Source organism: Platalea leucorodia (genome assembly GCF_965183815.1).
Source record: "Platalea leucorodia genome assembly, chromosome: 3".
NCBI classification, from domain to species: Eukaryota; Metazoa; Chordata; class Aves; order Pelecaniformes; family Threskiornithidae; genus Platalea; species Platalea leucorodia.
In genome coordinates, this window is record NC_138825.1 from 9,322,650 (window position 1) to 9,445,147 (window position 122,498).

A 122,498-nucleotide genomic window follows, 5' to 3' on the forward strand; every position below is an offset into this window, starting at 1 on the left:
CTCTGGCGCGGCGACAGGCTCCTCCAGACCGGCGTGGCGAGGGGCTCCTCCAGTGTGACACGGTGACAGGCTCCAACGGGTGGGCCAGACGATGGGCTCCTCTGCGGCGGGGCGACGATCTCCTCCTCCAGCGCAACGTGGTGACAGGAGCCTAGAAGAGCTGAGCATCATGCGGAAGGGCTCCTCCAAGAAGATGACCTGCTCAGCACCATCAACAGCTCCTGGGGGGGGGCACTACACCTACACGCAACAGATACCAAACCATACAATACGTATCAAGGTATACAATGCAAACAGCACAATACAAAACAATATAATACATACAAGAAAGAGCACACCATACAATAAATACTATAACATACAATACATAGCATACAATTCGAACTCTAAAATACCTACTCTACCATATACTATATACGACACACACAATACATAAAATACAGTACAACATAAAATACAACACTATACGCACAATGCAATACATAGAGCACAAATACAATACAACACAAATACAACACATTCAAAATAATTCATACTTTACAATAAATACCATACCAGACACTATACACATTACACACAACACAATACCTACAATACAATAAAATACATACAACAGAATGCAATACATAAAATACAAAATGCAACACAAGATACAATAAATACAACACACACAACACAATACACACCACAACACACAACACAAACCATACCATATCATACAATACTGAAAGTACACAATGCAATACACAATACAATGCAAAACACAAGACACAAGACACTACAACATACCATACAATACATAAAATACACGCAAGACATACCATACAAAACACACAACGGCATACCACACAACGTACACAGTACCATACCGCACAATACACACTCTACAATACAGTACAATACAGTACATATGCAAAATACAAGACAACAAAATAAATAGCATACCATACCACACAGTACATACAAAACACAACACAATATAAAAGTCAATAGAATACATACACAACAATACATACAAATAATGGAATACAATAAACACCACACATGACATAGAATTCAATACTACAATAAAATAAATACCATACCATACAATAAAATATATACAACACAAAAAATACAACACATAAAATACAATACGTTAAGAAAAAAATACGTGCACTATAAAATACAGCACAATATAAATACAACAGAAAATAAAATACAGACAATACAATACATGAGATACCATACAATACATACAATACCACACAAAATACAATGCCCACAATAAAATACAATTCATACTATACCGTACAATGCATACCATACCATACAAGCAATACCAAACAACAGAATGGGTACAACTCACAACACATACCACACAATGCATACATACAATACAATAAACACCATAAACTACATACAATACAGTACCTAGAATTACTACAATATGTAAAATACATGCAATACAACACCAGAACCTACCATGCAATACATACAATATGATAAATACCATACAATACTTACCATACATGCAATGTAAAAAATACCATATCATACAATAAATACTATCGTACCATACAAGACATACAATACAATAAATACCACACCATGCCAACCATCCAAGTCACAATGCAATACAAAAGAAAAGACAAAAGAAAAGACAAGAGAAGATACAGTACAATACTTGCAATACCCTACATACCACACCATAAAATACAACACAACACAGACAATACAACGCATACCATACAATGCAGCAAATACCATGCAATGCAATGAAAGATACAAAAGATAATACAATTCATACAACACACACCAGACGATACAAAATGCAATAGAAGAAAGAAGACAAAAAAGAAAACAAGTCACGCAATACCATACAACACACACCATACAACACAACACAAATTGCAACAGAAAAAAAGATACAAAAGAGGATATAACTCATACACTACAATGCCAAATACAATCCAATATATACAATACAACACAAAGAATGCATACGATATACTACAATACCAAACACAAAACAAACAATTCATACAATACATTCAACACTAGATACGATACCAAATACGATACCGTACATTCAATACCAAATGCAATACGATACATTCAATACCAACTACAATACCAAATACATTCAATACCAACTACAATACAAATAAATACCAAATGAAATACGGTACATTCAAGAACAAATACAAAATCAAAGGCAATATGATACATTCAGTACCAAAACCAATACCATACACGTTCAATACCAAATACAATACCAAAGATGATACGACACATTCAATACCTAACGCATTCAATACCAAATACGATACAATACATTCAGTGCCAGATACAACACGAAATATGTTCAACACCAAATACAAGACGATACATTCCATATCAAATATAATACATTTGATACCAAACATGACACCAAATACAATACCATCCATTCAATATCAAATACGATAGCAATTCCTATAGAAATACATTCAACACCAAATACAATGCCAGAGACATACAATACCAAATACAAAACCACATGCCTTCAATACCAAATAAAAACCAATACATTCAATACCAAAAAACAATACCAAATTCATTCAGTGCCAAATACAATGCCAAATACCTGCAAGAACAAATACAATGCCAAACACAGTACCGGACACATCCCATACGACAGACATCCCATACCAAATCCAATACCAACTACATTCTATCCTCAATACAAAACAACACGTACAATGCCAAATATAATACCAAATACAATACCACATACATTCAATACCAAATACAATACCAGATACAAAATACGATACATACAATGCCAAACACAATACCCAATACATTCAACGCCAAACACATCCAACACCAAATACAATATGATACATAGAATGGCAAATTCGTTCCAGACCAGCTACAACACCAGATGCATTTGACACAGAGGCATTCAATACCAAATACGACACCAGATGCATTCAAGACCAAATACGATACACAGAATGCCAAATACGCCTCTACAGTATCATACCAAATACAACGCCCAATACAACACAATACCATAGGTGCTAGATACCAGATACGATGCCAGATACCAAACACATTCAATACCAAACACAAAACAAAACACAATACGATACATACAATAACAAAACCAGTACCAAATGCAATACCCGATACGCTCGATATCAAGTACAACACCAAGTACAATATGATACATTCAATACCAGATACATTCAGTACCAAATACATTCAAGGCCAAATACGACACCAAATTAAACACCAGATACATTCAAGGCCAAATACAACACCAGATACATACAGTACCAAATACACGCAATCCCAAATACAATACGATAAATTCAAGACCAAACACACTACCAAACAGAATTACGATACATTCAATCCCAAACACAATACCATATATTCATTCCCAAACACAATCCAAAACACAACACCAATCACAATGCCATATACACTCAATGCCAAATACAACACCGTACACAATATCAGACACATGCAACGCCCAACACGTTCAATGCCAAACACAATGCCAAATACATTCAATACCAAATGCAATACCAGGTGCATTCAACACCAGAAGCATTCAATACCAAATACAATACGATGCATTCAACACCAAATGCGTTACAACAAAAACAGTACGATATACATATACCAAATACATTCAATACCTGATACATCCACTACGTAACACACCATACAATAAAATACATACAATCAATGCTTTTCCATAACATAAACCACAACGCATACCATACATGCTATACATATAATACAACTCAATACAAAAGAGAATTAAAACATACCGCACATGCAATACCATACATAGAATACCATTCAATACCAACCATACAATACAGTATGCCAAATACGGTACGCAAAATACGATGCTCAAGGGCAGCATAATGATGGGCTCCTCCGGTGTGGCACAACAACGGGCCCCTGAAAGGCAGCGTGACCAACGACTCCTCCAGGGCGGAGTGATGAACGGCTCCTCCAGCGCAGCGCGATGATGGGGTCCTCCTGCACAGCGTGACAAAGAGCTCCTCTGGAGAGATGTGATGGAGGGCTCCTCCAGAGCGGTGTGGTGACGGGCTCCTCTGCGGCGGCGCACCTAGGGGCTCCTCTGGGGCGTTGCGGTGAGAGGCTGCTCCAGGGTGATGGGCTCCTCTGGGGAAGTGCGACGAGAGGCTCCTCGCTTGGCAGGACAACAAGCTCCTCCGGGGCGCTGCAGCGATGGCCTTGACTGGAGCGGTCCGGCATGGCGATGGGCTCTCCTGGCGCGGCGTGGTGACAGGCTCCTCTGCGCTGGCATGGTGAGGTGCTGCTCCAAGGCAGCACAGCAAGGGGAACATCTGGGCAGACGTGGCGATGGGCTCCTGCGGCATAGCATGGGGCAGCACGCGGCTCCTTGGTGGTGCAGTGTGGAGAGAGGCTGCATGGGGCAGCGCAGCGATGGGATCCTCAGGAATGACGCAGCAAGGGGCTCCTGTGGGGCGGTGCAGTGAAGGGCTCCTCTGGATCGGCATGGTGAAGGGCTGCTCGAGGGCAGCACGGCAAGGCGCTTCTCCAGGGTCTTATGACGACGGGCTCCTGGGGGCAGCTTGGCGCAGCGAGAGGTTCCTGCTAGGCAGAGTGGGGCGGCAAGGGGCAGCTCCATGGTGGCACAGCCACCTCACCTGGTGGTGAGGGGCTGCTAGAGGGCGGCCCAGTGAAGAGTTAACCCAGGGTAGCGCAGTGATGGGCTCCTCGGGGGCAACACGTCAAGACGCTCCTCTGGGGTGGCGCAATGATGTGCTCCTCTGAGGTGGCACGACGATGTGCTCCTCTGGGGAACTGCAGCGACAGGCTCCTCCAGGGAGGCAGAGTGATGGCATCCTCGGGGACATCGTGGTGAGAGGCTCCTGAGAGATGGCACAACAAAGGGCTCCTCCGGGGTGGCACCCAGAGGGGCAAAGAGAATGGCAAGAAACTCCTCAGGTGCGGCGCGGCAACAGGCTTCTCAGGGATGGCGCGGTGAGGGGCTCCTCCAGGCCGGTGCGACGACTGGCTGCTCCGCGGTGGCACAGGGAGGGGCTCATCCAGGGCAGCATGACAAAGGACTGCTCTGGGGTGGCGTGGCGAGGGGCTCCTCCGGGGCAGCACAGCGAGGGGATCCTCTGGGGCGTCACGGCAAGAGGCTCCCACGAGACAGCACGACAAAGGGCTCCTCTAGGGCAACAGGCAGAGGGGCTCCTGCAGGACGGCGCGGCACGGCAAGGAGCTCCTCAGGCGCGGCGCGGTAACGGGCTCTGCGGGCGCAGCACACTGTGGCAAGGGGCTACTCCAAGGTGGCGCAGCACGGCAAGGGGCTGCTCGGGGGCCATGCGGCGAGGGCTTGCTATGGGGCGTCGCCTTGAATGGATCTTCCAGAACGGCGCGGTGAGACACTCCTCCAGGGCGTCGAAGCAAGGAGCTCCTCCAGGGCAGTGTGGCAAGGGGCTCCTCCAGGCCAGCGTAGCGAGGGGCTCCTCCAGGGCGGTGTGCCAACAGGTTCCTCCAGTGCAGCATGGCAAGGGGCTTCTCGGGGGCGGCGTGGCAAAGGGCTACTCAGTGGCAGTGCGGCGAAGGCTTGCTAAGGGGCGATCCCTTGACGGGATCCTCCGGGATGGTGTGGTGAGGGGCTCCTCCAGGTCGGTACGATGAGTGGCTGCTCCGGGATGGCGTGCTGAGGCACTCCTCTGGGGTGGTGCGATGATGGGCTCCTCTGGGGAGGTGCAGCTCGATCGCAGGTTCCTCCGGGGCAGTGCAGCGACGGGCTCTTGGGGGGCACGTTGACATGACGAGGGGCTCCTCCGGGCTATCGCAGCAAGGGGATCCTCCAGGGCAGCGGCGGGAGGATCCTCTGAGGCAGCGCAGCGAGGGGCTCCTCCCGGGTGGAGTGGTGAGGGGCTCCTCCAGCGTGCCATGGATTACAGGCCGCTCTGGGCTGGTGAGGCAAGGGGCTCCTGGGGGGCAGCATGGCAACAGGATGCTCTGGCATGGCGTGGGACGGTGAGGGGCTCCTCCAGAGCAGCACGACAAAGGGATCATCTGGCGTGGGGTGGCAACTGGCTCCGGCCAGGCTGCACAGCGAGGGGTTCCTCTGGTGAAACACAGCAACAGATTCCTCCAGAGCAGCACAGCAAGGAGGTCCTCTGGCGCGGCGCAGCAAGAAGCTGGTCCAGAATGGCGTGGCAAGGGGCTCCTCTGGGACACCACGGCGAGGGGATGCTCCACAGCGGCACGGCGAGGGGCTCCTGCGCGATGGCACGACAAAGGGCTCCTTCAGGATGGTGCGGTCATGTGCTCCTCCAGCTCGACGCGACGTGACGAAAGCTCCTCTGGCTTGACATGGAGACTGGCTTCCGCGGTGCGGTGACGGGCTCCTAGAAGAGCCAAGCATCGTGCTGAAAGGCTCGTCCAAGAAGACCTGTTCAGCACGATGAAGAGCTCCTCCAGGGGCGGCACAATGATGAGCTCCTCTAGACCAGCGTGATTAAGTGCTCCTTTGGCGGGACGCGATGAAGGGTTCCTCCGGTGCAGTGTCGTAACGGGCTCCTCTCAGGACGCGCAAGGAAGGGCTCAATACCAAATACAATACAATACATTCAATACCAAATACAATTCTAAACACAATATGATACGTAGAACACCAAAAACAATACAATACATTTAATACCAAATACAATACGATGCACACTACACTATACACCACCATATGATACATACAATATGTACCACACCGTACAATAAAGTACATACCATCTATACTTTACCATTAAATAAAATACAACACATACTACACATATAATACAATGCAATACAAAATAGAATTAAAAAATAGAATTAAAAAATACTATACGTACAATACCAGACCTACAATACCACAGAATACAAACCATACGATACCGTACGGAAAATACTATGCACAAGGGTGGCGCAGTGAAGGGCTCCTCCAGCACAGCACGACGGGCTCCTCTGCGGCGGCTCGACAACGGGCTACTCCAGGGCGGTGCGATGACGGCCTCCTGCAGGACGACACCGTGGTGGCCTTCTCCTTGGCGGCGTGATGAAGGTCTCCTCCAGGGCGACGCGATGAAGGGCTCCAAGACATGGCTGACGCGGCGACACGCTCCTCCGGGGCGGCACAACAATAGGCTCTCTGGGAGGATGCAGTGATGGGCTCCTCCAGCGCAGCACGATAGCGGGCTCTCTGGGGAAGTGCCTCTCTGGGGCGGCGCAATGACGGGTTCCTCCGGGGCAACGTGATGACGGGCTCCTCCAGCGGGGCAAGTTGACGGGCTGCTCAGGCGCAGCATGCTGACGGGCTCCACTGGCACGGTGTGGTGACGGGCTCTTCAGGGGCGGCGCGATGACAGGCTCCTCCGGGGCGATGTGGTGATGGCAGACTCCTCACGGGTGGTGTGGTGGCAGGCCCCTCTGGGGCGGTGCAGTGAAGGGCTCCTCAGGGGCAGTGCCACAAAGGGCTCCACTGGCACGGCGCAACGATGGGGCTCCTCCGGGCCGACGTGGCAAGGGGGTCATTCGCGGTGGCACGATGATGGGCTCCTCTGGGGAAGCGTGGTGATGGGCTCCCCTGGCACAGGGCAGAGACAGGCTCCTAGAATACGCAGAATACGTAGAATACAATACAATACATATGGTACCATACAATATCTACAATAAAATACCATACAAATACAGGACACGCAATAAAACACAATTCATACCATCCCATACAAAGCATCCCATGGCATACAAACTATACCAAACAATACAATTGGTACAATACAACACACACACTACCTATACAATGCATACATACAATACAATAAATGCCATACCATGAAATACATACAATACATACAATACAGTACCTGCAATTACTACAATATATCAAACACATACAATACAGTAAATACAAAACCATAACTTATACCATGCAATACATACCAGGCAATACAATATAGACCACTCCCTACAGTACATACAATTAAAAAATATCGTATCATACAATATTATAACATACCATACCATACCATATATACAAGAAATACCATACCAAACATACCAGTTGCAATGCAATACAAAAGAATAACAAAAGAAAAGACAACAGACTATAAAGTACACTGGAACACTTACAATACCATACGTACCGTACCATAAAACATAATGCAACACGTACAATACAAAACATACCATACACACAATACAAAGCACACCATACATACAATATAACACATACCATACAACACATACCATGCAATGCAAAATGCAACGCAATAAAAGACACAACACAAAAGAGAAGGCAACCCATACGCTACAACACCACAGCATACAACACAACATACAACAGCACACCATAAAAAACAAAATGCAAAACAATAAAGGATATAAAATAGAATAAAATGAAGACACTACAATAAACAAATACAACACAAACAAGGCACATGATACATTCAATACCAAATAAAATACAAAACAAAATAAATACCAAACACAAGACTAAATACAATACGATAAATTGAACACCAAATACAGTACGGTAAATTCAATACAAAACGATAGAAACAATATGGAAACAATATCAAATACATTCAGTACCCAACACAACACCAAACACATTCAATGCCAAGTACATGCAAGTACAATACGAAATTCATTCAATACCAAATACAATACCAAATGCAATACAAGACCTTCCAGTCAAACACAATACCAACCCCAAACACAATACCAACCCCAAACACAATACCAACCCCAAACACATTATTATGCCTTCCATACCAAATCCAATACTATACCTTCCATACCAAACCCAATACCAGATACATTTGATACCATATACAATACCAAATACAATAGAAAGCATTCGATATCAAATACATTCAATACCATATACAATACAATACATTCAATACCAAATACAAAACTAGATATTCAATACCAAATAGACTGCCAAATACGATACCAGGTACAATATCAAATACATGCCTTACCAAATACAGCATCAAACACAACAGAATGCCAAATGCATGCAATACGAAATACAATTTGATATATATAGAATACCAAATGGAATACCAAATACATTCAAGGCCAATCAAGTACCATACGATACATACTAGACCAAATACAATACCAGATACATTCCATACCAAATACAAACCCAAATACATTCCATACCTGATACAGTACCCAATACGATACAATACAGACAGTACCGAATACAGTACCAAATACAAAACGATACATGCAAGGCCAAACACAATGCCAAATACATTCAATATCAAATAACCAATACAATACATACAATACGATACATACAATACCAGATACATACAATACCAAATACAATATGATACATCCAATACCAAATCTGATACATCCAATACCAAATACAACACCAAATAAAACACCCAATACGTTCGATACCAAGTACAACACCAAGTTCGAGACCAGATACATTCAATACCAAATACAATACGTTACATTTGACACCAAATACAATCCCAAATACGTTCAATACGAAATACAATACCAAAAACCACGCGAGAGACATTCAATACCAACTACCATACCAGATACACACCATCGGAAATACATTCAATCCCAAACACAATCTCATACGCACATTCCCAAACACATTCAATCCCAAACACATTCAATCCCAAACACATTCAATCCCAAACACATTCAATCCCAAACACAGTCTGATACACAATACAATACACATTCCCAAACACATTCTATCCCAAACACATTCAATCCCAAACACAATAGGATACATATAACAACAAAAAATACCAAATACAATATGATACATCCAATACCAAATCTGATACATTCAATACCAAGTACAACACCAAATACAACACCCGATACGTTCGATAGTAAGTACAACACCAAGTTCAAGACCAGATACATTCAATACCAAATACAATACCAAAACCCATACCAGATACATTCCATGCCAAACACAATCCCAAACACAATCCCATACGCACAATCCCAAACACATTCCATCAAAAACACATTCAATCTCAACCACACTAGGAAATACATTCAATAGCAAATCCAATACGATACACATAATAACAAAAAAATACCAAATAAAATACCAGATACGTGCGATACCAAATACAAGACAGTACATTCAATACCAGACCCATTCCATACCAAACACAATACCCGACCCATCTGATACCAAACATGATACCAGACGCATTCAATACCGAACACGACACCAAACACAATACATACCATACTAAATGCAATGCGATACATTCAACACCAGACACATTCAACGCCACATATAATACCAATTACAATTACGATACAGGCAAAACCAAACTCAATACGAGATACATTCAGTACCAAATACAATCCCAAATACAATCAGTACCAAATACAGTGCGATACATTCCACACCAAATACACTTCAATACATTTAATAACAAATACGAGTACGATACATTCAATACTAGATACAGTACGATACAGAATGCAAAATACAATACATAAAAACCCAAATACAGTCCCAGATACAGCACGATACATACAATCCCAAATACACTCAATGCCAATCACCATGCCAAATACACTCAATGCCAAATACAATACCTGATACAGTCAGTACCCCATACAATACCAGCTACAGCAACACTGGACAGATTCAAGACCAAATGCAATACCAGACACATTCCATGCCAAATACATTCCATGCCAAATACAAGACCAGAGAGATTCAAGACCAGATACATTATCAGATATATAGAATAAATAGAATACCAAATACAATACCAGATACATTCAAGACCAGGTACATTCGATGCCAAATACAATACCCAATACATTCAATACCCAATACATTCAATACTTACCACACCATACCATAAAATACATACAATCAATCCTTTTCCATAAAATAAAACACAACACATAATACACATAATACACATAGGGCTCCTCCGAGGGGCTCCTGCAGGGCGGGGCGGTGCAGTGATGGATTCCTCCGGGGTGACGCAGCAAGGGGCTCTGCCGGGGCAGTGCGACGATGGAATGCTCCAAAGCAGCGCGGAGAAGGACACCTGTGGAGAGGCACAAAGAAGGGCACTTCTGGGCCATCCGGTTACGGATGCCAGCAGGGTGCCGTGGCAAGGCGCTGCTCCAAGGTGTCGTGGCAAGGGGCTCCTTCGGGGCAGCACGATGAGGGGCTCCTCCAGAGCAGAGAGGCGTGACAGAGCACTCCTCCAGGGCGGTACGGCGAGGGGCGACTCTGCAGCAGAGAAGAAAGGGGATCCTCTGGGGCAGCGTGAAGAGGAGCTGCTCCACATTGGCACGATGACGGGCTCCTCCAGGGTAGCACAGCAGCGGGCTCCTTTGGGACATCGCGGTGAGGGCATCCTCCAGGGCATTGCGGCGAGGGGCTCCACGGAGGCGGCATGGAAAAGGCCTCCTCCGGGACAGCGCAGTGAGGGGCTCTGGCGGGGCGGCGCGGTGCAGTGAGGGGCTCCTCCGGGGCAGCACGGCACTAGGCTCCTCCGAGGCGGTGGAACGATGGGCTCCTCCGGGGTGGCGCTGTGAGGGGCTCCTCCGGGGTGGCGCTGTGAGGGGCTCCGCGGGGAGGGGTGGCGAGGGGGTGCTCTGGGGCATCGCAGCGAGGAGCTCCTACGGGGCATCGCGGCGAGGCACTACTCATGGGCGGCACAACAAAGGGCTCCTCCAGTGCGGCCAGTGACGGGCTCCCACGGGGCGGAACGGCGAGAGGCTGCTTCGGGGTGTGCAGTGCAGCAAGGCTATCTTACAGCACAGAACGACGACGGGCTCCTCCAGGGCAGCACGGTGCAGTGAGGGGCTCCTCTGAGGGGCAGCGGACAATGGGCTTCTCTGGCACAGCACGGCAACGAGCTGCTCCGCTGCAGCGCAGTGACGGGCTCCTCTGGGGAGGCGCGGTGCAGCAACGGGCTCCTCCGGGGCCGAGAGGCGCAGCGATGGGCTATTCTGGGGCAATGTGGCGAAGGCTCCCCCACGGTGGCACGGCAACGGCCTCCTGCGGGGCAACTCGATGAGGGGCTCCTCGGGCGCAGCGTGGTGATGGGCTCCTCCAGCACGGTGCAGCGATGGACTTTGCCAGGAAGAAGAGATGAAGGGCTCCTCTGGGATCACGCGGTGCGGGGCTCCTCTGGCGCGGCGACAGGCTCCTCCAGACCGGCGTGGCGAGGGGCTCCTCCAGCGTGACACGGTGACAGGCTCCAACGGGTGGGCCAGACGATGGGCTCCTCTGCGGCGGGGCGACGATCTCCTCCTCCAGCGCAACGTGGTGACAGGAGCCTAGAAGAGCTGAGCATCATGCGGAAGGGCTCCTCCAAGAAGATGACCTGCTCAGCACCATCAACAGCTCCTGGGGGGGGGCACTACACCTACACGCAACAGATACCAAACCATACAATACGTATCAAGGTATACAATGCAAACAGCACAATACAAAACAATATAATACATACAAGAAAGAGCACACCATACAATAAATACTATAACATACAATACATAGCATACAATTCGAACTCTAAAATACCTACTCTACCATATACTATATACGACACACACAATACATAAAATACAGTACAACATAAAATACAACACTATACGCACAATGCAATACATAGAGCACAAATACAATACAACACAAATACAACACATTCAAAATAATTCATACTTTACAATAAATACCATACCAGACACTATACACATTACACACAACACAATACCTACAATACAATAAAATACATACAACAGAATGCAATACATAAAATACAAAATGCAACACAAGATACAATAAATACAACACACACAACACAATACACACCACAACACACAACACAAACCATACCATATCATACAATACTGAAAGTACACAATGCAATACACAATACAATGCAAAACACAAGACACAAGACACTACAACATACCATACAATACATAAAATACACGCAAGACATACCATACAAAACACACAACGGCATACCACACAACGTACACAGTACCATACCGCACAATACACACTCTACAATACAGTACAATACAGTACATATGCAAAATACAAGACAACAAAATAAATAGCATACCATACCACACAGTACATACAAAACACAACACAATATAAAAGTCAATAGAATACATACACAACAATACATACAAATAATGGAATACAATAAACACCACACATGACATAGAATTCAATACTACAATAAAATAAATACCATACCATACAATAAAATATATACAACACAAAAAATACAACACATAAAATACAATACGTTAAGAAAAAAATACGTGCACTATAAAATACAGCACAATATAAATACAACAGAAAATAAAATACAGACAATACAATACATGAGATACCATACAATACATACAATACCACACAAAATACAATGCACACAATAAAATACAATTCATACTATACCGTACAATGCATACCATACCATACAAGCAATACCAAACAACAGAATGGGTACAACACACAACACATACCACACAATGCATACATACAATACAATAAACACCATAAACTACATACAATACAGTACCTAGAATTACTACAATATGTAAAATACATGCAATACAACACCAGAACCTACCATGCAATACATACAATATGATAAATACCATACAATACTTACCATACATGCAATGTAAAAAATACCATATCATACAATAAATACTATCGTACCATACAAGACATACAATACAATAAATACCACACCATGCCAACCATCCAAGTCACAATGCAATACAAAAGAAAAGACAAAAGAAAAGACAAGAGAAGATACAGTACAATACTTGCAATACCCTACATACCACACCATAAAATACAACACAACACAGACAATACAACGCATACCATACAATGCAGCAAATACCATGCAATGCAATGAAAGATACAAAAGATAATACAATTCATACAACACACACCAGACGATACAAAATGCAATAGAAGAAAGAAGACAAAAAAGAAAACAAGTCACGCAATACCATACAACACACACCATACAACACAACACAAATTGCAACAGAAAAAAAGATACAAAAGAGGATATAACTCATACACTACAATGCCAAATACAATCCAATATATACAATACAACACAAAGAATGCATACGATATACTACAATACCAAACACAAAACAAACAATTCATACAATACATTCAACACTAGATACGATACCAAATACGATACCGTACATTCAATACCAAATGCAATACGATACATTCAATACCAACTACAATACCAAATACATTCAATACCAACTACAATACAAATAAATACCAAATGAAATACGGTACATTCAAGAACAAATACAAAATCAAAGGCAATATGATACATTCAGTACCAAAACCAATACCATACACGTTCAATACCAAATACAATACCAAAGATGATACGACACATTCAATACCTAACGCATTCAATACCAAATACGATACAATACATTCAGTGCCAGATACAACACGAAATATGTTCAACACCAAATACAAGACGATACATTCCATATCAAATATAATACATTTGATACCAAACATGACACCAAATACAATACCATCCATTCAATATCAAATACGATAGCAATTCCTATAGAAATACATTCAACACCAAATACAATGCCAGAGACATACAATACCAAATACAAAACCACATGCCTTCAATACCAAATAAAAACCAATACATTCAATACCAAAAAACAATACCAAATTCATTCAGTGCCAAATACAATGCCAAATACCTGCAAGAACAAATACAATGCCAAACACAGTACCGGACACATCCCATACGACAGACATCCCATACCAAATCCAATACCAACTACATTCTATCCTCAATACAAAACAACACGTACAATGCCAAATATAATACCAAATACAATACCACATACATTCAATACCAAATACAATACCAGATACAAAATACGATACATACAATGCCAAACACAATACCCAATACATTCAACGCCAAACACATCCAACACCAAATACAATATGATACATAGAATGGCAAATTCGTTCCAGACCAGCTACAACACCAGATGCATTTGACACAGAGGCATTCAATACCAAATACGACACCAGATGCATTCAAGACCAAATACGATACACAGAATGCCAAATACGCCTCTACAGTATCATACCAAATACAACGCCCAATACAACACAATACCATAGGTGCTAGATACCAGATACGATGCCAGATACCAAACACATTCAATACCAAACACAAAACAAAACACAATACGATACATACAATAACAAAACCAGTACCAAATGCAATACCCGATACGCTCGATATCAAGTACAACACCAAGTACAATATGATACATTCAATACCAGATACATTCAGTACCAAATACATTCAAGGCCAAATACGACACCAAATTAAACACCAGATACATTCAAGGCCAAATACAACACCAGATACATACAGTACCAAATACACGCAATCCCAAATACAATACGATAAATTCAAGACCAAACACACTACCAAACAGAATTACGATACATTCAATCCCAAACACAATACCATATATTCATTCCCAAACACAATCCAAAACACAACACCAATCACAATGCCATATACACTCAATGCCAAATACAACACCGTACACAATATCAGACACATGCAACGCCCAACACGTTCAATGCCAAACACAATGCCAAATACATTCAATACCAAATGCAATACCAGGTGCATTCAACACCAGAAGCATTCAATACCAAATACAATACGATGCATTCAACACCAAATGCGTTACAACAAAAACAGTACGATATACATATACCAAATACATTCAATACCTGATACATCCACTACGTAACACACCATACAATAAAATACATACAATCAATGCTTTTCCATAACATAAACCACAACGCATACCATACATGCTATACATATAATACAACTCAATACAAAAGAGAATTAAAACATACCGCACATGCAATACCATACATAGAATACCGTTCAATACCAACCATACAATACAGTATGCCAAATACGGTACGCAAAATACGATGCTCAAGGGCAGCATAATGATGGGCTCCTCCGGTGTGGCACAACAACGGGCCCCTGAAAGGCAGCGTGACCAACGGCTCCTCCAGGGCGGAGTGATGAACGGCTCCTCCAGCGCAGCGCGATAATGGGGTCCTCCTGCACAGCGTGACAAAGAGCTCCTCTGGAGAGATGTGATGGAGGGCTCCTCCAGAGCGGTGTGGTGACGGGCTCCTCTGCGGCGGCGCACCTAGGGGCTCCTCTGGGGCGTTGCGGTGAGAGGCTGCTCCAGGGTGATGGGCTCCTCTGGGGAAGTGCGACGAGAGGCTCCTCGCTTGGCAGGACAACAAGCTCCTCCGGGGCGCTGCAGCGATGGCCTTGACTGGAGCGGTCCGGCATGGCGATGGGCTCTCCTGGCGCGGCATGGTGACAGGCTCCTCTGCGCTGGCATGGTGAGGTGCTGCTCCAAGGCAGCACAGCAAGGGGAACATCTGGGCAGACGTGGCGATGGGCTCCTGCGGCATAGCATGGGGCAGCACGCGGCTCCTTGGTGGTGCAGTGTGGAGAGAGGCTGCATGGGGCAGCGCAGCGATGGGATCCTCAGGAATGACGCAGCAAGGGGCTCCTGTGGGGCGGTGCAGTGAAGGGCTCCTCTGGATCGGCATGGTGAAGGGCTGCTCGAGGGCAGCACGGCAAGGCGCTTCTCCAGGGTCTTATGACGACGGGCTCCTGGGGGCAGCTTGGCGCAGCGAGAGGTTCCTGCTAGGCAGAGTGGGGCGGCAAGGGGCAGCTCCATGGTGGCACAGCCACCTCACCTGGTGGTGAGGGGCTGCTAGAGGGCGGCCCAGTGAAGAGTTAACCCAGGGTAGCGCAGTGATGGGCTCCTCGGGGGCAACACGTCAAGACGCTCCTCTGGGGTGGCGCAATGATGTGCTCCTCTGAGGTGGCACGACGATGTGCTCCTCTGGGGAACTGCAGCGACAGGCTCCTCCAGGGAGGCAGAGTGATGGCATCCTCGGGGACATCGTGGTGAGAGGCTCCTGAGAGATGGCACAACAAAGGGCTCCTCCGGGGTGGCACCCAGAGGGGCAAAGAGAATGGCAAGAAACTCCTCAGGTGCGGCGCGGCAACAGGCTTCTCAGGGATGGCGCGGTGAGGGGCTCCTCCAGGCCGGTGCGACGACTGGCTGCTCCGCGGTGGCACAGGGAGGGGCTCATCCAGGGCAGCATGACAAAGGACTGCTCTGGGGTGGCGTGGCGAGGGGCTCCTCCGGGGCAGCACAGCGAGGGGATCCTCTGGGGCGTCACGGCAAGAGGCTCCCACGAGACAGCACGACAAAGGGCTCCTCTAGGGCAACAGGCAGAGGGGCTCCTGCAGGACGGCGCGGCACGGCAAGGAGCTCCTCAGGCGCGGCGCGGTAACGGGCTCTGCGGGCGCAGCACACTGTGGCAAGGGGCTACTCCAAGGTGGCGCAGCACGGCAAGGGGCTGCTCGGGGGCCATGCGGCGAGGGCTTGCTATGGGGCGTCGCCTTGAATGGATCTTCCAGGACGGCGCGGTGAGACACTCCTCCAGGGCGTCGAAGCAAGGAGCTCCTCCAGGGCAGTGTGGCAAGGGGCTCCTCCAGGCCAGCGTAGCGAGGGGCTCCTCCAGGGCGGTGTGCCAACAGGTTCCTCCAGTGCAGCATGGCAAGGGGCTTCTCGGGGGCGGCGTGGCAAAGGGCTACTCAGTGGCAGTGCGGCGAAGGCTTGCTAAGGGGCGATCCCTTGACGGGATCCTCCGGGATGGTGTGGTGAGGGGCTCCTCCAGGTCGGTACGATGAGTGGCTGCTCCGGGATGGCGTGCTGAGGCACTCCTCTGGGGTGGTGCGATGATGGGCTCCTCTGGGGAGGTGCAGCTCGATCGCAGGTTCCTCCAGGGCAGTGCAGCGACGGGCTCTTGGGGGGCACGTTGACATGACGAGGGGCTCCTCCGGGCTATCGCAGCAAGGGGATCCTCCAGGGCAGCGGCGGGAGGATCCTCTGAGGCAGCGCAGCGAGGGGCTCCTCCCGGGTGGAGTGGTGAGGGGCTCCTCCAGCGTGCCATGGATTACAGGCCGCTCTGGGCTGGTGAGGCAAGGGGCTCCTGGGGGGCAGCATGGCAACAGGATGCTCTGGCATGGCGTGGGACGGTGAGGGGCTCCTCCAGAGCAGCACGACAAAGGGATCATCTGGCGTGGGGTGGCAACTGGCTCCGGCCAGGCTGCACAGCGAGGGGTTCCTCTGGTGAAACACAGCAACAGATTCCTCCAGAGCAGCACAGCAAGGAGGTCCTCTGGCGCGGCGCAGCAAGAAGCTGGTCCAGAATGGCGTGGCAAGGGGCTCCTCTGGGACACCACGGCGAGGGGATGCTCCACAGCGGCACGGCGAGGGGCTCCTGCGCGATGGCACGACAAAGGGCTCCTTCAGGATGGTGCGGTCATGTGCTCCTCCAGCTCGACGCGACGTGACGAAAGCTCCTCTGGCTTGACATGGAGACTGGCTTCCGCGGTGCGGTGACGGGCTCCTAGAAGAGCCAAGCATCGTGCTGAAAGGCTCGTCCAAGAAGACCTGTTCAGCACGATGAAGAGCTCCTCCAGGGGCGGCACAATGATGAGCTCCTCTAGACCAGCGTGATTAAGTGCTCCTTTGGCGGGACGCGATGAAGGGTTCCTCCGGTGCAGTGTCGTAACGGGCTCCTCTCAGGACGCGCAAGGAAGGGCTCAATACCAAATACAATACAATACATTCAATACCAAATACAATTCTAAACACAATATGATACGTAGAACACCAAAAACAATACAATACATTTAATACCAAATACAATACGATGCACACTACACTATACACCACCATATGATACATACAATATGTACCACACCGTACAATAAAGTACATACCATCTATACTTTACCATTAAATAAAATACAACACATACTACACATATAATACAATGCAATACAAAATAGAATTAAAAAATAGAATTAAAAAATACTATACGTACAATACCAGACCTACAATACCACAGAATACAAACCATACGATACCGTACGGAAAATACTATGCACAAGGGTGGCGCAGTGAAGGGCTCCTCCAGCACAGCACGACGGGCTCCTCTGCGGCGGCTCGACAACGGGCTACTCCAGGGCGGTGCGATGACGGCCTCCTGCAGGACGACACCGTGGTGGCCTTCTCCTTGGCGGCGTGATGAAGGTCTCCTCCAGGGCGACGCGATGAAGGGCTCCAAGACATGGCTGACGCGGCGACATGCTCCTCCGGGGCGGCACAACAATAGGCTCTCTGGGAGGATGCAGTGATGGGCTCCTCCAGCGCAGCACGATAGCGGGCTCTCTGGGGAAGTGCCTCTCTGGGGCGGCGCAATGACGGGTTCCTCCGGGGCAACGTGATGACGGGCTCCTCCAGCGGGGCAAGTTGACGGGCTGCTCAGGCGCAGCATGCTGACGGGCTCCACTGGCACGGTGTGGTGACGGGCTCTTCAGGGGCGGCGCGATGACAGGCTCCTCCGGGGCGATGTGGTGATGGCAGACTCCTCACGGGTGGTGTGGTGGCAGGCCCCTCTGGGGCGGTGCAGTGAAGGGCTCCTCAGGGGCAGTGCCACAAAGGGCTCCACTGGCACGGCGCAACGATGGGGCTCCTCCGGGCCGACGTGGCGAGGGGGTCATTCGCGGTGGCACGATGATGGGCTCCTCTGGGGAAGCGTGGTGATGGGCTCCCCTGGCACAGGGCAGAGACAGGCTCCTAGAATACGCAGAATACGTAGAATACAATACAATACATATGGTACCATACAATATCTACAATAAAATACCATACAAATACAGGACACGCAATAAAACACAATTCATACCATCCCATACAAAGCATCCCATGGCATACAAACTATACCAAACAATACAATTGGTACAATACAACACACACACTACCTATACAATGCATACATACAATACAATAAATGCCATACCATGAAATACATACAATACATACAATACAGTACCTGCAATTACTACAACATATCAAACACATACAATACAGTAAATACAAAACCATAACTTATACCATGCAATACATACCAGGCAATACAATATAGACCACTCCCTACAGTACATACAATTAAAAAATATCGTATCATACAATATTATAACATACCATACCATACCATATATACAAGAAATACCATACCAAACATACCAGTTGCAATGCAATACAAAAGAATAACAAAAGAAAAGACAACAGACTATAAAGTACACTGGAACACTTACAATACCATACGTACCGTACCATAAAACATAATGCAACACGTACAATACAAAACATACCATACACACAATACAAAGCACACCATACATACAATATAACACATACCATACAACACATACCATGCAATGCAAAATGCAACGCAATAAAAGACACAACACAAAAGAGAAGGCAACCCATACGCTACAACACCACAGCATACAACACAACATACAACAGCACACCATAAAAAACAAAATGCAAAACAATAAAGGATATAAAATAGAATAAAATGAAGACACTACAATAAACAAATACAACACAAACAAGGCACATGATACATTCAATACCAAATAAAATACAAAACAAAATAAATACCAAACACAAGACTAAATACAATACGATAAATTGAACACCAAATACAGTACGGTAAATTCAATACAAAACGATAGAAACAATATGGAAACAATATCAAATACATTCAGTACCCAACACAACACCAAACACATTCAATGCCAAGTACATGCAAGTACAATACGAAATTCATTCAATACCAAATACAATACCAAATGCAATACAAGACCTTCCAGTCAAACACAATACCAACCCCAAACACAATACCAACCCCAAACACAATACCAACCCCAAACACATTATTATGCCTTCCATACCAAATCCAATACTATACCTTCCATACCAAACCCAATACCAGATACATTTGATACCATATACAATACCAAATACAATAGAAAGCATTCGATATCAAATACATTCAATACCATATACAATACAATACATTCAATACCAAATACAAAACTAGATATTCAATACCAAATAGACTGCCAAATACGATACCAGGTACAATATCAAATACATGCCTTACCAAATACAGCATCAAACACAACAGAATGCCAAATGCATGCAATACGAAATACAATTTGATATATATAGAATACCAAATGGAATACCAAATACATTCAAGGCCAATCAAGTACCATACGATACATACTAGACCAAATACAATACCAGATACATTCCATACCAAATACAAACCCAAATACATTCCATACCTGATACAGTACCCAATACGATACAATACAGACAGTACCGAATACAGTACCAAATACAAAACGATACATGCAAGGCCAAACACAATGCCAAATACATTCAATATCAAATAACCAATACAATACATACAATACGATACATACAATACCAGATACATACAATACCAAATACAATATGATACATCCAATACCAAATCTGATACATCCAATACCAAATACAACACCAAATAAAACACCCAATACGTTCGATACCAAGTACAACACCAAGTTCGAGACCAGATACATTCAATACCAAATACAATACGTTACATTTGACACCAAATACAATCCCAAATACGTTCAATACGAAATACAATACCAAAAACCACGCGAGAGACATTCAATACCAACTACCATACCAGATACACACCATCGGAAATACATTCAATCCCAAACACAATCTCATACGCACATTCCCAAACACATTCAGTCCCAAACACATTCAATCCCAAACACATTCAATCCCAAACACATTCAATCCCAAACACAGTCTGATACACAATACAATACACATTCCCAAACACATTCTATCCCAAACACATTCAATCCCAAACACAATAGGATACATATAACAACAAAAAATACCAAATACAATATGATACATCCAATACCAAATCTGATACATTCAATACCAAGTACAACACCAAATACAACACCCGATACGTTCGATAGTAAGTACAACACCAAGTTCAAGACCAGATACATTCAATACCAAATACAATACCAAAACCCATACCAGATACATTCCATGCCAAACACAATCCCAAACACAATCCCATACGCACAATCCCAAACACATTCCATCAAAAACACATTCAATCTCAACCACACTAGGAAATACATTCAATAGCAAATCCAATACGATACACATAATAACAAAAAAATACCAAATAAAATACCAGATACGTGCGATACCAAATACAAGACAGTACATTCAATACCAGACCCATTCCATACCAAACACAATACCCGACCCATCTGATACCAAACATGATACCAGACGCATTCAATACCGAACACGACACCAAACACAATACATACCATACTAAATGCAATGCGATACATTCAACACCAGACACATTCAACGCCACATATAATACCAATTACAATTACGATACAGGCAAAACCAAACTCAATACGAGATACATTCAGTACCAAATACAATCCCAAATACAATCAGTACCAAATACAGTGCGATACATTCCACACCAAATACACTTCAATACATTTAATAACAAATACGAGTACGATACATTCAATACTAGATACAGTACGATACAGAATGCAAAATACAATACATAAAAACCCAAATACAGTCCCAGATACAGCACGATACATACAATCCCAAATACACTCAATGCCAATCACCATGCCAAATACACTCAATGCCAAATACAATACCTGATACAGTCAGTACCCCATACAATACCAGCTACAGCAACACTGGACAGATTCAAGACCAAATGCAATACCAGACACATTCCATGCCAAATACATTCCATGCCAAATACAAGACCAGAGAGATTCAAGACCAGATACATTATCAGATATATAGAATAAATAGAATACCAAATACAATACCAGATACATTCAAGACCAGGTACATTCGATGCCAAATACAATACCCAATACATTCAATACCCAATACATTCAATACTTACCACACCATACCATAAAATACATACAATCAATCCTTTTCCATAAAATAAAACACAACACATAATACACATAATACACATAGGGCTCCTCCGAGGGGCTCCTGCAGGGCGGGGCGGTGCAGTGATGGATTCCTCCGGGGTGACGCAGCAAGGGGCTCTGCCGGGGCAGTGCGACGATGGAATGCTCCAAAGCAGCGCGGAGAAGGACACCTGTGGAGAGGCACAAAGAAGGGCACTTCTGGGCCATCCGGTTACGGATGCCAGCAGGGTGCCGTGGCAAGGGGCTGCTCCAAGGTGTCGTGGCAAGGGGCTCCTTCGGGGCAGCACGATGAGGGGCTCCTCCAGAGCAGAGAGGCGTGACAGAGCACTCCTCCAGGGCGGTACGGCGAGGGGCGACTCTGCAGCAGAGAAGAAAGGGGATCCTCTGGGGCAGCGTGAAGAGGAGCTGCTCCACATTGGCACGATGACGGGCTCCTCCAGGGTAGCACAGCAGCGGGCTCCTTTGGGACATCGCGGTGAGGGCATCCTCCAGGGCATTGCGGCGAGGGGCTCCACGGAGGCGGCATGGAAAAGGCCTCCTCCGGGACAGCGCAGTGAGGGGCTCTGGCGGGGCGGCGCGGTGCAGTGAGGGGCTCCTCCGGGGCAGCACGGCACTAGGCTCCTCCGAGGCGGTGGAACGATGGGCTCCTCCGGGGTGGCGCTGTGAGGGGCTCCTCCGGGGTGGCGCTGTGAGGGGCTCCGCGGGGAGGGGTGGCGAGGGGGTGCTCTGGGGCATCGCAGCGAGGAGCTCCTACGGGGCATCGCGGCGAGGCACTACTCATGGGCGGCACAACAAAGGGCTCCTCCAGTGCGGCCAGTGACGGGCTCCCACGGGGCGGAACGGCGAGAGGCTGCTTCGGGGTGTGCAGTGCAGCAAGGCTATCTTACAGCACAGAACGACGACGGGCTCCTCCAGGGCAGCACGGTGCAGTGAGGGGCTCCTCTGAGGGGCAGCGGACAATGGGCTTCTCTGGCACAGCACGGCAACGAGCTGCTCCGCTGCAGCGCAGTGACGGGCTCCTCTGGGGAGGCGCGGTGCAGCAACGGGCTCCTCCGGGGCCGAGAGGCGCAGCGATGGGCTATTCTGGGGCAATGTGGCGAAGGCTCCCCCACGGTGGCACGGCAACGGCCTCCTGCGGGGCAACTCGATGAGGGGCTCCTCGGGCGCAGCGTGGTGATGGGCTCCTCCAGCACGGTGCAGCGATGGACTTTGCCAGGAAGAAGAGATGAAGGGCTCCTCTGGGATCACGCGGTGCGGGGCTCCTCTGGCGCGGCGACAGGCTCCTCCAGACCGGCGTGGCGAGGGGCTCCTCCAGTGTGACACGGTGACAGGCTCCAACGGGTGGGCCAGACGATGGGCTCCTCTGCGGCGGGGCGACGATCTCCTCCTCCAGCGCAACGTGGTGACAGGAGCCTAGAAGAGCTGAGCATCATGCGGAAGGGCTCCTCCAAGAAGATGACCTGCTCAGCACCATCAACAGCTCCTGGGGGGGGGCACTACACCTACACGCAACAGATACCAAACCATACAATACGTATCAAGGTATACAATGCAAACAGCACAATACAAAACAATATAATACATACAAGAAAGAGCACACCATACAATAAATACTATAACATACAATACATAGCATACAATTCGAACTCTAAAATACCTACTCTACCATATACTATATACGACACACACAATACATAAAATACAGTACAACATAAAATACAACACTATACGCACAATGCAATACATAGAGCACAAATACAATACAACACAAATACAACACATTCAAAATAATTCATACTTTACAATAAATACCATACCAGACACTATACACATTACACACAACACAATACCTACAATACAATAAAATACATACAACAGAATGCAATACATAAAATACAAAATGCAACACAAGATACAATAAATACAACACACACAACACAATACACACCACAACACACAACACAAACCATACCATATCATACAATACTGAAAGTACACAATGCAATACACAATACAATGCAAAACACAAGACACAAGACACTACAACATACCATACAATACATAAAATACACGCAAGACATACCATACAAAACACACAACGGCATACCACACAACGTACACAGTACCATACCGCACAATACACACTCTACAATACAGTACAATACAGTACATATGCAAAATACAAGACAACAAAATAAATAGCATACCATACCACACAGTACATACAAAACACAACACAATATAAAAGTCAATAGAATACATACACAACAATACATACAAATAATGGAATACAATAAACACCACACATGACATAGAATTCAATACTACAATAAAATAAATACCATACCATACAATAAAATATATACAACACAAAAAATACAACACATAAAATACAATACGTTAAGAAAAAAATACGTGCACTATAAAATACAGCACAATATAAATACAACAGAAAATAAAATACAGACAATACAATACATGAGATACCATACAATACATACAATACCACACAAAATACAATGCACACAATAAAATACAATTCATACTATACCGTACAATGCATACCATACCATACAAGCAATACCAAACAACAGAATGGGTACAACACACAACACATACCACACAATGCATACATACAATACAATAAACACCATAAACTACATACAATACAGTACCTAGAATTACTACAATATGTAAAATACATGCAATACAACACCAGAACCTACCATGCAATACATACAATATGATAAATACCATACAATACTTACCATACATGCAATGTAAAAAATACCATATCATACAATAAATACTATCGTACCATACAAGACATACAATACAATAAATACCACACCATGCCAACCATCCAAGTCACAATGCAATACAAAAGAAAAGACAAAAGAAAAGACAAGAGAAGATACAGTACAATACTTGCAATACCCTACATACCACACCATAAAATACAACACAACACAGACAATACAACGCATACCATACAATGCAGCAAATACCATGCAATGCAATGAAAGATACAAAAGATAATACAATTCATACAACACACACCAGACGATACAAAATGCAATAGAAGAAAGAAGACAAAAAAGAAAACAAGTCACGCAATACCATACAACACACACCATACAACACAACACAAATTGCAACAGAAAAAAAGATACAAAAGAGGATATAACTCATACACTACAATGCCAAATACAATCCAATATATACAATACAACACAAAGAATGCATACGATATACTACAATACCAAACACAAAACAAACAATTCATACAATACATTCAACACTAGATACGATACCAAATACGATACCGTACATTCAATACCAAATGCAATACGATACATTCAATACCAACTACAATACCAAATACATTCAATACCAACTACAATACAAATAAATACCAAATGAAATACGGTACATTCAAGAACAAATACAAAATCAAAGGCAATATGATACATTCAGTACCAAAACCAATACCATACACGTTCAATACCAAATACAATACCAAAGATGATACGACACATTCAATACCTAACGCATTCAATACCAAATACGATACAATACATTCAGTGCCAGATACAACACGAAATATGTTCAACACCAAATACAAGACGATACATTCCATATCAAATATAATACATTTGATACCAAACATGACACCAAATACAATACCATCCATTCAATATCAAATACGATAGCAATTCCTATAGAAATACATTCAACACCAAATACAATGCCAGAGACATACAATACCAAATACAAAACCACATGCCTTCAATACCAAATAAAAACCAATACATTCAATACCAAAAAACAATACCAAATTCATTCAGTGCCAAATACAATGCCAAATACCTGCAAGAACAAATACAATGCCAAACACAGTACCGGACACATCCCATACGACAGACATCCCATACCAAATCCAATACCAACTACATTCTATCCTCAATACAAAACAACACGTACAATGCCAAATATAATACCAAATACAATACCACATACATTCAATACCAAATACAATATCAGATACAAAATACGATACATACAATGCCAAACACAATACCCAATACATTCAACGCCAAACACATCCAACACCAAATACAATATGATACATAGAATGGCAAATTCGTTCCAGACCAGCTACAACACCAGATGCATTTGACACAGAGGCATTCAATACCAAATACGACACCAGATGCATTCAAGACCAAATACGATACACAGAATGCCAAATACGCCTCTACAGTATCATACCAAATACAACGCCCAATACAACACAATACCATAGGTGCTAGATACCAGATACGATGCCAGATACCAAACACATTCAATACCAAACACAAAACAAAACACAATACGATACATACAATAACAAAACCAGTACCAAATGCAATACCCGATACGCTCGATATCAAGTACAACACCAAGTACAATATGATACATTCAATACCAGATACATTCAGTACCAAATACATTCAAGGCCAAATACGACACCAAATTAAACACCAGATACATTCAAGGCCAAATACAACACCAGATACATACAGTACCAAATACACGCAATCCCAAATACAATACGATAAATTCAAGACCAAACACACTACCAAACAGAATTACGATACATTCAATCCCAAACACAATACCATATATTCATTCCCAAACACAATCCAAAACACAACACCAATCACAATGCCATATACACTCAATGCCAAATACAACACCGTACACAATATCAGACACATGCAACGCCCAACACGTTCAATGCCAAACACAATGCCAAATACATTCAATACCAAATGCAATACCAGGTGCATTCAACACCAGAAGCATTCAATACCAAATACAATACGATGCATTCAACACCAAATGCGTTACAACAAAAACAGTACGATATACATATACCAAATACATTCAATACCTGATACATCCACTACGTAACACACCATACAATAAAATACATACAATCAATGCTTTTCCATAACATAAACCACAACGCATACCATACATGCTATACATATAATACAACTCAATACAAAAGAGAATTAAAACATACCGCACATGCAATACCATACATAGAATACCGTTCAATACCAACCATACAATACAGTATGCCAAATACGGTACGCAAAATACGATGCTCAAGGGCAGCATAATGATGGGCTCCTCCGGTGTGGCACAACAACGGGCCCCTGAAAGGCAGCGTGACCAACGGCTCCTCCAGGGCGGAGTGATGAACGGCTCCTCCAGCGCAGCGCGATAATGGGGTCCTCCTGCACAGCGTGACAAAGAGCTCCTCTGGAGAGATGTGATGGAGGGCTCCTCCAGAGCGGTGTGGTGACGGGCTCCTCTGCGGCGGCGCACCTAGGGGCTCCTCTGGGGCGTTGCGGTGAGAGGCTGCTCCAGGGTGATGGGCTCCTCTGGGGAAGTGCGACGAGAGGCTCCTCGCTTGGCAGGACAACAAGCTCCTCCGGGGCGCTGCAGCGATGGCCTTGACTGGAGCGGTCCGGCATGGCGATGGGCTCTCCTGGCGCGGCGTGGTGACAGGCTCCTCTGCGCTGGCATGGTGAGGTGCTGCTCCAAGGCAGCACAGCAAGGGGAACATCTGGGCAGACGTGGCGATGGGCTCCTGCGGCATAGCATGGGGCAGCACGCGGCTCCTTGGTGGTGCAGTGTGGAGAGAGGCTGCATGGGGCAGCGCAGCGATGGGATCCTCAGGAATGACGCAGCAAGGGGCTCCTGTGGGGCGGTGCAGTGAAGGGCTCCTCTGGATCGGCATGGTGAAGGGCTGCTCGAGGGCAGCACGGCAAGGCGCTTCTCCAGGGTCTTATGACGACGGGCTCCTGGGGGCAGCTTGGCGCAGCGAGAGGTTCCTGCTAGGCAGAGTGGGGCGGCAAGGGGCAGCTCCATGGTGGCACAGCCACCTCACCTGGTGGTGAGGGGCTGCTAGAGGGCGGCCCAGTGAAGAGTTAACCCAGGGTAGCGCAGTGATGGGCTCCTCGGGGGCAACACGTCAAGACGCTCCTCTGGGGTGGCGCAATGATGTGCTCCTCTGAGGTGGCACGACGATGTGCTCCTCTGGGGAACTGCAGCGACAGGCTCCTCCAGGGAGGCAGAGTGATGGCATCCTCGGGGACATCGTGGTGAGAGGCTCCTGAGAGATGGCACAACAAAGGGCTCCTCCGGGGTGGCACCCAGAGGGGCAAAGAGAATGGCAAGAAACTCCTCAGGTGCGGCGCGGCAACAGGCTTCTCAGGGATGGCGCGGTGAGGGGCTCCTCCAGGCCGGTGCGACGACTGGCTGCTCCGCGGTGGCACAGGGAGGGGCTCATCCAGGGCAGCATGACAAAGGACTGCTCTGGGGTGGCGTGGCGAGGGGCTCCTCCGGGGCAGCACAGCGAGGGGATCCTCTGGGGCGTCACGGCAAGAGGCTCCCACGAGACAGCACGACAAAGGGCTCCTCTAGGGCAACAGGCAGAGGGGCTCCTGCAGGACGGCGCGGCACGGCAAGGAGCTCCTCAGGCGCGGCGCGGTAACGGGCTCTGCGGGCGCAGCACACTGTGGCAAGGGGCTACTCCAAGGTGGCGCAGCACGGCAAGGGGCTGCTCGGGGGCCATGCGGCGAGGGCTTGCTATGGGGCGTCGCCTTGAATGGATCTTCCAGGACGGCGCGGTGAGACACTCCTCCAGGGCGTCGAAGCAAGGAGCTCCTCCAGGGCAGTGTGGCAAGGGGCTCCTCCAGGCCAGCGTAGCGAGGGGCTCCTCCAGGGCGGTGTGCCAACAGGTTCCTCCAGTGCAGCATGGCAAGGGGCTTCTCGGGGGCGGCGTGGCAAAGGGCTACTCAGTGGCAGTGCGGCGAAGGCTTGCTAAGGGGCGATCCCTTGACGGGATCCTCCGGGATGGTGTGGTGAGGGGCTCCTCCAGGTCGGTACGATGAGTGGCTGCTCCGGGATGGCGTGCTGAGGCACTCCTCTGGGGTGGTGCGATGATGGGCTCCTCTGGGGAGGTGCAGCTCGATCGCAGGTTCCTCCAGGGCAGTGCAGCGACGGGCTCTTGGGGGGCACGTTGACATGACGAGGGGCTCCTCCGGGCTATCGCAGCAAGGGGATCCTCCAGGGCAGCGGCGGGAGGATCCTCTGAGGCAGCGCAGCGAGGGGCTCCTCCCGGGTGGAGTGGTGAGGGGCTCCTCCAGCGTGCCATGGATTACAGGCCGCTCTGGGCTGGTGAGGCAAGGGGCTCCTGGGGGGCAGCATGGCAACAGGATGCTCTGGCATGGCGTGGGACGGTGAGGGGCTCCTCCAGAGCAGCACGACAAAGGGATCATCTGGCGTGGGGTGGCAACTGGCTCCGGCCAGGCTGCACAGCGAGGGGTTCCTCTGGTGAAACACAGCAACAGATTCCTCCAGAGCAGCACAGCAAGGAGGTCCTCTGGCGCGGCGCAGCAAGAAGCTGGTCCAGAATGGCGTGGCAAGGGGCTCCTCTGGGACACCACGGCGAGGGGATGCTCCACAGCGGCACGGCGAGGGGCTCCTGCGCGATGGCACGACAAAGGGCTCCTTCAGGATGGTGCGGTCATGTGCTCCTCCAGCTCGACGCGACGTGACGAAAGCTCCTCTGGCTTGACATGGAGACTGGCTTCCGCGGTGCGGTGACGGGCTCCTAGAAGAGCCAAGCATCGTGCTGAAAGGCTCGTCCAAGAAGACCTGTTCAGCACGATGAAGAGCTCCTCCAGGGGCGGCACAATGATGAGCTCCTCTAGACCAGCGTGATTAAGTGCTCCTTTGGCGGGACGCGATGAAGGGTTCCTCCGGTGCAGTGTCGTAACGGGCTCCTCTCAGGACGCGCAAGGAAGGGCTCAATACCAAATACAATACAATACATTCAATACCAAATACAATTCTAAACACAATATGATACGTAGAACACCAAAAACAATACAATACATTTAATACCAAATACAATACGATGCACACTACACTATACACCACCATATGATACATACAATATGTACCACACCGTACAATAAAGTACATACCATCTATACTTTACCATTAAATAAAATACAACACATACTACACATATAATACAATGCAATACAAAATAGAATTAAAAAATAGAATTAAAAAATACTATACGTACAATACCAGACCTACAATACCACAGAATACAAACCATACGATACCGTACGGAAAATACTATGCACAAGGGTGGCGCAGTGAAGGGCTCCTCCAGCACAGCACGACGGGCTCCTCTGCGGCGGCTCGACAACGGGCTACTCCAGGGCGGTGCGATGACGGCCTCCTGCAGGACGACACCGTGGTGGCCTTCTCCTTGGCGGCGTGATGAAGGTCTCCTCCAGGGCGACGCGATGAAGGGCTCCAAGACATGGCTGACGCGGCGACATGCTCCTCCGGGGCGGCACAACAATAGGCTCTCTGGGAGGATGCAGTGATGGGCTCCTCCAGCGCAGCACGATAGCGGGCTCTCTGGGGAAGTGCCTCTCTGGGGCGGCGCAATGACGGGTTCCTCCGGGGCAACGTGATGACGGGCTCCTCCAGCGGGGCAAGTTGACGGGCTGCTCAGGCGCAGCATGCTGACGGGCTCCACTGGCACGGTGTGGTGACGGGCTCTTCAGGGGCGGCGCGATGACAGGCTCCTCCGGGGCGATGTGGTGATGGCAGACTCCTCACGGGTGGTGTGGTGGCAGGCCCCTCTGGGGCGGTGCAGTGAAGGGCTCCTCAGGGGCAGTGCCACAAAGGGCTCCACTGGCACGGCGCAACGATGGGGCTCCTCCGGGCCGACGTGGCGAGGGGGTCATTCGCGGTGGCACGATGATGGGCTCCTCTGGGGAAGCGTGGTGATGGGCTCCCCTGGCACAGGGCAGAGACAGGCTCCTAGAATACGCAGAATACGTAGAATACAATACAATACATATGGTACCATACAATATCTACAATAAAATACCATACAAATACAGGACACGCAATAAAACACAATTCATACCATCCCATACAAAGCATCCCATGGCATACAAACTATACCAAACAATACAATTGGTACAATACAACACACACACTACCTATACAATGCATACATACAATACAATAAATGCCATACCATGAAATACATACAATACATACAATACAGTACCTGCAATTACTACAACATATCAAACACATACAATACAGTAAATACAAAACCATAACTTATACCATGCAATACATACCAGGCAATACAATATAGACCACTCCCTACAGTACATACAATTAAAAAATATCGTATCATACAATATTATAACATACCATACCATACCATATATACAAGAAATACCATACCAAACATACCAGTTGCAATGCAATACAAAAGAATAACAAAAGAAAAGACAACAGACTATAAAGTACACTAGAACACTTACAATACCATACGTACCGTACCATAAAACATAATGCAACACGTACAATACAAAACATACCATACACACAATACAAAGCACACCATACATACAATATAACACATACCATACAACACATACCATGCAATGCAAAATGCAACGCAATAAAAGACACAACACAAAAGAGAAGGCAACCCATACGCTACAACACCACAGCATACAACACAACATACAACAGCACACCATAAAAAACAAAATGCAAAACAATAAAGGATATAAAATAGAATAAAATGAAGACACTACAATAAACAAATACAACACAAACAAGGCACATGATACATTCAATACCAAATAAAATACAAAACAAAATAAATACCAAACACAAGACTAAATACAATACGATAAATTGAACACCAAATACAGTACGGTAAATTCAATACAAAACGATAGAAACAATATGGAAACAATATCAAATACATTCAGTACCCAACACAACACCAAACACATTCAATGCCAAGTACATGCAAGTACAATACGAAATTCATTCAATACCAAATACAATACCAAATGCAATACAAGACCTTCCAGTCAAACACAATACCAACCCCAAACACAATACCAACCCCAAACACAATACCAACCCCAAACACAATACCAACCCCAAACACATTATTATGCCTTCCATACCAAATCCAATACTATACCTTCCATACCAAACCCAATACCAGATACATTTGATACCATATACAATACCAAATACAATAGAAAGCATTCGATACCAAATACATTCAATACCATATACAATACAATACATTCAATACCAAATACAAAACTAGATATTCAATACCAAATAGACTGCCAAATACGATACCAGGTACAATATCAAATACATGCCTTACCAAATACAGCATCAAACACAACAGAATGCCAAATGCATGCAATACGAAATACAATTTGATATATATAGAATACCAAATGGAATACCAAATACATTCAAGGCCAATCAAGTACCATACGATACATACTAGACCAAATACAATACCAGATACATTCCATACCAAATACAAACCCAAATACATTCCATACCTGATACAGTACCCAATACGATACAATACAGACAGTACCGAATACAGTACCAAATACAAAACGATACATGCAAGGCCAAACACAATGCCAAATACATTCAATATCAAATAACCAATACAATACATACAATACGATACATACAATACCAGATACATACAATACCAAATACAATATGATACATCCAATACCAAATCTGATACATCCAATACCAAATACAACACCAAATAAAACACCCAATACGTTCGATACCAAGTACAACACCAAGTTCGAGACCAGATACATTCAATACCAAATACAATACGTTACATTTGACACCAAATACAATCCCAAATACGTTCAATACGAAATACAATACCAAAAACCACGCGAGAGACATTCAATACCAACTACCATACCAGATACACACCATCGGAAATACATTCAATCCCAAACACAATCTCATACGCACATTCCCAAACACATTCAATCCCAAACACATTCAATCCCAAACACATTCAATCCCAAACACATTCAATCCCAAACACAGTCTGATACACAATACAATACACATTCCCAAACACATTCTATCCCAAACACATTCAATCCCAAACACAATAGGATACATATAACAACAAAAAATACCAAATACAATATGATACATCCAATACCAAATCTGATACATTCAATACCAAGTACAACACCAAATACAACACCCGATACGTTCGATAGTAAGTACAACACCAAGTTCAAGACCAGATACATTCAATACCAAATACAATACCAAAACCCATACCAGATACATTCCATGCCAAACACAATCCCAAACACAATCCCATACGCACAATCCCAAACACATTCCATCAAAAACACATTCAATCTCAACCACACTAGGAAATACATTCAATAGCAAATCCAATACGATACACATAATAACAAAAAAATACCAAATAAAATACCAGATACGTGCGATACCAAATACAAGACAGTACATTCAATACCAGACCCATTCCATACCAAACACAATACCCGACCCATCTGATACCAAACATGATACCAGACGCATTCAATACCGAACACGACACCAAACACAATACATACCATACTAAATGCAATGCGATACATTCAACACCAGACACATTCAACGCCACATATAATACCAATTACAATTACGATACAGGCAAAACCAAACTCAATACGAGATACATTCAGTACCAAATACAATCCCAAATACAATCAGTACCAAATACAGTGCGATACATTCCACACCAAATACACTTCAATACATTTAATAACAAATACGAGTACGATACATTCAATACTAGATACAGTACGATACAGAATGCAAAATACAATACATAAAAACCCAAATACAGTCCCAGATACAGCACGATACATACAATCCCAAATACACTCAATGCCAATCACCATGCCAAATACACTCAATGCCAAATACAATACCTGATACAGTCAGTACCCCATACAATACCAGCTACAGCAACACTGGACAGATTCAAGACCAAATGCAATACCAGACACATTCCATGCCAAATACATTCCATGCCAAATACAAGACCAGAGAGATTCAAGACCAGATACATTATCAGATATATAGAATAAATAGAATACCAAATACAATACCAGATACATTCAAGACCAGGTACATTCGATGCCAAATACAATACCCAATACATTCAATACCCAATACATTCAATACTTACCACACCATACCATAAAATACATACAATCAATCCTTTTCCATAAAATAAAACACAACACATAATACACATAATACACATAGGGCTCCTCCGAGGGGCTCCTGCAGGGCGGGGCGGTGCAGTGATGGATTCCTCCGGGGTGACGCAGCAAGGGGCTCTGCCGGGGCAGTGCGACGATGGAATGCTCCAAAGCAGCGCGGAGAAGGACACCTGTGGAGAGGCACAAAGAAGGGCACTTCTGGGCCATCCGGTTACGGATGCCAGCAGGGTGCCGTGGCAAGGCGCTGCTCCAAGGTGTCGTGGCAAGGGGCTCCTTCGGGGCAGCACGATGAGGGGCTCCTCCAGAGCAGAGAGGCGTGACAGAGCACTCCTCCAGGGCGGTACGGCGAGGGGCGACTCTGCAGCAGAGAAGAAAGGGGATCCTCTGGGGCAGCGTGAAGAGGAGCTGCTCCACATTGGCACGATGACGGGCTCCTCCAGGGTAGCACAGCAGCGGGCTCCTTTGGGACATCGCGGTGAGGGCATCCTCCAGGGCATTGCAGCGAGGGGCTCCACGGAGGCGGCATGGAAAAGGCCTCCTCCGGGACAGCGCAGTGAGGGGCTCTGGCGGGGCGGCGCGGTGCAGTGAGGGGCTCCTCCGGGGCAGCACGGCACTAGGCTCCTCCGAGGCGGTGGAACGATGGGCTCCTCCGGGGTGGCGCTGTGAGGGGCTCCTCCGGGGTGGCGCTGTGAGGGGCTCCGCGGGGAGGGGTGGCGAGGGGGTGCTCTGGGGCATCGCAGCGAGGAGCTCCTACGGGGCATCGCGGCGAGGCACTACTCATGGGCGGCACAACAAAGGGCTCCTCCAGTGCGGCCAGTGACGGGCTCCCACGGGGCGGAACGGCGAGAGGCTGCTTCGGGGTGTGCAGTGCAGCAAGGCTATCTTACAGCACAGAACGACGACGGGCTCCTCCAGGGCAGCACGGTGCAGTGAGGGGCTCCTCTGAGGGGCAGCGGACAATGGGCTTCTCTGGCACAGCACGGCAACGAGCTGCTCCGCTGCAGCGCAGTGACGGGCTCCTCTGGGGAGGCGCGGTGCAGCAACGGGCTCCTCCGGGGCCGAGAGGCGCAGCGATGGGCTATTCTGGGGCAATGTGGCGAAGGCTCCCCCACGGTGGCACGGCAACGGCCTCCTGCGGGGCAACTCGATGAGGGGCTCCTCGGGCGCAGCGTGGTGATGGGCTCCTCCAGCACGGTGCAGCGATGGACTTTGCCAGGAAGAAGAGATGAAGGGCTCCTCTGGGATCACGCGGTGCGGGGCTCCTCTGGCGCGGCGACAGGCTCCTCCAGACCGGCGTGGCGAGGGGCTCCTCCAGCGTGACACGGTGACAGGCTCCAACGGGTGGGCCAGACGATGGGCTCCTCTGCGGCGGGGCGACGATCTCCTCCTCCAGCGCAACGTGGTGACAGGAGCCTAGAAGAGCTGAGCATCATGCGGAAGGGCTCCTCCAAGAAGATGACCTGCTCAGCACCATCAACAGCTCCTGGGGGGGGGCACTACACCTACACGCAACAGATACCAAACCATACAATACGTATCAAGGTATACAATGCAAACAGCACAATACAAAACAATATAATACATACAAGAAAGAGCACACCATACAATAAATACTATAACATACAATACATAGCATACAATTCGAACTCTAAAATACCTACTCTACCATATACTATATACGACACACACAATACATAAAATACAGTACAACATAAAATACAACACTATACGCACAATGCAATACATAGAGCACAAATACAATACAACACAAATACAACACATTCAAAATAATTCATACTTTACAATAAATACCATACCAGACACTATACACATTACACACAACACAATACCTACAATACAATAAAATACATACAACAGAATGCAATACATAAAATACAAAATGCAACACAAGATACAATAAATACAACACACACAACACAATACACACCACAACACACAACACACAACACAAACCATACCATATCATACAATACTGAAAGTACACAATGCAATACACAATACAATGCAAAACACAAGACACAAGACACTACAACATACCATACAATACATAAAATACACGCAAGACATACCATACAAAACACACAACGGCATACCACACAACGTACACAGTACCATACCGCACAATACACACTCTACAATACAGTACAATACAGTACATATGCAAAATACAAGACAACAAAATAAATAGCATACCATACCACACAGTACATACAAAACACAACACAATATAAAAGTCAATAGAATACAATACATACACAACAATACATACAAATAATGGAATACAATAAACACCACACATGACATAGAATTCAATACTACAATAAAATAAATACCATACCATACAATAAAATATATACAACCCAAAAAAATACAACACATACAATACAATACGTTAAGAAAAAACTACGTGCACTATAAAATACAGCACAATACAAAATACAACAGAAAATAAAATACAGACAACACAATTCATGAGATACCATACAATACATACAATACCACACAAAATACAATGCACACAATAAAATACAATTCATACTATACCGTACAATGCATACCATACCATACAAGCAATACCAAACCATAGAATGGGTACAACACACAACACATACCATACAATGCATACATACAATACAATAAACACCATACCATAAAATACATACAATACAGTACGTAGAATTACTACAGTATATAAAATATATAAAATGCAATACATACAATACCATAACTTACCATGTAATACATACAATATAATAAATACCATACAATACATAGCATACAGTATATGCCATGCATACAATGTAAAAAATACCATATCATACAATAAATACTATCATACCATACAAGACATACAATACAATAAATACCACACCATATCAACCATCCAAGTCATAATGCAATACAAAAGAATATACAGTACAATATTTGCAATACGTTACATACCACACCTCAAAATACAACACATACCATACAAACGCCATACAATAAAAAGTGCGATAGAATGAACGATACAGAAGACAATACAATTAATACAACACATACCATACCATACAGAATGCAATAGATTAAAGAAAAAAAAGAAAACAATTTATACAATACCATACAACACAACACATACCATACAACACAAACAATGCACACAATATATTCAGTAACAAATACGATCCCAAATACAATACCATACACTAAATACCAAATGCAATACCAAATACAATACCATACTATCAATACCAAATGCAATGCGATACATTCAGTACCAACTACAACACGAAATACATTCAATACCAAATACAAAACAAATCAATTAAGTGCCAAATACAATATGGTACATTCAATAACAAATACAAAACCAAAAAGAATGCGATATATTCAATACCAAGTACAATACAATACATTCAATGCCAAGTACACTACCATACATACAATACCAAATACAATACCAAAAACAATACCATACACATTCAATAACAAATACAATACCAAACTCAAAACAATACATTAAATACCAAACACAGTATCAAACACAAAACGATACATGTAATGCCAAACACATGCAATACCAAACACAAAGCCAAATACATGCAATGCCAAATTCCATGCTAAATACATTCAATACAAAATACAACACGATACATTCAATACTGAATACGATACCAAATACGATACCTGATACAGTCAATACCAAACACAATACCAAATCCAATACAATACATTCAATATCAGATACATTCAATGCCAAAAAAATGCCAAACACAATATAATACGTAGAATACCAAATAGAATACCAAATTCATTCCAGACCAGCTACACCACCAGATGCATTCGAGACCAGATACGATACACAGAATACCAAATACATTCAATATCAAATTCTATGCCAAACTGAATGCCAATTCAATGCCAAATACTTTCAATGCCGAATACAATACCAGATACATTCAATACCAAATACAATGCCAAATACATTCAATACCAAATACAAAACGAGACAGTCAATGCCAAATAAATACCAAATACATTCAATGATAAATACAATACCAAATATATTCAATACCATATACATTCAATGCCAAAATATGATACATTTAATACCAAATACATTCAAAACTGAATACAATCCCAAATATGTTCAATACCAAAATAATACCAAATACATTCAATACCAAATTCAATACCATATACATTACATACCATATACAAACCAATACATTCAATACTGAATACAATACCATATACCTTCAATACCAAATACAATACTATATATATTCAATACAAAATACAATACCAAATACAATACCAAGCACATTATTAAACATTCAATACCAAATACATTAATATACATTTCATAACAAAGAAAATACAATACCTTCAATAGCAAATACAACGCAATACATTCAATACCAAGTACAATACTAAATACATTCAATGCCAAATACAATGCCAAATACATGAAATACTAAATACAATTTAGTATATAGAACACCAAATACATTCAATGCCAAATACAATGCCACATACAATACCAGACACAATATGAAATACATTCCATACCAAATACCATACATTCAATACCAGATACAATACGATACATACAATGCCAGAAACAATACCAGAGACAATCAAGTATGAGACATTCAATACCGAGTACAATACCAAGTACGATTCGTTCGGTGCCAAATACAGTATCAAATACAATACATTCAATACCAAACACAGTGCCCAATACAATACTGGATACAATGCCAAATACAATACCAACCGCATTCCATACCAGATACAACATGATACCATATACAATACCAAATATGATACCAAATACCGCCAAACCAAACACAAAACCAAATCCAATCCAATACATTCAATACCAGAAACATGCAATGCAACACTCAATGCCAAACACACTCAATACCAAATACAATACGACACATAGAATACCAAATTCATTCCAGACCAGCTACACCACCAGATACATTCGAGAGCAGATACAATACACAAAATGCCAAATACAACGCCTATACAGTATGATACCAAATACAACGCCCAATACGATACCTTAGGTGCTAGATAACAGATACGATGGCAGATACCAAACACATTCAATACCAAATACAAAACGAGATAAAATATAATACATACAATAACAAAACCGGTACCAAATACAATACCCGATACGTTCGATATCAAGTACAATACCAAGTACAATATGATACATTCAGCACCAGATACATTCAAGGCCAAATGCAATCCCAAATACATGCAATCCCAAATACAATACGATACCTTCAATACCAAATAAACTACCAAAAAGAATTACGATACATTCAATCCCAAACACAATCCAAAACACAATACCAGTCACAGTGCCAAATACAATACTGTACACAGATACATTCAATACCGTACACCATAACAGATACATTCAATACCAAAGGCATTCAATACCAAATACAACACGATGCATGCAATGCCAGATACATTCACTACCAGATACATTCAATACCAAATGCAATACCAGGTACATTCAATACCAGATGCATTCAACACCAAATACAACACCAGACGACTCCAACACCAAATACGGTACAATGCATTCAATACCACATACATACAATCTCAAACACAACGCCAAATACACTCAGTATCTGATACATTCAGTATCTGATAGAATACCAGATAGACTCAATACCAAACGCAAGACCAGGTAAATTTGTTGCCAAATTCTGTGCCAGATACCAAATACGATACCAGATACCAGACTTGATACCAGATACATTCAATATCCAATACAATACCCGATACATTTAATACCCAGTACATTCAATACCCAATACAATAACAAATAGAATACAATACATTCAATACCAAATAGAATACGATACATTCAATACCATAAATACAATACCATAAATACCATAAAGACATTCAATACCTGATACATTCAGTACCTACCACACCATACAATAAAATACATACAATCAATACTTCTCCATAAAATGAAGCACAACGCATACTATACATATAATACAATGCAATACAAAACAGAATTAAAAAATACCATACGTACAATACCAGACATACAATACCACGGAACACAAACCATAGAATACGGTACGCAAAATACGGTACGCAAAATACGGTACGCAAAATACGGTGCTCAAGGGCAGCATGGTGATGGGCTCCTCTGGCGCGGCACGATGATGAGCTCCGCCGGGGCGGCGCAGTGACAGGTTGCCTCTGGACTGGCGCTGCGATGGGCTCCTCCGGAGCAGTTCTGCGATGAAAGGCTCCTCTGGAGCAGCGTGGTGACAGGCTTCTCCAGGGCGGCGCAGTGAGGGGCTGCTGCGGGGCAGTGCCGCGACAGGCTTCTCCAGGGCGTCGTGATGAAGGCTCCTCCGGGACGGCATGGTGACAGGCTCCTCTGGGGCGGTGTGACAACCGGCTCCTCTGGCGCAACACGGTGACAGGCCCCTTGAAAAGCTGAACATTGCGCTGAAAGGCTTGTCCGAGAAAATGACCTGTTCAGCACAGTGAAGAGCTCCTCTGGGGCAGCACAGTGATGAGCTCCTCCAGGCCAGTGCGAAGGGCTCCTCCGGGGCAGCACAGTGACAGGCTCCTCTGGGGCGGCACAACGACGAGCTCCTCTGGGCCAGCGTGATGAAGGGCTCCTCCGGGGTAGTGAGCTGACGGACTGCTTGAGCATGGCTCGCTGACAGGCTCCTGCTGGGCAGCGCGACAACAGGCTCCTCCAGGGCAGTGCCGTGAAGGGCTCCTCTGGCACGGCATGACGATGGGGTCCTCCGGGGCGGCGTGGCGACAGGCTCCAAGACCTGTCCGGCACGACAACGGGCTTGTCCACAGCGTCGTGATGAAGGACTCCTCCAGGGTGACAGAATACATTCTGTGCATAGCACATACACAGATAGCAGAGGAAGGCTTTTCAGTCTATAAGGAATACAGCCTATCCATATGCAGAATATACGCAGGCAAGGCGATGGGAGGTTTTGCTGTCTGCATGGAGAATATATGGGCTATATAGAAAACACGTACATAGAAAAGCCACGCCTCACTTACCTCTACGTTTAGTATCTACCATCTGTGGACGCATGACACGCCAAGAACAACTACATACTGTCTCCCTCAAGACTACACATGGACAGGCAAAGCCAGACTTGGTTTCTCAGCGTGTAGCATATAACAGGATATACTCTGCCTAGAGAAAAGAGACGGTGAGGCTTTTCTCTCTGGATATAGAGCACATTCCATCTGTAGGCAGGCTGTACGCAGGCAAAACAGGTCTTTTCTCTCTAGTCATAGACTAGATACTGCCAAGGCAGGGCTTTTTGGTCTGCTTATACAGTGTATGCTGGCTGTATAGAGAATAGAAAACAACAGAAGGGTGAGGTGAATAGAAAACAACAGAAGGGTGAGGTGGGGTGATACCTTTCTGTCACTGTACGGACTATAAAATGGCTGCATGGAGAATACATGTGGAGAGCACTGCACACCACCTTCCTGTCAGGACGCAAAACGTATTCTGGTTACGGAGCAGAGACGGGCCAGGTGTCGGAACGCAGAACGTATTCTGGTTACGGAGCAGAGACGGGCCAGGTGAGGTAGGGCTTTTCCTCCCACCTGCATGGGAAATCTAGGGAGACTGCAGGGTGAAGGGGGAGTCTGTCTGTACATCAGGCACGTTCTGCCTGTAGAAGCACACAAACAGGGGAGGGGAGGCTTTTCTCTTTGCAGAGGAAAGACTTTGTGCACACAGGTAGTACGGGGCTCTTCTGCCTATATGTGGAATATAGGCTGTCTATAGACCAGAGAGATGACTCTCTACTTAGCAAATATACTGCTCATCTGCACAACAGACCCAGAGAGGCAGGAGAAGGTGGGGTGCTCCTGCCTGTACACAGGCGATGTCCTCTTTGTAGAGCACAGGCAGAAAGGCGAGGCAAGGAAAGACTTCTCTCTTACATCCTCATGGGCTGGGGGAAGCAGGGCAGGCCTTCTCCATCGCTTGCACACGCGTGCAGGAAGCTTCTGCCCCAGCCACCTCCTGCCTTCCTTTCCTCCCATCCCCCACCTATCTCCCAGGCATCCACACGGACACCAACAGACATCAAGCACCAGCCAGGGGGAAGGGCCCGGGGCCCTGGCAGGATTCTCCTCAGGAAGGCGCAAATAGGAGCAAACACATCCTGCTGCTTAACAGCATCAGGCTGATGGCACAGCCAGGGCTTCAGCTCCTATGGCCACGGGATCCTTCCTTGAGGAACAAGGACTGCTGGCCCAGGGACAGGGCGTCCTTAACTGAGCAGGCAAGAGAGTCTCTGCTAGCACAGCGGACAGGGCTACGCTTCAAGCACAGACAGCCACATAGAGCAAAGGCAAAGCACGCTGCCCAGGACAGCTCTCTCAGGACGACCCAGGTGCGATACCGCTCTGCGAGGGTCCACAACAACTGCAAACCCTGCTACTGGCCTCCCCAATGGGAGCAAATCTTTCTCCCTTGCTTTTCCTCTAATGCAACATGCTATCACAAGCACCAGATACAACACCGGACTTACCAAGCAGAAACGGGAATCGCTCCACCCTACCAAGTGCATTCACCTGGGGAAGGCTCAGAGGGAGGAACCACTGAGATTACCCTTCAGGAATGCAATCGACTTCGGAGACAACAGGCTCATCTAAGAATATAGGTGGATTTTTATGAAATATGTCAAGCAGAAGGCATTTTTGTCTTAGTCGTTTCCCACTGGGGAGCAAAAAGTAATGCTTTTCAAAGCAAAGGGTATTCTAGAATAACCTGAGGTGCTGCTAAACTTCTCCATTTCATGTGGCTGGGTGCGAACAGACCTGTCAGACAGACAGACGGGAGGTGTCAGGTACCAGTTCTTGGAGGATACGCATATAGGAAAAGCTAGAAGGGAGAGCAGGCTACACTTGGCTTTCAGTCACATAAAGGAATCAAACCCCTGGCTTTGAAGGGCGAGGCGGCACCGGCAGGGTCAGAGCGTGAACACGACGCACCGCTACACTAGCTCATTAAATCTGGACCAGGTGTCAGCTAAGTGAGGCACTCGTTTCTACCAACTTTTGCTTACGTTCAACTTTTCACCTTCAGAACACTCTTTCTTTGCGACTTGTGTTTCCTACCTGAAGCTGGAAAGTCACCCAAGAACTGGTCCCAGCTGTACAGAGCAGACAAGCCGACGTGGTGACTGCTCTGCTCTAGTCTCATCTTAGTTTCAAGCTCGTCAGAAGACGCAGCAAGAGACAAGCCGCATTACTACAGTCCGTTCCAGAAGAAAAATAAAGCAGAGAGATACATTTCTGGGCTGCTAAACACCAGAAGCCTGCAAATTCTGCAAATGGCTACCTAGAGGGAAAGCAATGAGCAAGCCAGTGCACTTTAGACTAGACCCTACAAGACTTTCACAAGTACGAGGGCAGGGGGGCCTCTCTGAAAGCGAGTCACCTCCTCCCCCTGTGAGCAGCAGGGACTGAAGAGCAACAGGCACCCACATCACAAGCAAAGACCTTTGTGACACGGCTCTGAAAAGATGACTTCACAGAGCCTTTTCAGTCAAGCACCACAAAGCTGGGCAATGCCAGAAGTAAGCCTGCTCAGGCAGCTCCTGCTTGGCTCGGGGGTGAGGTACATACCCTTCTCCTCATGTCCAGCACAGGAAGACTGGAGCTCACTGAGCACAAAGCCCTGGGCTGGGTTCTGCCCTCCACCCCCACCAGGTGTAGCTCAGTGCATGGGCCAGGCTTCATTTATTCCACACGAGTAATTCTGTCTGAAGAAGAGGTTTTGAATAAGTTTACGGTTGTGCACCTTCTTACATGCCCCTTGTTTCAACACTAAACCAACTCTGTTAGTTTCCAAAGGCCAAGGGAGGTGTGTGTAGCCACCTCTGGTGACGTGGAAACAGGCAGCACCTCAGGTCCCCAGGCTCCAACTCTAGTGCTCAGCCTCTGAACTGCTGGGACCTCACGCTTCCAACGCCCAGTGTGGCACCCATATTCCACAACCTACAGCACGCTCGGTGCCCGTGGGGCCTCACGGCAGCGCCGGGCGCAGGCTCCGCGCCTCTGGGCAGGCTGCCCGCCGCCTGCTCCCCGGCGGAGAGCGGCTTTCTCCCCGCGCCACTACCTCGGGACGAGGTGCCCGCTCCCCGGCCGTCCCCTTCCTCCTCCTCCTCCTCCTCCTCCTCCTCAGGGCAGCGCCGCTCCGGCCCGCCGGCAGCTCCACGCGCAGCGCCCCGCGCCGGCGGCCGTTGCCTTCAACGCCCCCCTCGCCTCGCGCCGGCCGTTACCGCCCGAAGCTTCCCGACGCCGCGCGTGCACCCGCCGGCCGCCGGGGAGAGCGGGGGGGGGTAGGGGGGGACGGGAGGGAGCGGAACCCCGGGGGAACGGGGCGCCCACAGCCCCGGCCGCAGGCAGCGCCCGCCTGCAGCTCTGGCAGCAGCAGGGAGCGGGGAGAGAAAGCGGCGCTCAAGGCAGAGCCCGCCCCAGGGACCGGCCCCGGGGGCAAAGCCGAGCAGGGCAGGGACGGGACGGGCAGCCGGCCCCTCGCCTCAGCCCCGGCCCCGGCCAAACCTGACCTGAAGCCAAGGCCGGGGCAAGCCCCAGCCCCGCGCTGCAGACCTGCTCCGGCCCCCTCCCGGGGAGGGCTCGCTGTGGCGGCTCTGCCCTGACGCAGCCCGGCTCCAGCCGGACCCTGCCTCGCCGCTGCGAGGGCGGCTTCCCCCGAGGGGCTGCGCCACAGCAGAGCGGGGCAGCTCAGCAGCCCCAGCTGCCGCAGGGAGGCCCTGGCCTCCCCGCAGCGAGGCGGGGCCCTCGGGCAGGGCAGGCAGAGGCACCCCCGGTGCCCACCCCAGCCTCTCTCCCCTACAGCAGACCACCGCCCCGTTGGCCGCGGCCAGCGCCGAGCACCCTGGCACCCGGTGCTTGGCAACAGGGCCGGCAGCCCCAGCTGGGCCCTGGGCCCCCTGCCCAGCCCAGCCCTTTGGCAGCTCCAGGCCAGGCCAAGCCGCTTGGCGCTGCCCATCGCTATTCAGCCCCAACACAGGGGGAGCAGGAGGGCTCGGGGCCACCGGGAGGGCTGAGGCCGCGCACAGCTTGGTGCAGGAGTGGTGAGGCACAGGCAGCGCCAGATTTGGTTCCCCTTTGGCTCCTTCCACCGAGAGGAGCCTGTTCACAACAACAAGACGGGCACACGAGCTGCTCAAAACACACGGCATGGGCGTTGTAGAGGGCACCATGTCCACAAAGTCCTCCTCGCCGTTGACCGGCAGCTACAAAGAGGACAGCGGCGCCTTCAGCCCGCTGCAGAGAGAGGGGGGATTCGGCCAAGCCCTGTAATGGTCTTCCACGTCAGTATCAACAATGTTCACGTTGACTGCCTTGAGCAAAACCGTCAAGGAATAAACTGGGAATAAACTTGCTAAAACTCCATAGTTGAGCGTAGGGAAATCTCTCATTCCCTCCTTGTCCAGACACAACTTTGGTTTGTCACAGCAGGATAGTGAAGAATTAAGAGGCAAGAGGAGCAAAGAAAAATTAAATTTAAAATTCATTACTTTAAAAATTAAATCCCCTTATTTTAACTGAAGAGTTAAATTTCAATTCCCACTCAAAGAAAATCATTATCCAAGAGTTCACGTGTATTCAGGCAATCACAGCAAAAAATGACAAGAGGGGTCTGCGCCAAAGGAGCAATAAATCCGTTTCCTTCTCCGACAGCGTAACACCCCGTCGAGGGCAGGTACCTGGACATGGACTCCAGAAACCTCCGCACCCTCTCACGTGCTGTTCCCATAAACAGGCTAACAGAGGTTAGTCTTGATCAAATTACTGGTGGTTGATGGAAAACTGCTGCTAGAGTCACGCCCGAGCTGGGGGCTCCTGTTAATTCTCACCTGAAACAGTGTCTGTTTCTGAGGATTGCCCTTCAGGAAAGATAGACGCCAATTAGAAAGCATCCAAAGATGAGAGGTAAGAGGGATCAGGGCTGCAGGAAACATGGTCTTATAGGATTAATCATAGGAGTGAAGGGACTCGTTTAGTGTCAGGAAGAGAAGGCAGAAGAGAGCTGTGTAAGGGCCTTTAAATATGTAAAAGGATACTGCAAATAAAAAGGGAATTAACTTCCCCCCGTGCTCCATGTTGAGGGCAAGGAGGAATGGGCTTTAAATGAAGCAAAGGAAATGCAGTTGAGGTGATGGGAAGAGAATCCAGAGGCAGTTTGAAAGAGATCGATGGTATCACGAGGTCAGAGAAGAAGGAATTACGGTTTGCACCTCATAGTGCAAGGAAGAGAACTTACACATCTTAGCCCTGCCTTATGAAAACAGATGGGTACCCGCTAAGGTGACAGCTGAAGAAAAGCTCTTCTTATTCACTTCATTTAAAGTGCAGCGTTTCAAAATATTTTTTTTGGGGGGGTGAAGATTTCACCAGTCTATTTTTTCAGAGTTAATGAGCATATATTACAGGGTAATTTGATGCAGAGACTACATGCTGAAATGTTATACTCTGCCTTTTGGAGGCAATAGGCATAGATGATCAGAATGTGCCTTTTATTATTTCACCAATATATTTACAGAAGAAACTATAACCAGAGTGAATCTAATCGTAGGACTAGCTCTAGACTTAGTGCACTAAGTTGTGGTGCATTCCTGACTCGCTGAAAAAATATTGGGTAACTTGACATTTGAGGGTCTGCTGAGTGTCTGGGTAGTCTTGTCTGTCCTTCAGAGTAGTTTCGATCAATATTTCAATATCCTGGAGTTCGAAGTTCATCCCTCCAGAAGAATAAAAATACATCCTGCTGTTAAGGAAAGAACACAGTATAGGAAAACAGAGATAACTCCAATCTACCAGTACAGAGCAGCTTGATTACGGCTTTGACTTTCCCAGTGTGCTGCTTTGTTCATGCATCATCTTTTCAGTCCCGATGTATCAGTAATAAAACTGGCTCTATCATGCAAAACCAAGAATTACTTCTCAATTTGCTTTTGTGATTACATATCTGACTGGGAGTCTCCAGTGATAAAAAGCTATTTCTACTTTCAAAGTAAAGGCTAGTAGCTCCTGCAAGCAGCTTAAATAGCCATTCACAAGATAATGCTACGATAGAGGATGCTTTGGCTAGAGGAAGGTTTTGGTCACAGAACTCATCAGACACTGTAAAAAACACCCACTAGATTCTTTCTGTACGAAATAGCTTCAGCAAACAGTAAGCTGCTGGCCATCAGCAGCTGATGTTCTCTAAATTCAGAACAGTTGCCTATCACAAACGTTTATATTTTCAATATCTACAATTTTTGAGAGAAGCTTCTGACACACAATTGGCAAAAGATGATCCTGCATCCAAAAGCAGCCCGATGCCAGTTTGCAGCAACAGCCATTTTATGTTAAGCAGAGAACATTTTGCCACCCAACGGAAAAGCTTGAGTGTATTTGGATGCCTGTTTTCAACCATGACTGGGCAGATGTTCACAGGGGAGCCAGAGCCACACAAGAACACATCCCCTGCTCAATTTCAGGATTTTGTCCAACAAAGTGCCAAATTCACACGGCTCCAGTCATCTGTCCTGACACATACCAACACTTTTTAACTTACTTTCTTGAAAGCTCAGGAAAGTTGTGAACACACTGAAGGAAAGATCTTCCAACAAAGTCTTTAGAAATCACACAGACACAGTTACAAGTTTTTCCCACAGTCTGTTACAAGTTTAATTGTGCAAAAATACAGTCATCAAGACTTCAGCTTTGTTGTGAACTGAACACAATTCCAGTGAGGTACATGTATGGAAAGAGATACTACTGTAATTAGGGCAAATACACCATAATTGTTGTTGAGACAACCAGTGGTTTGATAACACTGAGATACTCTTCGAGTGATTTAGACAACCTGTGTTTAACTACCGTACACCAAGAGAATAAAAAAAATGATGACACCTAAAAGGAAAGCTAGTAGCAGACTAATGAAGTTTAAGACTGCACTAACTCAAAAGAACATTAAAAAATGGTTTAGACAGATTACCCAATAATGGCCAAGAATTAGTCTGTGATACTGCAGGTGTGAAGTTCAACACTGTATATATTGTTTCAGCAAAACAAAAGACTTTAATGCCAGTATTTCTTTCAAGCGCAGGAAGATGAAGCATTAACAACCTTTATAATTGTATTCCAAACTATGAGACACCAATGGTGTTGCAAAACAAATAGATGAGGGGAAAAAAAAAAAAAAAACAAACCGAACCCAAAAAACTTTCAGAGTTCAGTCCTCTGGCTCCTCCACTTAATAAAACAAAAAAAACTCGACCAAAATAATACATATGGACAAGAAAGGCATTGCTGAATCCCCTTGCCCCCATTAAAATCTCCCTGTAGTGCCTACATCACTGAGGAAAAAACAGTTTTCCAAGCAATTCCTCTCCTCGTGCATCCATGTTTTAACACAACCAGATCGGACATTGGTAACATTGTTCTGCGCAGCTATTTTTTGGTCTTAACAAATCTACGTGCTTCTTGCAAAAGCGTTTCAACATCTTCGTTATCCTTGTCTTCTGAACTTGGCTCCCAGTCAGAGTCTTCATCAGTAGGTTCGCACTCCTCTTCCTCGTCATCTATAAAGCTGTCATTAAGGTCATACTCATTTGGTTCATCATTGTCGTCATCTTTCTCCACAGCCCTTTTTCCTGTAAGGACAAAAACATCATATATTCATGAATCATAAATACAGAAAGAAAGAGACCTTCCAGAGACTATCTAGTTAGTCTCTCTCCTCAAAAGGAGAGAGAGCCAACTAAAGCATTCTACCCAACGCTTACTATTTTGATTTTCAAGACTTTCATGAAAACCTGGACCATCTCTCTCCGACACCTACTGCAGCACTTACCAGTCTGATCACTTAGAAAGTTTTCCTTACTGGCTTTTCTTCCAGCACTTGGAAAACAGTATCAGGCCTCTTCTGATAATGTCTTCTGATATCAGAAGATGACAATATCAGATAATGTCTTCTGATAACTCTCCTTTCCTTAAGGAGCGGCACGATTTTCCTAGTAGTCTTCCTGCTACTTCTGTACCTAAACAACACACATATCTTGCCACTGAGCTTCTAGGTATTGCTAGGCAGCTATTTTGACCCTAGATGTTCTGCCTTCATCCGTACATACTTACGTAGAGCTATTTTATAGCCTTTGGAATCTGACATGGCTTTTAATTTCCATTCACGTCTTCCCTGAGCTTCAGGTAGGAGAAAGGAATCTGCTAGATAACTCGCCTCCTATGTTCTCAGCTGGGACCCACGCTGGACAGGCTGCGCTTCCTCTGAACACGGGTTAAGGAAACAACAAACGGCGAACACTTCTCTCCTGCGCTGGGTGCAGCCTACCTGTCTCCCAGTTCAGTCTATTCTATCGCACTGCTTTCTAAGCTGCTGTCCATCCATCTTCTTCACAACTTACATTTTGTGATCAAATTGCCTTCGGCATTCATAGTATTTCACAATAATTTGTATTGGCAGGAATCAAAGACTCGGAAACCTCTATTTACAAGAAACGGATGCTGTTCGCAGCATATTCCTAAACTTTTTTAGACAGCTTGTTTTGCAGTATTCTTTTAATTGCTCAGATACGTTGGCACATTTAAACCAAGTCCCAGAGGCAGGATAATTCTGCTATTTGAAGAAGCCTTACCTATCTGACTTGGTAGTGTCTGTACAAAGCTGCTGCCATGGCAGCATTGCCTTCTCCTTTTATTTATCAGCAGCTGTGAACCTTCAACAAGTTTATTTCCACTGCTACCTGATTTTGGCAGATGTGCGTAACCCTTGCTCCACAAGCTTATGTTGTCTCCTTTTTTTCTTACATGTCCACAATTCCTAACTAGCCACAGTCTGCTAATATTCTAATCATGTTATTCTGCCCTTACGTCATACCCCTGAGTAAAACCATGTTCATTCCTCTGCTTCCCAGCCTCCAATTTCTGCATTCTTATCTCTTCTAGAGATAAATTACCTGTACAAGATCATGGACAGGTTATCTGATGAGCAATTCTTGTCATCATCTTTCATATGAAACTACAAACATGTATTTTTTTTCTCAGCTACAGACCCCAGCCCAAATCATCAATGTTTATATTAACCATAAGCATTTCTCAGCAACCTCTTGCAACCTCAGGGCAGAGCCTGAGGCACTCAAGCTACGCATGTGGTGAACCAACGAGAACACCAGTACCTTGTGTAGTCAGATCGCATCCTCTATCAGTTACATTTTTCTACTAGTGGGAACGTCACTATTCCAGAATTATCTTATGGTCTAACATTTTATACTCTATAGCAACGCTCACCCAAGGTTTTCAAAATAATTTAACAGCATTAGTTAAGTTTCGCAGAGATACAAGATTTTATGGGCGATTTTGCTCCAGAGGCACTGAATGACCTCCTAGAGTAACATCAGCCACGTGTGACACAGCCAATAATATAACTGAGAAATATCCTATGGCTAGCAATCTATGTTCTTTGAAGGACCGACTGTGCACCACCCAGCAGAAAATCCTGAAAATGCCAACTGCCAGTTTGAGCTGTAATCCACTATGATGCTCGCTAGTTTGCTGTTTATCAGACTTCAGAGGAACTTAATCACGTCCATGTCTACCAGCAGAATTTCTTATAAGAATCACAGACTATGGTCCTGTAGAATTAATTATGTCTTGGAGAGAAGAGGTCAAAACAAAGATGCTAAATACAACAAGAACAAAATCTCTTCTCGGCTTACAAGAATAAGAAGCCCAAAACCTGCTTAGCAAAGAAAAGCTCTTCACTATCACAGCACTGTGGGTGGTATTTTATAACAGAAGTAGGAATTCTGGCAAAATACCCATTACTTCCATCAAACTACATATACAATTTTAAAAATTTATTTATTTTTCCTACAAATGTAGGAGGAGCATACCATGTTCTTCCTCTCTGTACATCAATGCTTTTAGATTTCAGCAGCGAACGATGCACTTCCTTCCCTATCTTCCCACTCCACCTCTTTCTACTACACTTTAATTCAGCCCCACAGCCCCTAAAGCTGCTCATTAAGCACAATTCTGGCTGTTCCCTAGTACCATATTTATCAAGATGACCTTGAAACTTTCTCTGAAAGTATCTGCTCCATGTGGGGAGAAAAAGCTTGCTGATCACCTCTTTCAAAGAGTTATGTTTGGAAGTAAGCTGATTAGCTTGCTAGAAAACCTACAAAGAAGTGTGTAGGAGAATCCTCATTATGAAAATCATAGAATCATGGAATGCTTTGGGATGGAAGGGACCTTTAAAGGTCATCTAGTCCAACGCCCTTCAATGAGCAAGGACATCTTCAACTAGATTCAGGTTGCTCAGAGCCCCATCCAGCCTGGCCTTGAATGTTTCCAAGGATGGGGCATCTACCACCTCTCCGGGCAACCCGTTCCAGTGTTTCACCACCCACATCGTAAAAAATTTCTTCCTTGTGTTCAGTCTAAATCTAACCTCCTTTAGTTTAAAACTATTACCCCTTGTCCTGTCACAGCAGGCCTTGCTAAAGACACTATCCCCATCTTTCTTGTAGGCCCCCTTTAAGTACTGAAGGGCCGCAATAAGGTGTCCTCGGAGCCTTCTCTTCTTCAGGCTGAACAACCCCAACTCTCTCAGCCTGTCTTCATTGAAGAGGTGTTCCAGCCCTCTGATCATTTTTGTGGCCCTCCTCTAGACCTGCTCCAACAGGCCTGTGTCTTTCCTATGCTGAATCCTGCATAGCCCATAGCCACAGCAGGTCATTCATCGAAGTACCAACAACGTAGTAAGGTCATTCAATAGTGACAATTTAATGACAGCATAACTCTGACTTTTTTTTTTTTTCTCCTTCCTCCCTTACAACTATCCCCCCAGTAATTAGCCTTAGATTATTTCTCAGAACATAGAGCACATTCTCTACAGGAAATTTACAATCCCTCCGGGTAGCAATTAGACTAAAAATGTTAAAAACTAAACATGTCAAATGTCATGTACATGGTACCCTTTTCTTCTTGCCTGGTGGAGTTTAAATACATTTGTAAGGAAATTAATCCTGCTGTGCGTAACAGTGCAGTTGTGCCAAACAGCATGAAATAAAGGTTAATGGAGCCCTGACTGTGACCTTGTGTGGCTTGGTACGACTGCCTCGGATGTGAACTTGCTGAGTGCAACCTTTTACAAGCTTTGCCCTCAAGAATGCTAAGCAAGCCAGTCAACAAGACATTGAAAAAAAACCAACCAACCAAACAAACAGAAAATCAGCAAATATGAACAGCACTTTCATTAATGAATTCCCTTCTTTCCACTGTGCGTGGAGTATCATTTCTTCCCTGGTTCTTACTTAGTAAGAGGAGTTGAATTTGACAGCTTGAATTTCACTTCCGTGTTAAAGTTTTACACACTTACAAGAGAAGCACTTTTCCATCTGTAGTCACACTTGGCTGACCACCTGCCATGAGCTGTGCACACAGGATCTACCGTTCGCGTAAGGAAGGCGTTCTTACGAAAGGCACAGCTGCAATTTAAAACCTTCAAGGTTTAGATTTAGGGCAAGGACGTTAGATATGCACACAGTCCAGCTTGCTTCGTTATAAAATCTTAACCACTCACTGCTCTTACCATGCTGCTAACAATTCTCACCACGGTGTAATACTCATTTCTACAAGGGAGCAGCGACCCAGATGGGGCTGGTACTTGCATCGTGGGATGTGGCAAAACAGACAGGTAACACATATGCCTCAGAACATGCTAGTGCACAGATATAACCACATCAAGCATTCAGTGATAGCAAAAGCGCACACATACACGATAAGGAAATGGGATGGGAAAGAAATTTCTCAGCAGAAGGTATAAAAGCAACCTCTTGCATCCACCCACAACAGAAACAGAGGCAAAACCACTGTGCCTAGAAAACTAACTACAGCTATTTGCACTTTTATTTATTTTCTCTAGAAAGCAGATCTCTCTGTTTTGAGGATTTCTCTGGGAGATGCCCACACCTTGGTGATCTCAAGGGAGACAAACCAGTTCCCACTTCCACTTGAGATGCAGCAGTTCCACATCCTCATGCCTTGTGCAGGCCAGCAAAAGTGAAGATGGCATATCATCAGACTTTCAGACTGCTCTTTAAAGCTCACTTTTAAATTACTTTAGAAAGAATAGGAAGCTTCACGTTTGGAAGCTGAGACACAGAAGAAGCCCAGAAACAGACCTAAAGGATAGTTAAAACTGGAGTCTATGCACCCGCAACATATAAATTAACATTGTTGGCAGCAGCAAAACAAGCTAGGTGCGCCACTGGTAAATGGAGGATATATTCATACACAGTATTACAATTTACATTATCGAGAGAGGCTATAGCTTCCCTGTGCTACTCCATAATCCTCACTGACATCTACAAACTAAAGTAAGAAGGATACATACGTAGTTTACAGTGAAAGCTGCCCCCAACTCAAAGGCATTAACCTTCTTCTACGCTTTAGTCCTAACAAGCCAGTATCTTACCTGAAACATCAATACCTCATAGTAAATATAAGAAAATCTCATCAGCACATGCACAGATATCACTTGAAAGTTATTTAAAGGTCAGTGCAATGCACAAGGAATATCTCGATGTTTCAAGAGCAATACATCTTTATGGGGCAACCTTAACTAGTTGTGGATGCAATATTGGATTCCTTTCATCCTATTATGACCCCTGTGTAAGGAAGGAAGAATCGATTTAGCCACATGTGTCTCTCCTTACATTTGTTTGTTCTCTTGTCTGCTTCCAGAGAAGTACAGGTATGCTCAGCCAGGAAGCCTGGCACAAATCCAATTTCAGCACTGTTACTTGTAAAAAAGCAAGCAGCGTTTTACTAAAATAACAACTACTTTCTCCTCGGGTAAGTATTACCAAGCATCTCCAGCATTATTAAATACTCAAAAACCAAAGCAGATCGGTCGTGTCCCACGCTGATGTGCCCATTTATAACGGTAGAACATACTCACCATTCTTCGAAGTTCGTTGTCGGGTTCCTCTTTCAGTTACTAAAGACAAGAAAAGTTATTAGTCAGGACAGAGTACAACCTAGCATAAGGGTTATTCATAGAGGTTGCGACAATGAAAGACTGACCTATCAAAATAAATGCTGCAATGACTGTGTTTATTTACAAGCATAAAAACTATTCTCCTGCCCCCCAAAACCCACTTTTTTTTGTATTGAATGATTCCTGAGAGAATACCCAGATGAACTGTTCTTACAATTATGAACCATTCCATCTGTACAAAAATGTCATCAAGACTGGTATTTTTATTTTTAAGCAGAAAATTTGAGTATTTCAAAGCATTTAAATATTTTACACCATTGTTTCCATAAATGCAATTTCTCCTTAATAATGTCATAATCCCAATTCTTTAGATTAAAATATATTATCGTTACATTTCCATAACTGTTCTGCTCTGAAGTATGGTTTATTGCATTGGGATTTCAAGTGGGAAAAAATCTCCAAGTCCAATAATCAAGAAAAAGCCCCCCAAAATGCAAATTTGAATTCTCTGAATTCTTTAAGAGCAGACAAAATGTAAACAGTACATTCCCCTGTATTTTTCAACAAGTCTAGTTACAGGAATATAGAAGACTAGAAAATTTTAGAACAGAAACTCAGATTCAGTTTTAATTATATTCCCTCCAAGGCTCAAGAGAACATACACGCAAAAATTTGTTCTTTCATTAAGAAAATCACTAGTCCAAAAAGAAATTTAAGATAAAATAAAAAAGATGACAGACATGCTTGCAACGTTTGTTTTAGAGCATTACAGGACTTTAAAATTGTATGTTACCGGAGGATTTCCTATCAAAACGAAAACAAGAATAAAAAGTAAGTATGAAATCTTAAGATATAAACCTATACAATTAAAACAAAATATTTCTGTGTACACGTTTTTCTATGGGAATGGGAGAAAAGCTATAGAAATAATTCACTGCAGTACCCATTTGAAATGTTGAGAAATACTTCAGTAACACCTAAATATATTCCCTGTTTTCACTGTAATACTCCAGCTCTGAATGGGGGAAGTAGAATACAGAGACCCAGTAACAACACCATATACCATGTTTAATTTTCAATAAAACCTATTAAATTCATGAAAATAGTCACTTGCGACACAGCATTTTTGTCACTATGTAAGATACAAAGCATACAAGCTACGTCAATTGTGTCTGACCCAGCCCATCTCACGTGAAAGAGTGCAAGTTTGCAGCGGCTAAGCAACCTTCCTTATCACAGACGAGGGCAAGACCTCATACTTAAGAAGAGCAAGGGTGCAGGACAATACAAAGTAAGCTGCAAATGCAGTGTTTTTCACTTAGAGTAGCTGAAAGTATTTAATCCAAATTTCTGGTATCCACTACTGGGTTTTGGGGTTCCCACCACCACTTTCAGCTATATGGAACAACCTGGCTTACCTGGAGGTACGCTGTGCTTGTATTCTAGCTTGTGCTGTGGATTCTTCCTGCAAAGAAGAAAACAGTAAAAGCTTGATTTGCCACCTTGCTCCACATTCAACAAGCCCAGAACTCCTTGGTATTTTAGGGATAATGTTCATTTCTTTTAAAAATAAAACTCTGTGACCAGTGCCTTACTGCAGTGTCTCAGCTTACAGAATGTAGGGTGGAAAAAAAGAGTCAGGTTAAATAAGAGTTCCTCTTGTTTCAGTGTTTAAAAAAAAAAAATATATATATATAGACGGCTGATCAAAACCAAAAGATAAGTTTCCAAAGCTGTATGATAAGATGCATTTATCCAGCATAATAAGAAGTGATCCAATTATTTACTCTCACTAAAAATGAAACTAGAACAAAATTTCTGGTGCATTAAGTACAATGCACGCACAGTGCATTACAGGTCTGAGACATCCAGGCATAGCTTCCACATTCTGAAACATAAGGCTACAAATTAAATAGTTTGGGAAATTAAAGATTTTGGAAAGAACTGCTTGTCTCGAAGATCACAAGGAGAGGCCACAGAAGGATTCTTCAGAGAGATTATACACTTCTGTGATATGCTGCTGCAATCCTGCAAGTTCAGTTTACAAGTTTGTATGTCTTCTATAAAAAAATAGCATCAAAGCAATGAAAGAAAATTTAAAGTCAGCTTACTCTTGGACCTGCAATACGTTCCCCTCATTCAGGCTGTGATCCAGGTCATCACCACACTGCTTGATCTTCCCCCCCAGAAAACAAAATTACAATGCTCTAATGTTTTAACTTGGTCCAACTTACATTGTGCTAATCTGTGTTGTGAGTATATTAGAGGCTTTTCTCAGGGCTGCATGTTAAAATAGTTTCAACTCGATTTATTCTTGTGCAGAAAAGTTTAAAAAATTCTAACCTCAGAAGAAAACCAGTTCAGTTGTCATAATTTTTGCTTCTGAAAATAAGCAACAACTGAAGCCCACTGTTTAAGAATGACATACCATGTGACGTTGCTTGAAACCTGAGATGAATTTCTGCAACTGCAGAAATTTTTGTATATTTTACAAAATACCCTTGCTGTGAAGACTGCATTGTAAAATCAGTTGCTTATTTATGTTTTCTTATTATTCTTCAAAGAACAGAGTAATACAGTTGGTCTTCAGTAGAAAAATCTTATTTTTATGTCAAATAACTTGTGACAAATTCACACACTTCAAGTTGATTTACAATTCTATAGCTACTACCATCCCAAAGTACATTATGTGTGCTTTAGAAGTGACAGTTACCTGAATAAAAAATGGAAATACAGCTTCCTATTAAATATACTGTACTGGAACAAAAAAAAAATTCCTATTTCAGTGTTTTACTGTTATCGTCAGCATAAGACCATTTGATCCCAACTCAAGGCATAGCAATTAGATCATTTAATTATGCTCCCTTCAAGTGGTAGCCAACAAATAAAGACAACAAAAATAATAAGAAAACCCTTCAAAGTGCATCTGTTGCTTTGTTGAAAGAATTATCATTGCTTCATGGCTGCCTCCTTTCCTCTAGCCCCAAAGAATGAAACACAGATTAAGAAATTATCAACTAATACAGCACAGAGGTTGTCTCATCTGGAAGGAGAGGTAGTTTTGGATAAAGTATCCATTGCACTCCTGAAAAGTACGCTGGCAATTCTGTTACTGGTGTAAACCTAGATTTCCCATCCTGAAATAAGAAGTTAATCTCATTGCTGTTTTTCAGAAGAGAAACACTTTTTCTGCATTAGCTGAATATAACATGCCTTTTTCTTAAAACCTCCCCAATCTTTTGTTACATTTCATAGAGAGCACACTCTTTAGAATCACCATGCTTTTTGGGAGAGAGAGGAGAAAATGTTTCTGCTCAGGCACAATCTTTATTAACAGCAGCTGTTAGTTTCCATATGCCCCCAGAGAAGTGCTATTGCCTCAGAATATATCCTTTTCTCCGTGGTGTCGATTACACAGCAGTCATTAAGCTCTGCTAAATAAAAAGTGTAAAACCTAGACACTGAGAAACAAAACGGAATAAAACAGTCTTTTGAAGAAAATCGACAGTGCTTAAAAGAAACTGCAGTCAGCCATAAACTGGATTTTATTGCTGTTACCTAAATTATGCTTTCTAACAGATCGATTACTGATTAAAATAGAGTTTTTGTACAAAAGCTCAACAAATACTTTATCAAAATTTAAACTAAAAGTTACATATCAAGAACAACACATAACAATAAACTATTGTTTATAAAAAAAAAAAAAAAGAACAGTTTACTACATGTTGACAGGTGAAAGAGTGTTGTTCTCTAGGTCACTGAATAAGTTCCAAAGTCAAGTTTTCATATTCACCAGCTGAAATCACTAACAAATATTTTGCACAGACTTCGGTGCTTTAAAGGTAACAGCCTGTCCACAGTAAATTTCAGAAGGCAGTGAGACTTTAGAAAGAGCCATAATGATAGGCTACACTCAAGATTTAACATCCGAAATTACTCATTATTCTATTGTCATTTTGTAACTCCAGGGGAGAACAGTCTTAACCTGTACAACAAGAAAAGCCATTTTGTACAGTGCTGCTTACCTATAACAAGCCGTTCCATATGGACATTCAGGCCGGTTATCGTTGTTATCCTGAGTTACGATCTCCGTTTCATGATAGTCATCATCATTAGGGTGACTGAAGTGCTGGAAGTGAATGGGATTCTTCCTGCAAAAGACAAATATATATCGAGAACTGACTGTTCCATTTAAACACGAGAAGTGGAGATAAAGGTGTTACTGAATCAGTGACAATTCATTTTTCTGTGGTTACATAAAGAGGAGCTTTTACCGTTTAACTTTATGCAGAATGTAAGACCTACTTTCAGGATAACAGAAGAAAAACTCTGTCTCTGCACAGGCTGCGAAAGAGGTTAAAACAGGAATTTTCCTATTTGCCATCAGCTTTAAGTTTCTGACCTCCAACACGTACACAAGCTACTGATGTAGTCATATAGCATGAATCTTACTCAGTGGCCGACTTGCTTAGTTATGATTCCCTCTGGAGCTATCTAAATGCGATAGAAACTTCAAGTAGAAGTCTTAGCTCAAGTTGGAAGGGCCAACGCATGGCAGGCGAACAACTGCAGTACTAAAGACTCCCCACACCCTTGGGTTATCACATACCAGCTTCAGGCGATCTGTCTCAACTATTATTTATGTTCTGTATGCAAGTTAGTACACACTTGAATACTTCGAACGCCAGCATATTATTCCAGATGGATCAGTCTATTGGACATTACACTGATGATGCTGTCAAGTCTGGTTGGCTACCAAGACGTTTTATTTGAAACATCAAATTACAATGATGACACACAGTTGTACCATAAGACATAACAGCTCTGTATGTAGTCGAGTCACACCAATGTTTAGTGATGAAAGCACATTACTAGCACCCCTGACTTTTTGCTCGACAACACTTACACAGCCAGGGTGAGCAAGTAGTGAATACAAATATATGCATCATTGAAAGAACATTTCTACTGCTTCTAGGCAATACGTCTGCATACACACCATACAAGACAAGGCAGCTATAAACAACACTACTTAGAGAAGAGTTTGCTTTATAAAACTTTTGTAAGTGATGTTAAAAAGAACACAGAAAAACATGTTACGACTTCAGGAGAAATTCATGGGACAGATCAAAACATACTACAAAAATTATGTCAAAGCAAACATACTGGTACCAAAAGCAAATCTACTTTTTCCCTACGATTTCTTTTTGAGGCATTTTTTTCCAAGCATAATATTCAAAAGCATGGAATGTGAGGTATTTTAGTATATTATTTTCCAAAAGACATCCACAAAATACTTCAGGGATTTACCACACTAGTTCCCAGAGTACATAATCTTCAATGTGTTTTGCAAATTATAAAAGTGAACTGCTTGCCTCAAGCAAGAGGAATGACAACTTTAAAGTACAGGGTAATTACTGCTTTAATTTACACTTTTTACAGCTGCGTTTAGAAACACAAAGCCAGAAACACATATGTAGCTAGCTACATACACAACAGCTCCCTCATTGATCACAGGCATTCTTTCCTTTAAATTCACAACTACCTTTTAGGAACTTTACAAGGAAGAGCCAATGTTAATTTCAGCATTTCAACTACTACCATAACAAAAAAAACCAACAACAACAACCCCACCAACCTTCTGTTACAGCTTTTGCAAAATGATTACTTGATGATAGATTGCAAAATGATTACTTGATGATAGATTACAAAATGATAGAGCACTGTGAGCTATACTAGCCATTCAGGCCTCCTTTCAGGTATTCAAAAACAATTAGGTATTTAGTATTAATACTTTAAATCTCCATTTGCCTGGTATCTTTCACTCGGGAAGCTCAACAAACAAGCTACAAACTCTTCAATGAGCTACCTATCAAAGACCCAGTATCCCTTGGATCTATTTACATAGGTGACAGACTTCTTGTCCTCATCTCTTCTGTTAATTTCTGCAAACTGTAGGGTAAGTAAATACCTTTTCATTAGAAATCATTGCAAGGTAGCATTTACCAGTCATTTACTCTACCACAAGTTCTCAGGAAACATAACTTCTTACGCCAAATTCAGGCTGGCTGCCTACTTTAAAAATAAATGGGATGAAACCAAGTCATTTTAGAGGCTACTTGCTTTGTTTTCTAAATGCAGAGAACTAGCTTATTAGCAATATTAGCAAGAATTTTGAGTCACCTGAGACACAATTCATCTTCTCAAAGGGACACAAAAGCAACTAATGTTCTGTGAAATCATTTTTGTGTTTATTCCTACAGTAAGATGCACGTAGCATCACAGTCACCAAGGAAAGAAGGCCTAATTTAGCCAACCGGTTGTATTTTAGGAGATATCCATTTCCTTTCAAAAATTTACTTTGAAACCTACTTGGACAATACCAAACAGCCCTTACTGGAAAAGACCAAAAAAAAAAAAAAAAGAAAAAGAAGAAAAAGAAAGTGGTGTGGGAGGAAGGAGGAAGAGAAAAAGGGTCTTGATGTACACTCCCTATCACAAGGCTTCAGGATTCTTTGGGCCAGTGGATGATGCTCGTCAAAATATACATTAGCTGTGAAGCATCTTAAACATGTCCTGCTTCAGACGCTCAGGACTAGTAGAAATATCATATTTTATCTTACCTTTACCTGGCTAATGTGTACTTATTCCACTTCTATGCGTTGTGCAATGATAACCAGCAAAATAAATAGAAGCAGAGAAGCGCATAGCTTATATTAAGCAAACATTTTCCCTTCTTGCAAAAATCTAAAGTTTCTTCCTTTTATTAAGAGTTTGTTTCAGAGGGTATTTTTTGGGGGGGGGGGGGGGGGGGGGGTGTTTTTAGACACAAGAGATTTGAGTTGTAAGAGCACAACATCTATCACACCATGAGTTGCACTCCAAAGTTAATTAGTTTCACAACAAAACCTCACTGCACAGGAATACGCTATTCATTTGAACAAAACAAAATCATTAAGCTTTACTCATACAAAAATTAACCAATTTAAAGCCTGCTTTAAGAATAAAGTTTTATGGGAGATTTGCCTTCTCATGAACATACACAGTTACTGCAACCTTCCTCTCACAGAAGCTCCGAACTTGTGTACTGACACTTCATGATGCAGAAAATTGTGCGAATAAAAATTATGCAAATAAAACTCAAAGTTCTTCAGAATCAATACAGTCATCTCAAACAGAAGTACTGAGTATTGCTCAGTGAAATATTTAAGACAGTTTTTTGTCTGTGCAGCAACCAAAAGCAACTTAAAAGCTTTTCTAAAGCAAGTTTAACTGATTAGGGCAGAATCCCTGGCTCTTCATAATCACATGCCGAAGACCCCTGCCATCTCAAGGGCTTATTTTCTCAGCTACTAAGGAAACTGGTAGTGAAAATGTAATGAATTACCAGCACTAGTTATAAAGCCATAGAATTCAAGCCTGAAGTTATGCCACAACTGTACGCAAGATATTTGTAAGTTCTAAATTGTAAGTCTTACTAGAAGACAGGACTCAAAAAAGACAGATGCAGGTCTTCAGCTGCCAGATTTACAAGCTTAAGGTGAAAGGAAAAATACTTATTTTCATAAACAAACAAACAAAGAGCAAAGTATTTAGAAGAATGCACATACAAATCCAAAGGTTGGTTGAGCGTGCCCTGCTTTGACAGCTATGGGAAAGATTCGCACACACTCAGTCAGCAGAGCGCCGTACCACAGGCTAGCAAAAGGATAGACTTGGGGACAAAAATTGTAGGTTACAGTTTTAGAGATGAGAGTTCAGGTCTACCACACCCCTTCTATGCAGCCCTTGAAAAGAGTGGCTGAGTTCAGATTTATTTTTATTTTTAATTCCCTGTTCTTCTAAGTATGGAAAACCAAGCAGCAGACAAGAAAAAGAACACAAGGTAGTATTCAAAGAGTAAGTTCCTTGACAACAAATACAGTCAGGTATAACATACACAGAGCACTTTCCCTCCTGGTGGTAACAGCAGTTTCTTTCAATTTGCTGAAGCTTCAGGCTACCTCAGGAAGAGAATGGGACACTGAAAGACGATAACAAGAAGAATCCCTGGAGCAAGAGGTGTGCATCAAGCTTGGTTCCTTCAAAAGCAGTGTTTTCAAATTCATAAATGAAGAAACTGAACTATGGGTTACAAAGTTATTTCCTAAATTTTAAGATATGTGTTAGAGAAATCTAATAAAATGAATAGAACTAACATTTAATCTTTTCAATTTGTGCTATTTTACCAGGCACCTACCAAAGGTGCCAAAGTCTTATCCAGAAGACAAGTATCCTTTAATAGGAGATTACAAAATAAAGACTAGCACCCTGAAGAGCATTTAGGTATTGGATAAATGACATTTTATGAATAAGAAACATCCCCTAGAAAAAGCTTTAAGGAAATGTTACAGTTACCAAAGCAGTACTCATTTAAGAAGTTGACTCCTACAGCACATCTTGTTAGAAGACAGCTTTCATAAGGTTAAAGCAATGAAGGAGAGGGAAGACAACTACCCATTTACTCAAAAGAGCACTCAAAGCAGCCCCTCTTCCTTAGCAACTCTAAAAACTAGTTTTTGCTCAAGGAAAACACTACATAATGAAAAACTGAATTACGCTATCAATGTGTTCCTTCAAAGCACCCATTCATGTCACACTCACGTACATGTTCTGTTAAAAATATGGGTAACTGCAACGGGTAACTGCTTTACTCTAACATAGTTATCCCGTCGATGCAGAAGGACTACTTGGTGGTCTCGTATCAAAAGCAAATACTAAGACAGACTACAAAGCACATTTCTGCTGCTGCAAACAAGCAGGTTTAGTCTCATGACATTTCCTGAAGATCAAAGCTGACGTTTTTGATACTTCATCTTTACAAATCTCTCCAACAAAATAAGACTTTGTTATGTGTTATTTCAGAGCATTCTTTCTTCTTATAAAGCAATACCTTCCAAAAGTATTGCTGCCGAATGTTTTAGAATAAGGACCTAAGAAGAAATGCGTACATGCAGACTCCTATTCCATATTATCTGTAACTAAAATTTGCCTTCCTAAACATTAGGAATCCTTCAGCATATCAGAGCATTAAATCAGCTTAACTCCCATACAGGGGAAGACTTGTCTGAGCAAAATTAAAAGTAGCTGGAGCAAATTAGAGGCTGCATTTGTACTACTGGATCAGCTTAACTGCCTAATAAAATATGTTTTCAATGTATTCATTAAGGGCAAAAATTGAGATATGTGAAAGCAAGCTACATGAAAACTGGAAGTCTGATGTGTTCGCTAACACAACAGCTTTACGCTTTTGATTTACAGAGTTATCTGCAGCATTAGGCACATCAAACATACAAGAACCCATTTATTTGTGCTTGCTTGTTTTCTAAACAACCTCACTGTTTTTGCTATGGCTCAAGCCCCTTTGCAGGGGGGCAGGGGGATGATAATAATTATAAAAAAATAAAATCACAGAACCCACTGTTTCCTCCTCGCTTAGCCTTATCTTTTGTGCTTACAATGTGCATGGATTTACCTAGAGCTCAAAACCTTCTCCTAAATGCAGTTCTCTCAGGTCATTGGTCATTTGCTAGCCTTAAGACCACCTCTAGATTTGCATCTTCCCATCAATTTATCAACACGTGGCAGTCCAGATCTTTTCTGGGCAGAAGGAACTAGCAGGAGACCAGGCACTCAGCACTGATATTTTGGAACTTCACTGGAACATTTGTATCCCACAGAAGATTTGTATGACAGATCTTTCACTGTGAATTGAGAGGATATGAGTGAAAGAAAAAAAAAAAAATGCTCTTCACTTCTGTTACCGAAGATGCTGACCAGATAAGGGTTAACATAGAGTTTGTAAGTATGCCTTGTTCTGTTTTTAGGGAGGAAGTGGAAGCTAATGAAAAAAAACAGACTGGCCAAGTTATAATAAAAGTAATTCTTGATTATTTAAGGAATGACAGATAATAAGTATTTTAAATATTCAGATCACAAAACGTGCAATTACTTCAATAAATACAATCATCTTTCACAAAACTTTCATCTGCTAATAAAACAAGCCTAGAGGGTCTATGTTGGGCATTTCAATCATTTACGTCTTTTCTTCCTCCTGGTACACACAGGGTTTATTTATTTTCTTTTTAAAACGGACCTTTGTTTCTTATTTCCTACAACACTTCATCTTTTAATTTGTTGAAGTACTTCATCCCTTGTTTGGGTTATATTAACAATTAGCAAGACATCCTGGCTCCTCTTTTGATACTTTAAAAATTCTTGTTATCCCATCTGTTTCTCATCAGTCCCCTGCTTACCAAAAGATTTTTTTCAAATCAAAGCTTGTAAAGACTTTACTGTTTTCTCTTCCATTGCTAATACATTACTTCTTAATAATAAGCTATCTTAAGCTAGTTTTAATTTTGCTTTACCTGTAACAGCCTGTTCCATACATGCAAGGTGTCCTCTTATGCTTGATCTGTTTGGAGCTTTCTGAAGCATCTGCACTTCTGGTTGAATCAGAAATCTCAGTCTCGTAATCCAGATTTGCATCAGGCTCAAGAGTCCCTTCCTGGGCACCAAAATATTGGGAAGTCCTGCCCCAGTGAGCTTGTTGGCTTGTAGAACCAGTAATCTGCTCTTTGTTTTCTGTTTCATCAATGCTATTTTCTTTACTGGAGATCTGACCTACTCTTTTAGACCATTTACTATGCAGCTGCCTATCATTTTTTTCCAGAGAACTTCCAGGGATTTTTGTTCCAGTCTTGCCATTTCCTTCCATGTTTCTCATGGTACTCTCAAGAGGAAATCCAGATGTATTCTGTGGAACAAGGTTACATTTTGAAGGACCTGAAAATTTACACTCTTCAGAATTACAAGCTTTAAGGTCAAACTCTGCCTCATCTCATCATTCCTGTTTTTAAAATCAGAGAATCATAGAACAGCCCAGGTTGGAAAGGACCTTGAAAGAGCATCTAGTCCAGCCTTTAAAATCTTCTACTCCACTTTCCAAAGCCAAGTTAGCTGCTAAGTTGAGCTGCTGAATGAAAGGCTCAAGTTAAGAACACACACAGACACACACATACACAATTTAAAGAAAAACTTAGCCTAGAGCTCCCGTCCTCAGCTTCAGTTCTCTCACAACACAGTCAGGCTCCTCTCTCACCACCTTAGTATGTGAATAGTCCAAGGACTTTAGTTTAAAATAACTTCTGATTAAAAAGTACTGCTCCTGAAAAATTAATGGGGGTTATACATGTGAAGATATAGCAGACTCTAGAAGAATGTACATTCCTATACAAGAATCAATTTTAATCCCTTAAGTACCAAGATACATGGCATATATATATTTATCTATATATGGGAGAGATATGGGAATTCATGATATACACCTTGAGCTTAATCCCACCCCAATACATCTTAAATGCTTCAGCTCGTGACTCTAAATCATAAAACAGTTTGCCAGTAGATACCCTCAGGCAAAGATTTCGGTTTTGACAAATACTGCATTTTAAATTTTGGAACACGTGTACATTTAAAATAAGAGATGTGTGCTTTAGAAAAAGAATACAGGAACATTGTCCTGACAACCCAGACATTACCTGGAAGCACACCTATATTGCAGGCTGAACTACTCTGATACATTACAGAACTATTTAAAGGTGTCTGCTCTGTGCAGTTTATTATCTAAGTTCCCCCTCCGGTAAATTTATGCTTAGTTTACATGGATGTGTTTGGCAGAGCTTGAAAATCAGCTGGTGATTTCCTACTCGGTTTTGTTCCTTTCAATGCAAGCCTCATAAAGTGTTAACCAAAACCAGAGACAATTACATTTGAGCAGCAATGTGATTAAGAAAGGGCAAAGTCGGCATTAATATCAAATGATCCTGACAGCAGCATATTTAGTAAGCCAAATCAGAGACAAAGATGACTGTTTTATCCAGACTCCCAAAATAAGGCTCAGCAAACGACTAAAGCTTAGGAAATAAGCCTTCATCTGCAAAAGGAGGCCTAAATTACTCTAATTTCCCACTCCCACTTGTGACTTCTCTACTACATACTTCAGCCCATTGCCTATATGGTACATAACGAGACTAAACACTTTCACATTTATTATGATGACTAGTTAAAAAACAGGTTGCAATCAAGGAAAACCAAAGACAACAGCACTATTGGCACTGGTTATAACACGGGGATGACCTCACTGCCATCGGGCAGCTGCTGGCACTTAGAAGAATTAAGATTCTTTTTGTTCCTACCCTACAGCAGATTTTGTCAATCGCCTTAAATATGACAGCAGAAGAGTGATTTTGGTTTTGATATTAAAATTCCAATCTTCTAGACCTCTCTAAGATTATTACTTTTGCTTGCACTAACCCGTTATTTTTTCTGCAAAGTTCTGGGGGCAATTTCTCACACTGTGCTTGAGATAAAAATGATTTGTGAAATTATTAGGAGAAAATAAGTAAGTCTTCATATTGACAAACTGCAAAATGAGATAATTCATTATGTAGTTACTCCCCTTATAACTTGACAGAGAGAAAATAGCGCTGCAACTGGTATTAATGTACCTAGCCAACAACAAAGCTCACCACTCAGAACCCTTTTCCAGATTAAAAGATACCACTATGTTATATCAAAACTACCCTGAAGGGTATGCTCGCCACGAGTAGATCATTTCAACTAACCTTAAGATTTAATTAAAACCCAAAACCAATGTCCAACTGTTTTCAGTGTCAAAACCGATGAAGCATACCAAATAATAGTATTTTAAGTATTTTATCAGATCCTAGAATAGATCCAGGCAATTCTAATGCTAGAGATTAGAAACACCTCCCCAGGTTGTACACTTAAAAGAAAAGTCAGTGAAAGCCTCACTTTGCTCTCACCAGAATATGTTTTGTTTGTCTTTGATAATGATCCTTCTCTTTTCATTATTAGCAGGGTGCTATCAGTAAGCATTTAACCGCCTATAAACACAGCTGTACTTTAAAGACACACAGACACATTGACCAGCTGGACTGAAGTGTCTGTTCACTCATTGCCACAGACCATTCTGGATTTCAGATTACTTTTTTTCTTGCCTTTTTTTCCCTCAGATTTTGAGAGAGTGGCATAAGCACGCTCCCTGCTATCTTTCTTCAAAATGTACCAGTTGCTAAGCCAAAAACCACAATTTTCTGACCATAAAACTTTACCAACTAGAACAGCACTAGTTCGGGCAAAGCCCAGTGTTGCATTCCATCACTGTCATACCATCACCTATCCCTAAAAGGTTCTCGGAAAAAGAAACCACACACTAAGCCACTCCTAGGACCAGTACTTTGGCCCATGTCTTCCAGCCTCCTGCGGTAAAGTCTGGTATTTCTGTGGAACATTCAGGGCTCAAATCCCAGATCCTGAGAAGGAAGTGCAGAAAACCAAGTCTCTGAAGACTTCCAGGATCCTTGCTACAGAACTGGCCAATGGACTGGCATTTCAAAACAACTGTTAAACAACAAATCACAAGCAGAACACATAGTTATGTGGTAGACCCAACCTTCAACATGACATTGCCAACTACATTCTCATCTTTTGAAATACCATGGTTCTGACTTGAGCCAAAAAATTACCTGAGATGAAGGGACAGGGATGACAAGACAGCTCCTTTTCCCTTGATCTTGCTCTTCACCTTCAAAATCCTCTATAGTTTCTTCAGAAGCTAATCTTCTTTTCTGCTGCACATTTACTTCTGATTTTAATGACTCCATATTACTTTCTCCCCTTCCTTGGCCTTTTTTCATTCTACTACCTTAAAAGAAAAATAAAAGGGTACTTTTGGAATGCAACTTTTTACAGTGAAATCCTTATCACATTAGAAATCTAAAGCTACATCAAAGCAGAACACTGGGCAAAAAGCACGAGAAACAGCAGCACTTATGCATGCGCTATTTCAACAACACATTTTTCACTTCACACTTACGGGAGTAAAAAGTATGTTTTAGAATGAAACAGATGTTTGAGGGGGGAATTTGAAGGAAAATAATAAATATGTGGCAAAGGATATTCTGGACTGACTGTATCAGTATGACTGACAATTTCATTTACACAATAGGAGCTGGTCAAGTAAACCAAGGATGACTTTTACCACAGACCTTTCAAGTAAATATCATTTCAGACTACCAGTTTATACACACAAATATCAATTAATTAGGACATGGCAAAAACAGGGTATGCCCACTTGCCTAGTCAACCACATCATGGTTGATTATTTCATCAGCCAGTAACTGACAGAAAGACAGCAAATGCGCCTCTCTTTGGAAAGTTTCACATCCCAGAAAACGCTAAGTTCTCTGTACTGAGGTAGTATTTTCTGGATATATTGCTGGGAGACAGCTAGGGCCACTGTGCTGGTTTTGTTAGAGCTCCATCTGCTGCAAAACACATTCAGAAGGAAGATACTTGATGCCATTTTGCAAGACTTCAAAAACTCTCCCCCTTCAAAAAATACAGACATGCCAGAGATGTGTAGGAAGCAAGGAATTTTTCCAAATGTTAATGTCTGACTTCAAAACAACAAATCTGTGTTCTCTTTCCAGTAGGAAGGCATACAGAAGAGAAACGAAAGGGCAGCCTTTTCATTTTAGTCTCTACCGTTCTGTCCAATACCGCCCTAAAAAGATGCAAACTGTTCCACAGTTTTAAGGAAATATAAGATTTACTACAGGAGGTAAGAAGCAATTGGTCAGACACTACATGAAATACGTCTGCAGGCCCGCTCAGACATCAAGAGCCAAATTTCTCCATTACACCGTCTCAGCAGAAATAGCAGGTGGAAACAGAGGCATTAAAGAATAGCTGTTGGACACAGAGGAGCGGACACCCACAGACCAGCCACAGTTCACACACTTGGACTGACTAACAAAGGGAACTCAGCAGTTAGCACCTAAACCACCTCACACCTCGCCACAGAACAGCAAGCAGGGCGAGGCGCACTGTCTTCAGCACAGAGAAAGATAAGAAACAGTGGGGGAGCGTTGTTAATGTACGCAGTCATTTTCCTTCTCTTCTCTCATTTCTTTAGTCCTCCAGTTCCATCGATAAAAGTCACCAAAGCCATAAATGCTTTGCCATAAGTTTGTCCGAGAATGTCTAATGGCAGGTTTAGAACTCTTTACGAGCTCCCAGGACCAAAGCCGGACGCGCAAGAAGATTTTTCTTGGGATCGTGCCAATGCGGCACCCTCGTGCCTCCCATTGATAGAGAGTAAACACACTACTCTGCTGCTGTTACTGCTGATACACAGTGGTACAAGCTTATCGTACATTCAGGCGCTTCCTTTTGCGGGAAAGACAAGAGGGAATGCAGTACTATTTTTGCCTCATACTAGTAAGAAACTACTATAATGTGCTGAACTGCTCCACCTAGGAAGAAACTTTGGACTAAATGATCAAGTTTGATTCAGTCACAGTTAAAAACAAACTAATGCACACCACCACAAAAAAAACCCTGACCTTTAAAACCTGTGAAATTAGAAGAATCTAAATTTAGAGGAGCAATCAGTGACTTAAATGTGGAGAAGGTTTGGAATTGAAGGCACAGAAACTACCTAGAATTTACACACTAAACAAAACAGGTGAGTTTACAGGAAAGGGCTCCAGAACACCAGATGTTCAGCTGGCCAAAGAGACTATATTACCTGGCATAAAAAAAAAGAACAGAAAGAAAATCAACTGATCAGAAAGAGCTCTGTCACACCTATAGGACTGATGACAAAGGAGACAACAGAAGTCAGTCTCTGTCAGCTGCCAGGCACAGAACATGGAAAGAGAAGTGACGAATTAATACTTCCTACTACCAAAATTATAACTTAAGAAAATGAGATCAAAGCACATAAATGTATATTGGTATGCAAACACTACACTTCAAACCTACCTCCTTTCATTATAGGCTCAGAAATCCTCTGAACCAGGAGGTCTCTTTCCAGCATCCAAGATGGAAGCACTCTCTTTCTTTGAATAGATTTTGACTGTTCACTTTCATTATCATCATCAGGAGAAACCTGAAACAATATTTACTGTTTAGTACTTTTCTCCAGTTACAGAAGAGGTGGAAAAACTAGAACACAAGTTTGTACAGTTATGTCCTTCAAACACAGCCTGGATAACTACCTACTTTTTGGATGGTGCCCACTGCGTGATTTTTAACAGTTCCTACTCACTCAGAAAAACAACATCTATAGAAACCTTCATGTAGTAAAAAAAAACCTCCTTACACCTTTGAAATAAATATCTAAAAGGCTACAGACTAAAAGTTTCATAGAAGAGCTATATCAGCATGTTGCTATAGAGTTTCAACACAGAGAAATAAAAGAAAGAAGAGGTTTAACAAACAAATGCCTATTTGTCAAAAAAACAGAAAAGTCTTGCTAGCATTCTCTCACTTCCTTTCTCCAGAAAGGAACCACACTCTAAACAAATTAAATACACCAAAGTCATGTTCAGTACATACTTAGGTACTGAAAGTAGAGATTCAAACTGATAGTATTACTTACTAAAAGATAAGTATCCATCCCAGGAATCTCAGCTACAGTACATGCTTATATTTCATTTGTTGTATGTAGTTATCTACTGTACAATGATGTTGACCAATGCATCCCTTTTAGCACGATATTGCTGAATACACAACAGAAGACCTAAGAAAAAATCCCACTGCGTCCACATACTATTTATTAGACTATCTGTAAGCCATTTTTACTCAGCAACATTTAAAAAAGGCAAAAAAAGATTCTTTCTTTGAAAACTTTATTTTGCTGGACAAGATGCTGGCTGTCAGGGAGAACCACAAAGGTTATTTATCTGTGTGTTTATATGGATCTTGACAACACAACTCATCACAGCTGTACGATTCAAATGAAATTGGCTGCTAGTACACTATAAACAGATAGTATAGCCAACACAGGGTATCTACAGTCCAGCTGCACACTCCCCAGATATAAATTTCAGAGGCTTTTAGGCTGGTTGGGAGAACAGTCATTCATTCCCCTAGGCCTTCACAGGTACTTACAGCACAGTTACTGATACAGACCAGAGACCAGAACTGGACTTTGTTCTGTAGTACTGAACTCGGCTACTGTATTATTAGTTCAAAATATTCCTGTAGCAATAGCAATTTTTGTATATTCCAGAGAACCGATTACTACAGCATAATTATCATAAATACACAACAGAAATATATTTATATACTTGTACAGCATACAATCCCAATCAATAAAACAACAGATATTTTGAGCATACAACTTTGCCAGAGTTTACTTCTCAGGGGGGGGAAAAAAAAAAAAAAGAGAGAAAAAAAAGGGGGGGTTAGAAAACACAACACCTTTACTTCATTTTCAACACATGCTTACAAATATTAAATTTAATTTAAAAATTAAGCACCCACCAAATGTCTGGAAGTAGCATTATTTTTTCTCATTTTTGCAGTTCCCTGTATCTCAGAGTTGGAACATGCCGGTTCTATTAACGATGGACTACAAGACATCTCAACAGGATGAACAGTTGGTCCTTCTTCTGCGTCAGTCTCCTGACTTTTTTCTGAGAAAGCAAATTAATTTTTAGCTAGTCAAACTCATCATGAATATAAACATGTACTCTTCACTTAAACACAGAGGTTAGTCTGAATGTTTGCCATTAATACACTTCTAAATTTACTGTAAGATACTCTTAGATCCACTTACAGAGGAAATAAACATGCTTTCCACCTTCCACTGAAAGTATTTCGAACCAAAGATTTTCTGCTGACCCCTACTGTACTGTTTTGGTTTTTAAGTACCTAATTTATACTAGCCACTGCCACGACAGAACTTTCAGAAAGCTGAAATTACAGCTTAGGATTTGCTTTACCATAAATCTGCGCAACTTCTCAAATTCCGATTCTATACCGGGAGTCGGATAACAACATTAAGATACGGTTTTCAGGATCAGATGCCCAATGAATCCGGCACTTCTTGTTAAGTTCTCACCAAAGGCTACAAGTCTGCAGCTCTGAGGTGACACCACGTACTCCGGTGCTTGAAGCTGGTTTTAAAAGCCTCAGCTCAGAGCCGCCACGCCTGAAGTGCTTTTCAGTCGTGAAAGGGCACTGAAACGGCAACTGTTTTTCCTTCAACGCTTTGCCGTTCCACTAGTTGATTCGCTAGCACGAAGAATTAGGGGGGGAAAAGTCCGATTACTGCTGTACCCACTGCACAGCACCGCTCGGGAGTCACTGCTGTCCCTTCCACAGCTGTTTGCGTTACACAGGAGGCACACGCCGACCAGCTGAACTTTTTATTCCTTCGTGAAGAGAAACACAAGAGGCCGAGCTCTGCCCCCCCCCCCCCCCCCCCCCCGCCAAAACAGGCCCCTCCAGGCGCCTCTCCTGAGGTTTCGGTTCTGCACGGGCTCCCCCCGCCCTTTCCACCCGCGATGGAGCCGGGGCTCCAGTCTGTGCCCCTCTAAACACAGCGGGCCAAGACACAAAGCCCCGAGCTCGGCGGGGGGGCGGCCGCAGCAGCGCTGGGAGCTCACCCTTCCCCTCACGGGAGGCCGGCGGAGAGGGGCCAAGGCCGCAGCCGGGCCCCTCGGAGCGGGCGGCCGCACGCAAGGGGAGGCGTCGTTAACTCGGCGCCGGCGGCTCTGCTTCTTCGGGACGGCGCCGGCCTCACCTCGGGGGCCGCCGCCACCGCCGCCACCGGGCGAAGGCCGGCAGGAGCCGCCGCCGCCGCCGGGGCTCGCCCGAGGGCCGCTGGCGCGCGGACGCCGCGTGATGACGTAGGGCCGCTACGCCACTCCGCCTCCAGAGCGGCGGGGCCGCGCCGCCCCTGCGGGCTCGGAAAGCGAAAGATTCGCCTTAAAACCCCCCGCCGCCGCCGCGGCGGGCAGAGGGCAGGGACATGGCGGCGGGCGGAGAACCGGCCCCGGGTGCTGCCGGCCGCGGCCGCCCGCAGAGGCGGCGGCGGTGACGGGGGGCGCCCTCCCCGCCCCGAGGCGATGGAGGGGGAGCGCCCTGCCGCCGGGGGACCCGCGCTCCTCCCGGCCGGCCGGGAGGGGAGGCGGCGGGGGGGGGGAGGAGGAGGAGGAGGAGGCCCGGCCGACTTCGTGGCTCTCCTCCCTCCGGAGGTCAGCTCTCGGATTTTCAGCGACCTGGACGTTGAGAGCTTGTGTCACGCGGCCGTGACGTGCAAGGGCTGGCACCGCGTCATCGAGAGCAACGACGGCTTGTGGAGGCACCACTGCTTGAGCGTGAGGGCTGTCTGCCAGCGGGAGATCGACTGCGATCGAGGAAATGGATATTCCTGGAAGGTAAATTTAGCATCAGCGGCGTGACGTCAGCAGCGTCGAGGCTTCTGGGATTGGTACTAGAAATATGTAAAGAAATTACATCAGCACATCTCCTCTGTCCCAGGCTAATGGGAGAACTGCTGTGATCACAGCGTGGCTCAGCAGTGCGCCCCAACAGCTGGGCATCTGGTTAAATACACAGAGGGATGAAGGCAAGGCTGTCCCGCGTCCTACCCAGGACCACATCTGGGTGGCCCGGCTCACCCCGTGTGGTCCTCACACTGCCCCGCACCGCCTCAGCACTGGTGTTCATCGCAGCGAAGTCTGCACAGCCCTAACATGAAAGAAAGCCCGCATCCCAGTAGACAGGGCCAGCGGGGAGAAGACAACGTACCCCAGCTAGGCAGTGTGCGCTCTCTGGTTGTATTTCGTGGGAATAGTTCTGCTGGCGAGGAACGACTTCCCAGCAATTCATCCTTGGGTCGCTCTGCCTTAATACGCCTTGAGCAACACACATCCAGGAGAAAAAAAATGGGGTAGAGCAGAGGAAACAAGCAGGAGCTCGGAGGAGCTGTTTTGAAACTCTCCCCACACACACTCCCAGTTACAGCTGCTCTGAGGAGTTAGGAGCTGAACGTGCTGGAAGATCTATCGCTGTCAAGTCCAGCCTGCAAGCTGAGGTAGATCAGGAGAGGAGTGGTGTCACTACTCTGGACCAGCTAGAGGATGATCCTCACCTCATTTTAGCTGGTGTGTTTGAGAGCAGGGGTGCGGTGGAGGGGTGAAAAGAGAAAAGCAGCAGAAAAAAAAACAAAACAAACCCAAACCAAAACAAACAGTTCTGGACTCACACATTTCAGTAGAGTTGTTTCAATATGAGGCAAAGCCATGAGCAGGTCATGGTTGCCCTTGAAATGTACAGCTCTTACTACTCTTGTACAGGAATTCCCAGAGCTCCGATTCTCCTTTTATCTGGAGGGGATTTGAAGTAGAAGCAACAAACACACCAAGTCAGCATTTTCTTGCACTAAAAGGTTGGCTGAAGAGAAGAACCCAGCCAGCCTGCATTAAAAGCCCAAACAAGAGTTAAAGGTCACTACCCAAATAGGAAGAGAAAGCGAAAGGCACCTCTTTTAAGGAGTATGGAGGAAGATTAATTCCTGGTTTAGGGCTTTCATCTTGACCCCCAAAGAATTGAGGCGAGAAGCAATCCTCCACCCCACTTAGAACAGAAAAGTTGGAAGTAGGCCAAGGTCTGCTTCTTGGCAGCAGTGCACCTTCCTGGGCTTAGCGTCTAGATATCCAAAGACACATTCTTCAAATGTGTCCTTCACATTCAAAAATTCAAATCCTTTTTCTAGCATCACTATTCCAATGCAAAACTTACTTGTATTGAATGCAACTTAATCAGTTCACTTCCAAGAGTTGAGCTGTCTGTTTTTCCATCAGATCACATTACTGAGAAACTACTGGAAAAGCAAAGTGAAGCAAGAATGGCTGAGTGGGAAATACAGCAACATTCCTTCACAAAGCAGCTTGCCAGAGAAAAGCATGTATCCGATGGACGTCGACACATGGGGAGAAATCCTGGAAGCAGAACTTGAGAGATGAGAAACTAGCACTGGTTCTTGCAACTCAAGAACCTTCTATCAACAACTCACAGACTGCCAAACTGTAAATATTTTTCTGTTCAAAATCAGTTGTGTTTGCAAACATATGATGAAAGCTTCCCCCCCCCAAAAAATAGTTATGTCTATTTTTTTATTTGCACTTTATCTGATTAATTTTCTGTAAAATTCTAAATAAGACTAAATATTCAGTTGTAATTTTATATTTGTAAATTTAACGTTCTGCTGTATTGTCAAAAAGATGTTGATTGTACTTTCAATTTGCACTTTTTATTTTGGAAGAGATGACTTTAAAAAAAAAAAAAAAAAAAGCGTGTTTGACTTGAAGTGTATCATATCAGCAGCACAACACAAGAGCCCACAAAGGAAGGCTGCGGAAGGGCCAAATCCAGACATTGGGAAGAAAAGAAGAGGCCAAGGCAGCCACCTCAGGATCAGCTGAACATCCCCAGCGCCCATCTCAAGGGACAGAGCCCTCACAAGGATCTTCTCTGAACCTGCACCCCCAGAGCTGTTAGTGCTCGGGGCAGCGCTGCATTCCCACTGCCCGGCTATGGGACTTCTGGATTAGGGCTCACAGATGCAGGCAAGGGGCAGGACTGAAGCAGCCACGTAACTAACAGTCTCTCTGCCACTAGCTGTGCATTTTAGTCATTTGCATGATGAGGAGTAGAGCAAAATTTACTACTTCAAACAAAATAACTCAGATTACCATATGAGATAACAGAACTTCATATATTTTTGTAGTCAGGCTAAAACACATTCAGAAATCCAGTTTTTTCCTATATGAGCATCTCCCATCACACAGACCCTGCTGTACCAGCGCCAGTTTCTGGCACAGACTTTAAAAACCGCTGCTAGTAAAAGAGGAGATGCCTGTGACATTACTCAACATAAAAGTGACCACAAAATCAATTTATTACAATTCTGTTTGAATATGACCTTTCCCTACCTACTTTGCACTAAAGAGTAAAGTGGGAAAACCCTGGGAAGGTCCCTATTGCTTGAAGTATTCCTACAAAATTCAGTCACCAATCTGGGACCAGTTTTCTATAGGAAGACTTCTACCATGCTTATGAAACTTAGTTAATATGAAGTGATTTCAAATCAACTACTGCGGACTTTGGCAGAAAACCTTCTGGCAACAGAAGGGCCAAAGTGTCCCGTCATAAACGTGAGGTTCAATGGCGCTAGATCAGGCTCCTGTTAGACACAGGAGTTTACTTAAACGAGGTCCAGCCCTTACCTTTAACGAGGGGGCCCAATAACACTAGATGGAGCAGTAGAGCAGTTTTGCTCTGAAAATACAGGCCACAGTCCTCTGGGCTAAGACCCAGTAGCGGTTTTTGTTTGATGGTGCTGGTGATTAAACAAACCATTAGTTTAAACTTCCTTCCAACTTACGCATTTTTGTTTTCTCACAGTTATTTAACCATTGCAGAATATCTGGTGAAAATACCTAGTATTTTTTACTCCCTTTTATTGCAACTTTCTGGGCTTACAGGCTGTTCGTTGTAGGTGCCAGTATCTACAGGCCAAGGAAGAAGCACAACAGCCAGGTGAAACTGGTACTTCTAAAATGCTTCCAAGAACAGTATGTTAGCCGATCCCTTTTCTAGTTTGGAGCATTCAATAGATCTCATCAAAACTGATCCACTTCCTTCAGCCTCATACATTTTCCCCAATAGAACAGGTTTTCAGTTCCGAAGCACCTGTACCTTTTCTAAATCATGAGTAGCATATCTAATTGAGACAGCTTTCTCATCAACAACATTGTGTGACATAATGCAATGACTGGAGAATGTTTCTTACACATCTTTTGCAATTTATTCCTTATAGGTAAGTGTTAGTCCCAGGATCAGGACCCCATTGCACTAGGTTTTATAAAGATATGCAACATCTCCCTTTACTGCCAAGAGTTAACGCTGTTCTTGTGGGATGACTGCTACGTTAGCCAAAACAGATGCAGTACCCAAAATTCACTGATGCTTCTGCTATCACCCCGCTGCCAAACATGGCTGAAGCGTAACTCAGAATAAAGAGCATTGCTAAGTATGGTGGGTGTAGCACAAAGCTCAATGAACTGCAAACACTGCTTCCTTTATTATTAGCTATTCTGCTCTAAGACTATCTAGTTAGCTCAAATTAAAAAAAAAAAACAAACCCAAAACCAAACCACACCCAAGCACAACAGTTTTTCTACGAAGCTGCTGCCTCACTCCCTGCTCACAGTATCTTTTACCCTGAATTTAAGAGAGCTAGAAGTGAAAAAAGTGCATATAAATTAATAAAGAAGAAAATAATACTAGCAGTACATTCTCATAACCTCAGGAGTGCCCAATTTACTAATCCTAACACAGGAAAAGTGCACAATAATGGATCTAGTCCCTCACCCAGCCTCCTCCTGTTACCTTTAGTCTCTAACTCCCAGACATTTATCCCCTCTTTCTGCTCCTTTCCTGCCCCTCAGTGGTCAGTTCTCATATATTTGTCTCAGGATACAATTTTTAAATAGAATAAATATTCTGGTATAAATCCCGACACAGAGTTGTTTCACTGTGCACTTAGCTGTAGCTTTTCCCCATTCTCGTACGAGCGTAGGAATCACCAGTATCTGTCGTGCCTCTACCTCTGTCCAGATCAAGTGGCTGTGCCTCATTAAAAACTCAGCTATGCAATTAGGCAAGGCCTGGATCTTTAAGCCTGGAGTAGCAGTGGTGTAAGTTTCTCATGAAAAATCTATTACTGAAAGAAAAAACCAAGTATTTAAGTACAAATTCTCATGAAAACAAAGCTTGCTTCTCCTCCCCACTCTGAGCCCCTCCTTTAAGGGTTTTAATTCCCCCTGGAGATTTCATTACAGCAATTCTGGCCTTCTGTTCTACCCTCCTCTGGCCCTGCACCACCTACTCAGGCTCCCAGCTCCGCTGCAGGCTGGATGTGCTCTCTTCCCTTTGAAGACACCCCAGCAGCATCCATCGCTCCGAACAGTGGCACTTCCTACACCAGCTGGTGTGGGCTCATCTCTTTCCCCTCCTACCTGCAAGCAAAAACCACCGAAATGCCAGCAACAGAAAGACCGTACTGGTGCCTACATCAGTGCTAATGCGTAGGTACCCTTCCACAGAGAGCGTCCTCAGCAGCTAAGGCCACACATATAAAACCCACCTACCATGCCAGGACATGCACCAGCTAGCCTCACACCTAGGTGACTAGTGAAACCATTTTTCCGCTCCAGTGCCCAGCTCTCTTACCCATAAGTTCCTGAGGAAGTGGAAAGTTCTACTTTAGCAAACCCCACTGACCTTCCCACGACATTCACATGCCAGTTCTACACTCTTGCTCTGAAGGTGTCAGCTGCATAAAGGCGCCCGAGGCACCCATCGCCCAGGCATCCCTGGCTTTCCTGCCTTTCACCCTTTCAGCTTTCCTAAGACAGAGGAGACCTTTTGAAAGAGCACATGAAGCGTGTGCGGTGCACAGCAAATAGGATGTCCTCTGCCCACACACCCCAACTATGCAACACAGGCTCAAACCAGCCAGGGTTCTGGGATGAAAAAAAAAGTTCCCCTGCTGCATAAAACGTCCCATGCTGCTGCACACAGCTGGACATCAAAGTGCCCAACACCGAAGCTCAACCTCAGGCCCCCTGAGGTATTTTATTTCTGCATTTCCAAAACCACCTGTGGTATCAGAAACTTCCTTACGACTACGTGGTATTGCAGTGCTCCATTTTTGAGGGGAGGAGCTGACAGTGTGGCTTTATTTCATCATGGTGCAGGATGTGGCTTTGAGCCATTACTATTAAGAGTCAGACTAAATGAAAAAGAAAGCACGACATGTTTAATCACCACAGACTTTTCTTCATTAGACCACTCAAATTTCAAAGCTAATTTTGTCAAGAGAAATGTTTCTTCTGATAGGCAGGCACTAACGTTTCATGTCTCTATCCTGTTCATCTCCAGAAGGTCCCAAGTGACAGAGTTATCCCAACGGAAGACAGGACAGTCGGGCTCAGGACTGGGATCAGCTGCTTCAGCCTGCGAGAGCTGACAGGTAATAAAGGCATACAGATGGGAGGATTGGGGGGATGGTGGTGGTATTTTCTCTCCAAACGAACTTGCGTAGAGGCATATCAGATTCCCAAGAGCATCCTGACACTTTGCGGTTGTTTTTCAGCATATTGTTGTTCAGAAAAGTCTGTCCCCAAAACCATGGAAGAAATCACCTACTGCATTTAACATTGAGTCAGCGGCAGCTTCTGATCAGCACAACAGTGCTAAGAATTGGGGGTTGGTGGTGTAGGTTTGTTTTTTTTTTCAGGCCTCAGTGCTAAGGGCTAGACCTACTTCAACTACTCTGGTAAACCAAAAAAGCCCAAGCTACAACTGTGGGTAGAAGTGAGAGAAGGAGAGAAGTGATGGACAGCAAACTCAGAGGTCCTCAGGGACCTACCAAGATGATCCCCAAGAGGCCAATTCTATGTATCAGGAGAGGTGCCTGCAGCCACCTCTAACTCCTCAGAATTGTCATGTCCACCACCACCACCCACATCCAGCAGCTGTGGACTTACAAAGCCGGGGGGGGGTGGTGGTGGTGGTGGTGGTGGTGATAAAAAGCAGCCTGGTAGAGCATGCAAATCAGGTACAACATTAGCCTTTTTTGATTCACATTTAAAAATATTATTAGAATGGCACATGCTGGGTTTAATGCATGGTCCTTAAAAATCTTAACAGGCAAAGGAGCTGCTGCTTGCCAATATGGGAGTGTTGACTGCACAGGCTGTTTTTTTTGCCGAGATGCCAGACACTTCAAGCTCTACACAAAGACTTCTCCAGATGTCACAGGACACCAATAGCCATGAGATAATGTATTAGCCATAGCACTAAATATTGCTTTTAAACATCTCCATGATCTCAGAACACCAAATACAAAAGACCATAAGATGCTACCAGCTACTTATTGGAGGATTCAACTTGAAGGCTGAATTGAAGGTATAGGTTGAGCAAGTTGGGAACAGAGGGAAAACTTCAAACCAGCCAACCAGCCACCTTAAGCCTTTAATTGTAACAGGGGAAAAAAGAAAAGTTGAGAAAGGCAAAATATTTTTTGCAGCAGTATCTTACAGCTAGCTGATAAATGAAGTATGACAATACCTCATAAGAACTTTACTCATCTGTTCAATTGAGGGAATATTTTCAATAGCTTCCACTATTATTCCATCACAATATGAAGAACAAGAGTACTGTACAAGTTTAGCTAGGAAATCCTAACACCTAGGTTTCGCAAGATACAGCGTATAGCCATTTGACAGTATGGCCAATAACAGAAACGTGCCTCAAGTTTCATCTAGTGTGGCTGACCAAACTAATCAGCTTTTCTAATGCACCTTTGTATTTGAACATCACTAGCCTGTAGACAATTTTATCACTAAATTATGCTGCTCTTTTAAAGTCATTCTAACATGCAACTCTTATCAACACATGTACTTACAGATAATAACACTGGGCGTTCCTCATATGCTTAAAGAGGGAGACTATAACAGCACTCAATATCCATAAGTAACCAAACATCTATACACAGCGTGTAGGTATGAGGAGATGAGAGGAAGGTTTTGCTGCTCTAGAGGGGTGACTAAAGACCACGTGATATGTTGTTGCACATCTAAAATGCCACTAGGCGTTTATGTATCTGAGTTCCACTCTATGAGGCCTAAAAAGCAGAGCCACAGGCTCTCTTTTTAGATTAGGACATTTAGGTCAAAACAGCTTTAAGGAGGAGGAGGTGGGGTGGAGGGAAGAGGAGAAAGGGGAAATTGAAGATGTAAATTGGGAAAAAAAAGCGCCTTACTTTAAATAAAAATATTAGTGTGTCTACTTTTGGATTTTTTTAGATTTTTTTTTTTTTTTTTTTTTTAATTAAACTAGTGGATCCCCAGTTCCTCCTCCTCTCCCTTGATCACTCTGGTTTATTAAGAGCCAAGATTTTGGTGAAAAACATACTGAAGGCAAATTCTGAAAAAATTACTAACATAATTTCCCTCCCTTTCAACTGTTGGAAGCAAAAATCCATCAGTTTCATCAGCATTTGCCTTCGATTCCTTTCCTCCCTCGTTCTCAGTCATCTTTTAATGGGATGGAGCAAGACAGGGAAACCTGTTGTCATCTTAAAAAAAGCAAGAGTCTATGCAAGGAAGGTGAAGAGTTTTATTATACCCTGTTACACTTATAATGGAAGTCCAATCAAGCATGAAAAGTGGCATCTTCCTCAGCTTTCATACACAGTTTTACTCTCCCTTCAACCAAACTGAAAGGAAAAAAAATTAAGCAATCTACAAGAACCAGAAACAAAGTGTGGAAAGCCACAGTTTTGGTTCTAAATGCAAAGCAGGAAGTCCTACGTTCTAATCCAGGAGAAAAAAAAAATACTTATTTTGAAACGAAGTGAGAGACTTTATTTCAAGAAGCCTCACGAGTAACAACAAAAGAAGAACCTTGTTTTCAGTCAGAGACTCTTCAAGGGTGTTTTTTGTTTGCTTGGCTTGCGGATCACCAACCCGCCATTTTAAGAGGTAAAGCAGTTCCTAAAATACCTTCAAAAGGTGATGAAGTAACCACATTCAAATTATTCTTCATGCATCAGATTCAGACTTCAATTATATCATCATCCCACACAACAAAAACAACTCGCAGATACAGATAGCGGCTCCCTGCCACATTAATTTTGCAGATCGGCCAGGACTAAGTCTCATTCTCATACTGAAGCGACTTCCACAGAGCTGGCAAAAGACACTCTCCTCTTTCAGGCTCCAATCCAGCGGCTGCTGAAGCCAGGTGGGAGCAGTGCAAAGGCTCCACATTGCAACAAGGCTCCCGTGAGCAGCTGAGCCACGCGTGGTGGGCGGGCAAAGTCTACCCAAAAGGCACCAGCGCTTTAGCAGTCAGAACACTGATCCTGCCTCAGCCATTTGCTTTTTAAGTCGTCTTTACGTTCCTTAGTGTCACACAAGTAACACAGAAACATATGAGGGAGATACTCAGGAACCCCACTCCTAGGTAGCGGAGAAAGGGTTAGAAAGCAAGAGAAAGACGCCTTAGTCACTGTCAACATTGGTCACAAGAAGCAGGCCTGAGATTTCCATCCTGTGTCCTGATGCTAAAGGGCAAACATCTGACACTTTATACACTGAGAACTGCTCATCTGCCAAGCTAAATAATATAACTATGCAATTACTTAATCGTATAATTGGGAAGAGATCCTCCAAGCCAGAGGCTGTGTGAACAGCCTTGCAATTTATTTTACCCCAGCTTTCGAAAAGAACCTCTTGCATATTGTGGCATATTATTAACACATAAGAGCATATATATTCCACTTTTATTTACTTTAGGACAAACTCAACATAATATATTTACTTAAAAATTATTCAAGTAGGTAGGCTAAAGAACTTGGTACTATTTATTGCATAGCACATACAGTTTTCTCAGGCTGCCAAAGTTATCAAACCCAAAAACTCCTCCAAGAGAAGTGTTTGGTGAGAAGAAAACACATCCCCCTGTTAGCCAGCAGGAAACCCAAGCTGGAGACAGAAATCTGAAGCCCATCTTCAAGTCTTCTACTGCACACAGAAGCTCACGCTGAGCACGGTAAAATCTCTGTACATCAATGAGAAGACTGCTGTTCACAAGCAAAAATGTGCACTTTTCAAAACGCAAACTGAAGGCACCCATAGAAATACCGACTACCTGCAACCAGCAGAGGACTGTTATCTACTCATTTTGCTTTTTAAAGTTCCTCCTATAGTCTCCTACAGTTTTAAAACGTACAAACCACAAAAAAACAACCCAACCCCCCCCTCCCGCCTCCCCAAAAACCCCCGACCCTACTAAAACGTTTCTGTCCCTCACTAAAAACGTTACTTAAGGGAAGCCCTCAGGATTCTTAGTTTTGGTGCTACCCAAGCCTGAACTCAGAACAAAGGGAGTCACATTACTAACAAGAAAAAATGCTTATCCAGAGCCCTGTGAAGCAAGTTGTTTAAACTTCAAATAACTTCTGAAGTATTTGAGAACAAATTAGGAAAAAATAAAAGGAAATAATTGGTGTTTAATATTTGTAATAAAGTGACCTCTTAGACAAAGACAGAAGCGATATTACTGCACTAAAGAATTATCTGCAATGTTGTAAGACAAACGCAAATAAAAACTCTGTCTAAAAGAGAGATCTGACAGTACACACTAAATCTTACCTCAGAGGCCTTAACTAGTTTTTTGCTCTTTACGAACAAGCTTTGCTTAACAATTCCTCAATAAACTGTTCTATTACTAAAAGCACATTTTCAGCAGATCTTTAACACTTTCTGTTAACTATTCTTTCAAATGAAAAGCAAAGGCAGCACACTGCAAAAAACAGCACCAAAATAACTACATTTAGCAACAAAATAACACTAGCCTTACCCTTCAGAAGAAAGCTGCAGTGCAGGAAAAATAAACAGCTCTTGGAAACCACTGCTAGAGATTCATTAAAACAGAACTACCTCCATATGCAGTGTTTATTCAATTATAAGAAGAAGAAACACCTGTGGCTGAAAGCTTGTCAGGCAGTTGCAGTCCTCATGGATGTTATTTTTTCAGTGTATGTGTGTGCGGTTTGCTTTGTCCTGTTTTCTTTTAAATCATGAAAGAAGGAGCTCCATGTCTACATGGGTGTTTTTATGGCTGCATGGTTAACAAATGTTCCTGAAAACCTGAGTGCAATAAGCAGGCAGTCAGCATTCCAGGGGAGGGAAAACTGCTCAGTGTAATATGTGCGAAGTCAAACATGAACCTAAGAGGATCTTTATAGTAAATTATATCATAAAAGTCTTACAGTAATTGAAGATTATAAATATAGTCCTTATCCACAATGGTTTATTTTGCTGTCCTTTAGTCTATCAAAAAAGATTAATTCATGTTATAAGTAAAAAAGGAACTGATATTGATGTAGTAATTGCTAAGTGCGTAAAAGTGTGATTTAAATAGTTAGGGGGTGAAAACAGATGGAGGAAGCATGGCACATGAAGGTCTGCTCTTCTGTTTTTCCTCTTTCAATTAGTAGCTCCTTGTACTAGGCCTGCTCTCTCCTCTCTTGTGCTAGCATTCAGGATACGTGCCTCTTCCCTTCCATGCCTTCAGAGTAACTAGGCTGGACTCACAATCTACGATAGACTTGTAATTGCTTTTTAACACTGAATTCCCTTGGACAAGATCTATTTAGTATCTCTAGAAATTGTAGTGATGTAAAGCTAACCTTTTTTTTTCTCATAAACAGACATCTGTTACAGTGGTCCTCACCAGCTTGTCTCAACTCCAGTAGCTCTCTCCTCAGTGACTTTCCTGACTCAGTTCAAGGGTTGTGACAATTGTCATCATCTCATGCGTGATTCCTAAGGTCAGACTGCTGGTAGCAATCAGGTACCTACTTTGATTTTCGAAAGCACTGCCATGAGTTAGGAAACCAAATGTCTTTGAAAACTAGCCCCATAATAACCCTGGTCCCCAATTCGTCCCTTGTGAAGAGCTTATCAGAGAGAAAGGTCTGTGAAATGTATTGTTTTTCTTGTCAGGCCTTGTCTCAAAGTGGACTAGAGCACATTCGCCCTGGAATGTAGAGCTAATTATTGATGTCAAGAAATGCGTAAGAACCTGACTAGAAGGAAGAACAGTTTGGAGTCACTCCCAGTACCAGTCTCAGGCAAATGAAAGCATTTATAGCAGGAAATGTAGGTAGGGTGGCATCAGACATAGACTTCCAGTCTTCCCGTTTCGGCCAAGAAGCAGAGACACCTACAAACCCTTGTGATCTAACTTCAAAGGAACTACCTATGAGGTTAGAGACCCTGTTGGTATAGTCCAGTACAAACATCAGAGCTCTTCCACAAATACACTGACTAGCATCATCTACCGGAGAAAATACTGTTCATAGGTGGGTAGCTGTACCCTTGATTTGGCACAGGGAAAAATGACAAGGTCAAAGACTGGCAAAACCTTTCTAGTTGTATTAAAAATTGGCAGTTGCAACCCTCCTTTGATAAGCTGGGCAAGTTTCTGTTGTTTGGTTGTGTGGGGTTTTTTCCTATTTTCCCATGCCATAGGGTATTTTTGGGTTAGCAAGCTCTGAAAGCAAAAATATGCAGCAACCACAAAGCAATTATCAAGAAAGCAGGCTGAGCAAACAAGGTATCTTTTTGCCATGAGTCTTCCTTCCTCAGAATGACGGACCAGGTTTCAGTGATCCCGTCAGCTTGCATGAGATACAGGAAGCGCCTGCCAGAAGCCGATTTCCTCTGGATGTCTTAAATGGACGTGACGATGCAGTGTCTGCCAGCCTGCTGCCCCTGCAAGGCTGTGTTTCCTTTGTGATAAGCAATACTAAGGCAAAAGACCTTCAAGCTCATTAACTCAGATACAGGATAATTAAGCAGAATTGAAGAGAAGCTTTAGCTCCAGATTTATTTTTAGACTGAAGTGATCTGAATACGAATTCTTAAGGATAAGGTACCATATCAGATCTACGAACAGGGTTCTGAAAGTTTTGAAGTTTACTTGCACTCAGAAACATCAGTCTGCACCAGGAACAGTCTACATGCAGAATCTGTCATTAACTTGACTTTCAACTCCTGCTTCAAGTTTAAGACTTAGAAGTTTGATACATACAGTCAGACAAAAATACAAGGATTGATCTGGTAACCTGACGCTGTCAAATAATGATGTTTATTTCAGTTAGAGCAAGCATAAGGTTTCTCTTATATTCTTAAGGCCAAGGACAGAACCAAGGACTAAGTATGTTGGTGGAGGTTAAAAAAGAAAAAGAAAAACCTAAACAAACCCACTTCAAATTAGCAGTTCAGGTATGTAACCCATGAATCCTTTCCCTTCTCCTGTAAAACTTTTAATTCAAATACAGGTCAAATCAGCAGTACATGGCACCATAGCAACTGCTTTTGAGACCTAAATGAAGGGAAACAATGGTCCTAGAGCAGATTCTTGTGGAGAAATTTAGCAAAGGTCAAAATCAGGGGATAAAGAAGTTGAACTGAGATTGCTTCATATTTGAAATACTGTGGGAAGAGATTTTTCCTCATACCGCTGTCATTGAGTTGTACTTGCTTTCCGCATGGTGTTTGTGTAGTTGTCTGCAATCTTTCCTTCCTTAACACTGAAGGATTATAAAGGAGTGGATTGGGTTTCCAAGTGAGTTGATTTCTTTCCTTAAATCTATGGCATTACTTGTATAGGTGAACAAGCAGTAAAAAGATCTGGTAAAGAAAGTGTTAAGTTTGTCTCAGGAAGACTTTGAAATATCTGATGATACTGAAACACAACACGGGCTGAATGGTAGGTGCCTAGTTGAGCTCCTCACTCACAGTCAGTGACATGACTCTGTTCCCTGTTAATGGTGAAATTCTATCAGCGGTGACAGCAGGGAAAGGTATAAGGTACGACCCTCCCAAGGCAGACTGATTACTCTAAGCAGCACACACTAATATGGCATGTTCTATGCTATAATTTAGTAAAATATTACCATAACACAAGGGGAAAAAAGTTTGTTAGTGCCCAGTATAGAATTGAAGCTTACTATCCGCCCTCACCCCCAGCCCACAAGCCTTAGGACGCCCTTCTGGATGATATTGCTTTCTATCAGTGAAATGCTAAAATTCCTGGTTTGTTTTGAGTAACTAGTTTCGGTTGTCTGTCTTCTCGCTGGCAGATCATCTTCATTTTCCAGTCCTAGCAACTGCCTGAATTGCTTTGATCCACTCTGTACGCTCTGCAGATGAGGCTGCTTGCAAGTAATAGTGGATTTCATCTGCTGTGATGATTTCAAAGAGGATGTTGTCAACATCGTACTTCTTGGCTACAGGGAAGAAATAAGGAAGTCAGCTATGAGAGAATAAAGTCTTGAATTTACATTGTTTCTTCCTTTACACACTGTAAGGGGATTTCCTTCCTTTCTACAGCTGTGCCTGATCAAGCCTTCGCAAACAGATTGCAAGATTGGGACCATGACATAGACCTCTCCTTCGGAGAACCAACCCATGAATTCTGAATATGTCACCTGCAGGAGTCTCTGGTTAATTAATCTCCAATCATGGAAGGATCTGCAATCCTGCAGACAGGTCATATTCCCCAAACCCTCCCATGCCTTGCCAGCTACAAAAACAAGATGTTTAAGTTCACGTCACATCCAGAATCTCCGGTTCTTTTCATATCTGCCAGCACAGCCTACACAGGTGCTGAGATGCCAACAGACTTTCTTGCTGGGTATGACAGTCTGCCTCTCCCATAGAGAGGAGAATGCATGGAATGAGTGTTTCTTGTTCCTTGCACCAACGCTTAACCATTGCTGTTCCCACAACTTCTAGTTTCGGGAGGGAACAGAATGCGCACAGTAATAATTTGTTGGCAGAACCATTTCTAATGTAAAGCTTCCATCTCAAATTTATCAATTAAAAAGAGCAAACTCAGTTTTCTTTGTCTGAGGCCAGTTATCCTAACATACGGATGGCGTCATCCTTTTGACAAGTCTTCTCTACACAACTGACAAAACACAAGATTCCCTGTTGCTATCTTTACCACAGTATCCTTCTCCAGTAATTAAGACAGCAACAGAGACACTAGTTACTAGAAGAATTACTGAATCATTGCACATAGATTGCTTTTGAGTAAAAATCACTTGTGATTTCAGGCAGATTGAAAGAATGTACCAAAAACATATTACACAGCTCATTCAATATCATTCCTTACAGTCTGGCATATCTTCCACTGCTGTCACCACGCAGCCTCTCAAGTGAATTGCTCCTAGTGGATCTTCTCCCTGGTGAGGACATGAAATCAAAATGAAATGGAACACTTCTGAAACTGTTCACATATTAATATCTGGCTACAACTCCAGAATGGAAACAAAAACTTTTGCTGACTTAGTATGTCACCTGGGAAACCAGGAGATCCTCAGTCTGTGTGTAACATGGAGGGTGGGGAGTGTGGTAGGGGGAAGACCTGCAAATAAATAGGAAATCTCTTTTGGGATTTGGGATTCAGGGTCTGCAGAGTATTTCGCATGTCCTGAACAAAGGTACAAGAAGAATATAAGCCTCGTGCCAACTATAACTTTTCTTCTGATGTCACAGCGAAAAGAAAAAAAAGATTAGTTAGAAAAAGAGTGGATCTTAGAAGTACTCTTACCAAGCAGCAGGAGCAACTATACCCTTATTTACAATTTGGCCTCTTGTGCACTTCAGGACTGTGATAGTCAAAGAACGGGTGAAGATGCACTTTTGTTGGCATGAGTTTCAAAGAAGCAGCCCCTATAAGCTGACACACCTCAGCCCTTTGGGAGGGAATGCCAGGAGCAGGAAAAGCTGGGAATAGGGAGGTCAGAAACTCCTCAGGGTTGATTCTTCAGTGTGTCTAGGCTGCCTCTGCCAAGGGGGACAGGCATGGCATAAAGCACCTGTAACCCACAATGGCGCTGCTCCTGCAGCAATGCAGGATGAAATAAAATGCTGAATCTCCCTGAATGCCAGCTTTTGGGGGGCAGGTTTTGCCTGTGGCAATGCTCCTTCCTTTCCTAGGGCAGGGTTTGGCCCATTAGAATTACATAAGAAATGGAATGCCATGTCTCAGCCTGACACAGAAAATACCTCAATTATAAACTGCAAAATGACTGTATTGTGTTCATTTGCACTTATGACTTAGGTCATTTTAATCGAGTGAGAGCACACATTAATTCTAATTAATCACAGATAAGCAGTGAGAGCACAGTTCAGTGTTACCTGTTCCCAGGTCTGGGTGGCACTTGCCACCCTGACTTGGCAGCCCCAGAAACCATCCTTCACTCTGCTTTTCCAGAGGATGTCTAGGCCCTGTGAGCACAAACAGCCCCGCTGCCCTGCTTGGTCTGCCCTACCACACGTTCCCATGCAAATACTCCGTTCAGATATTTCTACAAGGCATTGGCTTTAAAACAAACAGGGAAATAAACCAAATGTCTCTTACTCCAGCAGGATCATAGTAGTGAAGATATGCGGGGTCGTCTCTTAAAACAAACTTTCTCACTTTCCAGTTCTTCCTCCGATGTCCCTAGGAAAATTGAAAAACAAGAATGTCGTGAACTGCTTTGCCTGCAAGCGCTTACAGTCAGCTTACCCAACATGAGAGAACAGGCATATACAAAAGGGAAAAAGCTGAATATTTTGGACAGGAAATATTCACTGGAGTAGAACTTGAACCTGGCCTTTCCGCATCCCACTGTTTTGCACAACAATTGGGCTATCACATTGGTTTCTCTTTTTATTTTTTGTACAAAGTAGAACAGCTTCAACATGGAAGATTCCCCTAAACACGTCTCATAGTCTGGTAGCTATGACATTCACATGAGGTCTGTGAGAACTGGGCTTAAATGCTTGCCAGCAAACATGGCTGCGAAATGTCTTGCAGGAAGGTACCTTGAACTATTGGCAAGAAGGAGCTGAAGGTTCCTCTCTCTCTGCAAAGACAACAACAACAACAACAAAGGCTTATCTGGCTTGAGCACCCTGGAGAGTTCACGGCTGAGAAGCTCAAGCAGATATTAACACCACCTTCCAATATGGATGTAGATGCCTCATTGCTTTCAGAAGCAATTTTCCCCACCCATCATTTCAGTCTGGGAAACAGGCATTCTCGGCAGAAGCAGTGACACTTCCAAGCAATGATCCACAACTCGCTGAGGGTGACCAAATCCAGACTAACACTGGTGGAAGACTGTCATGAATCATTTCCTCTCAGCATTTCAAAATATTAGTTTCTCAATTAACTACACTGTTTGCAAGGAAGCTCTTACTAACTAGACAGAGGGTGAATGTGACAGGGTAAGAGTGAGCAGAAAGACGCATATTTTATTTCTTCCATTGCTTTTGAGTAATCTGATTGAGCAAGAGAACTACAAGTGAGCACCACCAAAAAGTTCTTACGCTCCCAAGGGATATTTTAACAGTGGAAGTTTAGACTTCATATTAGGAAACATTTCTTTACAGAGAGAGTGGTCAAACACTGGAACAGGCTTCCTAGAGACATGGTTGATGCCTGATGTCTGTCAGTGTTGAACAGGCATTTGGACCAGGCCCTTAATAATATGCTTCAACCTTTGGTTAGCCCTGAAGTGGTCAGACAGTTGGACTAGATGATCATCGTAGGGCCCTTCCAACTGAAATATTCTATTTATTGAAGAACCTTGGTCTTGCCTTCAAGTTCACTAATATCTGTTTGCAATGGCCTCAGAAAGTAAGGATATTAACATGACATTCACCATATTGCTTAAAGTTTTGCTGGAAAGGAAGGTATATAGTTATCTTCTGTCTTACAGATGGGACAGGATCAAACATTAGTGACTGAAAGAACTCCTTTGCTCAGATATGCTGAAAAAGCCCATGAAAACTGGCAACTGAATCCAGTTGTATGTCTAAAGGGACACTGGATTGGCAGCCTTTTTACCTGAGTTCAGTTCTGCATTGTACCAATGACTTGTCACATCTCCTGCTTTAGCACTCTTTCCTAATTAAAACTATGATCTGTCTCATTTTGTAATAAGAGCAATAAACTTTGCAACATTGGGCAAAAGCCCTGTTGCCATGCTACAGCAAGCACTCTTTGTGCAAAGGCAATAGGGACAGAGATGAAACCTGTCAAGTGTGGAGATGGCATTGGCTAGTTTCTCTCTTCTCTAAAGCTTTTAGGTGTAAAAGAGTAATCTTGTATCCATGCAACATCATCCCAGTGACAGGATGGAACACGTGCAATACTGACCTGTTTCAGCAAACATCCTTGTTTGACTACTATGCCTCTGAATTCTTCTTTCAGGACCACATCGTCATCGCTAGAATTTCCCTCGCAGAAAAACCCACTGTCTGGCTGCACGACCACAAGAGAAAATTCAGAAGTTACACGGCTGCTGCCTGTTTATGTACATGTACAAATTTGGCTTCTCTTTGGCTTCCCTCCATCCTGTTTTTTGCCACCCAAAAACCCAACCTTTTTACTGCAAAAATCTCCCAGTGAAGTTGAAGAGCTCTCCAAGTCACCATGGAAGCGTTTCAATGTGAGGTAGGAGCACACCAATGAGTCTCAGGGCATCTGAAGACAGCTGGAGCATCTGTGTATATGTCAGTGCCTCCATTCTCCACGATTCTTGGTGTCACATTTCTTCCATGATGGATAGGCTGCCTCAATCCCATGATGTCACAGGTTTTTAAATGCACAGATAGCAGTTCATATGAAGAAATGCCAGCACAGCCAATACACTCGAGGCTGGCCATCCCTGCACCCAACAGACTCTTCCTCCATCCCTCACAACCATCTAGAATTTGGGAAGAAGAAATGCTCCATCTAAGCTGTCTTCTCCAACAACAAGAACTGGCCCTAGTTTTTTGAATTTGCAGTTTTCTATAGCTGTGATGTTGTAATGTGCGCACTGAGCACAGGCTGCCTCAGGATCCATGCATCACATCCATTCCACACCAGATAAATTGCGATGCTACTTACTGAAACCTTACACTGTTCAAATGATGTAAGTGTAGGTAACCATTTGTACGGCTTAGAGTAAACATCTGTGCTGCCTACTTGTATGATAGCAAGACATTGACCTGCTGTGGTCTTCTCACACCACATTGGTATTGAATCAAACTAGAAACAAGCTGAAAGCAAGCAGAGCGCACATGGGCTGCTAGGAGAAGTGTCCCAGGTAGCCAGGAACTGTGATGGCTGCAAGACTGCCCTCACCTGCACAGGTAAAGTCTCCCTACCAGGGACACATTCTAGGAAAACAAAGTAATGGAAGATTCGTTTTGCTGAAGTCGAGTGATTCTATGTGGTAAGTATAAACAGAATTGTAATATTTAAGCATTTTACTTGACAGAAGGCATACTTTTTTGTTAGCATAAGTTCATAAGCCAAACATCTTTAAAGCAGTATTTGACTGTGATTGTGATATTGCAAGTTCTTCAAATCAATCTACAGAATATGAAGCATGAATTGAAAAGGTTGGGTAAGCCTCCCAGGACAGGTGTATTGGCAGATACTAAAAACTTCTGCTGCTCCAATCACAGGCAAGCTCTGTGTGTGTGTGTGTGTGCACACGCGCTGAGTCAGATTTGACGGCTCTGCACAAAAATAGGTTTGTAGGTTGTGGCGCTCTGAGAAGCCCCATGATAATGAATTACTCTCTCCCCCTTCCACTGAATCATCAGGGGAACTGATGGCTAAATTCTGGCCACTGGTGAAATTACCAGGAACAAAATCTAAGTTAAAAGGAACACAGCTTGATCTCAGCACTCAGTTCACACTTAGAAGGGTGCCAGAAAAAAAACAGTCCCGCTTAGAAATATTAAAGTGAGCCAGTTCATTCTGAGTATCACATAGAGAAAGACAATTAACATGGATCTCTCGATTTCTGTACAATCTTTCCTCTAGGACTTAAGAAACCCAACAAGAAGCCTGAGAAAAGCAGAGCATCAGCAAGTCTAGGACAGTAAAAAAAAAACAGAATACAACACTCACAAAGTAATAGTAGGCATCGCTGAGATCTAAGAAGGGGGTGTCTGACAGTCCCTCAGCAGCAGCCTTGGACGTATCCCCTGCAGGCTGTAGGTAGCCTTCACTCAAGAGGGAAGAGGCAAGCATCAGACCTTCTTTGCGATTTCGGATGGCGTTGCTAGACACCAGCCAGTCAATCACAGCGATTCCTGGTTACAAAGGAACAAACAATATCAGCCACAAACCAAGACAGACAGGAAGAAGCCTAAGAATACACAGGCAACAAGCGTACTCCATCTATTCATCAATCTCCTGAAAGACGTTCTTAGTGACAACACAGAGAGCTAATCTGGAAAGGTGCCTGGGTCATCCAGTGAGGTACAGCCGATCCGACTGATGGCAGGGGCCAGTACAACTCTTGAACGCTGTACCTGAGGGAGAAGAGAGCTGGGAGGAGATGCAGGGCTGAACTGGGAAGCCTCAGGGACAGGGGCTGGGGAAGTACAAAGGACAGCCAAGCCTGGAGAAGGCAGTCTTCCTTCCAGGCTGCTATGTTACTGACACAGTGCTGTTGAAACAGCGTGACTTTTGACTCTAGCACCCACAGATGTGACTTGGAGCAGGACAGGAATTACAATGTGACACAGTTTGTTGATGAAAAATTGAGAAAGGAATAATTCTTCTGGAGTTAAGTGTTTCATGCAATTTTCTACAAAGATCTACTTCAATCTTTCTGGCACTGGTTAAATTTCTTCCTCCTCTCTTGCTTACCGTGGCCATAACTGAACACTTTTTTAAGCTTCGTCCTTTGAGCACCTCATGTGTTCATCAAGAAAACATCTGCCAGGTTTTCTTCTCAAATTTCTCTGTGCTCTACAGAGCTTAGAGCTGTTTTATCTATCTTTAGCCTCTCGGCCCTGTGCTCCCTTTATTGTATGGAAAAGAAGGACAAGAGTTCCTTACCTGTAAAGCAGTGATTGAACACTTTATTATCTTTTTCCAGCTTCAACTCCTTTATTCCCTTTTCAGGATCTTTCATTGAGAGGTACAAAGCACTGTGCATAAAAAGAACCACAGGAACTGTTAGCAAATAAAAAGCTTTAGCCAGTTTGTACAGTTAATATCATTGTCATTCACAGGGTCTTCATGTTTTGCTGGCATATTGCTCTCTGCAGAGCTACAGCATGGTTTAGTTTAATCTCCTGAAAAATTTACGTTGCAGAGCCTGGAGGCCTCACTACATCACTGTCACAGCTGCAGGAGCAGAGAAGGGAGTGCACAAACGGCTCACGACACCCCCGTATTTTGAGAATGGAACAACTTGTGGTGACTGTAGTGTGAACAGAGGAACACCCACTGCTGAGGCACCTTCACAGGGCCCTACAGCCTTGGTGCCAATAGGGGAGCTCACTGCTTTGCGCTATGTTCCCCCAAAGGTCCTTGGCTAAGCAGAAAACCTGTCACTGTGACGTCTCCAAAGCCTGCATGCTCTCAGAGGCCCTAAGTAACCTCAGTGAACCCTGGTGTGACTTCCTTCCTCCCACCCGCTTTTCGCTTGCTCAGAACTCTAACTCCTTGGAGCTCTGGAATGACAAGCAGGACAAATACTCAATGTCACAGGCTAAGTCCTTTGGCCTGTTAGTCAGGGTGACCCTCTGCTGAAGCCTGTGAAGTCACATTTAGTCGGATCTTGGCCTTGTGCAGTTTTACTGTCTTGTAAGGAACACTGCAGGCTCATTTGTATTTACTGCTCAGAGGCAAAAAATAAATTGTCCTTGATTTTTTAAGTACTGACAAACAGATGGCTTCCTGTGTGTGCCCTTTATCTCTTCTTCTCCCTTTGCCAGTTCCAAGTTCTCTGGCAGGCACTAGTCTCTGCTCACCATCCAAAAACTAGGCTAACATCAGCATTTCTCTGGAGAGCAAGCAAAAGGTTTAAAATATTTTTTCAGTAAATTATATATTGTATAAAAATGCCTCTTCTGGAAGAATCACACTTTGGCTGGGGTCTCCTTTTGCACTGCAGTGTGCTCAGAAATCTCCTTATCAGCAAAATCCTTTGATAAATTAGCATATTTTGGTAAGAGATGATGTATTAAAAGTGATCTTCCCAGTCCTGATCGCTAGCTCATTTCTGCCACATTGTACGTTCTGCAACTGTTAGTCATGCAGAAAAGACTCTGAGTGAAACCAGAGAGGTAGCACAGACAGACAAGCTCAGAGCTCTTCCAGACCGAGGTTACGTATCTGGCACACTGTCTGCGGATGGAAGTAAATGGGGGAGCAGAGCTATGAGAACAAACCTCAGGTTGATTGTTTCAGGCAGTCTGACAGACTTTCTTGTGGATTTTCTGGCAAACCTTTGGCCTCCATCTATGCAACGAATTGCTTTCTTGATATCCCGTACCCAGGCATCTCTTTCCTCCAGGTAGGCAGCTTGAAAAAAGTGGTCCTGCTGCTTGGCTGCAGTGAGCTTGAAGACAAACTGGAATGATAAATGATGTTTTTTAAAAGTTACTTTGGTGTAGCCAGTTGGGCATGATTAACCTAGTACCACCACGACATACAGCCTACCTATGCCTAAGGGACTATGGAAAGTGCCTTAGAGCTACAGTTACATTAAAAAAAACTCTGAAGAAAAACATGAACAGGCAGTGAAGGTAACTGACTCCTTTTGTTACTTCCCTGTGAGCGATCCTGATGTTGTCAGTACAGCCAAGGTGAGTGGCACTGATACAGCTGCTGATTGTAACTTTTGCTGGGAAGTTCAACACAGCTGAAAAGCTGAAGTGCCCAGCCCCTGCAGGCTTACAGTGGGTGTAAATTTGTCTTAATGTTTATAGAGATGTGGTCAGCCTGAAGGAGGGGAAAAAACCCCACATCATGTTGCTCAGCTACTGATTCACAGGGGGAGGAAAGGTCAGTCACATTGGAGAGTAGCTGAACACATCTGCAGCCTAGCAAACCTTTAAGGGCTTGGTAGGGAGATGATACATCCAACCCTTGGCTACACCTTATGATCACTACCTATCTAAACACGCTAGCAACAATGGAAAGACCAAATGAGAAAAGACCTTTTAAAGGTAGTCCCAGCAGAAAAAAAATAACGCCAGCCTGAAAAAAACACCCACAAAGTTCACACTGTTTGACCTCGTCTTCATCCAGTGATCTTTTGGACGGAAAATCCGGATCTAATTACTCAGGCAAGAGGGTTTCCACTTCCTCTAAAATATAGTTCTCCATAAGTGGAACTGTAATTTGTTCCGTAGTTGTATTAGAATAAATACAACAGGTTCTGACTCAGTGGGCATCTAAAAATGACAGGCTAATCATGCAAGCAAACAGCGTGGCTTTATGAGGGCAAGTAAAGCAGAGACTATCGTCAGAGAGTGGTGAATCTACAGCAATGAAATCAAAACACTGAATGAGTCTACTGAAGCTCGCATTTGTAAATGGCACGTTTCTGAACATCTCTAATATGCATCTTCCAGATTGCTGCCAATGGGAAAAATTCTGACACCCTGACATTGTGCAGAAGTCCTGCTGACTTTCATGGAAGACAGATTTCAAACCTACAAAGCAGTGGGTCCTCAAAAATCCATTTCAGACAGAAAAGTAACCATTTCTTATCTGACACTGTTCATATTTCCAGCAACACCCACCTTTTCTATTATGCAGTAAAGAGCTACATCCTGAAAATCAATGTATGGTGCATGTGAAAAGCAAACAGAGATCTCTCTAAATCCCAATATCCAAGAGTCATGCTAACACATCAGATTAACAGAATGAAATATCAAAGCACCAAAGCAAACTTTTACCAAAGGAAAAAATCAGCGTTCTTGAAGTCCAAGAGCTGAGAAGCAACATACAGTGAAATGCTAAAGAAGAGTTTTCATTTCCAGTACACAGAGGAGACTGGGAAAGCTCTTTCTCTTAGCTTTAGCTTTTAGAAAGCTAGGCCACTAAGCTAGACATGCAGGCTTCCTCTGAAACTGGTGAAGAGGTTGAGTCTCCAATCCTATAAGTGACCAAGCTTCCCTCTGATGATGCGTTATCTGTTTGTGCTTTTGAGAAAATTAGACCATTAGATTGAACTAAAACCGAACATTTTTAATAGTTTAAGTTAGGACAAATGAATCTGACTATGAGCAACCATACATAATAATGCTATCCACAGGGGAGCCACGGGGAAAACAGAGAAAGCACAAGTATAGCAGAATTAACATCACATTAAGCAATGATCAAACTTCGGATCAAGAATAGCAAACAGTGGTGAATGCATTTTGAAATAAAATCTCAAAATATGCCGTTGCAGCCTCTTCTGAACAGGCCATATCTCTGTTTAACAAAGCCAAGATTGCTTCCTTTCCCCTCAGCACCCGCTTTTTGCAATTGATTTAGGAAACAAAGTGTGTTGGTGATGTGCCCTGAGGTTTCAAGCTAGGCCCTGACACAGATATACAAGCCAATTCAAAAAGCTGAAATCTAACCAGATGAATATAAAAGCCATTTTATGGCTCAATAGTCCCTGCTCCAAACTGGGCCCAAGTGACCGAGACTGGACTTAAAACTGACCTAATGAGAATTATCCCACTTTTCACCTTACAGAACTCCTGTCCTAAAAATATACTTTCATTTCTAGCCATATGAAGTAATGTATGCAAACCACTAAGAACCAGAATAATTCCCATGAGAGGAATAACTGTATGTTTTGGCATGTAACCAATGAGAAGGCAGGATGGAATGCAGAGCACTGAATTCAGCAGTATAGTAAAGCTGTAAAATGTAAGATACAAAAATCAAGATTTTACATTTTCAAGGAATACATGTAGAAATTTAGGTTTAATCATATTGGGCAGTAACTACTTATAAGAACAATCCCAGTGATGGCATTGCTCATATGAATGAGCATGTTGCAGTTTTGACTTGTTGAACAGTGCAAATTTTAAGAGAAAACACGTCTCCAGGGCTGTTGGTCTATGGACTTGCAGAATGATCTCACCAACTCAATAAAGAGGAACTGCTCCAACACGTGCTGACATCATTTGGATCGCTTCCACTGACTTCAGCAAACTCTGCATCAGATCTTACTTATGAAAAGGTGTTTTGGGTGCCTCAGCCCCCAGGTCTGAGATCCCTCCTTTTTTTCCTCTATTCTCCCTCAGGAAAGGCCCCAGCAACTAAAATGAAACATAATGTAAAACTCATTGCAGAGTCAAAGGAACGATGCTCAAAGACTTCATCACCCTTTGATACAGATGCAATGCATCTTCTGCAAACTGGTATATCCCCAAGCAACCCTTTGGGCAGGTGAGGATCTCTCTCACTCTGCCCTCAGAAGACATCAGATACTTCAGACCTCTCTGCCTATTTTGTAGAATGCACATACGCTGGTGAATTATATTTTCATTATTATTAAATGTGTTACTGTTACTGACATTTCCAAGCAACTACTATAGACTAATACTGATGTCAGTGCCCCTGTGGGAGTTAAAAAAAAACAACTCCTCCCCCAGAAAACCTGTTTGGAAAGGAATGCTTTGTGAGAAAAACTTAATTTCTACCATTATAATGTAGGAACTGTGATGTGATACTCTTGAACATAGTACCCTTCTCCCCAGCATTATACCTCATGTATAGAGTAAGGAGTGCTGTGCTGAGGCTTGTTAATTAGACAATGTAGGAACATGGTTTCAAATCAGCAGAATTAGTACCAAATGTGTGCAGATATACTTAATTTCTGTTCATTTATTTGGTTATTTAATGTTCCTGCCCCATGCTCTAGTCTGTAGACATAATTATGCTTCACCTTTATTATTCATGGTTTGCAAAAGATGTAAAGCCAAGTGCTGTAACAAAGAGCTCCCAGCCGGCGCCCAGGCAATGCACTGGCACACAGCCATGCTGGCTGAAGCAGACGGTCAGATCCGGAGCTGCAGGGGTTAAACAGTAAGGTTTGCTCAGCCATGGCCAAGGGTGGCTCAGGCAGGAGCTGTAAGCTATAAGGAAGAGTAAATGGGCTTGACCAGCGGTCAACCTCAAAACCCCTTCTGAATCAGTCGGACAATCGCCCTTGCCAGCTGAGGGATCAAAAAACCTATGATGGGCATGGGGTGGGAATGCATGATCATGCATTTCTCCTTTCAGGCATGATAATACAGTCTCCTTCTGTGGACAACTGCCAGCACCTGGAGAGAGCTAGGAAGAGCAGGTAGCTCTTGATGATCCTGCTCTGGGTGGGATTTCCAAGGCAATGGCCCTCTAAAACCTTTTATTGCCAGGAAAAGCAGCCATCTACAACTTCTTTGACTCAGCCCCTTTTTCTTAACAGATGTAAGTCTAAAAAGACTCTATAAGAATCAACTTACTTTTTTTCATGTAAATATGGGGTCTGCAGAAAGAAGAAAAGAAAGAAAGAAAAGAAGAACGGAAGGAAAAAGGAAAGCCAGCGGGTCCAAACCTGACACCAGGGACGCTGACTCCACCTACCACAAAACCTAAGGACAGGTATAATTCTCCTCACTTATAGGAGAAAGTGAAGCTTGCTCTCTCATGCACTCTCTCACACTTTCTTCCTATTTTTCTAATGCTCTCAGAGACTTCTATCTTTAGTCAGGCACCCTTGTGGTAAATTTCTTTAAACGGTAATTGGATAATCTTCCAGATTCTGGGGGACCCCTTTGTCAGAGGAATTCCTGGGGGTATAATGCCTATTTGATGAAACTGAGTTGCTAAAATAACAAATGACTGACTAAAGATATGATTCTTTGCTCATACGAGAAATTCTGTTTTACCAACAACCATTTTTCAGGAACCCCATAACAAAATATGTATGCTTGTACATTTATCTTCCTGTATCTTTCTTTCTGTCAAATAAGACTCTGAATTTGTAAATATAGTGATCTGTGTGTTTCACTGGGAATTGGGACCTCAGTCTGTGCACTTGCTACCCTTGACCTTAGAGATCCCAAATGCGTAGGCAACAGTTGAACTACTTTCTCTAAATCAGTTTCGGCTTTTGCTCTCTCTGAGCATAGATGTGACTCTTAGACACTTGCAAAAGCCCTACAAGTAACAATGCAGTGTGCGATTAATACAGAGTGCGTGAATGTGAAGTGTGCGGGGTCAGGTAGTTACCAAATGGTAATAAAAAGGTTTGGAATTACAGCTTTACTTGGGCATTTATGTCACAGCAAGCCAGTTGTTGCTCTTTGACAATAAATAAATGCTTCCACTGCTCATGAAATAGTTTCCCACACTTTTATTCTGTGGCAGCTAGATTTATAGTTAATACAGGAGTTGCACCATTCAGCTGCTAAGTGTCCTCACAACAACATAATTTAGCTCTGCTCTCTGACAGACTCAGAGATTTAAAGCAAAACAAAACAAACCACCACTCTGAATTCCTCCTCTTGAAGGATCCTGAATTTTTCCTGAGCAGTCACACCTTTCAAATACTACACCAGTCCGAGCCTGCTTGTGACCTTCTAAGACAAGTGAGAGTTGCCACTAGGATGAGTGTAAGGAATTTGTAACCACCAGCTTTTTGCCCCTTCAGTGCCTCCAGGAGTATAAGTATACTGTCAATCATTGTTATAAAAAAAGTACTTACCATTCTTTTGCCGAAATCTTGGCATGGGCTGTTAATTGAGCTTCCTTTTAGTGGGATCATCCCTTTGGGGCTGTTGTCAGCCTTCCGCTTGTAGAATTCAATTCCATCTTCTAAGAGCACGACCCACATCGGCTTCCAGGTATTAAACATGCTGCCCTGCATCAGTAAATCACTGTGTATATTATGTTCAATAAATCACTCTTCCTATGATACCCACTGAAGATATGGCCTTCCAGGGAGTGTCTGACTGACACCAAAATAACTATAGTTAAGTGTCTCAAGGGGAACATACCACAACCACACCCATCTTACCATGCAGTTAAAAAACTTTGTTATTCTTCTGACCACCATTAATTTCCCCTTGTAGTCACCCCAGCCGTGAGTTTTCCCAAAACCACATCGCCTGCCCCAGCAGGTGTTTCTTTTCAGTACCAGTTAGTCCCAACCACTCTCTTCAAGATGAGTTAGTGGCAATATTATGAATAATCCTCAAAATTTCTGCACGTGAACTGGCATATTAGGACTGTCTCATTAACTTGGGCATCCTGTGCTATATTTAGGACTTGATGCTACAACACAGTCAGTCGCTGAGGCTTGGCTGTCTGATAAGAAAGCACACATCTCAGAGGATTTCTAGACATATAAGAACAAACTGTAAGAGTAATGAATAGTTTAACGGCCTGAGGCTGCAGATCTCCAGCTGCTGTGGTGAGGAACTGAAGTGCTTCATTTAATCTTTTAAAGCTTTTACTTCCTATTCCTGAAACACAGCTGGTTAGATGCAAGAAACACAGAGATAAAGACAGAGCCAGATCCTACATATAGTGAAATTCTCAGCAAAACTGAGGGACACAGAGAGGAATGACCTGCTTTTCTGTGTTGAGCATGATTAACCGCTAGAATTACTAAGACTGTTGCACTCTAGCTAGATGACCTCTCTGGTCCTGCCTGCAACCAGCTTCAAAAGTGGTCACAATCCCAGATACCTAAGTGACTTACTGCCCAGCCAAATGAACATTTAGATACGCTGAATACCAACAGTTCCTCTGAAGAGTTACCCAAGGGGAACCAACATTCATGGGCCCCAAATCAGAGGCCATCCTTCAAAAATATTAGTTTCACTTGCTCTTTCTGTTACGAAGAGAGACCTGAATTTATCCTCCCCCTCCTACAACTCCATCCACAGCATCCCTGTCCTCCTCAGACCATGGCAGCTGAGCAGTGCTAAAGCTGCAGACAGAAGCAAGGCAGCCACCGTTGTGCTGTGCAAATGGCTTGTTTTGATTTGTTAAACCTGAGAGCTGGACAGAGTTAGTTACATTTGCATTTTGTATTTCTGCAGCAGTGAACGGGATAGAAACACACTGAGGGTTTTTTTTGTTTTTTTTTTAATTCCCCAAATGAACCCTTTGTCTGTCACATCCTTTTTTGCCACCCTAGCTTCCAGGAAAGATCTTTTGCACTCTGAATCAGACCTTATGTTCAGTTACAGGGTGGGGAGGGAAACTGTCAGCCGAGATCTTATTAAGAGCAGGATCTGCTTCCAGCCTCTGCAGCCCTCATCGGAAGCAGAAGGTGCCCCACAAATGAATGCTACCTTCCAAAGGAAGGTCATTGCCCTGGAGGTTCTCTGGAAACCCAGCTTAACAGGGAACTACAAAAAAAGAGTCTCATCTGGGCACTGCATATGGATTGACTACTGTTTTCTTTTGATTATTTTTTTTTTAATAAGCCATAAGAATTTATCATTTTTGAGAGCCCAAATTGACCCACTGGTTGATTTTCTGCTAAGAAATCAATTAAGATGATGAGCCAAGACAAGAACTGTTGCAATTTCCTTTTGTTTGTGGGTTTACCACAGGTTACAATAGTTCTGCTCATAAACAGAAAAGTCCAGTATTTCCTGAAGTACAGGCTCTGACATGCTCTGCCAATGGAAGCCACCTTGGAGCAGGGTTAGACTGGCAGTCCCAGATCCACACCATCAGCAAACCCAAACATGGTCACATTGTTCTCATCTACAAAATCTCATGAAAGATAAGCAAGCAGGATGCTGGATTTGATTTTCCTGGACTAAAAATCAAATTGTCACACCTACTCCAAAGACTGCAGATACAGATGGGTATTCCTTGAATTGCTCTCTGAAATCATTAGCCACTAAAAACCACACGCAACTTCCCTTTGGTAGAACAGCTTCTTTTTATAACATGTGCAGCACTACGAGATTAGAAAATTAGCTGTTTCTTATGCTCAGAAGATGACACGAGGTCCCCAACAAATACAAACAGAGGTTTAAGCTGACGTAAATCAACACTGAAGTCTGAACCCACATTTACTGGAGGTCACAGTGTCCTAGCACTGACTCCCAAGCACAACACTGTTCCCCAGCCTAATGTAAATGTCAAGAGGAGAAAGTCAGTGACAAACAGCCTTCACTCTCTGCAAAGAGAGCCGTGGCTGCATGGGTATCTCCTTTGGGACGTCAAATCCTTGGTTTACAGGCATAAAGAAGAGGAAGAGAGTACATAATTAGCAGGTAAGGTTAACTAGGAGCATGCTCGTCCTTGCTGGAAGCTCTGGTTGTGGAATTCACAGCAACCTCACTGATATATCAAACAGCTGGTACCCATCTGATCCGTATCTTCTGCTCCTTTTGCCCTCCAGCCCTTCCTCTAGCACACTGCTGCTCCTCACCACCAGCATAAGCTCAATTCTGTAAGGGCAGAGCCACCTACAAGGCTGTTCTAGGAAACGGGCACAATTTCCACTTCCCTGTTGCCATTGCAACAGCACCCAGCAGCACCTTTAGTAGTACCTGCACAGAGACACTTTTTGGGGAACCAGCACCCACAGGAATGTGAGGGACTGACACTGGCACATCTGTACGCATCTTTTCCCTGGCACACCCAGCCAGGCACACAGTTTGGGATTGTCCCTGCGTCTGTTTCCAACCGTTCCCGTCATGGAGTGATATAGATCGTGAGCCACTTGCTCTATTCATCAGGCTGTTGGAACTAGAGATCTGCAATCTGCACAGCATGAATTTTGCTCTCTCCTTCCTCATGACAGCGTCGCTGCAGCTTTGCGATTACTTTATGAACTTACTTCCTTTCAGTGTCAGTGGAAATAAGACTGAGGAGTGGCCTCTTCACAACACTGGTGCTAGATTAGAGAACCCTCCAGCCAGCTGTTCTAATGAGTGAAATTCTCATTTTGATGAGAATTCTCACCACAGGAGAGAGCTCCCCTCTTGCTCCAGGACTGATACCGTTTAGTTAGGCTGCTTTAAGCCAGACTGATCTCACTAGGGATTTAAATGAAAGCCAAGGCCTTATCCTATAGGCTTTACCACAAAAGACTCCAGAGCACAGGTTGCTGTGGGGCAGTGACTGCCGTCCCAAAGACGGGAATTGCCCGTGGCCCCAGATCTCCAGGCCAAGACGATCTGACCTCTTTAATCTCACTATACTTCCTTGATGTTTAACTCAGCAATTAAGTGCAATTCATAGAATATCCTGAGTTGGAAGGGACCCATAAGGATCATCGAGTCCAAACTGAGTAGGCTGTGGCCATTTCAAGCTGTTACCTGTTTTGCCAAGCTTCCACTAAGGGCATTAGGTTACTTAATAAAAATACAAATCTTTTGATCCAAAGGTACATCTGAGATATGTGCAAAATGCCTTATGTAGTATTCTGACAAGATACAATTGCTAGCAAGTACCTCTATAATCACTAACACCACATTGGTTTACTGCTCAAGGAATTCTGTTCATTTGCCTTTTCTTTTTGGAAAAAATGATCCTTTTTTTAATAACTGAAACCAAAGTATGTTTCCCTACACGTCCCCAACCTGTTCAGAGTTAAGATTCCTCCTCCACTCAGTCCAAAACTGTCCACTTACTTACCTTCTTAACCAAGTAGCCCTCCCTTATGCGCATCGGTTCTCGCTCCATCTCTCAGGCAATCCTGCTCTCAGGTCTATCAGCACTGGCAGTTAAGCTCCTCTGGCAGCAAAGTCTGTGGGCTGGCGTTTTTACAGTACAGCTGTGTCACTTTCACAAGTTCCTCTGCCTGCTAATCACATGAAAACAAGCCTGTTTCCTCTTACAGAGAGAGAGATAGGGAAACGCAGAAGCACGTGTGTATTTATAGTTTGCCTCTGACAGAACAGGCAGCAGCCTGACAAAATGCTCAACTGTATCAAATCCGGCCAGCCTTGATGACAGAGTCCTGGGAAATTAATTAAGCATTTTAGTGCCCAAACCCAAGAAATCAGGCCCACTCTGCAAATACATGAACTTCAGCAAAACAACAAACAGGGTGGCGTACCGTGTTGCTGCTTGGTGCATGCCAAAAGGATCTGAGAGACAGGTTTCCAACTCACCAGTTCTGTCACTTCATCCTGTCTTTGAAGTCTGACTCCCAGTGGGTGAGCATGTGGGGTTTGGCAGTGAGCTGGACGGCCCTCGCTTGGTTAACGATGATGCGCCCTCTGCTGATACAAGAAATTTGTTTATCAGACTTGATCAGGTTTCGGAGTTTGATGCTGAGGCTTCCCAAAGAGGTTAGCTGTCAAATAGGCTTAAATGGACTAGACCAGAGCATTACATAAAGCACCACAGAATGTCACTTTCTATGAGCATCTTTTACTTGCTGCAGAGCTCATTTGGCTATATTTGGTAAAAGATAAGGCAAAACCATAATTTTCCAAAAGCTGATATATACCACAGTCACAATCCCTCTTCCCCATACAGAAAGAAGGGTGGTGGTATATGGGAGGCAATAAGGAGGCTGCTGCATTGCCAAGAATAAACTATTCTCCCAGGCACAAGACTCCAAATCACTTTTACAGCTGAGCCTATTCAGACAACAGTGGATCCCAGGGTTACTCCATCTGTCACCTCTGCCACTTGTAAAGATCCCCAAACAGGGACTTCTTCCCCAGACAGAAATTCCTGCTCTCCATTTGACTCTGTTTGTCTCAGCCTTTACTCAGAAGTATACAGAAGTCTGACAAGGTCTGTGATAGAGGATCAGAACATTAGAAGAGCCCTCAGAGACTTTCTCTAGCCATTCCTCACTGATGCCTATTTAGTGGTTCTCCCACAATGAGATTCCGCTCCTTCCTTGGTTATCTGTATTAGTGCTTCATTATCCCAACTGCTGAATGTTTCTCCTCACTGTCTGAATTGAGATCTTCCTTTCCAGACCTTTCTCGACTAGCTGCTGCTTAAATGACCCCTCCAGTCTCATCTTCAGGCAGAGCACCTATCTGTACCAGCAGCCTCAGGCTATACACTTTGCAGTCCATTCTACCCAAAGCATACCTTTTTGTGATTATTTTATGTATTATTAGGTTGTTCGGGTTTTGTTTCTAGAACCTACAGAGTCTCAGTATATTGTTCCTTTGCTTATATACCTCATGCTATTGTGAGGATCTGATTGCTGTTAAAGGCCCTAGTTGCTGATCAAGCCAATCATCCATTAGGCAGTTTGCAAATCAAAGATTCAATATATGCTTTCCAATTCTCTGGCTGTCAAGTGTACTTGACATCAGCCAACAGCTTCTAAAATTATTAGAGAGACAGAAACTCACACATAGCTAATAAAAGCTTCATGCTCTTTGGAAATCAAGCTAAACATAAAAATTTATCACTAAAAAGTGATCAGATGGCTTTGTGTCACATTTACAGTAAAGAATCTGCCTACCAGTCCCAGGGCCTGGAACGAATTGAAGATGCATTCCCGAGTTTAGATGACCTAACTGAATTTCTGAGTTATATGTCTGTGAAGGGTCCCTTCATTTCCCATAAGTCTTAAAATGATGCTTGATGGACTCAGGATCTTGTTGACTCCTCCTATATAATGTCTGTTTTGGTCAGTAATTCCTTTTGCTTTAAGAAGGTGAATTATTTCCTTCTCTTCCCTTTCATTCCAGCGGTTCCTCCTTTGGGAAAAGGTACACTTTTTTTTTTTTTTCTCTGATTGGATAACCCAAAAATACAGGTCATAGGCAAAAACAATTCAAATTAAACACCTTTCACTGCATGGCTGGAAGCCAAACTATCCCTTTATCAGCTGCCTTGAGGCCACAATGCTACACAGCCTGGGGTGAGCATTAGAGACCAAGAGCTGGCTCATAGTTAGCTCTTCCTTCTGTCTCTACCTTGCAGCCCCTCAGACCTGAGGAAACAAAACCCCTTCCTCAGCTGGAAGGGCTTATGGGGAACAAAGACAAAAGAATCTGCCAGCATTTTCCTCCCTGCAGGCAGCCTTTCCACAGGTTTTCCTGCTCGCCTGCTCCTGCTGGTTCAGTGTTTGTGCTGAGTCAGGATGACAGGGCCCTCCACGATAAATTGATGATACGAAGTGTCCAGGGACACATCCTCTTCAATAGAACATCTATATGACCTTATACTAAAAAGTGGTTTAATGTGAACAGAAAAGGATGCTGACTCCACAATTTTGTAAAAGCTCAGTTTCTCATTTACCTGCATGAAAAGCCCTTGGAGGTGTGAAATGCAATTCTAGACACAGTGGCACCGAGCCAATGACTCCAGAATTTACCATTAGCTACTTAAGCAACTCAGTATCAAAGCATAAAATTACCTCCAATATTAGCTGGAAGCAACTACTTTTGTAACACTTCTTTTCTCTATATTGTTCCTATTTCGTCTTCAATGCTCAACTATTCCTTTTGCCCTTCTACTCCACGTGTCTGGAACAATCCTTTTCTTTTAACACTGAGGCTTGGTTTCATTTATCACACATCACCACAGGGGAATCAGCACTTCATCTTCCCCCAGGCAGAAATGTGCTGATCAGCTAACTCATTCAGGTGAAGCAAAATGGTCCTTAACCATACAGTGGCCATGGCAGGTGTGAGGGACAGCCTGGACTGCTGATTCAGGTCTTCTTTGTGCAGCCATTCCTAAAGAGCAGCATCGGGCATATAAGAGAGGAAGAGCTGTATTTCTTCTAGCTCTCCGCAGAGGGGAGGATAGAGCTTTGTCTGGCAGAAAGAGAAAGTAACCTGCATTATGGAAACCCGCTATAACTTACCCTGTTGTCCCCTTTTCTGTCCAAAGTAGGTAAAGGTGCATGACGCTGGATTAGCAACATTTGTCACGATAGCACAACCTGCAACAGAGCTGAATATCTTAGCTCAGTTTACTGGCGAGTGATCTGTCCTTGTACGGGAGATCTTGCTGCTGTATTTCCTCAGAAAATTCTGGGGGTTTTCTGCTACTTCAGGGTCCACTCCTGCAAGCATTAAAAAAAAGTGGTCAACAACATTTATCTGAGCAAGGGATCTAGCTGAGAGACTGATGGGCGTTTATACCGAAAATTGGAACCGTATCTTTGCAAAGAAACATGTCAGCTGCAAGGAAGACAGGCAGTTTCTCAGCTTGTTACATCAGCTTCACTGCTCTCTCTCCTAGCCCTTGCACGGCTGTTCTTCAAACATGTTTGCTGCACTGTTAATGCCATAAGCCCACTCCATCTGTAACAGAGCACATGAGTTCTCCCTAAGTATGCACCTCTCCAGCAAATGAAGCTGCATTTCCAGGGGAAATTAAATCAAATGCTATATGTTAAAAGTGATTGTCTACACGGGAAAAATAATATACACAAGTGGTTTGCAAAGGTGATAAAGATTCAGTCTGGCTTATAGGTCAGTAAAACCCTTTCTCACTTCTGCGCAGAGGTCTCAAAAGAATTACAGTATTCAACTGAGAGCTGGCAGGTGCAAGTCTCAGCACAATTCACTCCATATGGAATCACACATATGGCTATTTTTAGCGAATGAGAGATTGTGGCTTTGCAACCACTTCTCAAAAAAGAAACCCAAAACCGGAACATTTCCAAACCTAGCACTGTGTTAAGAAAGGAATCAAAGAGGGCCAAGCATGAAAAGACTATTGCAGGTATTGTCCACGTCATCTTGGAATCTGTATGCTGTGGGTTGGCTGCCATAAATGAACCATCTTGTTCTGACCTCAAGGCGCATTTTATATATTTAATTATTGTGAAGCTACGCAGCAGGATTAGTGCATTAAGTCTAAGTGGGAAGGCCTGCATAAATGGTAATACTGAAAAGCTTATGCATCTGACATGTTATCACGCATAGAGAGATCATAGGGAGTGGATGCAGTCGAGAGACCAAACGGATTTCTCCAGAATGTTTTCTAGACAATCTGGACCAGCACAAAGCATAGGCCATGGCTTACCTGCATATTAGCTCTGATTTTTCATTGGACGCATCCAACTTCACCTGTGACATACTCACCTCTCCCCTACAGTAGTTCCCCATCAGTGGTACATGCGGGCGATGTAGCCGCAGCAGGGAGGCACAAGAGAGAGGTCTTGGATGAAGCTGCAGCGTGAGAAGACTTTCCTAGTTCTGGGAAGAAAAAGAGAGATGGGAATAGCTGAGCATGCTGGCTGCAGCTCACTTGAGGGAGCTCACCACTCCTTTCAAAAGCACTAAGGGGTTTGCCAGGGCACAGGGGAGCGCTGCAGCGTTCCTGCCCTAAGGGAAGGGAATTAGCTTAATGTACCTTGCTGACTCCAAACAACAGGCTGAGAAGCCTCAAGTGCCAGGGGGACAAAAGGGAGATTTGAAGGACTGAAAAAACCAAAAAACCCCAGTTTTGCACTTTACAATGACATTAAAGATTCCAAACCCCACGCCTCAAATGTAGGTGTAGAAAATGGAGGAATGGACACAAATTTATCTCTTTCTTCCTGGAAGTAAATTACTGCTGTGGCTTAGGAGAAATGGGACCTTGTCCTAAGTCTATGATGATTTATTTAGCATTGAATCTTGTAAAGGTCAGCACATTTGCTCCATGCTCCTGGCAAAACCACACTGCCTCCTTCTTCCCGCAGGTATCTTTGCTCCCTACAGAATATCAAGCAATTAATAACAGGTAACCATGCAGCAGCCTAGGACCCACAGAAAATCCCCGTGGGGACTGGAAGGGCATGGGTTTCTCTAGCCAGGGCCCATCCCACCACCCTCAGTGAGGGGGCAGCCCACAGCATCAGGCACCTCTGTGGGGATGAGCTGAGATCAAGCCAGGTAGGCAGCCTGCAGGTCAAGATCAACAGCATCCATGGCTGGATATATCTGTGACAGAGCTGAAGACCAGCACTCCTAAGTGTAATCTCAGGAAGGGACTGAAAGCTCAGGGCTGAGCTGAGCTAAGGCCTGTGGGCAGAGGTGTGGGTTGGAGACCCCAGGTGAGGCTGGTCAGGGCGATTAAGAAGGGCAGCAACAAAACTAACCTCCCAGAAAGACTTAGCAAAGGCAACCCCTCCCCTTGATCCACACAGATAAAGAGCATCTGGTAGGATCAGATAAGTAAATGCACTGACGCATGCAAAGTTATCAGATCGATCAATAAAAGGAAAGGCAATGCCTACATCTAAAATTCCTTCTTCATAAATGTTCTAGTCTCACCACATTTCACTTTCACGTGATAGAACAGTTACTCAGCCTATGCATACATAATCCATAATATGATGCTTTTTTAGTCCTCCCTCATGTTTGCCACTTTTTGCCACAGTGGTCTGGAATGAAGTCACAGCCTGAGCCGTGTCCAGAGAAAGATGATCATTCAGGCAGAAATAATAAGGGAAAAAAAAACTCGTTATAGATCTGACCTCTCATGTACTTGTGAAACTAATTGCAATCAATGTCTTCAGCTACACGCGATTTACTGCAACATGATATGTCTGGCCCATGAGGCGAGTAAAACTGATCCCTGGCAATGGCCATTATTCTTCACACACCACTTTAAGTGATGCTATCAGATTCCCCATGTGTAAGGTCTCTGTGATTTCGTACTGAATTACATTTAAATTTACAGAAGTGGGAATTGCTGCAAGCAAAACTTTCAACAAGCCACAAAGTGCAGCAGTTTCAGCAGAATAAAACAAAAAATGAGAATTCTCATGCAATGAGCAAAAAAGATAGGGAGAAATGCACATGTGGTCTTTTGTGGAGCCATACTGTTATAAGATAGGTGTCTATAATAGCAGCCGCTTCCTCAGCTGAAAACCTCCGCATACCACTTGACTGTCCGATAATTTCCAAGATATTTTCAAGACCACTCATTGCTGACCTCGACAATGGTTGGAGGGATTCATTTTACCTAACTTTGGGTGGACTGCTTTTGAGGACCTTTAAAGTCAGCAAAGATCTTTACAACAAATCGATGGAGTTCAGCGTATGATTTGTGATCAAATGTTGGCCCCCACTGTGGGATAAGTTGCTCCTGCAACTTACTACTTGATTAGATGCAACTGCTTTTTAATTAGGCGCTTTGGCAATATAAGAGTCTTAGGGGACTCACCAAGCCCAAAGATTCCTCTCATACATTAATGTTGATAATGCCGCTACCTCATAATTCATAGAGAAATGTACGTTTTTTTTTAAAGAGCATTTGTTTCACTCTTGACTGTGAAGTGGGAGGAGCAATGACTGCACTGTGTAACAACTTCTCTATAGGGAAGTCCCTGCTGCCAGTGATTGCTATCACAAGTGGGATGTTACTTATAAAACCCGTCACATACACAGTTCTGAGAGCCAGGGATTGTGTCCTGCCCTTATCTTTGTGGAAACCTGGCTCTCTGGCCATATTATGAAGCCTCTTCTTAGCTGGATACCTAATCAAGGCAAATACAGTAGGTTTTTTGTTTTTTGGTTTTTTTTTTCAGAGGTTAAGTTTTCAGCAGAATGTATTCTTTTGCTTAATGTTCACAGTAAAATTAGTTCACTCATTAACTTGCATGCACAAAGAAATGCAGCTGGGTAACACTATATCTCCCTTTGGCTTACCAATTCTACATTTTTACCATCATGTGTACATCCCAGTTTTAGAAAAACAAAGAAAAGCTCACGTCCAGTGCAACATGCAGCTGTGACATTCTCCTAACAAAATCATTAACTCTGCATAATGTCCAATCAAACAAAAAATATATTTGTGGCCCGAGTCCTGTGTCAGCCATAAGAATGTTGCAGTTTTAACAGCAAACAAGAACAAATGCAAAAGAATGGAAAGGATGCACAAACCGGCTCCTGGGTTAAAAGTAATCTCTAACTGTTAGATGGGAATGAGACCTGCAGAGAGCTGAATTACAACTTGCAGTTTCAAAGATCTTTCTCCTTGAAGAAATGGTACCAGCCATAGGTAAAGAGTAGTATTAGACTTAAAGAAATGAGATTCTGCTCTGATACTGCAATTACAGTAGGATTTTTTTTTCTATTAAGAACATTGTAATAAAGTGATTGAAAAAAAACTCCCCACAGAAGCCCTGAACCAAGTATTGATGTTGACTGTTGACTTCAGGGAGCAAGGGACCCGCAGTCTAGGCATGGTGGCTCACAAAACCCTTTCAGCCGTAGAGGGAGAGAGAAGAGCCACAAAACCACGTCTTTGCTACGCAGATGCTCCGGCCCACCCCGGATCGGCCCGCGGTGAGGGGATGAGCGGGGTGACCCGGAGGGGCTCCCCTGGGGCGGGACCCCCCTGGGGCGGGACCCCCTGGGACGGGACCCCCCCGGGGCGGGTCCCCCCTGCGCTGCCCGCGGCGGCCGAGCCCCGCGCGGCGCTCCCTGCCCGCGCCGCTGTCCGCGCCCGTGGTGCTGAACGGCGGCGGCGGCAGCGCCCGCCCGGCCCGGGCCCCCCGCGCTCCCTCCGGGACGAAGGCCGGGATTAAGGGTGCCGTAATCGGGGCCGGATTAACTCCCTGGAAACCGGCTGCCGATCTGGGCAGCTGCAAATGTCCCCCAACCGGGGAGATGAGGCGGGGAGGGAGGGGGGCATCCGCCGCCCAGATGCTGCGCGGCGATTAGGGGGAGGGAAAAAACAGATCTATCATCCGCTGCTTTTGGGAAGGGCTGGGCTGGCTGGGATCCGGCAGCCCCTCCTCTTCCTTCTCCCTCCTCTTCCTCTCCCTCGCAGCCTCGCTCTCCTCTCCCGGCCAGCCGCCTTTCGCGGAGGGGGCGAGACGAGCGCAGAGCCCGCAGTCCCGTCCCGTCCCCCCGCCTCAGCGACAAGCGATGGGCGACATCCCCGGCCTCGTCAAAATCAGCGTCTCCCTCAAAATCCAGCCCAACGACGGGGCGGTGTATTTCAAGGTGGACGGGCAGCGCTTCGGCCAGAACCGCACCATCAAGCTGCTGACCGGGGCCAAGTACAAGATCGAGGTGGCCCTGCGGCCCGGCACCGTCCAGGCCACGTAAGTGCAGCCTCCCCGCCCGGGGCGGCTCCCCCGGCCCTCCCTTCCCCGCTGCTTTATTTTTAGAGATTTAATATTTTTTCCTGGCAGGCTGACAGCACGGGGTTTCCGTGATTTCCTCTCTCCCTGCCCTTTTGCTTTGGTGGCCCCATTTCTAGGTCCCTGGCCAGCTGTTCCCAGTGCTTTGCCCAGCTGGCTCGGGAGAGAGGCCGCATTTTGGAGTCCCTTCCTTCCCTCTCCCTCCCCACCTCCTCCCGGAGTTCTTTCAAGCCCAGCTCCTTTTCTCCCTCCTTCCCCACGGTTTGCCCTGGAGGCAGAGGGAAAAGGCCCCTCCGGCCCTGCATGTCAGGGATGCACCATGCCCCCGCTGCAGCATGGCAAAGCAGACTGGGACCAGGGACGATGCAGATGGGAAACCAGCTCTGGGTGGAGAGACAGCCCTGGAGAAAGGATTCAGCTAACCTCTCCCCAGCTACTCACTATCAGATCCCTCCGGCCTTTCCTTTCTACACCTTCCCTGGGTGACTGCAGAGCTCTGACATTTTTCGGGAGCCCCAGTGAGTCAGCAGCACCTGCAGGTCTGCTAAAATCCCCAAAGCATCGCCCAGCACAGAGGCTGCCAGCCCGCATGCTGGCTCCAAGCTGCTCGGGAAGGGGACCTGCGGGGCTGCTGAAGGGCTGGATCTTGTCTCTTTGCAGGACAATGGGCATCGGGGGCGTCAATGTCCCACTGGAAGAGAAATCGAGGGATGCACAGGTGGCCTCTTACACAGGGATCTATGACACAGAAGGGGTGCCCCACACCAAGAGCGGAGAGAGACAGCCCATCCAGGTCAACATGCAGGTATGTGGTTCTCCAGGCCTGGCATGGGAAGACAAGGGAGGACAGCAGGGGGTTGACTCCCAGAAAAGGAGTTGTGGAGATGAAATATTCCAGGACAGCAGGGGGTTGACTGCCAGAAAAGGAGTTGTGGAGATGAAATATTCCAGGGCAAAGTCTGATCACAGCCAGTCTGATCACAGTACCTGGAAAACACAAGCCCTGCTTCCCAAGGGGAAGCCAAGAGAAGAGCAAGGGCCAGGTAGTAGTTTGAGGATTTCTAGAGATTCGCCTAGCCCTTTGGGGTGCTGCAGGAGAAAGAAATGAGAGCTGAACTTTGCACCTTTTCTGCAGGGCATATTACAGACCACAGGCAACTCCCACCAAGGTCCCTGGCTAGGAATCCAGTCCCAAGCCCTTGGCATAGAGGGACTCTCCTTCTGCCTGCCAGCACTGGCAGTTTTTTTGGAGCAGAGCATGCCCCAAGCACAAGGGGTGACTACCCTCCTCTTCCACCTGTCATCTGCAGGATGCCCGAAGACCTGCCAGAGGCTGAAAGCATGCGTGAGAGCACACACACCCCCCTCAAAGGCGGTTTTCTCCCTTTCCATTCCCCATATGCTTCCATTAGCACATTATCTCTGCATCGGCAAACCTAAGTTCTTATTCAAGGGGCTCCTCACCCCAACCTTAAAGAGAAGCTCCAAGGGCCAGAATCTGTATATGCCATGGCCCCAAAGTGAGGTGACCAAAGATCACGCCCGAAAGGCAGCAGAGCTGACAGAAGACAGGAAGAGCAGCAGGCAGATTTCCACAGCGCTCTTCGGGTGGTGCGTTTGGGGTGCAGAGGTAGATTTGTTTTGTTCCTGGCTTTGGTTTGGTTGTTTCGGGGTTTTTTTCCCCTCTCCTGATTACAGTTGTGAGGGATTCCTGCTGTTTACTCTATGCCTTCTGCACCAAAAAGGGGAAACAATGCAGTAAGCCATCTTCACCTGAAGCTCTCTTAAGGGTCTGTTCCAACTTATGCAAGTTTAGGACCTTGCCAAGCCCACTGAATTTCAGCTTTTTCTCACATTTGCTCACTGCACGCAAGATTTCATCTTGATCTTTATCTTCGCTATTTTTTTTCTGGAATCATGATTTAGCTTGGCAATCCCCTTCTGAGTAAGAACTGTAACACCTCCATTTGGCGTTTCTAATAATTACAGCATGCCTAACTTAATTTTGGAGACCCACATCACATTAACAGTTACCACTTCATAATCGTAGGTTAATAAGACTACCCTGAAGTATTTGTCCATATTAATCACTTTTCTATACAGTCACCTCCTTTTAACACCCAGAAAAACCAAACACCCAGTATGACTTTTCAACCAGCAGAAGAGGGCTGCTGGATGCCACTGTTGAGTATTGCAGGTATATTCAATGTCCTTATACCAAGAGGTGAAAGGGCAGCGCTCCCAAAAAAACAGCTGCTTCAACTAAGGCATCCCTATTTTTATAGCGACCTTTACCCTTAAGCATAGCACTGATGGGAACTCTGGAAGTTTAACTTTTCTTATGGAGAAAACCAAGTCGAATGACAAATGAAGTAATTCCAAGAAATGCGAAGAGGTTCTGATTTTCAGGTACGAGCTCTGAGATGGTTTGTTGCAACATCAGAATGAGTAGCCACAATTCTTGTCCAAACAGTAGCTTTTACAAATCAAATCCTGGGATATTAACCATGAAGCTAATAGGATGTGCAAGTGTTAAGCAGGTCCTCAACACCTTTTAGGATTTGATCTTGATAGACTGGTTCTTCAGTACAGACTTAGATGTCCCCAATTGATACTTTTAAATATTAAATATAGGCGACTCAACAGGGATTTACATGTTGAAGTCATCATTTAGCTGCTTAGCTAGACAGAGCCGTAACAGATTTAGGGAACCAGCCTCAGACACCTCAGCTTGAAAACTGCTTCTAATACCTACTTCCCGAATCTTCAAAACTGGGCTTAGCGCACACAGCTTTAAATTTTCCTATTTCCCTCAACTATGAGGAACTTCAGCCTCCACTTCCTTTTCTGTAACAGGCAGGGTCCTGATGCATCCTAAGGAGATAAGGATACTATTTAAGGCATAAAATCTGAACTCATTAGAAATAGACTGTGAGGTCAGTCCTGCGGTTAAAAACTGGTCTGATACTGCCCATTTAATGCCGAAAAGCCAGAAAGTCCATAAGAATTTCTTTCCCATCTGCTTTAAAACTTTAAACAAATAATTCTTTGTGCTCCTACTTTAACTGGCTGGTAGACATCTTACCTGTTATGGACATAGTTTTTACATGTAAAACAACAATCCCATTTCTGAATTCCAGAATCTGAGGATGCATTTGTTACCTGAATGCTCAAGTATGCACACTATACAGACACTAGTGAACTGACTAGCAAATACTGTAAACTAAGTTAGAAACCTCTCTTTGGATCTCATTTTATTCTTTATCAGACCAGATCAAGATTGAATAAAGAAGCCAGACCTCCATTGCCATAATAAATAGCCATCAAATCATCCTAGCATGCAAATTCAGAGGGAGTGATTAAATAACTGTTCATGCCTATAGGAGTGGATGACAGAGAAGAGCAGACAGGGAAATAGGCTTCTAAGCCTGACCTACAAAGAGTAGGGCCATCCCTCCTCCCTGGGGAATCCTGTATACAGACCCAGTGGAGGAGCCAGGATTCAGCTGCGGGAGCCACGGGAATTCCGGGGAGCTCTGAGGATGCAGAATGCTCATTACACCACAGAGCTGCTGCATCTCCTAAGTACTGGGCTGGGGGGGAGGCACATAGTAGTAGAAAAGCTCTGCAGTTAATTCTTTCCTTCTTCTGGAAACCCACAGCAGTCAAACTACTCAGGGCAGCTCAGCAAACTGCGTCATTAAGGAAGATGGAATTTGTTTTCTCGTTTTATCTTCTTGAAATTCAGATCCTCCATACATTAATGAAATGAAATGCTGCTTTTGTGTCATATCACCTTCTACAAATGCTATTAGAAATGCCTTTGATTCCTCAGTTCCCAGGCTGAGAGTGGCTGATGCTCCTCTACGACAATTTCTCTGTGTGGACTGTGCACAGTAATATCTAATGTGCTTAACCTTTACTATCTTGCATTATGAGCGTATCAGGATTATTATCAGAGATGATTAAGAAAAAAAATCCTTAATTAAGGTTTTAGTTGCTGGGAGAGATAAAATAGCCTGCACATCTGATTCTCTTTGTCAAAGGAAATGGCAGAAATATTTCAGCTACTCCTTTAAGGTAACACTTGCAACTGCAGCCAAAAAAAACCCTTCCACTAACAGCACACAGCAATTCCTGCCGTGGTCAAGGCTAAATTTAAGTTACCACAGTGGGCTGGGGGAAGGTTTAAAGCAATATCCATTACACAGTAGCAGCTTACAAACCACATCTTGAATTAAAAAAAACCCCAAATGTCCTTCTGAGAAAACTGGATACAGAAGGCTCTGCTTGCACTGTGTAAAAGAGCTTTCATACTCACTTTGCAAGTGTGATTATAATAGGCAGATGACCAAAGGTCAGCTCCCAGGCACATGATGGGAATGGAAAATAGTCAAGTGAAGAAGCTGTCATTGAAGTGAGTGATGGAAATATTTAAAAGGAAAAAATGTTGAAGAAGAGAATGTCATTTAGTAGCACTGAATCCACTAGTTTCTTCTAACAACATAGCACAATCACCCAACCATACTGCTGGGACCAACGCCACCACATATAGGCTTCACACCCACACTTTGGACTCTCTGCAAGGTCTCAAGGCACCGGAACTCAAATTTTACATTACCATCATAACTGAAGTCATGATCTACCCTTGTTGAAGGTCATTCATGTGGTTTTTCTGATATTGCAAGAGTTATCTAAGCAATGGCTTCAAAAAAGTGAGAGATTTTATTTTGCAGAATTTAGTATAGCCATAGTCTCATTCACTTCAAAGTTGCAAGCACAATCAGACAACTTGCGGTCGATGTCTCACTGCCCCTTCACTGTATTAGACACTTATTTGCTAACATGCGCTCATTATCTCCTTCCTAGCCTCTATTACTCATATCTAAGTTTGAAAAGCTGCACCGTCACAGTACAACTAGCAATAACAGAAATGCACAAAGCGGAACTTCTTTTGCTAAAGTTTCCCGTAAAACGCGGAACAGAATCCCAGGGAAGGAGTAAGTAGTCTAACAGCAGCATGTCTCAGTCAAGACACTGCAAACACAAGGCTACAAAATACAGGGACATTAAATATTTCAGATTGAGCAAAAGAAGGAACCTTCCCAGTTGTAACTGCAGCCTCTAGGTACGGTATAAAGGTGAAGTGATGGCTTACGTCACTACAGATCACTGCGACATCATATGTATATATAAGCCACTTTGAGATCATCATGCCAACTAGTGCTGTGTCATCTTAAGAAGGATTATAGCTTTGATTCTTGCTGGTAGTAACATTTATCCACATGGGAACTTGAACATTTTTACTCCCTTGCCTTTCCCTGATATAACTGCACGAGGACAGTACATGGAGAATCTGATCCTTCATGTTTTATGTATGCCTAAGCATAAAAGACTATGACTGCTACAGCAGGCTTTACAGATCTTTGATTTATTGACTTGAGGAACCCTTATATCAGCTGGTTTACGTTCGGCAGTTTCATAAGAGTGTTGTTTCTCATTAATAGAGAGAAGCCAATGAAATAATCAGCTCACTAACACTAACATTCCCTCTTCCTCACAGTTTAACGACATTGGCGTTTTTGAAACAGTCTGGCAAGTCAAATTCTACAACTACCACAAACGGGATCATTGCCAATGGGGAAACAGTTTCGGTAGTATTGAGTACGAATGCAAACCAAACGAAACGCGCAGTCTTATGTGGATCAATAAAGAGACCTTCCACTGAAGAGATGTGAAACCAATACTGCTGGACAATCTCCCTCAAGAAAAATCTACCTTTTTAAACCAGCAAGAAGCCTTAACAAAGGCATACTGTCATGTTGCTTTGTTCCATAAGGTTCCAACAACTACGTTGTATATACAGGTGGTGCCACTAAAATCTTTGCCTATTACTGTATTTTAAGTTTACCATAGCATCTACAACATTCTTTATCTGTCTGTAAAGTTCATAGTAAAGAATATTTGATAGCTGGGTAGAAAGTCATACCATCATAATACTGTCATAAGTATTTGGATTATGCCCACTAAATGGTTCCACTAGATGTAACAACTTTTGTGAAGTGTTTTGCTTTATTGCTTAGAATTTAGATGCAACATCACATCGGTGATTTCTGTATTTATATTTGTGTTTGCTCCTAAATCGGTGTGCTCCTTCAAGCATTTTGTCATACGTGTCATCCCAGTGGACAGCAAAAAGTGCAAATTATGGATATGTGTAGGTTTAGCTAAGTGGCAGCTACTGCACTGTTGATATCGTGATTTCATACCAGGGGATTTGGAAACTCATTCTCCCTTTTGTTAAGTGCTGTAAGGTATTCTGTGAAGAGTTTGCTAATTTACCAGATCTCTCAAAATAGGATTCTTTGTTGTTAAGTTTCCCAGTGTCTGAAACAGCTTTAGGAAACAGTAAAAAACATGCTAACTTGAATGAAGGAAAAGCAATAAATCAGTTGTGGTATCAAACACATCTAACAACATGGCTAATATCTATCGTAAGATCATATAGTATTCTTGAAAGATATAGCAGCCATACTTAATTTAGTTCTTAGAGTAAGAGTTCTGATAGTAATCTCAATTTTTTTTCTCAATGACACATTGCCCAAATCAGTAAAATCCTACAAATCCACCTTTTCAAGCCTGACCACTGTACTGTACCAAAATCATCAGGATTTCTGACCAACAAACACTCAGCAGCGTGAAGAGAATACAGATCCCAGTGCATGTTTATACATGCGTTGCACTCTTTCAAATAAAGATAAGCATGTAAGCATTTGCATGGTTATGACTAAAGGTGCTATATAAACACTAGATCAGTGTTTAACACATACAGACAAGAAAAACAAACATATCTTTTCCTTCAGTAAATAAAGCAGGGAAAACAAATACACTGTCCCATCCCCAACTTGGGCTGAAGTAAGCTGTCAGTTCTTGCATATCTGTTACTTCTTTTGTGAATAATTTGTAAATTGTGTATGTAAATGGTAACCATGACTTTTGATCTTTGTAATAAAGGACTTAATTTCTTCTCTAGTATGACCATCTAAATGAGTTGAAAATACTGTATCAAAAAAGGCAGCGGTTGTAGAAAGTCAGATAGCAGAGGGTACATAGTCAGTGCTTTCTGAGAACCCAGTGCAGAAAGAACCTCATGTTCTTTACCCAAAGCTACTGTTTCTCGGAAATACAGATCCAGTGTGCTAGAATGCAGACAGTTAATACGATAACACTCAAGAGAGCTTATTGATAAAATTCATCTGCATTTTGTTGCACTAACATAGTGTGGCAAACAGAGATTTAGGACAGAAGTGAAATACCAAAGAAATATTTTCTTCCATTGAATTATTAATCAAAAAGCTTGACTGTTGCAGATTTCTACAGACAAAAGAGCCTGACAGTAGCACTGATGTAACACTGGAAATGTAGCGCTGGAACAGTGAGCTAGCCAGCTGCGTCTCTACTCTGAGGCAATATTACACAGGCAAATTTCACTGTGATAAAATTCTAGAAATAGCCTCCTACATTAACTTCTTTCCTAGACTTTTCCTAGACTACAGAAAGAATTCTTCAAAATGAAAAAACTGAATGAGCAAATTGAAATGAAATCTGTACTTCAGACAAAAGTGTTATTGCCAGCACTTTAGCAGAAGTTTCCAGATAACAGGCTTCAATGATACCAAACTTGCAGCTGCCAATCAATTCTATCTCTGCACTACTAGAAAGCGATTTTATTCAGCAACAATTGGCATACGTTGCTTTATTTTGTTTGTACATATGAACTAAAAGCACATCAACAAGAAATACATATGATACATAAATTAACAGAGAAACTTCTGTCCTAGTAAAATTGTGTAAGACAGGCCTTCACTTTGAGGTCAGCTTCTATGAAATCCTTGGCCCACGATGTCCTAGCCCTCCAGCATTTAAGAAAAGTTACAATGAATAAATCCAGCCTATCCTGGCACAGGAGGGCTATTATTCTCAGCTAGCTGGAAGCACACCTTTCCCAAGGTAAATACTCATTTTCATATTAATGCCAAATAGGGTGGCAAGGTTCTCATATCCTAGCAAGTCCTGTAGCAATTCAGCTGAAATTCAGTTCAGAGGGTGGTCAAGAAAGAGCCTGCAGATGGAGTGAGTTGCTTTTAAAAGAAAGGAGAGAACAGCCAGACCAACTGTGTCTTGCAGGCTCCATTATCCTGATGCTGAACATTGCTGCCCAGGACTGTAGCACCCCTTTCACAGACTGGCAGTGACAAAAAGGATGAGGACTGCTTAACAGCTTACCTTGGGGAAGGTGTAAATGGCATTTATCAGCTGTTACATCCTTCTCCCCTGATGAGGTTTAAGCAGAGAGAAATGTGGCTTGATAGCCTTGCATTACTCCTGCCTAAATAGAAGATTATTCATGTGATGTTGAGTATCCATACCATCATGGATGGCAGTGCTGATATTCTGCATGTGTAAAGCAAAATAGGCCCATCGACTTCCCCTTGCTCAACAAGTGCTTTGCTAACACAGCAAACATTTGCTCCCTGTAAAGGAGACCCGAGACTTTAGCAGTTCTCCAAAAGTAATGTTTTGAATTTCTTTCATCCAGGACAACTCTGGTAAATATTCATAAAGCTTGAGTCACTAAAAAACTGTTGCTGTGACAGCTTTATGCATTATTC

General features: G+C 43.7%; 4 protein-coding genes across 5 annotated transcripts; 2 read left to right on the top strand and 2 right to left on the bottom strand.

Moving 5' to 3' along the window:
- Positions 1-49,126: 49,126 nt before the first annotated feature.
- APLF (aprataxin and PNKP like factor) lies at positions 49,127-74,187 on the bottom strand. 2 transcript variants are annotated; one of them, XM_082306909.1, is made up of 9 exons: positions 74,000-74,187; positions 72,873-73,024; positions 71,363-71,493; positions 69,065-69,239; positions 65,885-66,273; positions 59,504-59,629; positions 56,897-56,943; positions 55,440-55,478; positions 49,127-50,109 (listed from the first exon to the last, which is right to left on the bottom strand). In XM_082306909.1, the coding sequence occupies exons 2-9, from the start codon at positions 72,969-72,971 to the stop codon at positions 49,907-49,909; spliced, it is 1,209 nt and encodes a 402-aa protein (XP_082163035.1). In that variant the 5' UTR covers positions 72,972-73,024; positions 74,000-74,187; the 3' UTR covers positions 49,127-49,906. The 2 variants fall into 2 exon arrangements, with proteins under 2 accessions (XP_082163035.1, XP_082163036.1); XM_082306910.1 differs by lacking the exon at positions 74,000-74,187 and adding an exon at positions 73,334-73,799.
- A 153-nt stretch (positions 74,188-74,340) lies between these two features.
- FBXO48 (F-box protein 48) lies at positions 74,341-84,219 on the top strand. The gene is made up of 2 exons (XM_082306911.1): positions 74,341-74,773; positions 76,202-84,219. The coding sequence occupies exons 1-2, from the start codon at positions 74,462-74,464 to the stop codon at positions 76,361-76,363; spliced, it is 474 nt and encodes a 157-aa protein (XP_082163037.1). The 5' UTR covers positions 74,341-74,461; the 3' UTR covers positions 76,364-84,219.
- A 2,890-nt stretch (positions 84,220-87,109) lies between these two features.
- On the bottom strand, positions 87,110-105,605 carry PLEK (pleckstrin). Its single transcript, XM_082307962.1, has 9 exons — positions 105,444-105,605; positions 101,539-101,694; positions 96,230-96,411; positions 94,890-94,981; positions 93,951-94,135; positions 92,202-92,306; positions 90,414-90,497; positions 89,163-89,232; positions 87,110-88,272 (listed from the first exon to the last, which is right to left on the bottom strand). Exons 1-9 carry the CDS (start codon positions 105,489-105,491, stop codon positions 88,133-88,135), a joined length of 1,062 nt encoding a protein of 353 aa, XP_082164088.1. The 5' UTR covers positions 105,492-105,605; the 3' UTR covers positions 87,110-88,132.
- A 7,723-nt stretch (positions 105,606-113,328) lies between these two features.
- Positions 113,329-119,554, top strand: CNRIP1 (cannabinoid receptor interacting protein 1; the record flags this gene model as incomplete). Its single annotated transcript, XM_082306216.1, is given in 4 exon segments — positions 113,329-113,574; positions 113,576-113,787; positions 114,487-114,631; positions 119,390-119,554. Coding segments are annotated over 4 exon segments (768 nt in total).
- Between the last annotated feature and the right edge of the window lie 2,944 nt (positions 119,555-122,498).

What these genes read in the sequence shown, in the direction of transcription:
- APLF (XM_082306909.1), bottom strand. Translation starts at nt 72,971, where the DNA reads ATGTCTTGTAGTCCATCGTTAATAGAACCGGCATGTTCCAACTCTGAG. An exon ending in ATGCTACTTCCAGACATTTG is followed by an intron (nt 71,494 to 72,872) that starts GTGGGTGCTTAA and finishes ATATTGTTTCAG; the next exon opens with GTTTCTCCTGATGATGATAA. An exon ending in CAAGCACAGCGTACCTCCAG is followed by an intron (nt 55,479 to 56,896) that starts GTAAGCCAGGTT and finishes TCTTGTCTTTAG; the next exon opens with TAACTGAAAGAGGAACCCGA.
- FBXO48 (XM_082306911.1), top strand. Translation starts at nt 74,462, where the DNA reads ATGGAGGGGGAGCGCCCTGCCGCCGGGGGACCCGCGCTCCTCCCGGCC. An exon ending in GAAATGGATATTCCTGGAAG is followed by an intron (nt 74,774 to 76,201) that starts GTAAATTTAGCA and finishes TTTTTCCATCAG; the next exon opens with ATCACATTACTGAGAAACTA.
- PLEK (XM_082307962.1), bottom strand. Translation starts at nt 105,491, where the DNA reads ATGGAGCGAGAACCGATGCGCATAAGGGAGGGCTACTTGGTTAAGAAG. An exon ending in CCTGAAACAATCAACCTGAG is followed by an intron (nt 94,982 to 96,229) that starts GTTTGTTCTCAT and finishes TTTTATGCACAG; the next exon opens with TGCTTTGTACCTCTCAATGA. An exon ending in AGTGGAAGATATGCCAGACT is followed by an intron (nt 88,273 to 89,162) that starts GTAAGGAATGAT and finishes TCTTCCCTGTAG; the next exon opens with CCAAGAAGTACGATGTTGAC.